This window comes from Excalfactoria chinensis, chromosome 11 (genome assembly GCF_039878825.1).
Source record: "Excalfactoria chinensis isolate bCotChi1 chromosome 11, bCotChi1.hap2, whole genome shotgun sequence".
Taxonomy (NCBI): Eukaryota; Metazoa; Chordata; class Aves; order Galliformes; family Phasianidae; genus Excalfactoria; species Excalfactoria chinensis.
The window spans coordinates 3039860-3184038 of NC_092835.1; the positions used below are offsets into that span (position 1 = coordinate 3039860).

The 144179-nt window shown below is 42.1% G+C and overlaps 3 protein-coding genes across 3 annotated transcripts; 2 read left to right on the plus strand and 1 right to left on the minus strand.

The window, feature by feature from the left end:
* Positions 1-1499: 1499 nt before the first annotated feature.
* Positions 1500-100265, minus strand: WFDC1 (WAP four-disulfide core domain 1). The gene is made up of 12 exons (XM_072346726.1): positions 100250-100265; positions 84284-84366; positions 40349-40461; positions 34838-34954; positions 17462-17643; positions 13640-13845; positions 8164-8359; positions 7620-7703; positions 5694-5834; positions 5270-5311; positions 4738-4812; positions 1500-3801 (listed from the first exon to the last, which is right to left on the minus strand). The coding sequence occupies exons 6-11, from the start codon at positions 13784-13786 to the stop codon at positions 4754-4756; spliced, it is 669 nt and encodes a 222-aa protein (XP_072202827.1). The 5' UTR covers positions 13787-13845; positions 17462-17643; positions 34838-34954; positions 40349-40461; positions 84284-84366; positions 100250-100265; the 3' UTR covers positions 1500-3801; positions 4738-4753.
* KCNG4 (potassium voltage-gated channel modifier subfamily G member 4) lies at positions 62214-78697 on the plus strand. Its single transcript, XM_072346623.1, has 3 exons — positions 62214-62587; positions 63436-64235; positions 77171-78697. Exons 2-3 carry the CDS (start codon positions 63486-63488, stop codon positions 77954-77956), a joined length of 1536 nt encoding a protein of 511 aa, XP_072202724.1. The 5' UTR covers positions 62214-62587; positions 63436-63485; the 3' UTR covers positions 77957-78697.
* Positions 100266-103692: 3427 nt separating the features above from the next.
* HSBP1 (heat shock factor binding protein 1) lies at positions 103693-105290 on the plus strand. The gene is made up of 4 exons (XM_072346824.1): positions 103693-103811; positions 104117-104183; positions 104361-104483; positions 105029-105290. The coding sequence occupies exons 1-3, from the start codon at positions 103767-103769 to the stop codon at positions 104480-104482; spliced, it is 234 nt and encodes a 77-aa protein (XP_072202925.1). The 5' UTR covers positions 103693-103766; the 3' UTR covers position 104483; positions 105029-105290.
* Positions 105291-144179: the final 38889 nt, after the last annotated feature.

Here is a 144179-nt window from a genome sequence, read left to right on the forward strand (position 1 = left end):
AGAACCTTAGTGGGGGCTTAAAGGCAGTCCAGGCGCTCAGAGGCATTGGGAAGGTTCAAAACTTACCAAAGTCTAAGGGAATGAGGTGGCATTTGATTACTTTATCTCCTTCTGTAGCTTTTGCAAAGAGCAGAAGTGCAGCCAGCTGGCTCTGCCGTGGTCCTGATAAATAAAGCAGGTACCGCCAGGCAAGGAAATGCATCCTGTTGGTCATCTGAGCATGTTTGTCATAGGGTCTTGTTGAATCATCCCTCACGTCCTGATAGAAAAACAGTGAAAAACATTTCCTCCCTGTCTGTGTTCGTAGGAAAGATTTGCCCGAGCTTGTCCTTGCTTTTCTGACCCCCAAACCTCTCCCACCACCCATACAGCCAGCACATGGTAGAAGAGCAACCAATAGGTAAAACCTCAGCTCCTCCTGAGGCCAGCTTTGTGCAATGTGTGTGGGTTGTACAATCCCAAGCGCGGCTCTCGTTAGCCAAGCGCTGCTGACAACGCGGCTAATTGAGCAACAGGCTCTTGTTGCTGGTTTCCTCCTATAACTTCCTCCTCTTGGCACAGAGTTGCTGCTCGTGGAGACACACGTAGCTCAGTATTGAATAAACAACCCAGAGAAGAACAAAATCCTGAGTCTATGTAAGGTACAGAGGCTGACCTGCCCCAGCACCAGTGGTTCCAAGTGCAAGCTCAAAAAGTTACCTCTGGATGCTGCTTTCTGTCCAAAACTGAGCATTTCAGGCTCTGGATTGTGTGAGGCAAGCACAGTCCCCTAAGGAATAGACAAAGATCTCACCCCAACCCTGGCAGCACAGAGGTTTGATTCAGAGGAAGATCTGTCAGCAAAGCAGCCTATGCAGAAAGCTGTCTATGTATCACAGAGGTCTGCTTCCTTCCCAGAGGCCCCACGGATGGGAGCCAGACCCCTGCAGCATGTGGGTGGCTCAGTCGCCTTCACTTGTTTCCCTCTCCATAAGCTGGTCACACTTCTGCTCCTCTCCTGCCACCTTGAGGGAAAGAAACTCTGCTGCATGGGACTGATGGTGTTTGCTGCTGCTCAGGTGTCTAAACATTCTGCTTTCTGGTCGGGTTTTTCCCCTGTCCCTGAACAGAAGAACCACTGCTGCCTGTGGGAGCACCGACCTGCTCACATGGGTCAGGTCCCTTCTTGGCACATCCTTCAAATGAAAAATCTCTTTTGATGAGAAAAAGAGAGCACTGTGTTGTGCAGCACAGTGTGCACAGAGAGGGGTGGCAGAGAAGAGGGGTTTTTGCTCCTGGGCTTTTAGATGTGTTGCTGGCACTTCAGTGTCATTCACAGATGATGCTCTAAATGAAGTTTTCCATGAAGACAGCCACTTGCATCAGCAAAATGTATTTGCTTGCATTAATGTAGAGAGAAGTTGAAATTAAGACGAAATTACAACCTTGAAAGCCAAGGTACCCAGCCCACAATACACTTCACGGCAGGAAGCATGAGGCACATACACACATCTGTAATCTGCCCACCCAAGTAGGCCAGATGACCATTACCATAAGTTCAAGAGATCTTAAGGATTGCCACCAGACTGAAGAGCTACCATGACACCTTTTGATAGTTGGTCGAAAGCCACTGCAAGCCTATTTTAAGCAATGAAAGCCAAACACCTGTCAAGAACACACAACCAAAACCAGGCAGAGCTGGAAAATATCCTGGTTATGTTTTTATTGAGCACCAAAGTGGCAGAACCTGCCCCCATCAAGCACAGGATGTATGGATGGGGAAGGGTCCACCTGGCTCTGCTGCTGGTCCTCAGCTCCCACGAGGCAGAGCAGCTCCAGCAATGTCAGCAGTGAAGCGTGAGGATCCAACGGGCTGCAGGCATTGCCAGCACACAGTGACACTTGTGAAGTTGATCGTAGCACCAAACATGCTTCGAGGTGTACATGGGGACAAGGAAAACAACCTACATTTGCTATCTGTGCTTCATGAAACTGTTGCTAAGCCATCTGTCTTTGGAGAGAAGATGAAGACAACCCATTTGGTGTGTGCTCCCTTTCCAACACACGATGGACAGAGCTGCTGAAAACACAGCATTTCTACAAGCTGCTTCTGGAGCTTCTGTTGCCAGGTCTGACAACTGATAACTTGAAAAGAATTAACTTGAAGAAGCAAACAATAGCACCAGGAGGGAGGGCGATGTCTTTGATAACATCCGGTAAACAGAAGTTCATTAGGAACACTTTGCAATTGGAAAAATATCTTTACCAACTCATCCAGCGACGTGGTCAGGTACGTGCTTTTTCCTGCTACAAAATAGCAACCATTGCAGTGAATGCATCCACTAAAATTATGTACACTCTTGGATAAAACTATAGAAATAGATCTGTCTGACTGTGGTGTTGCATTTAATAGCTACATCTTGAAGCAAAGCAATGGAAGGCAATTTGAGAAACGAAGAGATTTAGGAAAGCGTTGGGCCTTTCATCTGTTCTTTTGCTCCATAAAGCACCGAGGAACATGTCTGTTTACAAAGGAAACGAAGAACAGTTTGGAAACTTTCAGCTCTCCAGCTGCAAATGTCATATGCAAAGTATCAAGTGTTTTATAAGCATCTGAGCTTCGGCTCAAACCATTCTGTGAATGGAAAAAATCGCACAGTTCGTGGGAGGAAGCAAGCACTTGTATTTGTGAATTGGGGATTTATAAACACCGTTACTATCCTGCATATCCAAATGCTAATTTTATGCGTGCAGATGGGGACGTGTACTAAGTTAGGGAGCCAAAATACCTTCCTTTGCCTACCAATTATGACTGATTTGTCAGAATGAAATGCTATGATCCCTTTAGGAGCATCCGTAGAAATAGAAAACATTCACAGAAAATGTGTTTTCCATTTCATAGTGCTAAACAGCTACACAAAGCTGTAAGGCCAAAACACAAACAATGTGACCCTAAGAACTCGTGGATTTGACATAAAGGTACAGGACTTGCAGAGAGCAGCAGCCCATCTGCCAGACAATCCTTTTGAACACATGTACTTATCCTGATTTTGCTTTTCTGAGATGTGCGCAAATAATCCAGACTTCTGCCCCGCTGCTGAGGTTTTGCAGGTACAAAAGGACAGATACATTATTTGGGAGTATTAACTCAGATGGCTAAAAACAGCTTTAAAAGGTTGGCATGTGTGTCTCTAACAGCTAAGGTATTGCAGAAAGAAATCTATTCATTAGCTCACAGCCTACAATTCACCAGACTGAGAAGCTTAAGGAAAGTAACTTGAAAAAATACTAAAAAAAACACCTGTTTTTCTCCTGCCTCCCCACATCCTTAAGATTTCAGCTATAAATAGGAAAAGAGGAAACCTGCAGGTTTCTTGATGCTCCTGAGAAGACTGATGTAAAGTAGGTAGGCGGGGATTGGACTTGATGCAGAGAGCTCCTTTAGTCTTTGATTACTGTCATGCTACTTAATATTTTTATACTAATAAGTTGTGTTGGTAGTGAAACCTGAATTGGTCACCTAAGACACACGTAGAGAGCAGGCTGTGTGCCAGCAGCCTGAGAAGGGCACTGTGGTTTGCAGGTGTTCTGTGTTCTCTTCATGGTATTTACATTTCTTCAGTGGAAAGGCAGTTCATAAGCAGTGTGGTTTCTTTCAGGGATCACATTCCTTCCCATGCTGACAGGCTTAAAATCTAGACTCGTCCTGTTTCTTGAAAATCAATGTCATTGATGGGTAGGGATCAGGGTAATGCTGGAGATGGCCTCATGGAGATTTCGGACTAGAATTCTTCCAAAACATAACTGTTGAGTAACTCATTCCTTGAAAACAAAAAAGGAATTAAAATATTTATCCCTATGAGGATGTTTGTATAGAACTTGTCCTTACATAGCCAAGGAATTTTAATAGTCATCCTGACGTAGGTACAAGAAAGACACAATTAGCTGCTTTGTTCTCATAACTGCCCATTAAACTCAACTTAGTTTTAAAGTGAAGCTAACAGTGTTAAGAATACTGACTTGGAACAGAATCTTTGGTATAATAAATATTTTCAGTCTTGCCCAGTTCAAAGGCTGATAAAAGTAATGGAGCACTCTCAGCTGGCTTTGGTCTGTCCAGACATGAGTTCATTTGCCTGAACTGGTCACACTGTTGAGGACAATTGTTCATGCACACAAAGTTACTCCATTAAGTCATCCACATACGTAAGTATTTGCAAGACTGACCCTTACTACAGTCCACCTGGAATAAAGCTCTTACTGGGTCTTGCAGCATCAGTCATACCTATATCACATGAAGCCCCTAAAAAAAAAGTTTGAGGTCTTAAACCTCACAAGTTTTTGCAGCACTTTTCACCCTGAAGATCACCCCATCCTCTAAATGCCTTGAAAGCCAGGGGTTTCTCAAAAAAATATAATGTACATCTTGTGGAATCAGAAGAAAAAGTGAGAGGAAGAGAGTAGAAGTTGGGAAAGACATTAACTTCTCCATGATCATTTTGCAGAGCTCTCTCCACAATGCCTCAGGTTCTCAGGACAATTTAACAGCACCATCTGTTTGTCTGCAGAAGTGTTTGAGCTCTATTCTTAGAGCCTGAGGTATGAGGTATGTGTCTGTGCAAAGGATGAAGATGTTGTCCTTACATTGGTGTTCCGATGAAAGGCAATTTCAGCCTCAAGCAACCTTTTCTTTAAATAAGTGCTTACCAAGAACCAGCTATTTCCACCCAGCTCTCCCTTTTCTCACAGCACACTTACCCAGGCACGATTCTGATTAACCCAAATGCTTCTGCTGGTTTTTCACATAGCCGACCACATTGTTGGAATTGCTGCCTGTAAAACAAAACTCAGTAAGGTCAGATTGCAGATTAGTCTGCAGCAAAAAATAAAGATTTTTTTTATAAAAAAAAAAGCTAACTTGGAAAAAAGACTGTTTTTGACTGAGTTCTGTATCCAACTGCAATGAATCCAGAGCCATGACCAAAGCTCCAGAGATGTACTTTCAGATAACAAAAGGTTGTAGGATTGGGTGTTTCTCACCCCTTGGGTGGGAACACCTGGCAGGAGGCTGTGTCATTCAATAGTGTGTCACAGCTGGCAATACTGGTTCCCAAGAGTCCCACAGTCAAGGCAATGCAGAAAACAAAACCTTTTAGACCAAGGTACGGGGCCTTGAGATTAAAGAATATCTTTTTGCTATTTGCAGGCCTTCATTTCATAAGCAGCAAATTCACTGTAAACAATATCTATAAGGCTTAACAACAGCAAACGTTTCATGCCAATTGCTTACCAAAATACTCCTTGTAATACTTATGCCTCAGGTTGCGTCCATCTGAAAAAGAAGGTACATAATGACAACATATCAGCCAGCCCTCATCGTTGGAGCAGGCTGTCAGCATGTTCTGTCCTTTTCAGTAGCTACGAGTCAAGGAATCATAGATTTCCACAAATGAAAGAAAGTGTGGGTAAAATTTCAAACTGGCTATTAGTGATCTACAGAGTTCAAGTTCCAGATGACTTTTCTCTGTTTACCATTTATATTGTTATTTAATCTCCTAGAACTAGTCAATGTTTAAGAATCATACAGTTATACATTATATTAGGGAGGTTAATAAAGAAAAAAGATATGAAATAATAAAACCAAAGCCCAAACTCCATATCTTACTGGTGATTGCTTGACAGAAGGAGAAAGGAAAGGTTTCCAGTCAACTGACCTGGATTTCCACGGAGCTTGATGCACTGGCCCCTGTTAGGGATTCCTTCAGCTGTGTTGCCAGGGTTGATGATATGGCACTCATACCCTGTGGGGCAATGCAGAGGCTCATCTCCATCCTCAGTGGTGCTGCAGGCCTCAGCTGAAAAAGAAGCCTGAAGGTCATAAACTGTGGCTTTGTCACCCAGCAGTAAACAAAATGGGACAGCACAGCCACGTTCTTCTGTGCCTTCTCCCAGACAGGATGCTTCCCAAGACTGTTTCACACTACTTCCCAAGGAAGGCTACCAAGGAGCTAACACCTCCAAGGACGTCTGGCACAGTGGAAGATCAAGTTCACACCTTACACAAAGCCTGATATGTCCAACTCAACACAGGGAGTGCAGACCAGCACAACTATTGGTAAGACCACCCTACCCACAGTGTATCATGTGGGGTCTGTGCTGGACAGCAGAGAAAATAAACCACCACTGGTGGCCTATTGTGGGCTGTCTAGCCATGCTGCTCTTGCCTCCTAGCAGTCATACCTCTGTTCCAGTGTTTTGGGCTGGGTGAGGAATATGGGGAAACACAAGCAGGAAGCTGGCAGTTTGCTGCTTTGTTTTTTGCTCCACACCCAGTACTGTACTGATGAATCTGAACCTCAGTCGTGCCTCATTGTAGAGTAAAGCAGCACCACCAACAGAGGCTTCAAATACCTTGACCCTGGATATCCAGTAAGTGTGAAGCAGAATAAGAAAGTAAAGCAGGCCTCACAGGCTGTGTCTGCATACATCAAGTGTACAGGCTATGCCAGGACACTCCACCCTTTCATCTGCCAGAGTTTTAGTTTTAAGAACCTCTGCTGTAATTCCCATGCCATGACTTAGTCTTACTTCACTAATTACTCCCTCGAGCTGGGATAAGGTGATAAAATAAGAACAAATAATACAAGCGTGATGGGGATGGCTGAGGAGAGACCTTTTTTATCTTATTTCCAGCAGTGCAACTCCAAGAAGCTGGAGGCATAATTTTCTCTTGAAGAACTGGGTGTTTCCATAATGGATGAAAATCAAGGTTTGGTGAGTCTGATACCATCTGTGTAGGACCAAAGAGGGTAATTTACTGGCACTATCTGAATCTGACTAAAGCTGATCAAAAACCAGAACAGCCTTTCCATCATGAAACTGAGAACTTCAGGCATCCATACATTTCAAGATGCCTCACAGAAGAAAACTTCCTGCCTCCCCACTGTCTCATTGCTTCATTTTGAAATATGTTTCATATTTGAAAAGGGTAATTAAAAGAAGTCCTTTTGCTGTGGAACTAACTGAGAAGCCCAATCTCATTAGCAGTCCCTGCGCTTTGATGCTCCCAGCAACATCAGCCTCACTCAGCTCTGCAGCACTTTGCCAAGGCTCTTCTTTAATGCATTCCCTTGACACAAGAGCTGGGGTGGAGCCCCCATCCTAGGGCAGCAGTGTGAGGAGGCCACTGCAGGCTATGACGTCTCCTAACCCATTTCTGCCCACAGTTCATCAGGAAGCTGGTAGAAAAATCTGTGTATGCCAATAGATTTCTCCTCTCCCCCCCAGAAATATATTTTTCTACTTATTTCAACAATGAATAAAAATCCCATTCCAGGGAGTACTCCTAGTGCTCTGCTGCCTCTGAGGTCTCCCCTGTGTGCTGCACTTAGTTTTGGAAGGGCAGATCTGATCAGGCTCTCCTAGCAAAGGATTTTCAGCCAAACCCATAAAAAGCAACTGATTTACTGCACCAAAAAGTATTTCCCTGCACAGCGCAGCGTTATTTAAACAGAAACCCTAGACAAATACCAGCAGCCCCAGCATGTCAACAGCACTGGCAGACTCTATGACAAATATATTATTTACTGCCTTTTGCATAATCACTCGTCTCATGGAGAAGACAGTGAAATGCTCTGTACCTTGTAAGACTTCCTCTGGGCCATCCAAAAGCCAACCGTTTCCTCCCAGCCAGCGGGGTTTGGGCTGAACCAACCAGTCCAAAACTGTAAAAGAAACAAGAAAACAAAGAGTCAAGGCAGGCACACTGCTATGGAAAATGTCGCAGATATTCTGCAACTGGCAGTGATGAGGCTGCTGGGATCCTGAAGGACACATTTGAATGGATCCTCCATTCTCACTGCATGGAACAGACGAGTTGATTGCCTGCCTTCTGTGAGCACTAATTCAGATTTATATTTAATTTTTTTTTTTAATATATAATCCCAGGAAAAGAAGTGGATTCATTTGCACTGGTGGACATTGTGCAGCACCAGCTGGTCAATCTTAGCTCGTTTTTAATTCAACAGTCACTCCTAATTCACCTCCAAGGAATCAGAAGTGCAGAACCAAAGTTTTATCCTTGACTCCCACACAAAGCACGCTTCAAACTGGTAACCTGTGATGCTTGGGGATGCCCACCAGAATCTGTACACGCTCCTCTCTGCCACACTTGACTGGCAGTACCTGGTGGTGGCTGCACAGACTCCAGGCAGGCGTAGATGCAGCCGTTGTAGCAGCAGCGCTTGTGCCTCTCACACTCGGAGTCGGAGCGGCAGCTGGGCACCTCGCAGGCTCTGTCTGGCAGGGTCTGGGGTGGCGGCGGGCAGCGGTCATTCTTCTGGTAGTGGGCACTGTGAGAATGAAGAGGGTACTCATAATCCTTGCAAAGAAAAGAAAAGGAAACAAAGGTTTGGCATAAGGCGGATACCAAACATCCCATCAGTTGAAACAGAAGAAGGATTTTCAGTGTGGGTCTCAGGTACTTTCTAGGCAGGAAAAGTAACTGTTCTATTATGACCACATTAGCATATTGCTTTGGAAACACCAAGCCATCAGACTTCTGTGTGGAGTTCATTAGTATTTAAGCTGAGGTAAAAACCTTTAAAAGTGGGCATCACCATGACAAGCGTCCCAAAATGCTGCTCTGGTAAAGCAGTTGAAATGATGACATTGCTTTGTTACAAGATTACATCCCCAAAGGGACCTGGAGCTAATGTCCAGGTAGCGCCTGGCTCCCAGATAGGCTCCTTCTCCCCTTGTCCCATCCTTCTGGACCAGAACACGGAAGGAAGAAGTTCAAAGTCTTTCAGGCCTGTCCTCTGTGGGGTCTCAAATAGTTAAATTGGAAACCATGCTTAAAACCAGAGGTGATGTGGCTGAGATCTGTGAGGGTGATGGAAGTTCATCACAAAGCAAATGAGGCTGTGCTGAGCTACAGCAGAAAGGAGCCCCACTGCTCACTGCACACAGAAAGGACAGGGAGATGTAAAGAGGATTAACAGGCATAGGATTTTACCAGGAACATTTGTAAGTGGCAGCATTCAGATATTATCTGTGCTGATGGCATTTAGCAAGAAGCCAGCTCCCCCTGTCAGAAGTGAATCTGCCAAGCCCATTCCTTTCTCACTGCTGGCTAAACTGCTGAGCTTGAGCTTAGCTCTCCAGAGCATCACACAGTGCTCATAAAGGGCAAAAATCAGATCCATTAACACACATTAATAAGCTCAAGTCAAATCGAAGACAAGTTCTGGATTTGCCCTTTTAACAGAGACCAAGGTCTAGCAAAAGGAAGAACAGAGAGCTGCCACTCACTCACCCGGTTTAAGAGCTCTGTTTGCACCGGGCCCCATCACCCTCATGTTTTGAAATCAGTGATGAACCACTGGGGCTGTTATTCCAAGAAACAACGTGGTGCAACTGTCCTCGAGGGAGTCCCCTGAAAATTTCACCACCAGGCTGTGGAGAAATCTGGGTTGAGACTAATACCTTCCTTTAGCTATTCTGCATTCCAACTGCTGAACGCTCTGCATGGCTTCTGTGGAGCATGCCTGCCTCTGCAAAACAGCGTGTCACCACATGCACTGCCCGAAAATATGTCCTGGGAGAGGCCCCAGGAGGCAGCCTGCACTCATCCCACATCCACAGGCTGAACACTGCCTTGGTAGGCTGAATCCATCCGGTATGGTGTAGAGCTCGGAGGAATAAACACTGATTGTTACTTGCATCTCATTGGATTGATTGCAAAACTTCTGCATTCCCCGATGGATCTCTAAAGAGGTCCACTGCCCCAGGGACTGACTGCTGGCCCACAGCTCTGTGCTCAGCACCGACAGAAAGAACAATGCATATTATTTCTGCTAACAGTGTGAGAAGTTTTACTTCCGTGCTCTGCTATGTATCGCATGTAGGGTATAACTGTATCTCTAAGGCAGTTGCATTACCATCGGAGCTGATCTCATTTCTCTGGGTGACAGCTAGGGGGAAACGGAGAGCAGTACATTTCTCAGCTGCCTGCTTTGCAGTGACTGAGTCAGGAAACGCACAAGTACAGAGCAGAGTCGGGATGAATAAAAGTTCTGATTTATGGAAGCAGGTGTACAGAAGGAAAATCCATATCCTGGTTACATCTATACCTGGTTAGATAATGTGTGTGAGTCTGCATGTGAGACAGAGAACTCCTGATGTTTCCATAAATCACAGCCTCCTGCCCTGTGCCCACTATCAGCCAGCTCCTGCTGCCAATACATGTTTTTCCTTCTGTTTTTGCCTGTATTGCTTACACACAGTGAGTAAGAAATTGCCCCCCAGAGGATATAAGATAGCATTTAACAGTAAATCTATGCAGTTCTAAACATTTCATAGGTCTCCCCGTCTGAGGGTGCATGCATCCCAAAAGGTCACAGCTTACCATTCTATTACTGAAATGTCAGCTGCAGGCTCAGATGCAGCGATCAAAATAATACTGGCAAATAATGGATACACGGAGGAAAAAAACCCACAGTTACGGCAGTGGCTTTACAAATGATTCAGAAACCAAGAAGCCAAAATCACAATGAATGGTCAGCTTAATGAATGAGATTTCCACCGGGGAACAATGAGAAAGTTTCAGCCAAATTCCTTTGTACTTATGACCCTGCTGCCCATTTCCCCTGATGTGCTACTGCTCTTAATCCCTCCCTTTCTAAACCTCGTGGCCAATAAATTATTTTCATGGACTTGGTCTAATGAAGCTATTGCTATCGGTTTATTCCTGCTAAACTCTCAGTGGGAAACAGGATTCCCTCATTCACAAAACACCCGGCTGCAGACGGCTCCAGGTAGGGCTGCAGGGTCTCTTTAAAAGCTCTCCTAAGACCCCGAGTTTGGCTTGCAGCACAGCTTGGATTTATCATTTTTACAGATTGTGACAACTGTCAAAGTTTCTCCTTTAAGGAATAGTTTTCCATTCGGGAGGCAAATTGTTTCCTGTGGTGTTTCCCATTGATGCTTCCCATTAAATCTTTTTTATGGGAAGATCTGTGTTAGAGCTGTACAGACTGAAGGTAAGGAGGAAAGCTCAGGGTTCAGCTAAGAATGCTGGAAGTCAGCGTAGATCAGGAAAAATCTGAATGCAACCACTCACTTTCAACCTGTATTTTCAATAGTGCCTGTGAGATGCAGCCTGCCTCCGAAAAATCCCACATCTCTTCTGTTATGTGCACCTGAAACTGGACCCTGGGCTCCCAGGCACAGGATAAGGATGCTAAGCTGGTAGACAAAGAGCCCATCTCCATGCAGTTGTGTGATGGCTAGCTGCAGGGTAAGTAAATTGTTGGAGGAACATTATAGAAGCTGCAAGGAATCTCTCATTACTGGAAATCCTTACAAGATTACAAGCTGGATTTGTTCCTAAGATGTTTGATGTAGCTGACACTGCAATAAATTCAAGACTGCCCCAGGTTTACCCAGTAGGTATGTGGGTGTCTTGGTAACAAAGTAAAGCACATTCCCAGTTAGCTCCCTTCTGCCTTTTAGGAGCATTCCCCAGAATCTGGCCATAGAACCCCAAATCACTGTGCTTAGTGAGGCCCCTCTGGGTGTAAAATAGATAGGTTTGCTAGAAGTTAGAAGCCCAGCTCCTCCATCCCACTCTGACTACCATTTTTCCTTCCCATTGCATTCCCTTTCCTCTATCTCCTGTCTCCATTCTCACCCAACTCCTTGCCCCCAAGTAAACCTTTCCTCAGGACCACAACACCTGCTAGCTGTTCTGCAGCCATTGGTTCAGTGAACACACTCCTCCTGCTGTGAACTTGGATGTTTTCATGGAATCAGAATGATTAAGATTGGAAAAGACAACTGAGATTATCAAGTTCAACCACTAACCCATCACCATGCCCACTAAACCACATGGATTCAAACACCACTTCCTCTCACCTCCTCCTTCCTCCCCTTCAGCCCTTGCCCATGTCCCCCTGAGTGTCTCCGTCTGTTACCCCCCTACAGTCACTCACAATCAGCTGTTCCACCCGCAGCCTTTGCTGCCCTAACTGTAGGGAACACAGAGCATTTGGTAGAAAAGAAAGCATCTCTCTGCCAAAAGAGGCTCTCAGTCGAGAGGAGGATGGAGGGAGAACAGCCTTCTTAAAAGGAGGAGAAGGAAACAGAAAGGCATTTGCTGTTTTCCCTAGATAAAACATTTCTGTCAATATGAGCCATTTTAGTGAGCGTGCCAGATCAGTAGCACCTGGATTCATGGCTGCCAGAAAAAACAGCCCTTTGAAGAAGCACGGATTGAAAGAGGAGGATATATCCTCAGGGAAGCGGGCTCTGTGCCTCTACACAGCACGTTATCTGAAGATCAACATGTAAATACGTGTTCTGTTCCTGTCCTGTTTCTCTGGGTCACTAACACTGTGATCCTACTGAATTTGAGCTTCACGTTGAAACATGACAGAGGGACATACTAATAAATATGCTTTCCTATGAGCAATTTTGGATGAAACACAGCTTTTTGCTTCATCATTTTCTGACTAAACTGCAGAGCAGACACTCCGTCCTGAGGGAGGCTGCAGTGAAACAAAGTTCTGGCTGGAAAATAACGGGGTGCCTTTAAAATGTTAGCACAATTTTCCCGTAACATTTAGAGGAAAGTGCCATATTTCATTTCACCCAACGTGGGCAGATGATGCACATCTCACTTCTGAGCCAGCAGTCACATGGACTAAAGGTACTTATTCCCAGACATCGCTCCAGATGTAATGGGCCAAAAAACATCTACTCTAAACACACAGCTGCTGTGTGTGGCTACAGAAGACAGGTGGAGGAGCCTCCTGTGACATAAGGAGCCATTTATGCACCCGCAATGGCTGTAAAACACCATTAAGTGTGCGAATGAGAACACAGACAGACTGGGACATGTCCCCATGCCATTTGAGTGGCCTTGGGTCAGCGCTGGCTTCTAAGGGAGTAAGTCAGGTTTTCAAATTATTTTTTCTTTTCTTTTCTTTTTGTTTCTTTTTAAGCAGCAGGTCCTGAAAGTCAAACAGCAAATCAGCTTATTGTTTTTTTTCCTTTCCTCCACAGCCATCTCTCGCAGTCGTTTGGCCCACACACAGCACCGTTAGACTCAGCGCACTTATTTCCTCTATTCACAGTAACCTGTTGCTGCTCCAGTTTCAATTCCAGCACTCCATGGTGGATTTGGAAGAGGTGGTGGTTGTGCCCCCCATTGGTGAGTCACACAGGGCTCGCGTTGCCCTCTGACACACTGGGCAAGCACTGAGGTGCTCCAGTTGGAGATATTTCCCCACAGTTGCCCCAAAAGGCAGTTGAACCCTTCAGAAGACAATGTCGTTATCCCCTTTGCACTAAACCTGTTCCCAGGCACATCAATTTTGCTGCATTCTCCATCCCTTCCCTTGCTGCCCTGTGATGTTTCTAGGACAAGCAGTGCTGACCGCAGCACCGATGTGTTTTCAGCATGCTGCACAAGTTTCCTATCACAGCAGCTAGGTGGCAAAAGTTTTGTGCAGCTTGGGAAACTTCATGCAACCCTTTTATAAAGAGATGGGGTGTGGATTCAAACGCTCCTTATTCTAAAACACACACGTAAAGAAAACTTCCATCTCACGGTGAGGACACCCAGCCCCCCCAGACCGCCCCACCGCAGCCTACTCACATCGTATTTCTCTGTCATTTTCAGATGCAGAGCCCGTTTCCAGAGATTCCTCGCACAGCCCGAGTCTGCCAGCAGAACGAAGACACACAAAGCAGCAACGAAGATCTTTTTACAGAAATGCAGGTCTGACAGCATCCTGGAATCCATTTTCCCAATGAGAGATCAAGTAGGGAGCTCAGCTTCCCAGGATCCGGCGATTCAGAGCACTGGCAAGGAGGGAGAGAGAGGAGAGGGAGGGAGCGTGAGGGCTGCTTGCTGGATTGCTCTGTGCTGCACAGCTTCTGGGAAGGGAAAGGGGGGGGGGGGGGAATAAAAAGGAGCCCGCAAGCAGAAGCCAGGAGCTGCTGTTGAACTTCTTTCCGCAAAGTTAGATCAGGTTCTCAGCTCGCATGTTCACACAAAGCACACGCTCTCCTTGAATGATAGATGGGAAGATTACTTGGAAAGATTATTTTTAGACCTTTGTTCCCAACATCTGGCATCCTCAGAGAGCCCCATTCAAAGCCAAAGCGTGGGATCAGATGACAGCTGCCGCAGGGGGAAATAAAGGTCTTGGAGGGGTGGGCTCACAGCAAACAGCTCACCCAAACTTCCCCACTACTCAGCTCTCCCTTTGTGCGCTTCCCGCTGTGCCCCGAGCTGTGGTTTTGGATCGGGTTTTGACAAAGTGAGAACTTCGTAAAAAGACTGCTTGAAGGAAATGACTTAAAGACACGATAAACATGCAGAGGCTTTAATTAAACCAAGTTGACGTTAGCTTTCCACAAATGATTTTGAAGAAGAGGAAGATGCGGTCAATGGGTAAAAATAAATCCACGTGCATGGGTGGGGAATAGGGAAGGAAGGCGCTTTAGAAATGACCACATGGAAAGTGAGGAAGGGGCCAAAAGTCAGCCCATGCCTGACCATGGGAGGGACAGTCAGCCTGGTCGTGGTGTGCGAGACACACATATGGGCATTGAGGTGCCTGGGTGTCCAAAGGACAGAGACAACCCTACAGAATCAGGCTGAAAGCATCATGCCTGGGGCAGGGACAAAAGCAGGTGCCAAAGAGCAGAACAGGTTACCTGGTCTGTAGGTACAAGTACACACATAAATGTCAGCTGAGATCAGGAGCTGTGCCGAGTTACTGAAAGGCACGCTCAGTACATCCACAGAGGAATATATCAGTACCATCAGTCTTCTATTTGTGGCTTTATTTGTTATCGCTCAGAGGGCTTTGTCTCATGCAACAGGATGCCTCCAATTCTTCTTAAAAACAAATCTCCCTTGTTCCTTGCAACGTTAATATCTGCAGCTTGATGAAGCACCTTTCGAGCACAACCAGGAGCTCCCACCAGCATTATGACTGCCGTGTTGTAAAGTGACAAATGACACAGCTAGGTCAGAAGAATAAACAAGGCTTTTTCTTACAGTATTGCTACTTAATTTTAGTCTTTGTGCTATTTCACTTGTCTGATCTCTTGCTGAAACCTAAACCAGCGTGAAATAACTGCTCACAATAAATCTCCCTAATTTCATTTTTGTTGTTCATTTCATAGACTTGCAATCTGGACTTGGAACAACTAATTCTAAAGATTAATAGCTACTACAGACAACATTTACTGGCCCTTTTTTTAGGCTGATATGAAGCTTTGCCATTTATGCAGGAGAAAGTAGGGTCTGTGCATTACAGTTTTGGATTGTATGCTGAAGAAGTATGGATTCACCTTGAAAGAACACATTCCAGCAGATAGACATCATCTCCATATAAAAATCAAAGCTAGCCCTGTGGTATGAATGTCTCCCACACATCACACTTTTCATCTTTACCTCCCAAGGTACCACACACAATGCCTGGATTGGATTATTCCAAATACCAGCTGGGGAAACTGAGGCTGAAACTTGGCTGAAAATAAACTTCCTATCTTCATGGCCAGAATCCTAAGGGTTATAAACAGCGTAGGCTGAGCTGAAGCCTTTTGCTTCAATGCTTTACCCTCATATACAACAGAGAATTCTTCACACCACCCATTTCCACTCCTCACATACTTCTACCCCCATCCTGTCTTGGAAACTGGGCAAGGGATTCAATTTTTTATAGCATTAAGAAAAACTGCTTTAGCTGGAAAAGTTGGAAATAATCTATTTCTTGGCTTTTCTGGATGTTTTTCTCCCTGGTGGTCCCTGGCAAGGATGTCTTCCCAAGTCCTGACAGCTGGAATAAAAGAGATAAGTATAAAGGTGTATAGGGTAGTATGTTAGTGCTGAGCAATTAGCCCAGCGAAGGCATTAAAATGAAAACCTGTGCTCCCAACCAGCCTGACTGACCAGGTGCAAACTTGGGTGTGAGCCCAGCAGCAAGCACATTTTGTGCTAGTGGAAGTTGTCAGAGTGCTCAGCTGTGCCATTTATCATAAAACTGTTTATTCTATACACCCGTCCAGGGAACGCACATATATTGCCAAGTTATCTCTGCTTCAAGATTTGTGGCGTAGTTCCTCACACAAAATTCCCACTGTCTTCAAGGATGTTAATGAGATAGCTTCATACATCAGCGCTAAGAAAAGGGTCATCTTCCATGTATGGATCTGTGCAAATCTCCGTTCCACAAAAGGCTTCAATGGGGAAGATTCTGCAGTCAGAAGAACCGCAGTCAGATGATGATGTGGGAACGTGGCTGAGACTTGAGCATCTCCCCAGGACCTGAGAAACCTTCAGCATCGTATGTTACAGCAAGGAGGAGCTGAGGGAGATGTATGTGCATTGAAGGGCTGCTTTTATCCAGTTTGGAGAATAAAGGCACTCCTGGAATCACTTCTGCTGCCTGATTGGGATGAATTAATAATGGTTTTTAAAAATGTTCTCTGGGAGGTTCTGAGTGAAAGTCACGGGGTGTTTGTGCAGCCAGGAAAAATGCCTTTGTCCAGCCAAAAAGCAAGGCAGGTCAGCCCAAGCCAAGACTTCCCCTTTCCCAGAAGAAAGATCTGACTTTTAAGGAACAATTATGTCAAAGAGAGTTTCCTCAAAGCACACAGCTCTGGCAGCACAGTGTGACTCACTTCAGCATGACACAATCACTACCTTCATGCCAGAGGCTGCTGCAGCTCCTTATCTGTGGAGCTTACAGGCTTGCTGCTTCCTCACCATCCTTGCACTGATCCTGCTGCCAAAAGCCCAGGGCAATGCTCTCCTAAAGGTTAATCAGGCTCAAGGCTGTTGATATTACCTGGTCCTGTGCAAAGGGAAGCTCAGTATGCTCTGCCTTTCCCTGTGCCCTTCAAACCCAGACTGCAAACCCCTGCAGGTGCACACCAGGTGTTTAGATGGGCTAAACAGTGAGAAGAATACAATATCCCTGAGAGATAACACTGGAGGTGCTGCTGCCCCTCACCCAGAGGGTTATTTTAAGGCCAGCTCGGTGGGAAAACACCAAATCTGGTTTTTCAGTGTGGGTTTGCTCCTTCTGTGAGCAGGAAGAGCTGGCCATTGTGTCTGTGCCAGATGTGTGCTACCAGTGAGGTCCCACAGGAATTCACAGGATGAAATACAAGATCAAAAGCAATACAGAACACAGGCAGGTGATTCTCCTTAAGCATCTGGCCTCAAGTCCTCACAAAAAGGTCAATGTTATGTAGCCCCAGTCCATTTGGAAAGGCCTATAAGGAACAATAAAAAGTGTTTCTACTTTTAACTTGTTTTACTGCATATGAGATATAAATTAAGCAGATGAATGTTATTAGAGAGGCATTCTCCTGAATGCTACATCCCACTAACTAAATTAGCAGGAAGTCTTAAAACATACAATCCAAACATTGAATTCATTATGAAGGGGAAAGGTACCTTGCTGGGAGGAGGCTGCCAGCCTATGCAGCACAGTGTGCTGAAAGCTGTGTGCCAGGGGAAAGCTGTGCTGAGGCTGAAGGGTTCCTCTGGGTGGGACTCTGAGCCATAGTTCTGATCCACAGCAGCTGAGTCACGGACTGGAAATCTCAGCAAAATGCCCCAGGAATACAGACTGCATCCTGAAATGAAAGATGTGGAGCATTAATGTTTCTCTAAGGGTTCACAGGGGTTTGACAATAAATTCAGAGCACTCTGCTGTGCCTTGTGTATCAGCCAGGCTGGGGTCTCCAGGGGAAGAAATGCTGAACCCTGTCTGCTTAAAACATCAGGGCTGCACTCTAGGGATTCAAATCAGGAATAGCATGGAGCACATAGTATCCTGCACATATAAGGCACAAGTCAGAGCCAGGGACCGTGCGATCGTGTGAGCACGTATAAATCTTCTAAGTCCAGCTAAGAGACATGCACCATTAGGAAAACAGGGATCTTACACGAGACACTGAAGCAGGGGTTGTTTGATGGCTGGAGGTGTCTGATTCCCTGCACTGACCCCTGATGGCTTGCTCAGGGCCAGGCAGTTCGGTTTGGGGGCTGCATCTCTGCAAGTCTGAAATTTGCCTGCCTGTAACCCTGAGACAGACAGCTTCCCATTACAAAAGTGTCCTGCCTACATCCAGAAATAGCAGCTTAATACACAACATGCTTGGCAGTGGCACCTGCAAACACTGAATCAGGCAGATGTCATATATACATTATCATGGTGTTTGCTGAGGATTTTCATAAAGGAAATCTTTCACCTCAGCTTCCCACACTCCATCATAGGTGAACCCCCTTGTGCTTTACTGTGGCTACGTGGAGGCAATTAGCACTTTGGCAAAGGCAGCCAATGATTTTCTACATCCAACCACAAGGCAAGTGACTTAAGAGCTATGAAAAACCCTCTGTCTCAGCTCTGGGGGTGCACCAGATCTCTCCAGAATAGCCAATGGTGGTGCCCACCTCAGGCTGTGCTTCCATCACACCACAATCTCTGTGCTCAGGGAGCATCACCACAGCTCTACAGCCATATAGAGACACTAAGACTTGAAGCTGGTTACATTGCTTTCACATTTCTTATATGAGATCCAAGGATTTTGGTGTCTGAGAATCACATTTGATGTATTATCCCATTGCTCTTAAGGAGTTTGCTATGAGAAGGCAGACAGTTTTTCTTCTCTTCCAAGGAAAAGGGTCAAATAAGTCATAGAAAATCCCTCTTGCCTTTGACCTCCTGATAAAGGCCTTATCAAAAGCTGGCTGAAGATGAACAACTGTGTTTTGAACCACTGCAGACTGACCTTATCTGGGAGTGTTCCCTTTTATGTCCTTCAGCAGATCGTCTGGAATGCAGCACACGTGTTTCCATCATCCACCTGGTCTGAGGGCACTTGCAGGCTTTCTCCTGTCCAACAGCTGTGCTAAGTGGGCTGGATCTCATTCACTTCCAGCTCCTGGTGCCTGGACAGAGATCAGACTCTGCATCATATCCCTGCACTCTCCCCAGGCAATGTTTTGAATCCTCTCTTGGCTTGGGCTGCGAATATATTTAGGTGCCACCCCAAAATCAGAAATCAAGTGATGAAAAACTAGCACTGCAAAGCAAAACCTTCCTGCGAGGAAGTTCCATTAACTGCTCTCTGCCACCCAAATGTGCCCCCAAATGCCAGGGGATCAGCCCCCTCCAAAGCCTTCTGGGCAGTCAGAAGCTCCTCCAAGCTACAAGCTTTGGCGTGGCAGGAAAACCCAGGAAACATCAGGGAGTGTCCTTTTATTTCTTATCTACACGCCTCTAACTAAGAGGAGGTATCTCATAGCTTGCATATCATTTCCTTGCAAAGCAAGGCTCTTTTTTATCAGTCAGACAGCTTAATTTTTTGAAGGTGCTGGAAGAAGTATAATAGAAGGGGTTTCTCCCCCTCTGGTCTCTGTGTGAGGTCTCTGCATGATGAACCTGAACAGAAAGGTTTAGTATTCCAGCTGAATTCCTTCTGAATAGCTCAGCAGACGGGGAGAGATACAAGGAGATTTTCCATCTTTTATCTCAGCACAGAACTTTTCATCTGAATAGAGTCTCTTTAATGAGAAAGTTATTGTCCTCCGGTGAGCCGCTCATTTTTAGGATGACAGCAACTTGCATTTTCCACAGATGTTGCCTATTATGATGTTTCCCATTCCTGACATAAAGGGGGAACACGAAGGTACTTTGGACACACTGTGCCTCAGCTGCAGTCAGTCGGTGCCGTGCATTCACTGTCACACTCACTGTGCTTCCAGGCTCTGCTCTTGTGCAGCTGCAGTAAACTATTTGGGCAGGGCAGAGACAGAGAGCAGAGAAGGACGAGTGGTGTTTATATTAAGGAGAACAGCAGCAAGAGAAATGGTGACATCTTGCTTACAAAGTCAATGTTTCAAATACTGCACGGAGACTTTGGCAATGGGTGTCTCTATTTCTGTAGCAAAACAATCTGGAAATTGTTAGCTAAGCACAAAGCAAAAAAACTCTCTAAACACCCAATTAGCACCAGGCAGAGAACAGAAGCAGCGCTAAAAACCTGACTGTAGTAGGGACCTGGGTCCTGTCATTACTTGGAGCTGCATGAAGATGGCCACCTCTCTAACTCCAGTGAGAGTTCACTCCCAGCTCTACAAGAGACAGCTGCTTTAGCCATCCACCATGTGAATTCAATATGCTGGAAATGCTTTGTCCAGTTTTCGTTCCATGTTCTAGTGAAATGTTATATAATTACACGTGTTACATAATGATGGAATTATAGATACATTTTAAAATAGAATTTAATCTCCAACATGTTTCTGGTTTGTTCATAACTCCCTGCCCGCCCCACTCCACTCCCACACAGTAATGCAACAACATCATCACATCTATTTACCTACAGTCTCTTGGCACATGTTAGGCTGCTTCATAGTCGCCAGAGTTTGAGTTTAGATTTATGCTCATGTTTTGCCCCTTTGGCAAAGTTTTGGCTTCATCAGGGTTCATTTTTCAGAGATTTCCAATGTGCAGCAGTTCTGGACAAGTTCCAATGGAAATAATTTCTAATGAGCAAGTCGTCATAATTTTATCCAGCCTAGCTCCAGACATGGCAGCTTAAGCCCTCTGTGAATACATATCTAATTAGAAGGAGAAGGAAAATGTGCTCAAAGTATCTCAGAGACCATTAAGCACATTAGTCCTATTAGGCTTTGGTGAACTTTGTGCTTTGGTGACTTTGTGACTTTGGTGGATTTTGTCCGTGGAATCCCAAATGTTTTACCAGTCTACACTGAACGGTGTGATGCAGGTGTCAAGGTGAGGGGCTGCCCCTGCATTAGGCTGTGAGACTTGTCTTCATTTGGGGTCACCGGAGCCCCAGCACCGTTCAGGCATTATAAAGGTCAAGGTCTCTCTTTTTAGCTGAAGTTCCCCATGTCAGGCCTTTAAATAGGAAGCAAGGGAAAAATGTTGTACCTTAGCAAAAGAGCGGAAAAGACAAATCATTACCAGGACAACTCAAAAAGGGCACAAACCAAACAGGATTTTATCTGCCCCATTCTTATTCATGTTTCCACAGCATGGTGCAAACATCTGCAATTGATTGGAGATGAGCTCCAGATCCCCTTCCAAGTCTACCTGTCTTCCAAAGCCATTAAGCTGTTCTCAAGTGTAACCAGCCCCATTAAATCACTTTTTGTTTTGCTCAGTCTTCTCAAAGAAGCTGCATTATTTTATCATTTGCATTTTCTTCAGCCTGAGAGTGTTAAGGAGACTGGAGGAAGCAAACAGTTAAAAATTCAGTAACTTTTTCATATCTGTCTGAAGACTTGAACTTTTTTTTCCCCAACTTACATCCAACCAGTTCTTTGGCATGAGCAAGTTCAGATGAGGTTTGACTCCTTAATTACATTACTGGCAGACTGTGGCATTCCTTTGTTACTTTCTTGATATAAATCCCTTAGAGAGCTGAGAAAAGGAGAATGCTGGATTAATTTAATCATCACTTTTAGCGTGGTTAAATAACAACCCCTTTATTGTCCACATACATTCTGGTGCATGAACTTCATCTTTCCTACCTAGAGCGAAAGCCTCTTCCACCGCACTATTTTTCCCCCTTCATGCCAAAAGGAGTGATGCTAACCAAAGTTTATGAGTTGAGAGTATGTGGAGGCTCAGTAGCTTGGAGAAGAAAATTCAAAGCTTATTCCATCAAGTCCTTCAGAGTCTTCAGCTGAGGCTGAAGGACACCTCCCATTGCTCCAGGAGCAGCTATTGATACTTCGCAAGGAGGATGCACAGCACTGTCAAAAGTCAGTGCTGGAGCAATGGGTTGCCCCGAGATTTTGGGGCTCAATGAATCTTATAAGCCCTGTATTCAAATTTTACTGAGTATGTACGTATATGTCAAGCAAAGATCCTTCCCATGATAGGTAATGGAGATAAATGCTGTAAGTGTGTTTCACCTGGGGCCTCAGTTCAGCAGAACCTACAGTTATTACAAACTTTCTGTCTCAATTAACTCAGCGCTTCTGCCAAAGAAAGCCAGGACACGCTGTGTGCAGCGGGGCAGATTTACTGCTCTGTGCTGACTTAACCAGCTGTTTCAGACTGTGACTGAAAAGTTATGGCATTTACAGCTGAACTTTTCCAGACTCTTTACTGAAATGTAATCGCGGAAGTGTTGGTTGTGTCTCTTCATCTCCGGATACATCTTCCTCAAATTTGAAGCCTCCTTTCTTTGTCTCAAGGGATGCAATTGCAGTTAACAAGTTAGCGCTGTAGAAATCCTCTCTAGCTCCATCTAGGTTCCCATTCCTTTAGCTCTTTTGCTGGCTGGGGTCAGAGACCAAGGTAGCCTTTGCAAATGGAAGCATTTGAACATAAGGCTCCAAGGGTGGAGTACATGGGATGGACCCAAGGATCGTCTTGAGTCCGTTCCAATTTGGGTTATTCTATTATTCTATGAAGCAATTTGCATCCTCTGCACAGTTCTTTATTGGACAGTTACCAGCCGGATGACTGATTGGTCCCACTCCACCGAAGGTCTCCAACTCTCTAAAATATAGAATCACATGATGGCTTGGGTTGGAAGGGACCTTAAATATCATCTTCCCTTCTCTGCAGTCATCTCTGCGTCAACACTGACAAAGCAAACTCTAAAATGTGCCTGGAGCTGGATCTTCCCAACTAGCAGCCCAGGATTTGTTCCTTGAGAATAAGTCTCATTTGGAGCTGTGAATTCCCATACAGGCAGTTTTTCACACTGCTGTTATTAACCTAAATATCTCAATAATCAGCTCATATACAATGACTGTGAATTATTACAAAGCACTCACCATTTTCAAAGGTCTATTAATGAAAACAGATTTATACTTTGAATCAATAGAAGGAAGTTATTCAGATTAAGAGAGAGTGAAGACTAATAATCCACTCCTGCAGTCTATGCTATAGAATGGCACCATTATACTTATGAGAAAGCATTGGAATTTGGGTCAGAAATGCCACAACTTACACACAGGTCACACATGACCTGGCACAGCAGCCAAGCTCCTGCAGTCTTCCCCTCTCTGTTGGGAAGAAAACATGCTGCTCCCCCCTCCTCTATACATAGGCTTATGGTTACTTGTAACATATTATTATCCTGATTGATCTGAAAGTGATTAATTCCTAAGAGATTATAACAGATACTAACTGGGAATACAAACAGCTTCCTTCAAGTGAATTTTTGCAAGATTGGTAAGAGTCTCAGCCGGCAATTTCCAAGCTGGCTGCTGGGACAAATGCAAAGTCTCAGGAATGCATAAGCAAACGTATTAGGCACAATGCATCCATTGGAGCAATGATTCATTAAACAAAGCAGCCTCTGGAAACATGGAGAACGCACGTTCAACACAGGAATAGATGATAGTTTACCACTCCAAAAAAAGGAAAGTAATTATTTTAAGTTCAGAGAATCACAGAGTTGGCACTACTTACAAACTAGCCACGTGAAAATGTGTATGTTAGATAGCAATACTCACTCTGCATATCACAAAGCTGAGTGCCAATATATTTCATCAGCTTTCTAGTTTTCAGGAAAAAAAGGGGAGAAGAAAGGAAAGGAAAGGAAAGGAAAGGAAAGGAAAGGAAAGGAAAGGAAAGGAAAGGAAAGGAAAGGAAAGGAAAGGAAAGGAAAGGAAAGGAAAGGAAAGGAAAGGAAAGGAAAGGAAAGGAAAGGAAAGGAAAGGAAAGGAAAGGAAAGGAAAGGAAATCAACTTCAGTTCTCTTTACTTGGACTGGGAATTTCAAGTAACCATAGAATTGCAGAATCACAGAATGGCTTAGGTTGGAAAGGACCTTGAAGATCATTGAATTCAAGCCCTGCTGCCATTGGGAGTTTGAGTTTGCTGACCAGTTTCACCTTCTCCTTGTTATATACTAGCCTCGAGTGGTTTAAATTTCCATACTCAGTGGAGAACAGAAGTATAAAATAAATTCTGGTTTCTTTGAAATATAAGCAGTGTATTTTTGATTAATGGCACTGAAAACCAGCTGCCTGTGGCCACCCTGCAAAGCAGGACTTGCTGCTCAGACCTGAGACAGTGCCCTGAAGCTGAGGGCAAAACCAATGAGACAAGGAAAGGGTTCCAGCAAGCCTCACCAAGCCTGCAGATCCATGAGAAATCTTGGCCATAGCCCTGCATATCTCGGGGCATGAGTAACGTCTGCACTTCTGCTGCTGCTCTGATCTAACAAATGCCAGGCTAAATGGCTAGATCATTACCCTGCCCGCTAAGGGATGGATCCAGCTCCCACTGCAGCCAGCTGGAGCCTCTCCATCGGGTGAAGTGGGGAGGAATTGGCCCCAGGGTTGCTGTTGTTTGTCCTTCTATGGTGCACACTGCCTCCCTCCCACTGTGCAGGGAGGCAGCAGGAGCTCAAGGTCAGGAGATGAGGGCAAACCCTGGAATCTGCAGCAATTCCTTGCAAGGGACAGAACTCCTATTTAAGGAAAGGAGAAAAACTGAGAGAGGGTTTTATGACTAGGTCCAGAACAAGGCAAAGAAAAACAACCATGTCAGCAGCTCAAATCAAAGCAGATGATCTTTACATTACAGTCAGCCTGTCCCTGGGGAACTGCTGGATGGCAGTGCCAAGGTGCACCCCAAAACATGGCTGCTCGGGAAAATCTAATCCACTGACATTACAAGTAGGAGGGTAATACTGGGAGGTCTCACTGCAGAGCAAGGCTTTCTTCCTCCAGCTACTCCAGAACACAATGACAGTCCCCACCCCAAAGCATAACTGACACTTGGAATCTCTTCCCCAGTCTGTAAGTTTGACCCCCTTTGGGATGAAGAGCTGGTAGAAAGGAAACGCTGGAAGCCTAAATGCACTGTGATGGTTGAGAGCAGACCAGTGTTGACAGCAGATGAGTGTTTCTAAGATGCAAGGATGAGCAGAGGTTGTTTTTACAGACTCTCAGGGTTTCTCTGGTTCAGGGCACTGAAATGTAATACAATCCAACTCCCTTCACACCCTGGATAGGAGTTAAGGGTTTCCAGCACAGTAGGAATCAGATTCTAGTTTACAGATTCCAAAGCTTATCCGAGGGCTTCACGTTCAGCTCTCTGTACTTGGCCTTCCACTTTGTGCATGGGGAACATTTTGGGATTGATTCTCACTTATGATCAACTTTCCCTGCTGTTTGGATACATGCTGCAGAAAACAGCAGATAAGAGAGAAACCCCAGCCCTGTAAAGCAGCAATGGGGGAAGAGTGAAGTTAGAAAACTGACAACGTGAGAAAAATCTATAACTATTTCTAATTCATTTTTTCAAGTGTCAGTGTTTCCAGTTATGTCCTTTCTGTTTAATTTCCCCAATTAGTGGCAGTTCCTCAGCTGGGGCAAACTGCTCTGGCACCACTGTATTTCAGGATGTATTTTGTTCCCACTGCAAATGAAACTGCTATTGATTCTCGTGGCATGGAGTTTCCAGCATCTGTGCTGAAATCTGTGGGTTTCACACTCTGCAGGGGAGCAAATATTGGCTTCAGACACAGTCTTCATTGAGGATTTTATGCAAGGAAACATTCCAACTGCTCAAAGGCTTCATTAAAAAAAACGCTGGTTCTGCAGCAGATTTAAGTTAAGACTTACTCTTTCCTCATGTCAGTACCAGCAATATGAAATAAAAATGGCAAAGGGTTCCTTATTAAGTTCAGAGAGGTGAGGTCAGAGGTTAAGAAGCTCTGGAGAACAAGAATCCTGAGGATGCACGTCTGTTTCATGTCTGATTTGGAAAGTTGGCTTTGTTTGAGCCCTTTCAGTGATGGGGTTCACAGAATGGAAACAATGGCTGCTGATAGAGAAGAAGAATAGCCCCACATCTGAGAAGAGAAAGGGAACTGAGATTTCCTCCTTGGGCAGTGGAAATTCAGCCAGCCTTTTGGTGGGAGGAGCTGCTCCCTGGGGAACCCAAAGTCAAATACATTACTCAAAAAAAACCCAACAAACAACACCAAAGAAAACAACCGAACACAGAGATATTATTATTTCAAATTACTGCAGATATAGGGATGACAAATAAAGATGCAGATTCTCATGGCTTTCTTGATGAGGAGATGCAGTAGTCTGCTTACTGATGCTCTGCAAAAACCTGATGGGCCACTCTGTGTCAGTGCCAAGAGATACTGAGGACTTGAAACAAAGTGTTTGGAAGCATGTGGGAATGAGAGAAAACACCTCCCCTGCCTCCAAAGGATGATGCCATCATGTTAAAGACTGTGTCTCTCCACTCCTCCCTCCCCTCCATAGAGAAAACAGCTTTCTTATTTCTGCCTTCACAGCCCTGCGCTGCTCTCATTGCCGGTACATCCAGATGGACGAAGCTCCAAAGGCAGGAGCCCCTTGGTGTGATCCTGCAGAGATGCTGGCACCTGGTCTGCTGCAATGACACGGAGCTGGCTCCTCCAGCTCTTCCCTGGCTCAGGGACAGGCATTCACAGGCTGTTCCATTTAAAGATAGAGCCAGTGTGCATTCCTCTTGGATTACAAGTTAAAATATCTTCAGAGAAAAAAATGAATAGGTGTTATTTTCTCTCAGATATGTTGTGTAGGAGTATAATAGGAATATAATTACCTTAAATCAGACATAGACCACATAAGAAACAGATGTTTGTTCCTTTTAGAGATTAGAGAATCTTGCAGACTGTCTAATAGGAAAACAGGCAATGTATCTTATAAGCATAAAGCACATTAGAACATTGTTCAGGAAATAAGTAGATTTTATGACTTCTAGGAACAAAAAATATAAAGAATTTATTATTATTATTATTATTATTATTATTATTTTAATCGTAGGCTATAGCAGGATTTCATTTCTCTTCAGAATTTCTAGCCTCCAACATTTGTATTCTGGACAGCTACAACTTCAAGGCTGGATGCTGCTCTGGGCAGCCTGGTCTGGTGGTTGGTGACCCTGCCCTTGTTGAGGTCCTTTTCAACCCAGGCCATTCTATGATTCTGGTTTTGCCTGGTGGTTTGGAAGAACAGAGATTTACGCCCAGTGCCCACCACCACAGCCAGCAGCAGCCGCCCCTGAGCGGCCACGTGAGGGTTTCTAAGTTCAGCACTTCTGAAGAGCTGCTGAGCATCTCCTTGCACAGACCTCAAAGCTGAAACACCTCAGGATCAGGGGCCGCCCCCCAGATGGGATCAGCCACAGGAACACCATTTTTGCTTTTGGATTTGACCGTCTGTCCTAAAGCTGGCTCAGGAGATGCAGGAACCTTAAAGCATCCTTCTGGCCTCTGTTTAGGAGAGATTTTCTGGTTCATTAAAGCCTTGATGCATTAATGGCCTGTGTGTGATTTCAGAGACTGGTGCGCCGAGCTCCTGCAGCTCAGGCCTGGAGCTTGTTAGTGTAATTTTCTAAAGATTAGCAAGCATTGATTCCACTGGGCAGCCGTGGGGAAATGCTGTTAATCTCTTCTGACCGCTGCGGCCTTGCGTGTTGGTGGAGGGCACCTGCTGGGGCCTGCACTGCTGCGGGGAGGTGCAATTCTCAAGGAAAGCTTTTCCTTCACAAAGAATGCATTGAAGCACTCAAGAATCATTGTTAGGTAACAGCAGCTTCTTTGAGTCAGATGTTTCATTTTGCTTCTCCCAGGTTGTCTGAGCCCTGGAGGCTCTCCCTAGAAGACTTCAGTTTGGCTTCAAGTTTCACTCCTGGTTACTCCATAGGCTCAGACAGGCAAGAATCGTGTGGAGTTTAACACGATAGAAGGACAGCATCTATATTTTAACACAGATAAGTTGTGTATTATTACACAGCGGAAAAAGAAAACCAACCTGGATAATTAAATTTCCTAGCCAGAAGGTAGAAAGTACTAAAGCTAAGCAGAGGCAGTAATTCAGTTTTCTGGTTACAAAACAGGACATCCTTGGTAGAAATAAGGAATGAGTGCTGACTCCCGGGCCAGTGTTTACAAACCAAATCTCACAGCATACATATGTGTACAGTACACTGTAACACACAGGGCAGCAAGGTGCCAAATTCTACATTAGAGCCACCAAAGGCAGATCTTGGATGCTGGCTGACATATTTTTAACAGCTTTCTATCAATGCTATACGAGCCTTGGAGAAAAGGATGTGAGCGCTGCCCTTCAGTTCCCCTTTCCCAGCACACAATGGCTGTGTCTGACCTTCAGCTTTACATGGGTTAAAGGCCAGCAGAGCCTAACCACAAAATACCATCAGCTGTACGTCAGCCACCTCCAAAATAAGGAAACAAGGAAACCTAGAAAGAGAAAAGCAAAGTGCATCAGAAAAGACAAATTGTTTGGACAGCCCAGGCATTGTTTTTGTATCTTCAGCTAAACTGGGGAAATGGATTTGTTGGTCCTGACAACAAAGCCCTTCGTAGGCTGCAGGAGAAGAGACCCTGGGGGCTGGAGAACAATGGGCTTCCCATGACACAGGGATGGATTGCCTTCAGGAAGCGCGTGTGCATTGCTCCGAGTGATTGAATTCCAGAATTGCTTTTTCAGGATCATCTAGTTATATTACAGACTCTATCATGGGTCTTTAAGTGGCCACAATCTCTTTTTACCACAGTAATGAAATAACCACTGCTTAAAATGATGATTGTTTTTTTAATATGGGTTCAGCTGCCAGCGCTGGCGTCGTTTCTTCTCAGACAGCAAAGTCAGAACACCGATTTGCTGAGCAGGGCAGCCCAAGTGCTGCCCAAATGTGCAAGAACAGAGGTGGGATCAAGCAAAAATCAATCCCTCCTTTTCAAACTGGCCTTTTGCTAGGGTGGATTAAAATCTCTTTATTTACAAACATCAGCTCACTGAATAAACGACTGAGGGCTGTAACTGTTGATCTGTGTCAAGGCCGTCTTAAACATCAAAGCAAAGGCTAGTGGTGAGGAAGGGCTGACAAACCATGCCTACTTGCCTCTCTTCCTTCCCAGCTCGGCACAGCAGCGATGGCTCAATCAGTTCAGCTTCTGTGAGCATATTTTAGCAGCGTGGTTTGCAACTTTTATGGGTTGAAGATTAAATACCAAAGGCAGTCCTGACGGCAGCAAGCACAAATCTCCTGAATTCCTCGGCTCCACTGTGCTGTTTGCTTCTATGCAGTGAATAAATACGGAAGAGCAGACACAGGAGATGACGGGGAGGTGAGACCTGGGTTTTGGAGATGGATGCTGAAGGCACCGCGCTACCTTGGCTCTCTGAATTCTGTCTGAATTCAGCAATTAAAGCCACTGGTGCAAGAAGTCAAAATGGCTTTATCAATAGCATCAAAATGATACAAAATTCCTGCTCATTCCTCACTTTATGTTAGTAAAGAGATTCCTGTATCCCCTCAAGTCTTGGGACACAGATTGAAGATGTTCCCTTCAGGTTCTCCCTCAGATTTACCAGGCTGCAGATCCCCCAGATACCACTCAGCCATTTTTTCCCCATCAGTTCTGATTTTCCTCAGTCATATTTGAATTAAGACAATTGTTGCTTTTCATTCCCTTTTGCCTTCCCCCTTCATTCTTACAGGCTGACCAGTGGACAATAATGTGACATTGCAATTATAGTGATATGGCAAATACTCTGCCACAAAGTAAGTGTTAAAACTTTCTCAATACCTCTTAGCTCTGCTCTTCCTTTACCTTTTGAACCCATGTCCTGTCTTAGGTCCTTGCATCTCTATCATACACTGAGTGTTTCAGGAATCTTCAGGTGACATTTGCTTACATGTATAAAAGCAGAGCAGCGTGTCTGCAGAAGGCTTCATGCATATGCTTAACCTCAAATGGGTAAGTCCCAAGGAAAGAAGGAGCCCATGTGCTTAAAATTACAGAGGGACTGTAGGGCGTTCCTGGTTTGAGATTCTGGACCACAAAACAAAGAAATGAGATCTGCCAGGCTTCAGATGAACACAAGGGCCAATTTAATCTCCTCAGAAATGTGCGGCTGACTTGATACAGATTTTCTGGTGCACAGATCAAAGAAGGAGTTACACACTGGGCCAGTGTGTACTTCCACATGTGAAACAGAAGGAGAAAAATGGAACAAATGCAAGAAAACAAGGCTTGGGATCTCAACCTCCATAAGAATGCCTACATTCTGTAGAGAGGCTTGGCTGGGGAATGCAGGAATTTTGTTGCTGTCTCGTGACTGACTCAGACCGCCCCCAAAGAACTGCTGTAATTCCTGCCATGAGCATTTGCTGCCTACTTCTTTAACCTCCTTGGAAAAAATGGATTCCTTCAGCCTCCTGGGAGAAGTGGTTAAGCAGAAGTGATTCCAGATGGAAGATGGTGGCTTTTGTCTTCACATCATCTGTATGGCACATATGGAGCCAGCTTAGGGAGTTAGGTGACAAGCTGTGTAGCTCTCTGAGGTCACTGCTGAAATCAAAGAGTAAAATAAGAGCTGGCTTTGAAGCTTCTGATCTGTTTGGAGTATCTCCTCATGTAGGCATGTGGCATGCTGCGTAGCTCCTTGCATGAAGGAGTCCCAGAGGTGTCCTCTCAGTAGTGTGAGATGGGACAGCGCAGCCCAAGCAGCCAGTCCCTTCCATCAGCCTGCCCTCTTGCCCCAGAGGAGACAGGAGTTAGCTTTGTGCCTGCCTGCACTGCTGGGTCTGGGAAATAAAGTAATAGTGTCTGCGGGAGACTGTAAGTGGCAGGATAGAAATGTGCTCAGAGCAAGAATCTGAAGATTTGGTATTTTTGTGAGCTGTCATAAACCAAGATTCTGGATTCTTCCCCAGGTCCCTGACAGCAATCAATAACGAGAAAAATGAAGTGAACTGTTGGCAGCAGGATTTAATATCCCCTCAATACGGTGCTTTGTTTTATTTCTGTGTCTGGCTGTCATCTACTGGGACAAGACCTGGGAGAAGTGAAATAAAATCCAATTTTTGTTGCATCTTCCACAGTAGGAGCAAATCTATCTTACTCCATGAGGTTGCATCAGTCCAACGAATAACTGCTCTGCCTGATGCTTGTCCCCAGCCCCCAAAGTCTTGAAAACCTCTGAAAGGTTACACATAGTTCTGCTTTGACCTGGAAAACAAGAGATGTCCAATGTACTGCTAAGGATTAACTTTTCCAAGGTGCATTATTTAACTCATTACTTCGGTGCTCAGCTGAACTGTCAGATTTGGTCTCTGTTGTGACACTTGGAATAATCTCCAATTAGATGCAACAGATTGTGCTGCTGGGAAACCAGACAGAAATCAGCACCAGAGCTGAATGGGCAGGCTGAGCACAGCCCGTGCTCGGGTTGCCCTGCTCTGCATGACTAGCCATGACAAGATTTGCTGGGAGGTATGCAATGTAGGACAGAAGAGAAGTGGAGGTGTCAAACTCTCAACACACTTGCTGTGCAATGCAAGGAGACAACAGGCAAATTCCTTGGCTTGGTACAAAGGCAGGGGCTGTCTTAAGGGCAAATGCTGGCTTTCTGCTGACTTCAAGGAAAACAGCTGCCTCCTTCTGCGAAGTCACAACAGTCTCCTCATGACAGTGAGATACTGGCATTATCAGTGGTACTAAATGGTAACAAGTGGCACAGAAGCATTTGTTTGTCCAAAACAAAATGAGATCTGAGAGTTGGATGCTCCCCGGCACAGCTAAGATCTATTCTGAGATCTGTTCTGACTGCAAAAGGGCTTCAAAGCAGTGCTTATCTCAGGGAGGGGTGGTGGCACACACAGCCAAGGTTGCTTTACAGAGCTGTGCAGGACCTTTCTGCTCTGAGTGTTGAACAGGACAATCCCCATTTCATCACTGAATATGCTGTAATTTTTAGAGTACCAGTTGAGATGGCCTATGCTGAGATTAACAGAGGTTTTGCTGCTGTAATTTTGTCTTGAACCCTCATCTAAGACATTGTGGATGTTTCCTTTACAAACTCTCCACTCCCTCTACCAGGAAAACATGTGTTTAGTAAATAGCTCTGATGACATGAAGCACTTTTTATTGTTTGAGTTAAATGAATGTAACAGACTTAATTAGTTACACATTTCCCAAGCAGGAAATGGGAAGCCATTAAAACTACTGCGCTGAAATATCCCCCAATTAGTGCTTCTTTGCACATGATTTCAATTTTATTAGTCTGCCTACTCCCATAGGCAGGGTGTGCGTGCTCACAGTGCAATAAAAGCACTGACCAGATCAACAGGGCTCCTGGTTCATGGTTCTACCACCACAGTTTGGGAAGGAAAACTGGAAACTGGCACACTACCCAAATCATTGCTGACCCATTTGCTAACCGAATCTACCACTGCTTTTGGTGCCTCACCTGTAGACAGTACTAGCCAAGAAGAGAACCATCAGGAATCAGAGCCCCTTGGGTTAAAAGGGGAAACTGAAGCCACACAAAGTCTGGATCTCTGGTGTACCTCTGCTTTCCTGTCACCTACAGCTCAACAGGCAACATCTGGCCTTTCAGCCAGATTTTCTCCATAACAAGAAAATGGAAAGAACTAAAAAAGGCACAAGGGTAGAGGATGAGCACACAGAAAGCCTTTTAATTTGTGTGAGTCCAGAGCAATATGGTCAGAGGATAACGAGTATGATGTACTGCTCGTATCAGTGCAGGGCCATGTTGAAATAAGCACAGCCAATTAATTAATGAATGTACTTAGAGCAGGGAATAAAGAGATAAAAATCACTAAGATGTGTAATTATTTTGACAGATGCAACAAATAAGGTCCTGTAATTCTTCATGGAAGGATCAAACTGAGCTCAGGGTAACGCAGCCATTCCACAAACAGGCTCCCTCTGGGGTTCTTGTGCCTTGGCCATATGGGCTGGAATTTGTCCTTCATTAGGACTTCATTCAGGGAATATGGAGGGAGGTGAGCTCATGTCACAAACACTTAGATGTAGGTTTGTAGGACAGTTCTCATACATGTGCTTTTCTAGGAGACTTAGTTTACCCCTATGCTAGTGCAACTATGTACAGCTGGTAGCTTCTAGCTGCTCTGTAAACATCATCTGTGCTGACAGGTTTTGCAGTTATTTAGTAAGATACAAGGAAGGGGGGGAATATAAACTTACTGTATGTTTCAAATGGACAATGTTCTAATTTTATGTGCTTTTCTTCCAGCAGCGGCCATTTGAACCTAGCCTCCAGCCAGGCCCTTGGCATTTTAATCTTAGAAGATATCAGGATTTAAATATTTAGATGTTTCTCTTACATTACTGATTACTGCTCCAGGCTTCCCAAGTGGCAGATCCACACACTTTACTACACAGTGAAACACACTGCATCGGATGGCAGCATCACTGTGGGGCCAGGCTCTGCCCCAGACCAGCTGGCTGTTTTTGCACTGCCCCTGCTTTTTTAGCAGCTGGTTTGTAGTTCTTTAACTCTGCCACGGCACGTTGTGAACAGCACATCTGGAGAACATGAAGAATTTGTCCCAATGTAAGCTGGAAACTTCTGCAGTGGGGACTGAGAAGTCAGAGCTGAAACTTTCTGGAGATATCTGCCACTTGGGGATGAATATAGAGAGAAGTACTATTTCTGAGCGAGGTCTGATTGGGTTTGGAAATTAAATCTATTTGTATAAGCTCTTTGCAGCTTAGCAGCTATGGTAAAACCTGCTGTAAACCCAAACAGCATTATTGCTTGTTTGAGTAAGATACTAAAAGCTGCAGACACACATTTTCTAATTTCAGGAAGATGTTTACTTTCCTGTTTGATAACATCTTGCCCTTTCTGATGTTTCTTTTCTTCCATTCCCAGACACAATTGATTCTTCCATTACTTCAGTCATATCAAATATTGTGAAAGAGGAGTTACGCAGAAATACTTTGTTAATAGTACTCAGCAGTAACAATCCAAAAAGCATTCTAAAGACTCTAAAAGCCACTCGGAAAAATAGATAAGATTCATTTAATTTATTTTAGTGATGCTGCTATTGTCATCTTCAAATGTCATACCATTTTCTCTTCTTTAAAAGCCAATTGAGAGTCTGACTGCAATTCTTTTAGCCATTTTGCTCCAACTGTTGATCTGACTTGAAAGGATGAGTGTTTTTATTGCACAGAAAATGTCACAATAGAAACAGCCTTGCTCTAGAATACAAGGATCCTCCACCTTTTAAATGCGTGGCTTGGCATGGCAGACTGCAGTTAGCTTGGGGATTTGGGGCCATGTTACAGTATCACTGGGAGATGCTTTGGCCGACATATTTAAGAATGTTTTAGTAATTTCTTTAGAATCCAACTGTCTAATTAAAAAAAAAAAAGTGTTTTCTTTTTTTTTAAAATGAGAATACTGCAATGTTCACGGATATAATGCTTTCTGAACAGGAGGAAGAAGATGCCTTGTCATTGCTGCCCATGTAATGACTCATGAAAACATCTGCATATGTAAGCTGAGGTTCAGGAGGGCAGGTGATGATTGATACAGAACTCCCACTCACTTTCACATTCCATTGACAATCTCTGATTCAGATTTGCTTCCAGAGCCAAAACCCACACGTTCTACAGAAGAAAATGGCATAAAGGCTGTGGGATTTTTAATTCTTTACCCCATATTGGTTCTTCTACTTGGATAACCTGACACTGATGTACTGCCTTTTTCCTCCACTGAATATCCATCTGAGAATAGAAGACACTACATGGTTTCTAAAAGGCCTCAACATTGGCTGAACTTCGTAAGATGAAGAACTTTCTCCTAGAAACTTGGATGGACTCTCCTACATTAAAAGGAACATCTATCCATGTTTTGGTGACAGCTAGAAGCAGTACAGCTGTAGCAGCTTCTGCTACTGCATTAAACACAATATCATGCAAAAGTTCTTAGGATAAATTTCTACAGTAGTCATTACCTGTCCTCAAAGCTGTCAGACTGCAGCTGAAATGAGGGAAGCGTTCCTCTGATGTTCATGCAGAGATGTTCCATAGTTGAGTGCTTCAGACATTGTCATGTAAGGCAACTTTTCTTTCTAGATGAAGACAGTAGGCAAAAATGTAAGGAAGTTACTGAACATGTTTGTCATTAACCATACTAAGCTCTACAGGATAAGGGCACACATATCCCTGTAGATAATCTCCATTGCTGCAGTGCTACCATGAGCAAAGTGGAAAAGCAACAAACCAAATCTGACACCCTGCATCTGCCCTGTTAGCCTGACACGGCACTCATGGAAAACTCTATAGCAGGCAGGCATTTATTTAGGCACACGTCTGTTGACCCACAGTGCAGTTTTAAAGAGCAGTTTTAGCAGCTTCGTGGAGAGAGAAATCAAAAGAAGGATGAGTTTCTTCAGATGCTGGGAGTTTGGAGAACTCTGCAATGAAGTGTGGAAATAAACAACTTCTTGCAGATACTGCCCTCGTGCTGCCTTCTAATTGAACTACATAGATCAAGGAGTGCTGCAGGGAAGAGGAGAACAATACTAGGAAGAATTTAAATGAGCCATAGGAAGGGATTAGCAAGTTGCAATCAAGTCAGGATACGGTTGTAAATATTACAGATAATAGATTTGGAAGATATTACCTGCAACAACTCATACAGGTGTTGTAGGCATATGTAGGCAACATAAAGACATTGCCCCAAGCCTGGCTTCATGCTCTTGTGTGAGCCCCCACTCCTGGCCTAGCATCTGTACACACAGATAACACCTACACAGACAACTCCAGTGCAAGGTGGCCAGCTTGTTGGCCCTTACAACATGCACTGGGGCCTGAGAAAGGAATCCTGTAAACCTTGGGTCTCCCACTCTCCCTGTAAGGGGCCTTGTTCCATCAGCTCTTCCCTCCCCTAAGCACCAGAGGTTGCCATACATCCCTTCTTCCAACTAAATGAAAGCACATATTCCTAAAAGACTCTGTCTTCAAAGAGGGCAGGCTCTCCCCAGGAACAAACCACCTGCCCGCAGGCAAAGGAAAGCACTGTATTGTGTTTTCTAATTAACTGCTCCCTATTGTGACACACTCTGTTAGTCCGCAGCTCTGCTCCTATTCCCTGCTTCTTCCCTGGTTGTTTCATCCCAAGGGGCCTTCTGCTCACCCCACAGTGTCAGCACTACGTACAAAAGTGCTATCAGATAATAAATAATTACATTGATTGTCCCCAGAAGAGTCCCAACCCCCAAAGGCAAAAAAAAAAAGTCAGTGGGAGTTTTGCCAGAAAGTCGAATGCTGGCAGCTTTTCATCCAACATTTCTTTCACATTAGATTTAATTAGAGGTCGGTAATGAGGCACTTTTAAAATTCTCCACATCTGGAGAAAGAGAACCGTGATTAGAGTGTACAGCTATAATTCACAAATTGGATTGTTAGAACTAGTTTTCCTCTGCTTTTTTTCCCCTTCTTTGCCAGGAATAACACAATTAAACTCAGCGTCTCCATGCGTAATCCAGGCAGGAACGACCAAAGGATGGGGGTGCTGGAGGAACCTGCTGCAGACAGCTGAGGTGGAGGCCTCACTGAGGGTTCTCCTTTCAGTTTTGATGCAGTTCTGACTGTTTTACTTATGGTGCTTTGCAGAAGATCAGAAATTAGCCATGCCCCAATGCGCTGGGTTGCTGCCTTAGTCCTGATCATGGCTAATAGTGAGACTGGTTAAGCTTTACATTCAACTACTACAACATTTAATTCGCATCTGAAGGACTGAGTCTGACATATCTCTCCCCCAAGTAGATCCAGGTATCAGGAACTGAATAGAGGAGTGCATTTCATTTATTTTATGGCACTGAGCAGCAAGAAGAAGGTACAAATAAACATGCAATCCATGCAAAGATGTCCAGACACTGGGGAGGAATACACAACAGGGTGACACTACTGGTACCAAAGCTGCTGATGGAAGATGCACAAGAAGAAGGTCGCCCACGTTCAAAGAGTGGGGAAAACAGGCTGCTGATCAGAGGAAGAAATCAGCAATGTAATTTCATATTTCTTGGAAGCAAAACAGGATTATTTATATTTCAGCATTCCATAGGAAGCTTTCTGTTTGATTTCCTAAGCAAGTATTTATTTGTTCCTTCAGCATTCAGGGTCAGAACGAAACTAAAGACTTGAAGCTGAGCTCAATGTAATACTACAACATAAACCAAAGTCAGGCACTAGCTGGAATAATGGCTGGAAATGTGGATTTCATTTCCATTTGCTTTCCTGAGTAAAGGCTCACTGGCTTTCATTAACATTTGGAAGAAACCACGCTGACTCCAACCCGATTAGAAGGGGAAGCCAGTAAATTTAACACGGATTATGGGATCACTGTCTGGATTAAGCTGACCAGAGAATGGCTTCAACCTTCACTTTCACAAAATACAACAGTTTCCATTTATGGATGCAAACGAATGCACAGTGTCGTTATCCACAACCACTTTTTATCTTCCTTCCCCAAGGATAACTCCATTCACTCGGAGTAATAAGCAATAAAAAAGTGGGCTGTAAAATCTGGTGATCTGCATGGCCACAACTTGCTTCCCAGCAGCAAATGTTTGTTGTTCCTGGGCACAGATTGTGGAGACAGCAGAAGTGTGCTGCAGTCATGGGGAGGACAGACATATACCTAAAGGATGCAGAAAGGCCTTCCTCAGAGACAACCCACACTTGAATCATCGAATCCTTAGAGGATTATTAAAGGACCATTAAAGGTCATCTAGTCCAACTCGCCTGCAATGAACAGGGATACGCACAGCTAGAAGATTGCTCTTCAAATGGCCTTTGCTGCTTCCGGGGGAGTGCGGAAATGTGGCATTGTTTCACTATGAAGCTCAGAAGAAATACTGAGTTTCTAACCTGCTTTTGGTCACTTAACAACTAAAGGAGTGATGACATTCAGCATAACTGTAAGATCAGATGTTATCAATAACCCAGTGCAAAGTGTAGGCCCTCATTTCTGCCCCAAAGGCATCATAATTTCATCCCTGTCAAGGTACAACTGTGCATACCTACCAATGTCACACCCACTGGAAAAAAAATAGATCTTGCATTATCCATGCAATGTGAGATGCCGTCAGTGATGCTGAAGGAACTTCCATTGCTGTGTAGGCTGTTTAACACAATCCAGCTCCCATACAATTCACATGGGTCTGTTATTGGCAGCACGTGAAATCTGATTAAAACCACACAAGAGTTGTTGCCTTTGCAAAAGCCTTTCTCTGCTTGGGAAGTACTTATCAATTTTGCAGTGAATGGACTCGCTTCGCTCCTCCAAAATGCTCCTGGAAATATGCAACCTTCAGAAAACAAGGTGAGGCTTTGTGTTCTGGTGAGCAGCTGAGCAATTGCTATTCCAGCACTGCATGCTGTTACTAGAAATGGGCATTACGGTACACAAGATTCCTCAAATACTTGGAATTTCTAGATAGTGATTTTGGGACCTCTCACCCCTCCTGATGGCAAAATCCTGGGAGCACAAGCATGGCCCAGAAGAATAGAAAACCTTCTCCCACTTACTCTCTTAAGCTCCACTAAATCCCCTTACATTATGTTGAATTAGATAACAGGCAGGGCATTAATATTTCTGCAGATAAGAAATAAGCTGCCCTCAGTTAAACAGTCCCTATTATTTATATCCATGTGAGCAATGATCGTGGTTTAGAAGATTCCATTTGCCTGGCTTTTTTTTTGCTTTTTTTTTTCTTTTAAATCCATGTACATATTTCAAATAAACTTGTGAAGCTGCAGACAGAAGTTATTAGAGTAATGGGAAAAGCCTGACGGAACAAAGCTGATCCAGAATGTGGATTGAGGAATATTACATAACTATAAAGTGTTTCCAGAAAGCAAGTGAATAGTGCCCTGAATCTGCAGAGATGACATCACTGCATCCTAAGAACTTAATTCCCACAGATCCATTGTATCTTATTATTTATGGGGGAAGCATGGAGTGAGATGGTCTCCAAATGCAGCCATTAGGCTTAGGAAGGGCTGCTGCCTGTAAAGGCTTCAGGTTGAGTCAGTGGCATATTAATTTCTTTCCTATCAGTTAACATGTAAAGCAGCTGCTAGGTGAGGAATTCCTTCTGCCTATTTGAGATGAGGAAGATCTGGGCAAATGACCCAAAATAACTCCTTTGATGAATGGAACTTCTTCTCCTTGGCACAGAGCATACATTGTAGTTTTTCTGAATGTGCTTATTATGGTAAATCATTTGTCCTATCATTGTTCCAGCAAATGAAGGGAGATAGACAGACTGTCAAGAGATAAACAACTGCAGTTATTCAACCTGTATATTTGGACACATAAAATGCATCATTTGCCTAATTTTCCATTCCTGAATGGAAACAGATTCTTCCCCTAACAATATTTGCCAAGTATCTTCTTGTAAAATCGAGCACTTCTGCAAATGTGTGTGAAGAAGAAACAGGAACACGTGAAACAGGAAAGATCCCCACCTGGACTGTGGCATTTTAGCCACACTGGGTACTCCTGCTGTCTACTCTCAGTCTATCCCACATACACAGATTGTTCTCTCACTTGGTTACCCTCGCTGCCAAAGAAACAAACCTGCAAATCTCCTGCCACACCTGCAGTTCCAATAAACCCATTCGAAATCCCAGCTGTGAAGATTTCACAGCATCAGGCAGGGAGATCACGTTAATAAGTCACAACTACAGTGTTTAAGCCCTGTAAATCTCTGCAGGAGTGATTATGTGTTCAGCACTAGCTTCAAACAGCACAAGGCAGCACAAAGGCAGACGAGCAGAGGGAAGGCATCTCCCCTTGCCTTGCGTTCTCCTCCCTAGGGAGCAGTCTGCTCAGAGAACCGATTGCTGCCCGAGCCCCAGAGAAGCCTTTTATGCCGCCAAGTGAAGAAACATCCTGACAGACCGCTCCGTGTGTCTAATCCTGCAAATCAGGACCAATAATCGTCTTAACTGTTCAGCAGATCTATTTTTTAATGAGTGCCACCCACTGTCTGACTTTCAGCTCCCTACTCCAGATGTGAAGCTATTGGCTGCTGGCTAATACTGGACTTTCACTGGGACCGTATAATCCATCAGGATTATTCAGTGAGATGCTTCCTCCTTGCTCTTACATAACCAAGGGGACCTTTCTGATTTATCACCACAACTGAGTGTTTTCTAAATTCAGGCCAGAAGAACCGTACACTGATGTTTATCCGTTTATGCATACAGCGAGCATGCTGGACTCAGATAACCAGGCTTCTCATTTAAAGCTTTCTATGCCCTGTATAGTGCTTAGGGATCTGATGTGCACTGCATTGCATCCGATGACAATTGCATTTTGAAAGATACACACACATGGACATTCATGTCACCTACCAGAATATCAATTTTCTTTGAGTTACAGAAACTCACACTGCTTTCCTTTGACTGGGGGAAGAAATCTGTCAGTGTTTTCAAAGTGCCGTATGAAATACCTCCGTTGTGACAAGAAGCGGGTGGGAAGATGTTTCCTGTTATCTGAAGAACTGTGAGATTTTGGAAAGGTTTCCTGTTGTGCACCAGGACGATCCTTCCACCCTTGGGAAATCTGCAAGGAAGAGAAATCAGATGTATGGTTAGGGTTACCTTTCCTTCCAGAATCAATGATTCCATAGGGCTCAGCTACCTTAAGTTGAGTACAAGGCAGGGAGGACCCCACATCATGGCCGTGTGTGAGCAGTGCAGCACCCAGCAGTGGGGGACAGCTGGTCGTGTTACCCATTTGATGGAGAACACACACGTTTCTATCCAGAAATCTTACAAATATTAAATATTAATCAAGGAAATCAGTGCTGTGGTTATAATTTGCAAAAACTACAAGTTTACAAAAACTGTCCCCACTTTGATTGTACTGCTTTTGGATTTTCTTTTTTTCCCCTCCATAATATCTATCTTAAAAATTAAAAGGGGGAGGGGAGGAGGGACCCCTTTCTTTACTGCTTATATGAAAGGAAACATTCATTTCAAACACCCATTCACTAGACAGTCAAATGTTCGGAAATCAGAGGATTTCACAAGCTAAAACGTTCCTGAAATACACAGGTCTGGGCTGAATGTAACAGACAACAACAATGTGTGATTTCTCGACCACAGCATCTTTCCTTCACACCTTCCTTCCCTCCCATTTCATGCTACCAAGTCTATCTGGAGTGACCTGCACATTCCTGATGGCAGCCACCAACACAGCCTGCAGATGTTTGATGTGTGTGCCCTGCCCAGCCAGAGCTGCAGTGCAATCTGAGCAGCTCAGTCAGGGGCTCAGTCAGCCTGTTGGGGGCCACGGATGGGATGGGTGATTGCAAATATACATTTCCTAGGAAACCAGAAACTCCTCAAAACGTGACATCTCCTCACGACAATACTTTATTAAGTGGTTCCAACACTTCCTCTAGATTTCATTTGGTTTCAATTGCTTCTATTCTTTTTTCATTTTGACCCTCAGTAGTAAAAAACTCATTTTATTTTTTATTTACCTCCTAAGAACTGTAGCTCATAGGATTTGTGCAGAGATACAACAGAGGCTACTGGCAGAACTAGAGACTGACCTTCCACCTCTGATCTTTGAGACCAATGCTTCATCCCTTCCATAGATAGCTGAGACAGTTTTCATGCCATCTGTTGTCCTAGCTGGAAGTTCAGATTTGTCATTACTATGTTTCAATGATTACAAAGCACTTCAGATTTGTGCGGTGTTTGTACCGGTTCCACAGATCAGTTACACAGCTGAATGCAATCAGATTCTCTGTGTGCTTTGTTCTTGGTTGTCTCCCTATTGCACAGGTTGGGATTTTTCAACATGAGGTTAATCTTGACAAGTTGAGTTATAGTGTTTTCCCCATGCTTTGCATTTAATGTCACTTGGCTAAAGGCTGGAACAGACAATATGAGATGCAGGAGGAGGTTTGGGCTGTGCAATTAGTGCCTGCTAAGCACACCTTGGGAAGGGTTGGACAACACTTGTGGTGCTGTCTGAACAGGGTGGCACACTCAACATCCGTTGTTACTTCAGGACAATCCTTAATGGAACCAAACAATACATCATTGTAATCTGTTTTCAAAGGAGAAATAGCTATACACATCTGTTGCTTTATGGTTCAGGTTGGCTCTACTAAACTTCTGGGTGTACTGCGTTGGAGAAGCACCATGTTGATGATGTCCCCATCCCTTCTGTCCCCTGGGCCTTTACTAACAACCTCCAAGAACAACAAGACCTTTAGAAAGACACAGGAGCAGACTGTGACTGAGGCCAGAGCTCAGTTCCACCAGATCAAAGCAGCCATGCAGTCATTACAGCCCCCACACCCCATACAAATACATAAGTGTGCTTGGAGACGCTCTGGCCATGGAGTCATCACACAAGCAAATGTGCTGTTTGCTCTCCTCCTCCTCCACAGTATCATGGCTATATGGTTGGCACTTGGGAGAAGCTAAGTGACATTCCTGAGCTGAGAGGGGGATGAGAATTCTGACTGTGAATGTGTGCTATGAAACAGAAAGAAAAGCAAACCCAGTCAGTGCACACATGGGTACATTCATGTCATCTCAGATTTTTTTCTACTGTGAAATAAAATAAACTGCAGGAGATTCATCATCAGCTTTTCTGGTTGCTTCCAGCTGTGCTTTTATAAATATTGTGGATTTAGAGAGAATGAACAATATTTCCTGACTCCTCCACTCATCCTCCAACCCCATTGAAACTCATGGGCAAAAGCAGCAAGCAGCACTGCAGGTCACTTGTGCACTTACAAAAGAGCCTTTGCTCCAACCAGCCAAATTCAACCTCCAAAATTCAGTTCTGGATCTCACCGTTCCCACTGCCCAAGAACTTTCGCCAAAGAGAGACCCCAAACAGTAACTGTAGTTATTAGCCTGTAAAAAACAATGAAAACCAGAAAGGTGTATTTTATCAATACACTTTCTTAAAGACAACAAAAGAAAATGTGTAATTGAAAAAGAGAGGAAGGAACGAGTGGCTCGGCTGTGTTGTGCAGGATATATTATCCAACATCCCCAGCAACACCCCACAGACCAAACGGCCTTAGGATTTCAGCAGACACTTCTCAGTCAGTGCACATGGCTGTTTCAGTCTTAAAATCTCCCTGCTAACAAAATGTACATCACCCAGTGACAGACTGGACTCTTACTGAGGAAAGAGAAGAAATGAATCAAGTGCAGGACAGAAAATCCCAGACACCCGCTTGACTTTACTGCCAGAAAAACCACGTTGGTTTCTTAAGTTACACAGAACATGTCAACAAATAGCAATAGTGCAGTGAACTGTGGCATAGAATAGCTTGATCCCTGTACTTATACAATGCCTGGCTTGTCCAGCTCAGGTCTAATCTTCTTCTTTAATATTTGTGGTTAGAGAAAAAGGAAATGTAACATTGGCACCGGTCTTGAAGAAAGACTTTGTGTGCAACAGAGAAGTGTTTCATCTGTGTTTTCTCTCTCCTAACATATTACTTCGGTAGCTAAATGGGATCAGTTGTGGAAGGAGGGCATTTTTCTTTCTAGTTGGTTTGTATTTTTTGGAGGCTGATTCTTCTGAAATAAGGTCTGTTTACATATGTTACAGCACGTGAATTAGCACATCCTTAGGATGGGCAAAGCCAGCACCATGGTACCAAACTTGGTGTCCCTTTGTGCTGAGGAAGCCATGGAGACAGGACTCTGCTGTTCTGCTCCACTCTGCTTTCTCTTAATAACAGCAGAACCCATGGTTTATATGTTCCAAAATTCTGCCCTGTTTCTATCCAAGCTAATTTTTAAATTGGGTTATTTAGCGTAATGGCTCAGAATTGCTTTTTTCAGCCAAGAGACAACAAGCATTTTACCAGGTTTCATCTCCCTTCTCTTGTTCTCCATTTCTTGATCAACACTACCTTACTTGGCAGGATGGAGATGATGTTCCTCCTATGGAGATGTTGCAGAAAGGTTGCTGCTTTGCTCTGATACATTTCATGTCAACTGTTCTTTACTTTTGTTTTTCTCTTATTTTCTCCTGCTCTTGCACTTACTTCCTCAGATTCCTTTCATTCTCTGTCCTCTGTGTGTTTTGTATACTTCTAATTAACTTCAGTATCTCCCAGACTCCTTGATCCCATGCATCTTTTCAACTTGAGACTTGTGGTCTTTGAAACATCAATTTGCTCCCAACACCTATTAAGTGTATTAAGAGGTATCCAGCCCCATTTCCACAAAGGAGGAATGACTGACTCCAGCTGACACACCAGATGGACATACAGATCTCAAAAGATGCCATTTCCAACACCCGGCCTCTCATTTGTTTGAGGCAACCACAGTAATGAAAATAAATGCCTCAGGCCTGACAGAAAGCAGGCGGCTGATTGCATTAACAGTGAATTTTCCAGCCAAAAGTGGTTACAAATTAAGTAGCCAGCTGAGATGTTGAAAAATAAACCCATGTATTCTGGCACAAATCGCCATCTGAGGCTTGCTCACTCAGGGTTCCATCCACACAGGCATGGACAGCCTCAGCCTGCATCCAGCAAAGCATGGGAGCAAGTGATGATATTAAGCACATGCAGTACATATGGAGCCCAAGAAACAACTCACACAGTGAACGTTAAACCCATATTTAAGAGTTTTGCCACAATAAAGCCAGAAAACACTACTGAATGTTTAGTATACATAGTATACTAAATAGTATGTTTAGTATACATAGGAACCTCTTTAAATAGAGCAAGCAATGAGTCACTTCAAGTGTGCACTGTTAGGAATGAGAGCAGCATTTCTCCCATAGTAGATGTTTCAAGGTTTCACAGCACCAGCTCTGAAGATTAAATGAATCTCTGCAACTTTACTTTATACCTTTTGGTGCTTTCCTATCGTGAAGTTCCATGTCCAGGAAGTTGGTAGTTCCGAGAGCTTTAGATTACATTGAAATTAAAAAGAAAAATTAAAAATCAACACAAAAACTTCATGGTTGCAATGGAAAGATTTTAAGAGTAGCCTAAATATGCCTTTCAGAACCAAGCAGGAGGTATGAGTTAAACTTCTTCTTTTTTTCTTCTTTTGTAAAGCAATAATAATTTAGGAGGCTTAATTTGTGACTTGATGGCAATACTCTGCAAAGTACCTGCTCCATCCATATGAAATCCAGCTGACTGGTCTGAATAGCTGACTTAAATTGCAGCACATGAACAACTACATTCCCAAACCAGAGCTGTCAGAGAGATATTCCCCAGCAAGATTGAATTTTAAGATCTCCAGATTTCTCCAGCAGAATACCCTGTTCTTCTTGCCTGCAGTCACAGTGAAAGAAGTACTGCATTAAAAGGAGAATTAACTGCATATGATTTCAATCACTGTTTTAAGCACTGAAGAGGGAATTGCCAACAACTTTCAATGGTTTCAATACTGAAGAAATGCACTTACTCCTTATATTGGTGATGTTTGTTCTACTTTCAAAATCAAGTGTTGCCCAGTGCCAGAACATCTCTGGGGTTCTTCTGTATTGATAAATTCTACAATGCTAAGATATACTTGAAGTATTTTCATTATGAAGGCTTTGACAATGTGACCCATTTGCCTGCATAGGACCTGGAGCATCCAGTTTGATTTCATTAACTCTGTGAACTCATCTTTTGACTGTCTTCTGCTGCTTCCCCATGTGCTTCTTGGCCTCGTTAAGAAAACAAACAAGTAAGACCTGCTAATCTCAATGTCATCCCCTGTTTCTTTGCCCTAAAATTAAATTTGATGTTTAATTTTTTGTAATGATCAGAAGGTGCCTTGAGGCAAACTGACAAAACTGATCTACTGAGCTGTATTTGTTCTCCTTTGTAACAAAGGAGATGTCATTCTTTATACCAAAGCATATCACAGTGGCTGCTCCCTGTTTATGGCATCAGCAGGCAGACAGACGATAACAGCAAATGCTGCTCTCACAGCTCCTCACAATCCCACGACAAGGGCAGTCAGCACAGCTTCTCTTTTTTTTTCAGTTCATTTGCATTTTTTATTTAATAGATGACCACCAGCTCCAGATGTCTCTAATAATTACAGCATCTGAGTAATTCAGTACTCCCAAGTACTTGCACCGTGTAAGCAGAACAGATGGCCAATCCTACTGCCTTGGACGTACATTCTTCTGACGTGTGAGATGGAAACTGCAATACAGGAGAAGTGGGGTTTGGAGCCTTTATTAGCTCTATCAGGTGACCGACAATTTGCTGGAAGACATTTGGGCTATTTCTGGTTTCCACGTGTGCTCATACCTAAATTGGAGATGAAATCGCAGCAAGAAGTGAAAACTGTCATGATGCAGCACATAACAGAAGGATGAAAGTCCAGACAGATTACAAAGCAGACTCATATTTATAACTTATATTGAAGGGCATTCTTAACAACATTGGCACTGAGTGGACATATTCTGCTCCATGACAAAAGAGCCAATTTTGCCAGTACAAGGAAGTGGCATTACGTAAGTAGCAACAAAATACAGTGAATGTAGTTTGCTGTCAGGTCAACTTCCTTTAATAATCCAATAGTAGTAAAATGTGTGCTAAGAGCCTTGGTGCACAGTGACAATTATTTGCACAAGTTTCTGAAGGCTTCTGCTGGTTTTAACCCATATTCACCCAACTGTGCACTTCAAACCAAAAGCTTTAGTTAGAAGTTAGGTTCCTCTGCTATATTTCCAGAAAGGTTGACTCTAAATCTCGCTCCATTGCTCACACTGAAGTTGTGCTGACATGTGAAATGAGAGAATGGTTCTTTATGTTGCCTTCTGTACATTATACTGGGCAACGATATGCAGGTTAATGCATCCAAGGCTGGGAAAGTGAGAAGCAAGAGTTCCCCTTTGAGTGCTATCAGACACATTCATAACAAGACTTGGGGCAGTTAATTTTATGGAGATCATTCCACATCTCACCTATTGCTAACTGCAGTAATGCACGATGCAAGCCAGCCTCTGCTTTGCAGACAGCATATTGCTGCATTGCACGCACCACTGCAAACACTACACAAACATCCTGAAGGGTCTGATCCTTTCCTAAGTAGTAACAAAACTTCTGTCTTTTCCAGAAGTGCTGGAAAAAACTCAGGTTTGCTGGTTGTGGGCCACAAAATAGGACAGGTTCCCATCTTTACAGCCTGAGATATCCTGCTATCTTTGAAAAACAAAAACACAAACATAGTGGCCTGGGGTTGTAAAGAATATTATGGCCTATCTCTTGACATCAGATGAGGGCAATAAAGCTGTCAGAAGGTCTGGAAAACATCACTTACAAGGAAAGACAGGAACTGTGAGTGCTTAGTGCAGACAGTAAAAGAAGTTATAACGGCCTTAAGCTACAGGAGATGATTTTGCTGACTGCTTTCCTCTTTGCAGCCTCCATATACACTGGCGATGGGCAAGAATGGGCTTGAAATACAGAAGGAGCTTGGAAATAAGAAAAAAGCCAACAACTGCCCTAGAGATGGCACAGAAATCTGTTTGGGGATCAGGATTATGTGACCCCTAGAAGTTCCTTCCCACCCTGTATTTTACTGCTCTTTGTTAAGTATGGCTGCAAGATTCCTGCAGCGCCTCCAAGTGAAGATGAGTCTACGACCAAAGACAACAGCATTCTTTCCAAGGAGAGTCTCACCCAGCAATAGGGGATATATGGCTGTTCACTATCCCTGTGTGCACCAAGGAAGTAATTCATTTGAATTGCAGCATTAAGTTTCTCCTCCCTCGGTTTCTTAATAAAAATGGCTGTAGTAAAAACACAGGTACTTGGTTGTCTTTCTGACAGCCTAAAACTGGAATATTTCACAGTGAGACTTTCCTCCTATTTATTTCAACCCCACAACTAATTTCCAGTCCCATTCAATGCTTAGAAACTACTACAGTTACACCATCCTCCACCCTAAAGTAAACAATGACTGTATGTGTGCATTTTCCAGCAGCAGGTGTGCGTTTTACCAGCGTGGAGCTGGAACTGGGCACTTGCCAGACTGCTGGTGTTTCAGAATGTATCCCCTTCTTCTCTCTGAGCTACTCACATTATGCTGCAATTATCATCTAGACATTTCATTTTGCTCTGTTATGTCACATATTTTAGAAGGATATCCAAAAAAGGATTTAAAAAATGAAACCTTTTATATATATTAATTTGGAGCCCATTGCTAGAGCAGATAATGTACTCTTGATCTACCTGCTTCTTTTTTGCTTACAATGTCATTATTTACTCTTAGTGCATTCATAGACAGAACGGGTTCCAATGGGAGAACTGACCACTGAGCAAACTCACACTGCAAGGACTGCATGCTTTGGGTAGCCAAGAGTGGAGTCATCATGTATCAGATGCAATGAGGCTGCTTAGAGAAAGCCATGCTCACATGACTCTTTCATTCCAAAAGTGCAGGAAAAGCACTGCCTGTTAAAATACTGAATGGCAAATGAACACCCAGGTGCCTTTATTATTCCTGGTCATTGAAACAAACGCTTTTATATTTAATTATGACAGAGAACTGGGAGAAGAACATCAGACACAGAGAAAGGCAAGTATTAGGTTCTTTTTACTTAATGAGCCCTATGCTGCCAGCGCCAGGTATCCAGAAAACCAATCCAGAGATCAGCTCCACAGCCAATGTGGGTCACTTGTGTTAGCAAGTAATACAGCTCACAGACCAGCTGTGCCAGAGCAGTTTTCGGGACCTGCTGGTTCACTCACTGCTTGTCTTGTCCTCTCCAGTTCCTAAGTGGTTCTGCAGTCAAAGTTTCTCATTGGTTTTACTGGGATTATGGCTTAAAAATAACATCTTCTTAACAATCTGACCTATGGGACATGTATAATGTCACATAAAGTTACATGTGGGCTAAAATTCCCTACAAATACCATCTGATAATAAAATCACTAAGATATTGTCATCATTTTGCTGTAGCTGTTGGACCCAGGCTCATGACAGCCTGAGAGATGGGCAGAAGTACGTGTTCCTCCTCATTCTTTTCCGACTCAAATATAATCCTGAAGACAATAAATATTCATGATACTAAATATTTAAATTCTTCCACCCTGCTGGCCTGGATACTTCCACATTCACCAAAAAAAAGACAGAAAAAAGAATTCTAACATTTGTAAAAAGCTAAACAGAAAAACCTGTGCGTTCAGCAAACACGGGTGAGTTCTCAGGGAATAACAACGGTGATAAAACATTCCATATGAAATAGAGATGAATACACTAGAAAGGCACGGCAATGATAAATGACTTTCTCACTGTGAAGTGGCTCACACAGAACTATGGGTCAGGGTCAGCTTATTTTACAAACCTCAAGGGTTAGATATAAATTTTAGACCCAATTTGATTCTAGAGCTCTTCATACTTCAAAGCCATTTGCCACAGGCCTGCCACACTTCATCAACAGCACATGCTTTTTTTCCTTGGAATAACCAAGCTGGGGGTGGAAAGCATTAGTAAAACTTACAAACGGGCAATGGGCCAGTCACATTTGAGTATTATTAAGGGGCAGATATATTGGAAATATAAAGCCACAGATCCTCAAATCAGACCGTTCTGCCTTTTCTTCAAACATCTTATTCAGGGAAAGTGGAAATAGGAGAGAGAAGCATAAGACGAAAGCAGATAATGCTGGAGAAACCAGCTATAGGAAGTCCTCTGTGATGGGAGTTTTCAAATCAAGCTCTTGTAGCTGATGTGTCCCCATAGCAGGCTGCAGAGCAGGCTTCAGTGAACTTGCAGGGCTCCAACCAGTGAGAACATCTATTCTGTAATCCTGGCATATATGAGGTACTTTGAGTTCTTTAGATCTTCAGGGTTTTACTCACCTTGGAACAGCTGCAGCAGGTCACTTTCCTGCAGTACCAAAATGTATTATTGCTCATTACACAGTGATCAGCAATAGGAATTCAGAGTTCTTTGGGAAGCATTACAGAGTAAAATGCCCCAAGTTATGAAATTTCAGACATAATTTCATTCTCAGGATTTGATGTTCTTGGAATTGTCATGTCAAGCTTTTAAATATAAATATTTACTGTGTTTTGGTTTTGTTTTTTGCTTAGCATAAAAAATGATACAGCATTACAAAAGGTATAAAATGTGCATAGACTCACTGGACTCCTCAGAAGCTTGAAGAGTTCAAGTAACCACAGAGAGCAGCTACTTCCAAACGGGGATGGAAACTCAATGTGGGTTTTTAGGACTGTAATTCTTGTTTAAGTCCCCAGATTCCATCTATCAAAGATAATCTTCAGCTTTTATACAGCCAGTTCTTCCACCAGAGCTTTCAAAGCAGTTTCCAAAATCATTCTACCCTTTGCCCTGGAGATACTTAACACAGGAAAACATATGGGCTGAGGAACCATATTTACACTGCTCTCTTTCCTCACCTTTCCTAAGACACAGTGTTTAATATGAGCACAATCTGCCAGTGTCACCCACATGACAGTGCTCTGCATCTGTGTGGCCATATGACTGCTTAATCTGCCTGTTTCATAAGATAATTACTGAATGAGAAATTAATACCAGCACAGCAAGCCATGGCATGTCTAAATAAGTTGAGTTTGATATAATTCTGTATGGAACTTTCAGCACTTCATTGAATGTGTGTCCTTGCTAATGCAGGAAAAACACTTTTCTTCTTACCAAATTGCTTCTTCACATGTTTTCTTTGGGTATGTTTTGTAACTGCAACCAAAAACCGGCGCTACTGTCCTGCAAACCAAGTGGATGTGACCCAACACCTTTTGAAGTGGTGCTGACAAGGCGTGAAGGAAGACCAGCCTCAGGTTTCAGTGTTCTTAGCTGACAAGGATGGACAGGAGGGATCCAAGGGCAAGGCAGGAGGGCAAGATAGCTGTTGGCAAACCACACCAAACAGGCTGATTTCAAACCAAACATGATACCATGGAAGAGATGGCTCTCTGATGACAGCCGTAACCTCCTTCTCCTATAACAATTCTTTCCATGACTTAGTCACTAGTTTTAATGATGATCTTTCACTGCTTATGAGAGAAATTAGCTTAAGCAAACCACTGCTGTTTGATTAAACCATTAATAAGACATTTGACACGAGCAGGACTGGATATTAAAAGGAGGAAAAACAGCCTCTGGGAAGAGAGATTTTCCTGCATTTAATGTCAAAGGAAAGTCATTCCAGTAAGCAAGCAATAGCAAGACTTGCCAACACAAAACTATTCATTTGTCATGCAGCTCTATCCATACAAAAACAATGAAACATAATAATAATTATATCCTACTTTGGAATTTTGAATGAATAATGTCTTGAAAATAATAAGACAGTTGGAATGTTGTGGGTTTTTTTTTTCCATGAATACTGTATCTTAAATGAGTTTGTAATGGGATAGCACTTCCAGAGTTCTCATTCATAATAATACAAGATACAACTCTTAGGAAGATAAGAATGACAAATAGATTCTATTTTCATCCTTAGGACAGACTAAACAAACTTCATTGTAGCCAAGTGCACCTGGAGAAAAGAAAGAAAACATCTGCTGGTATTGTAATGTGTTCCCCAGGGCCTTGCCTTGTGAAGGGCACGGCGAAGGACAGCCTTGAATTCAGGAGCAGGCAGGGTGCTGGGGCTGGGTGAGATGGTCACAGTTGCTTCACTGTGCTCAAAATAACCCTACAATGGCCATTATAAACCAGCAGTCTGTATTCTGAGCATGCTCAGGATCGGTAATTAAAACTTGAATACAAGGATATGGGAATATCCGTATCTCCATATTCAATCTTCAGATGGAAGTTTTCCCTCTACATCAAATCCACTCCAACTTCCACATACCAGGCATACGAAATCAAAACACTTATACAACCAGATGTGGTGCATAACTTATTATTAGAATTAGAAATCTCATGAAGTGAAGATGTTTGTAACGAGATATCCTGAAAACTTTGGAATCTGCTAATAAAGAAGGTAGCTTCGGACTGCATAGCTACAGCCTGCTTGTACTGTGAGGACCCCCGAGGAGAGAGCCATGTTGTGAATTTAATAGGACAAAGCTTCAGAACAGCAAAGAATTGTCAGTGAAATTTATTATTAAAGGATGAAGTTAAACTGTAAAACCATTAGCAAATTAAGTCCATAGTAAATAGATTCTGGAAGGGACTACAATTCAAAGGACTCATCAGCTTAAGATGTGCTAAAATCAGCCAAAGAGTCTTTTACTGCCTGCAGTGAATTTAAAGTTGAAGATATGAATGATATTAACATTCTCTCCCTACAGACTTTTCTGCACACAATCTAAAGCTCAGTGTTACTTTACTGTAGTCTAAAACATTCAGCTTTGGCCTTGGCCTGAAAAGATAAGGTCTGTTTCTTTCTGGAACAGGAGCTGACACATTTTGCTTGTCCTGTCCCTGTGAACAGTTCCTAACAATTAACAGGACAGTATCTTGTACAGCTGAATGAACAGAGTAATCCTGGGACAAAGGTGAGCGTGTTTACTCCGTATATTTTATGTATCGGCAAATTGGCCAATTAATGACAATTGTGGGAATTCAATTAGAGTCTCTCAGTGAAACCAGGGACCCAATTTTGCCTTGAAAAGAGAAAATGTTTTCAAACAGTACCAAAGTCCAAACAACCGGCAGTGCCTGGCATCGGCTCTTGCGTCTGTTTCAAGGGTGAGCTTTCTGACACAGCACCATCTGTCTGTCCGGTGTTTTTACCAGACAAGAGGGTGTTCAAGTCTCTTCCTTGGATTCTTTAGCTCCGCTGCAACACCACTAATGACCAAGTAATAGCAAAAACAATCTTGTCTTTGCAGGCAGAGAGCCAGCATTGATTGCTAGACAATATTTCTGCAACGAAATATTGGTTTTTGCTGGAAATGGATGAACCATAATACAGCAAAAACATCAGAGGATGAAGATGGCAAGATAGACGTGTTGCAGAGGTGGTTGTACTCCAGCACTTTTCTTGCTTTGAGTTGGAATTTAGATTACGAGATACATGCATTACACGATACATACATTATGAGATAACACTTCCATAACAGTAAAATAATTATCTGCCCAACCCAAATGTGGACCTGGAAATGGAGTTCTAGACAAAGCCCTGTCAAGATATGCTGGGATATGAAGCTTCACAAAGCTATTTCGTAAAATTAAGAACCCATCCCCAAACCAGGAAGACTTTTCCAAATCATGTTTAGTTCCTTCCTTTTCATGCCACGGATAATGAAGAACCTGCAGTCCAAGCTCTGCCCTCCATGTCCTTGGGTCCCCTTTAGCTCATCACAGAGCTCTGCCTGAACTCGGGGACCAATTCTGTTGACGATGCACAAAAAGGAAGATGATTTAGCTGCTTTTCTCCTAGCAGGGCTGCTTCTGCAAAGCTGAGGGAGAGCAGCACTGCCAGTAACTGCAGCAGTTCTGAGTTCAAGCGAGGAATCAGAGGTGCTGGGTGAAGTGGTTCAATTTCTACCTTAGTCATTGTTCAGAGTAGACTGCTTTCAATGGATTCCCTCTGCTAATCTTTCATTGAGATCGCAGCATCTCAAGTACTCTCCCTGTTTTTACCTTCTGATGCATTTACAGATAAAGGCAGTAAGCATCTGTATTGATTTTTCAAGCTTTTGAGGTAGCGTGTGATGCAGAGCTCAGAGGAGAGCACAAACAACACACCATACCGCCAGCTAATGAATGAAAAGTTGTACTGTAATGCACTGTTTCATCTGCATGGACTGATACACCGAGGTGAGGCGTGGGAGGGAAACAGTCTGATGGAAGCTCATGTGAATAGGAAATGCATTGCAAAAGTAGTGCAAAATGGCAGCACCAACAAACAACAGCAACAATCAGAGGGGTGGAGGGCTGCAAAAACTCATTAGGTGTATGATTAAGAACCAGGGAGATGAAGTAGGCCATCAGAAATGGTAGCTGAGCAACTTTACTGATATTTCTGCTGCCTATGAGCTACCTGTGACCTCCTGACAACCTGGGTCATTTTATTCTAATCAGAATGTTTTCTTCTATCCCAATAAATAGGCTGGACTGACTGCTTTTCAAATCAGCCTCCTCTGTTAACTGAGACAGATCTTCATGAAATAATACCCCATTTTTAAGTCTTTCTATAACATTTTTAGAAAGGGAAGCTCTAAATAGCAACATCTTGGAGACAGAATTCATCCTGTGCACAGTCTGTAAATAAACTGTCTGCTCTAATGGAGAATGACCAGGGAAATAAAGTTTCTGCAGCCCATATCTGAAACAAAATTTTTTTACCAAGGCTAAAAACATTTCAACTAAATACGATGATAATATTTGCTACCTCCAAGAAAAGGGACGCACGGAGCCACATATATTGCATTTGTTCTTTGTGAAATTGGTTAAAATGAACTACAACGATTCTGACTCAAGTACACGAAGAAATATCACTGCTACGATCAGCCTTCAAATTCCCTTTTCCCTCTTGCTTGCTGCCATACTGTTATATGTAACACCACTGCCCAGTTATTTCCCAGGCAGGCAATAAGAACTCAGCTGGTAATTAAGTTCCCTCACTTGAATGTCAGATGTATTTTGAGTCCCAGGAATATTCCAGCATCTCACATACCTTTCCTGTCCCACTGTTTAATTATCAAAGGAGCAATGAAAAGGAGAACAGGAATGAGGTGCAGATGAATATGAATTATTGAAAGGGACAAGGAAGAAAGCACTGCAGAAACAGGAGCAGCTGTCATTTAAGCTCTGCATAAGGGCTATGAGGAGGTATCAGAGCTATTTCCTCAGAGGAGTCCCTCTCTGTTCAGGAGTCTAAGTGACCTTAAGGCATTTTCCCTTGTCCAGCCCAAACAACATCTTGTGTCTTTATTTTAATCATTCATTTTACTTCATGTTAACACCCATTCAACAACTACAGATGGCTCCCATGTTACCGGTGGTAATGTTGTACGCTCTTTGTTTTGTGTGTGCCTTTTATTTTTGCCCAAAAGACCAACATTTCATGTATAATTTAACTCTGCAAACACTATCCCTTTCACATTCTACATGTCCCTTTCAAACAATGAAATTCAAAGCCGCAGGAATTGAAAACACTACTCCAATTTAATCCATGGTCATCGTTTTGTTAAACAACTCTGCAAGCATCTTTTGACTGGCTGGATGGACTACATGAATGGAATCATGTCATGTTTTGCTTTATGCCATCTCATCATATTATACAACCAAGCCGCATTTCTGCTCTTCAGACACTTGCTTGGGAAGTATCTGGAAGGCACTGCATTAATCTTCCTTCCTAATTTATTTCTGTTTTCCTTTAGATTATCCTCCAAACTGGACATATTAGTCTGTTTTCTCCCATGTTCAGTCTAATTTTATTAATGCTTACCATTTTCTCTAATCTCTCTAGCTTCATCACTGTCTCTTTATCTATCCTTCCAGACATCTCCTTTGATTTTATCATTAATTAATGCATATTTGTAGGGTTTACAACAAAAGCTCGTTTGTAGATGTGAGTCACACACCCATTCGTCGCCCAGTCACTGGCAGTCAGACCTTTTCCAAATCACTCTGTTGATAATTTTAAGATTACAACAAATGAAATTCGTTCTGGTTATTTTTCCCCTCAGTGTTTCAGCACTTGGAGATAACAAATCCTTGTGGAGGACAGCAGGAGGTAGGGAATACAGATTTGAGAACAGAGTGACCAGTAAGAAAAATGGAACGGCCAGGATGTCAGCAATGGCTGGGGAAGCTCACAAGGGACACCTGAACCTTCCCAATCCTCGTGCAGTTGCATGCCAAGGCAACTCCCCAACGTACCTTACAGTAATTCAGAAGTTCCTCTTCAGGAAGGGCTGACAAAACACCCATCTATTGACTGCAGCCATGATATAGGCTTTGCACTACTGAAACTTTATGCTGCTGAAGCTCTGTAGTCCTGCAGGCCGAGAGAGATGTGTCCCTGGGTGGCAGTTTTCAGACAGACTGAAAGGTGGGTCTGAAAAGGAGGCTGGAGGGAAGAGCCTGGGCTCTCACCCAGTGGTGAGCCGCTCAAAAATGTTCACTACCAAAGTTCTCAGCAAAGCAAGTAAAAAAAAAACAAACCAAAACCAGCACGTGGAGGGAAAATTCCTTCCTTTTGTCCCAAACAGGAAACTTAAACAGCTACTCAGAGCCCACAGGATGGGGTTTGCAGAGACCAAACTGCAAGCAGAAATTCCTTTTCTATTAGTTTTACATTCGTATGATCAAATCATAATATCTTTGTTTTTAGCCTGAATGAAGCTAACATTCAATGATTAAAACAGATACAGATCTCAATGAGGAACTGGCTAAATTATTAAAAAGAGCTTAAGGGCACTTTCAACAACTGGGTGATACAATATGCACAGCAATGCCTTTTGTGCATATTGTGTTAATGCAAGGTCTCAAGCCTTGGGAGAAACCATGATTAGAATCATTTTATATATATATATATTTTTGACATTTAATGCATCATAAATGCAGAACTGGATTCGTATGGTAATTAATTTGAACAGTATGATATTAGGAAAAAAGCAGATGAAGTAATCAATCACCAGTAACAACTAGAAAAATATTTTCAGACTTTCCTATGCAAGTTTTAAATGATTTCAGATATAGATCCTAACAGAAGAAGGGAAGAAAATCGCTGATATTCAGTATTCAAACCCACCTCACCTGATTAGTGATTCACGTTTTAATCTGGCAGCTCATCACTGCAGTTAATGTTTCTGTTTTCTGTCTGGAAGCAAAAAACATTGCTGTATCTGATCCTTGAGCTATGCACCTATAGATAGATGATCACCGAGAACTTATCTACCTATTAAAAACAGCCCTCTTTAGCACAGTTAGTTGAAGATCAACTTTTTAATAGCTCCTGTCCTTTCCCCGTAATTGGAGCTTGCTGTTCTGTCTTATAACAGAGTTCTCCTTACAGGACCACAGGGGTTATATGCATGTGATTTATGACTAGGAAATGAAGGCTTAGAGGCATTAAGTGATGTGTCTGGGATGACACATGACGATATTAACAAAGGTAAGAAAGAGAGAACTTCTGTTTTGTAAGCACAGTGCTACCTTTCTCTTTCAGTACTGCATCACCCGATGGCAGACATCTTTTTGCACGCACTAAGTCAGGCTTGTGTTGATGGACATAGATTGATGGACCCATGACCTGTGATCTCCAAAATCAGTGGTACTTACAGACATTTGTACGCTGCCAAGTGAGCCCTCCCTTAAGCAGGGAATGGCATTCAAGACATTTGAAATGTCTGGTTATGTTTCTTCAGGTTTTTTTTCCTAGCCAATTTACAACACCTTATTCTGACCATTTTCCTCTTTTAATCCTTCAACTGGTGTTATTTTTTCCCTAACTCATATGGTGGCACAAATGCAACTTCTTTTCAACCTACCCCTGTGTAGATAACCTCTCAATGAAACAAAGGTTATCTTTTCCATAATCACATCCCTTCTTATTGACTATAGAAATGCATGAAAATGGTAAAAAAAATAACTACCCAGTCCTCAAATGGCAGTCAGGTATCAGTCTCATGAAGGGTCTTTGGCTATAGCAGGAGGCACATCAAAATCTGTGTGCTGTGCTATCTTTTGGGCATTTGTGGTATTTCAAAGATCCTCATGTTGATCATTGCAATGACTGTTTTAATACCAGTCATGAAAATGGTGTGATTCATAAATGCTTTGGAATTTTGAAACGATAAGCAGTAGGTGAAAAAAACATATATAAAAAAATGTTATATGATTTCCAATTTTAATTTCACCAAAGGTTTTACGATGTCAAATGCTCTCTACTCTACAGATACATCAAAACACACAATGTAAATCTACCTGCAGGGATAGAGGGAAAATGAAGAAACCTCCTACTAGCAGCAAACTCATGCTGATTATCACCCAGGACTTGTGTAATTCCCTCAGCTTCCAGGTTCTCCATGAGGAAAGCCATGCAGAGCATCAGTCCTTTCCTTGATGTGCACGCAGTCAGACAGATGTGCCCTTTTGTTTGAACTCAAGGGAAGGCTGTACACGTTTCCCATAAAACATTTTGGCACTTCCTAATGGACCGGTGCTCAGAGATGGTAGAAATGCTTCTTCCTGAAATGAGCTGCTTGTGAGTGGAGCTCAGGGTGAAAATGAGCACCAGAACTGACAGCAGGAGGGAATTATTCTCCAGATCAGGTTATGAAAGACTTCAGATTGTCTTTCTCTCAAGCTCTCTGATTACCTGGGGACGGCTCACTGAGTCTCTTGCTATGTGGACAGATAACAGTACTCAGCTCTAAGCCATGGCATTTTAGTTCTGTTTCCTCTGCCCATGCCACATTACACTCTAATCCTTTAAACCTAAGTGAATCAGCCTTTATGCAACATGCATCGGGATTGACATAGGAACGATCATCCATTTGGAATTAGTTTCCTTATGTACTGTACATTAACAGGTACGATCTTCTGAATCCAGAGGAGATAAGCATAGAAAACTGAGGGAAATATAACTGAAGTTAATTTTGAAGTGCAGCCTTTGTGCAAGGAGACAAGTGAAAGGACACAGCAATTTGTGCATTCCATATCATTAACCTCACCATACTTTTATATACCTGATACACACTCTGAATATTTCGTTGGCTTTAGTAGTATTTTGCCCTTTTTGGCCCTTTTTGGCTTTCATCAAACTTGGCAAAAGAAAATCAAGTTATAAAGACGGTGATGGAGAGAAGGGAGAAAGCACAGTCCCCAGTTTGTGTGGCTCAGTCTTGTGAGGCAGTTTGTGGTGCATCAGGAACCTGGATCACAACTGGCATTTATGAAGGCTGGGATGAGCAAGCAATACGTTACACAAATGCTTAACAAATCAAGGGTACCCACAGCCTGATTTACCACACGCTCCTGTGCGAATGCTATCATTATTCCACTGGAATCAATAATACTGCAACTCGCTAAGGCTTGAATAACGAAGAGGTGAACCTAGCCCTTCACTGTCAATTTAATTATCCATACAAAGTAGGCATTTGGCAAGAAAGGCCATTTCTATTGCTCCATAAAGACAAATTATGAAGGTATAAACAGGAGCATGAGGCTAACATTGCTGGACTGAATGAAATATTGGCATAAATCCTGAAAGTTTACCTTGCAATAGGCGATGCGATAATTGAACTAAGAAGGCTAAGCTCTTCTTTATGTCCAGTGAGTAATATGAGAATATGAAAAGATGCTGAATTCCCATGTAACGAGTCTATCTAAATCCAATTACATCCACACATGTTAACCACTAAGTACTGAATTTTAAAACGCTCCTTTCAATTTCACGCCAACTATTTTGCAAGTGAATGAAAAAATATATATTTTATTCAACAGAAGAATCCATACGGCACGAGCAAAAAGAACCTGGGAAAGGCCAGGTGTGTACATTGGCTGAGTGTTAGAGATCCAGTCCTCACCTGAGCACAAAAGGCCTCAACAGGAAAAAACAACGCAACCATTTAGTGATGAAATCGCACCAACTGAACAGTCAGTGCTGGGCTTTTTTCTAAGCCAACGAATGAAAACAATATAGGTTTTTTTGAGCAAATTTATTTCGCTCTTACTTTTTTTCTCCTTTATATGTTTATATTTTTCAGTGCATTCATATTTCCTTAAACAATTATTTTGATGCACACCTTTGTTTTTTGACTCTAAAAGCCTGAAATGCATCATCAGTTTACAGGTGCCAAGGAAAGTAATTATCTTTGTACTATATTTAAGTGTTACAAAAAGCCCAGTTGGGAAGCAAAGAGAAGATTAACAACACTCCCTTTATTAAATTACATACCTGCTCCCTGCAGAATGATTGGAAGACTTGGAAGTACATACAATTTCCAAGCATACATTCTACCCCTTGGTAAGACAGTCTGCTATAAGCAGACATCATTACTCTTGAATATATGGAGTCTGGAATATACATGCATATACGCACAGTTTTGTCTCCAGCAGTTTTTTGCTGTTCTAATGGAGAAATACTGTCAAATAACGACTGCATGATCAGTTCAGAACCAACCAGCACAACCATCCTTGTAGAGTCTAGGCTAACCTCCTCTGGTTTCTTAACATAAAGGCACTTCTATAAGGTCCAGCCAGTGCTTTATGCAGGGCTAGGCTTAGACTATCTGGGAGGGTTACACAACAGCATGCAATTGCCTTGTCCCTGGAACTCTCTAGAGAATAACCAGGTCTGCTCAGCTTGCTTCTCAGCATCAGTATGTTGCCCTCATTGAAAAAGGGGATGAGAGGCAGGTCTAAGACACTGTAATGGAACGGTTAAATAATAAAAGGGGTGAAACAGGGAGACAGGAAAGTTATTTGCATCAACAAATAAATAAAGCACACGGAAACTGCATGAAGGGCATGTAAAAGAAGCTGATACAACCAGATGGCTAAGGGGCAAGGAGAGAGCAATTCCAGAATGCAAAAGGGAACTACAGAACAGGAAAAAAGAATAAAAATGTTGATGTTAATTCTGAATAGGCCAAATTTAAAGGGAACTGAACAGGAAAACTATGGCTGCAGTTACAACAAAGAAAAAAAGAACAACATATATAAAAGCAAGTCAGCAGAGGTTTGAACTGATGCAGAAATAAGTCTTTCCCACCTGGAGAGAGACTTCAGTTTTGTGGTCTCAGCATTAACAGTTTCAGTTGCTGAACTATTAAGGAGGATCTGTATTGGATCTTCTGCACAGATACTAGTTTGGTTCTGGCTGGCAGTGAGACCCTGATATATCTACAGAGAAGGCTCCGAGTCTCCACAGAACAAATATTAGGGTGCCCAGTACTGAAGGTAAAGTGGTAAACTTTAAAAAAAACAGGTATTTCCTGCTAAATAAGACTCAAATCACTGAATTATGTATAATATTTACTCACTGATCTGGATTTATTCACCTTTTTGTCAGCTTGTTTCAGAAACGCAACCTTTAGCAGTACCACACAAGGGCTTCACAAGGTGAGAAGGAAATGCTAATTGCTTTTATCCTTTTCTGAAACAATCCATCCAAAGTTAATTAGAAGAGGTTTGCTTTTTCTTCGCAAAAGTAATCCATAAGAAAATCTGATAGGCAGAGCAAACTGCATCTCACACAAAGGTAGTAGGATTTAAGTGATGCTCCCAGAACTGAGTTGCCTCCAGGCATCTATCTGGCCTTTCTCAGTGGATGGCATAATTAGGACCTGAGTGCAAACCCCAGTGGTGATGGCTGATAAGAAGTTAATCTTTCGGGCACCACGTGGGCCAAGAGAGATGCGCCAACAGGCCCAATTAGCAAAGGCTTCCCGTCCCAGGCTGTGCCATAGCATTTCTCAGCACTGACACAGCTGCAAGATCTGCTTATGAGGTGCCTCACCTCAGCAGCACAAGGGGAAGTAGCCCAGGGCAAGCAAAGGGCTCCAGCTGCACCTTGTACCACCACCTGCAAACAGCTCTGGGGTACAAACTCCTAAGGGCCTTTCCATGGAGCATTCATATGCCCAGTGGGGCATGTAAATCCCACAGATGTACACAATTCTGTGGCAGTAGGATTCAAGTTCAGGAGCTGCAGCCACACTGGGTATAAACTTTGTCATTTTTTACTGAATTTAGCAACGTCACCAAGGATATTTGTCATTAAGATCTGATCACAGGCCACTTGAACCCTCTGACTGAAGCTAAAGCAAGCAGAATATGGGTCAAACTCACATCATCACAACTTCAGACAGAGGCAGCCCAAGACCTAGTGGCAGTACAGATCTCAAAAGCATTACAGCAAGTTTAGCCCCTACAGCCTTGTATGAGAAGGTGAGAAACATGTTATGTGCTGTTTCCTATCATCCTTACAGGAGAGAGGAGAAAGTTCCTGGTTGTTAGGAAAGCAATGAAGATTTGCAAAGAGCACTCAGCACCTGCCCTCTGCAAGACAGAGACCTTTTCCTTTACAGAAGGAAAGTACTTTCCTGGCAGCCAGAGAAGTGCTGAGGCCCAACATCTGTAGACACAACAAAATTCCCTCTAGGGATGTCTAAGAGCAAATCCCAGTCTCAAGAGCAATACAGGACATCAAAACTGCTCCTGAGGAATTGGACTGGTATTGGATTGGTACCACAACAGTGGCAGAAGTTAATAACACTATTTTAATCCCTGTTAAGTAGGTTCACCAGAATTTATTTATTAGCAAACCTGATTAGTCGGAGACTGTCTCCATGTTCTTACTCAGTTGCTGCCTGCTGCCTGCTGAACAGACAGAGGGATGCTGGAGAGATTATTGCTAAGCCCTTCCCCCTTCCCTCTCCCCTCCTCTTCCAGGACCACACTGACAGTCCCAAGGGAAACAGGAGAGACGGAGGGGGCAGGATCCTGCAGCTCTCGCTCAGCAGATTTCACCACGAAGCTCCACGAGCCCAAGAAGAGGAGCTGCCACTTAGGACGCTGACTCCTGTGCAAAGAATCTATTAGTACAACATATAATATATGAACACGTACGAATATTTTCCCCTTCTAAAGAAGGAGCGATAGAGAAAAGAGACTGGGATCTCCAGAGTGCTAGAGCAATTTATTTATTTTTTTGGTAATCAATACCATTAAATATCCCCAGGTCTTTCTGCTGGATCGTAACTCAGCTGACCAGTTTGCAGCATGCATACTTCACCTGCAGGGAAGCCAGGCAGCGGGCTGCAGCCCGAGGCGCAGTGGTAAGTAACTTGGGGGAAGTTTCCTTGGGTTTTTTGCTGCCTTGGAGTAATGAATGCCTGTGAATCTTTGGAGAATATGAACAAGAACGGCTTCGTTCCTGAGAGAAAGAAGGGAAGGGGGGTGTCTTTCAGTTGCTTTTGTCCCTGAGCTGGTAGTTTTCTTTCTGTCCTTGTAACAAAGTTTTCTACAGGATGGGCAAACGTTCCCTGTATTTTCTCAGTAATTTGCAGTGACATGAGACTGAGCTGGTAAGAATCCTTGTCATTTACAAAGCATTTTACTCTTAAAGCATTGTACAAACATGTACTAGTTAATCCTTGCCACGGCTCTGAGAGGCAGGCAAACAGGCGAGCAGTGAAGGAAACGGGAATTAGAATCTGAGCATTCGAGTTAAAGCAATTAAGAACTTTGCATCCAGCTGATGGCAGGTAATTGACCACTCTAATAACTATTAAGCAGCTTAGTTAAGTTAGTGTGTATTCAAGGCTTTACAGAAATTAAGAGAGCCATGCGACAACTGCTGGAAAATGAACAATCTAGCAAGGACTGAGATATTTCAGAGCAGAGACCGATCTGCTTGCACTGGGGTTTGCAGGCATCCGACCCTTTGTGATAATTATGGACAAGGCTTTAGCTCTCCTCTGTGCCTGTGTGTTGCCAGACAACCAATGAGGCTGCAAAGCAAATCGCGTTCACAGGCTGCAGATTCCAGGAGGAGGCACAGAGGTGACTTTTACTTACACACACTCATTAAATTTGTGGTTGAGGAAAGTAGCCCGAAGCACCCTTTCTCTTGCAGTAACCTCTACTATGTTTTCTCCTTCTCCACGCATCTTTTGGCTGGCAGATAACCCTGGTCTGATGCCATTTCGGATGTCCCAGTGAGAACTCTTAGAGATGCCTATTCTCTCTGGAGGCAGCGACCAAGACTATAGTAACATTAGCTACGCGTCTTGTAATTCCTTGAGCCATTTCTTTCCTGTCTCCGTTGAAACTCCTTCTGTCAAAGGGGTCCATTACCAAAGAGCCAGGAGGATTTACCGCCCCGATCAAGCCTCTGCAATCGATCTAAAGACAGAAATTATGATAAATGTTGGAGGCATCAAGTACCTGCTACCTTGGAGTACTTTAGATGAATTTCCCCTGACCAGACTGAGCAAACTTAAGTTTTGCAGCAGCTACGAAGAAATTATTCAGCTGTGTGATGATTACGATGAAGACACCCATGAGTTCTTCTTTGACAGGAACCCCAATGCTTTCGGGATGATTGTCAGCTTTCTAGCAGCAGGGAAGCTGATGCTCTTAAGAGACACGTGTGCCTTGTCTTTCCAGGAGGAGCTGAGATACTGGGGGATTGAGGAATCCAACCTGGAGAACTGCTGCTTTCGAAAACTATTTCAGAAACTGCAGGAGCTGGCTGAGGTACGGAAAGAAGAGGAGCTCCGGAGGAGCAAAGAAGCTGCGTGTGTTCTGGATGAGAAGACCAAATTTGGACAGTTTATGAACAGGCTCAGAGATATGGTAGAAAATCCTCAGTCGGGACTCCCAGGCAAAGTCTTTGCTTGTCTGTCCATCCTCTTTGTGGCCACCACAGCTATAAGCCTTTGCGTGAGCACAATGCCAGACTTAAGAGCCGAAGAAGACAGGGTAAGTAAGTCCTCTTTAACTGATCTGACTCTAGAACTTAAGGAAATGTGTCTGCTTTGCTAGGTATGCATCCTTAAAAAGACACAACAGATACAGAAAATCCACAGTGATGTGGTTGGAAACTGCCCCGATGATGGAATTTTCTACAACAGAAAATGCAATGAGAGCTGAAAGAGCTTCTGTCAGCTTCAAAAGGATGTTCAATTAAGAATAATTTTAACAAAGTAATTTACTAATTGTGAGCTAAACTACAAGGAAGTGTTTCTGGACAGAACTCTATCACACAGCGCTGGGTTTTGTTCTCAAAAAGCAGTTGCTAGCATAAGTTATAAACTTGTTACACTGAGTTTCCAGCTCACACTGAGGAGTTTTAAGCACATTTTACTCTTTGGTTATAAGCAACCACTCAGTAACAGCACAAGAAATATCTTCTATAACACGTAGCACTAATATCAAATACTAGCTGAACTTCCAACCACATATATAAACCCTTTTCAAGTAGGTCAGCTGCAGTAATTCAGGGCAAATTGCCCAAGCCTGTATCATACACGAAGGATCCTTTCTTTAATACTGCTGTATTTCAGCACTGTAAAGATCTGTTATTCCAATTATAAAATGGAGGGAAGTGGAAGTCTAAAGTTCTTTCAGATGCAGGAACACCCAAATTTATCAAATAGCTTTGACTAATCCGTTTAATTAATCCTTCACTTCATTAGCAAACTGCCCTTCTGAAAGCGGTGAGAAAATAAACTCCCTGCCCGGTGAGATAAGACACTCCCTAAAGAATTCTGCATTGATGAATAAAGACATTTTCCCATTTATGGCACATTATGGTACGCACCATGCAAAAATAGATACCTATTTTATTGCTCAAGCAGTAATTCAAGGCAGCACAGTCACGGCGAGGAGATGTTATGATATGTGATGTCTTTGAATGAAACTGAGGACTGAATATTAGCTTGTATTTGCATAAGAAGACCATTAACTTTCAGCAGTAAGTCTGGTGCTCTCACAGCTTTCCACAGCTATTACTTTTGGCAGAGAAAACTGATACCCTGCTCCTGTGCTTCTTCCAAGGAAACACTTTAAAGATAGCACATCCTTCTCGGGGTTAGGTGTAAAAGCATTACGAGCCCCACTCTAGGAAGTGCTCCATACCAACTTTGTTAATGGAAGCTGCCTGATGCATTTTATTGCTGTTTTCCAACCGCTGCAGAAAAAGCTGTGGCGAATACTTGCCATGAAAAGGAAGCACGTGTTATTTCAGATCTCAGCACGATTGTGTGCTTTTAAAAAGAATTACCTGCATTTTAGAAAGGGAAGGGTTTTCAGGTTTGTCAGTGTGTCTGGTATATAGCTGCTTTCCGTGGATCCTCTATAGAGCACAGATAACACCACTGCCCAGAGATCTGCATCCATATCACTGCTTTAAAGACAAGCAGGCTAGACTGAGAAAGAAGCTTAAATGCTTAAAGTGCAGGGGAAAGCATGATGGGTGAACTTGGTTCAAGGAACAGATTTGTCCAGATAGTTGGAAACATCCCACAGTTTACGCTGAAGGCACCAGAACGGTGCACCTCTTTGTGGAGTCCCAGAAGCACAGAGCACAGCATGGAAAGCCCTGTTGTTTGAGCCATTTAAAATGATGCCAGAGGCAGCACAGGGGAGGATGTGAGGCATATTGCTCACACCTTGTGGGAAAGCAGAATATGAACTACTGAATATTTTCTATCTATCTCTACATTTTTAGCCTGCAACACTTAACCTTTTCCTACTGGGATTTCAAAAGAGCATTTTAGCTACAGGAAAGCAAACCACTCACAGAGCTTCACTGATTAAAAACAGCACTTCTCAGTTGTGACTGAGTCACTCGCAGGGAAACTGCAGCTCTGCACGGAGATTTGTTACTCAAACCTGGTTACTGACTGTACCAGCAACCCGGGACAGCCATGCAGCACCTCAGATTTTGGTTCTGTAGGCTGAACTTAAAAATCTCACGATATCCTTTTGCCAAGCGACAGAAACAGTCAAACTCCTCCAATGAAGTTTCTGAACAACCTGTAATTCCACCCCTGAATCTAAAGATGCCCCATTCGGAGGTTTATTCATTTCTGAGCTGAAGTTAGGCTAAAGCTCTATGCATAAAGGTGCTTAGAGGTATTGTAAGGATCCGTATTCCAATGTCACTAACACTGGAAACGGAGCATAAATACAAACAAGAAAGGCTTTACCTCTGGTGCGTTTGTACCACTCGGGGCTCCATTTTCAAATCATCACAGCCACCCCAAGAGGGTGAGAACTGGCTGGGTTGCAGCACAAGAAGGATCAGATTCAAACGGAAAAAAAGGAAAGGAAAAAATAAGAGCAGGTGACTTCCATTTCACTCAGAGGCTGATCCCACCCTGCAGGCACATGAAATCGCTCGTTCTTTTAGCAGGTGCAAAGCCAGAAGGAAGAAAAGCTGCCTCAGCGGGCAGGAGAGCAAACAGGAGTCCTCACCATCCAAGGGAAAGTGAGAACTCCGGACTCTGAGAGAGGGATGGCAAGGAGCCAAGGCAGGAGCATCTGCACCGGGGAAGCCCATCACCCTGGCAACCGGAGGGAGGGATGGAGCCATCCGCGTGGGTAGCGCAGGGCGGGGGCTGGCTGACAGATCAGAGCACAGCCCAAAGTCAAATAAAGAACGAGGCACTGGAACTGACACTGTGCACATCTGCCAAAATATTTCAAATGGCATTAGAAATAGGAAGGAAAAACAGAGAGATGAGCAAACAGTTCTGTACTGTGTGTCATGTAAGTACCTGATGTGAATCCCCACCCAGGGGAACAGCCCCAAGCAAAGGAGGACAAAAGTTTGGGAAAAGTCTAAGGGGTAAATGTGTGGGGCTCTAGTGACCTCAGGTCTGAGTCTGACCATGAAACAGATGGATGTGACATACACAGTGCTAAGGGAAGAGGGCTCGTTAGCATGACTTAAGGCTATCTGTGCGTAAAACAACCAAGATTCCACATCCCCCAACAGCCATACAGCTTCATCTATGGTTTTGTGTCCATTCTTAAGGGAAAGCAAAGTGTCTTCAGTAAGGAAACAAATACGGCATCAGCAAAATGTAGTAATCAAGGCACATGTGTATGTAGACAAGAAAGCATACTTGGGGGTGAGGAGTTCTCACTGTTGTTGATCCAAACAGGTATTGATGGCAGCATGAGAAGTGCCAAGCTGAATCACAGACAGTGTATTTAGGATAGGAGAGCTGACATGATACATCTAATGAAATTCTCCTCCAATGAAAGAATTAAGATGAGCTCATTAGAGTCAAGGCAAAAGTCTCCCCAGAAGTCAGTCCCATGCAGGAGGTACAGCCAGGATTCAAGAGGTGCAAATGAAGTAGGCACAGATAATCCAAAGGGAAAAAAAACACATCATTAGACCTGTGAAGTACGGAACAAAACCAGCTCAGAAGGGCTCGGACAGGACTGTGCTTTAAAGCACCCTTGGGATTTTCTTTTGGAGGAGATTTCTTCCAATGAATCCCCAAAATTGGCATTCTCTGGAGAAATGACTCAGCAGAAAAGGTGCAGCAAGGTCGTTTCCTCAGGAGAGACAAGTAAATTAGGGTCAGTGAAGGAAAAGAAAGAAGAAGAACCCTCAGCCATTCCCATTAGCTGTACCTCAGCACTGATACAACCAGAGCTTTCTCCTGGTGTAGGAGCTCAGTCACACTTACTTGATGTCCTATGGCTGCAGCTAAGAGAAGGAAACATCCAACCTCTGTCCTGCAGTGATGAGTGAGGGGTCAGACTTCATTACTACTAATTTTTGTGCTTGCTCATAACTGATCTTGAGAAGCCTGTAAGTGCTTTCTGTACTGCGCAGATAACCTAATGAAACATAACCGACATGCGATGCAACCAGCATTGTCAGACCTAATGATTTCATCTTGGAACTAAGTATATTCATTTTCTGAAGTCCCAGTTCCTGCAATCATTTGATTATGTAGAACTCTAATTCATTTTAAACGAGATGCTTTTAGTCACTGATTACACTGAGAATCCAGAAAATGTGAAAAAATAAAAGAAGGGAAAAACAGGCAAACAACGAAGAGCAGATATATAATAAATGGAACCATATCTTAGGATTTGTTTTTCATTCTATGCCATTATTCTGGAGGCCCTGATGTATTTTTTCAGTGCTTGACATCACTGATGCTGTGTCACTGTGAAAATAGCTTACCTGGCTTGGACCCTAAGGGAAACTGTTGAGAAACACATCTTGTGTGAAAGCAGAGTTTCAGTGCTTTATAGGAGAAAAGGCAAGGGTTCTCTGGGAAGGCAAAGGAAATCAGACAAGATATTTGCTTCATGAGGGTTACCAGCACCACAGCTAAATGGGGTAGTAATGAAAAATCACACTGACTTTGGTTGAACACAAACTTTGGTTAACTGGTTAAACCACGTGAATTCTTGTCAATGTGAAGATATGTCCACTATGTGAAGATAGGCAGGTACCAGACAGATCCTCAGTATTCACGCTATTAAATCCATTGTGAAGACATTACAACATAACGCTCCAACCCTGCCCATAGCCTGCAGATAAAATGAGATCTCTTTAGAGTATTTATTAAAGGAAAACTTGAATGACCTGGGATTGACTGGAGAAGATAACAACACTTATGGACAGTGTCACATAGAGGTGTACAAACTCAGCCCTTCCGCACACAGCCTGCAGAAATAAGGCTCTCTGTCAAAGTGTAATTTGGCCAACTGGTAGAATTCACCTGTGGTAAATTGGATATGACAGCTGCATTCTGACAGATACCCCTGGCTACCAATTGTATAGCTGTTAAATACCAGGATCTGAGCAATGGTCAAAAAAGAATCTTCTAATTAGCCAAAGTGAAAGGATTTTTATGCTGAGTCATATCTTTTTCAATGAGTAGCAGTTCAGAGTACTATCAGTGAAGCAGGGCACTACTCAGAATATATTCTCATGCAAGGCAGAAATCACACAAAGCACGGCCCAGAATGACTTGCTCTGTAGCCAAAAAATTAACAAAGTTCTGACTTTCAGAAACACTTAAAACACTCATTTAAAAGTGTAAGACCAGAGAAGCGTATGTCCATGCCAATCTATAAATATATTGGTATGTAGACACGACTTGGTATCACCTGGGACAAAATAAAGCATTGAATCTAATATATACCCTGTTAGTGACGTTTACCTTGCTGAAGCCCTGCTCTATGCAACCAATGGGCACCCATGGGGTGGATGCTACTGATCACCTGTATCAGGATACCCTCACTGCCACGCAGAATGATTTTCTATAGAAACCCTTTACACTCCTTTTCAGTAATTGGTTTTTAAAAGCCAGCTCTGCCAGTTCAAGGTCCAGTGCTTATAATGCACAGTCTGACACCGTTAGTTTGCCTTATGTTCATCCAGCTTTGGCTGTATCCCAACAGCCATGGGACTCCCAGCTTGCACGCTATCCTGGGGGGACACCCAGCTGTTCCAGCTGCTCTGCAGTGAGCCGTCACCCAAATGCAAAGTGGGACAGCCCGTGTGTAAATCTGTACATCCTGTAGAAGTTTCTCTTCCTGCTACAGTCAAAATCAGAATCTGGTCTTTTAGTTCTGGAGATGTTTGAGCAGATCTAATCATTAATTTCACAGCACCAGAGCTGTGACCTGCATATGTTGTGCCTATTCCCGCAGTGTCAGCTCCTCCTGTCAGCACCACTATTTTTCCTTATAACAGGTTCAGTGCCTGTACGCAGGTACAGGCAGCCTCTGCTGCAAAGAACTTCCAGTGCAGTAAGGAAAGAAGCAGAGAAGGAAAAGAAATAGGGCTAAAGTTTTCATCAGAAGTAAAACTGGAAATGGAGTCTTTCCAAGTCCCATGCAGATACCTTGTCATTCTGACTGTACTCTTCCTCACCGTTACAAAATGAAGTCTGCTAAATTTCCTAATAGGGAAAAAAAAAACAAAAAATAAAAGATAACGCCTCCACATCTCTCTCCTAATAAAATGGCCTGGGCTCACCAATCAGACTGAAATGCTTCAGTTTGACTCTTACAATATTTGCAGAATAAAGAACCCGAGCATAAAAGTTAATTGAAATCTTTTATTTTAGTTACATTTACTCCCCTGATGAGATAACCTGTGCTGGGTACAGAGATGAGTTCCCCTTCCCTGCATTCTCTGTAATGTCCACATTCATATAATCCCGCTATTAGTTTAGTCTCCTCAAATGTACTAGGTTTAGTAATTGTTTTCATAAGTCCAGGTTTCTTACTCATAAAGCAAAGTAAGTGGAAAATTGTTCTGTGATCGGAATACACAGCACTCCTTTAACCAGCTTATCATCCTGTAAATCAGGTTACAGTCTCTCTCTCAGCAGGCAGTAAACCTTTTGATTTTATTGCATCTGTCTCTAACTATAAATCCCAGTACTGGAGTGATCCATCACACGGGGTTTTCAAGTTCTCCCTGACCATCATTTGATTCAGCAGCACAGAGTTTAATTATTCAAATCATAGCAGCAATGCGGTCGCGGTGATTCAGCAGTACCTGCAGCACTGCAGCTGGATCCCACGGCTCCAGGTACGCAGGGAACACAGACTCGTACAAGACTGCCTAACTGAATTATCATACTGCCAAAAGAAATGGTAAAAATGCTGCAGAGTGGGATAAGAACATCTGGGAGACAGTTCAGTGTCTCACCTACACAAAGAGCTACACAAAGGTGTTCTGCTCCACCTTAACCACTCTCCAGACTTGTAGACTCACCCTTGAGTCCACGGGCAGGCAAAGCAAGAACTGAAGCTTGCTTTTTCACTACCACATTAGCTTGCATTTTTTCACATAGAGGGCATTCTCTGGGGACACAGATGAGGATGCAGTGCCCATCTGTAACCTTGAGAAGTGCAGAAGGCTGGAAGACAGCACCGTGCTCAGGAAATAAGTCAACCATGGGTTTAGAGAGGAAAATTCCTGTGAGTTTTTCTTCTAAATCCTCCACGTTCAGGGCTGTGTTTTGCTCTTCATGTGCTATGTGGGCAGCCCCAGGAGCTCTATGGCTGGGATGAAGCCTCTCTGCTAAGCATGGGTAGCTGTCAGCTGCACACGTCGGCAGACAGCAGGCTAGTAGCCTGTTCCATCTGCTGCCATTTTAGTGGACGTTGGCCACTGTACGCAATACGGCGTGTGGACCAGACAGAAGGATCTGAGTGGTAACTGGCTGTAACTGAATGTGGTAAATAACATTTGGACACACCAGGCTAAGTTTAGTAGATGTGGACTGTGACCTTGCATCAGTAATGCTGCCAGCATTCCTGGTGTGAAAGATGATGTTCTGGCAGCTTGTCCTTCAAATGCAGAGTACTAAGCAGGACCGGGTCCTGCCTACCAGTACTTAAGGACGCTTTTCAGGCTCCACTAAGAGTCTGAATTAGAAGAGTCAAATATATTGCTTTACTGAGCTCCTTCCCTGCTCCATTTTGAGTCACTGTTTAATGTTTTCTGGATGACTGAACAGCAAAACTGCCTTCACTCAGACGCAATCACTGCTGCATTAGGATGGATCTAACTGGGAAGAGGTTCAGAGCCTTTCTGTCCATCGCTCATTTGTTTTACGATGATAAGCCAGCTGCTTTCCATAAGAGAACCCCACAAAGAACAACATTTGCATGCAGGGATTCAATCATGACTCCTAACTCAGCTCAAGGACTTTTATCAGCCTCGCTTCATAAGTAAAGTTACTTGCCTTTCTCAGAAGTATGCTGTATAACCAACACTTCTACACATGCTGATGTAGATAATGATTTCCTATATGAAGTTTTGAAGGAATTACTCTCTGCAGGGATGATGTGATTCTGAAATAATCCATAGACTGATCTAGCAGTGCTTATTGGCAAAGTGCTCTACAAGCGCTAGTGCAACTCCGGCCAGTTAACTAGGAAATGGACGATGTGAGACAAGAAAACACATAAAATCACTAACATCATCATTAACTTCATTAACTGGCAAGCATAGAAAGATCATAAGCAATGCTGCAGGTCTGCCTCTTCTTAATCTCAGGCATCATTCTTTTATATACTGTGGGAAATCCCGAATTACACACTGTGGAAAACAGGTTCAGGATGCTGACAGTGGACTTCCACTGAGAGTCATCCACAGGAAGGGCAGAAAGTTGGTATCCATGGCCACAGGACAGAGCAGTTGGGTAATAACATCGCTGCAAAGCCTGAAACCCTTCCTGCCACTGTGCAGCACAGCTTGCAGCGGCCAACATGCCAGACCTGGGTTCAAACACTGTTTTGTGTTTGCTTCAGCATTTATTTAGAAGTACCTTACAGTGGGTTAAAGGGCAGAAGGTACTGAGGTAAATCTTCAGAGGAAGGAAATTAATTGGCCCATCAGGTCATGATTCAGAACAGATTTTCCTCAGCATATTTTAATTATAAAACGCTTCAGATTGCAACCAAGTGGGTCAGAAATGGCCAGTGCAGAGCAGGTCCTGAGGGCATGAGAACAGCTCCCTGGTGCTCTCATCTAGTTATATATAAATGAGTTCATAAAAATAACTTTTTTTTTCTTGTCTATAAAGTGCAACCAAGTACAATGCATCTGAAAACCAAGGTGGATGGACGAGGTATTTATTCCACAAGGGAGGTTCTGCTTCACACTTCCTGGGCATTGCTACCATTACTGGTGCATGTACAGACATTATTTTCACAAGATGAGATTTACGTCTGTTGTAAAATATGATAATGCTGCATAACTTTGAGATCTGCTTTTATTTACTATCCTGGATGTCATTATGCTGTAACTAATGTTTCCTGGTCAACTAAGAGGGCACTTGGCTGGAAATTTATATTATTTACCTTATCTAGTGAGTGGCACATATCTCAAGCTCATTTAACTTGAATTCACAGCTGGGGAATAAATTTCAGCCCTGTAAACTCCCCTGTGCAATTGAGATTTAGATGCCATGTATCGCCCTGGCATCAGAGGGTGCTGGATTCTTGAACCTCTGATCCTATCCAAACAAGGTACTGCATGAAAGCTGCAGTAAGGCTTTCTGGAACCCCAGCGTTTTCTGCTATGAGTAATACTACTTTCTTCTCACTGTTCCTACAGAGATCCATTTTGCTTAAGCTTTTGTTTCTCAGGCTGTCAGGATGGGCACTGGGCTAATGGGACTTGGCTCAAATGTTCTTACTTTTTCTTATCAGCCTTTTTTTTCCCATATCAAAAGAGGCTTTAATAAAAGCATCCTAAAATGAGCACTTTCACTGTAGTATTATAAACATCCTAGTACATAATAGAGCCCAGAAAATGAACCATTACCTTATACAGCAGAAAGCAATAATGAAAAGGAACTATGAATTGCTTATTATCACGGGTGCTACGGAACTTTGAAATGGCCACTTTACCTATTTGAGGTGGTTTATAAATCTAAGAAATCATTCAATATTTCAGCCATCGGGCTCGGTATATAGCTTGTTACATACAAATCATTGTGTCCTTCATTGCTGAACCTAATGTTCTTTTCATACGTATAATCAATACCAGGCACTCTTTTTATTACGCTCATGCCATACGTTGTAGGGTTTCAGCTGGAGACAAGTTCCATAAATCCTGATAAATTCTTGCATTGCTCCAAAGTAAATCTGCAGGATGTATGTAGCACTGGATACTCACTGACTGCTTGCTCTGTTCTAACTGATCTCCCATCAGAGTCCATGACGGTCAGTGCTGGCTGATGCTATAATAGTGCAAAGCATCTCAGGTTTAGTTGAAAAATCCCACCCCAAAACAATTTTGTGTCCTGTTATAAATAAAAGCTCATCTTTCCCCCCCCCACTCATGATCAGTGCTGCATTGGTCTGGAGCTTTTGTAAGTTCTACTACACTGTGATACAGAAGAAGAAAGAAGTCAGTGGTAAATTTGATATGAAAATAATAAAACACCTCTCATGGATCAGAGTATTTGGCCTTCAAGTTGACAGTTCACTGGAAGGATTTAACTTCCAAAGGGAAGCTGGTAACAACAGCAAATGAGAGATCTACCACTGACACACAAGTACCCGTATTTTGGAAAGAATATGGTAGCTGAAGTCACTGTGTTATTCCACCAGCAATTTGGACAACAGAATGGAACACAGAGCACTTTGAGGTCTGAAATTATCCCAAATACTGGAGAAAAAGAAACTGTCCTTGGTATTTAGTATATCTTCCCCTTTTACAGCCCCAATATTTGCTACTTCTGAATGGGACATTCAAAAGAATCAAGAATCTTCAAAATGCCTGGTGTTAGAGAGGGATGTTCCATATAAACCTTCCCACACATATTACACGTTAAATACAGGTATTCCTAATATGTAAAGCATTCTCATACAAGTACACTGCATAAAATTTATCTCCCAATGTGACATCAGTGGGTTTGTTGTCATCAAATCCTGCAGACCCTGAGTCTTCCACTCTCCTTCCAGACTCTGGCAATAGAGTGGCCAAGGCGTGAAACATTAGTGTCAAGTGTTGTATACAGATTGACTAACTAATGGTATTGCTACACTATGTAATGGAGTGAAACTGTGCTGGTGGCTGGTGCCCAGCTGTGTTATTTCTAGTGTTTGAGTTAGTTACCTCCACATAGAACTACTGTGCTGCACAGATAAATCAGTTCCCTCTGAAATATACAGGGCTGGTTTTGCAGCGTGTCTTTGCACCATGTCGGCGTGTCTGAAGCAAACATCTTTCTTTTTCCATCTTCCAAAAACAAATAAAAAAAACCAAAACAAAGCAACCAAAAAACCACGAAGCCAGGAATTCACTGCATTAGTCAGTGTCAGACACTGTGATACTGGAACTCCTGCTTTCCTCAGCAGAAAAAGAGACCGATAGACTGATTTGAAGCATATACTTCTACAAATATATTTCTCAAGTGTCTTTTGCAAAGTATATAAAAAAGACAAAGTGTGTTAACAGGGGAGAACTCACCATCCTTTACATCCACAACTGAGCACCAAAGGGAAATAAAATGCACAGTACCATTCTTGAAAAGTTGGCTTTGAAGGATGTTCTGACGAAAAACAAACATGCCTTTGGGAAGCTGATTGCACAAATTGCTTTCTCTATACATAAATAAGAGAGGATGGAGAGAATAAAGCTCCTAACCAGCTCTTACCATGCCGCACTGTGACACTGTGTATTTAGGTCAGGTCTAGATTTAGTCCTAGACCTTAACAGTTAAAATTCCCAGCAAACAGTTTTTTTCTTTCATTTTCGAAGGAATGAATAGGGAAAGCTACACAATGATCTGCAAGCAGCATCACTGTAGATGTGTAAAGGTGGGTAAGTAGCAGATGTAGTGGAACTTCAGCCCAGTTAACAAAAGGTAAAATAAATCTTGATGGTAACGATGAATAATTCAGTAGTGTGACCAGAGGTGGGTGTGTGCAGAGTCCAGGCTGTGCTGTACGAACCACTCAGAGCTGAGACAAAGTGAGCAGCTCATAACACAACTGCTGATCACAGGCAATCTTATCAAGCCAAAGTCAGCAGCTCTGTGAACAACACAGCACTCCGGGCTCTGTCAGGGCAGTGGATTCAAATAGGGCTGTAACCTCATCACCTACGCATCACTGTAGCAGGACTGAGTCTCTGAGATTAATTTTAAGTGAGAAAATTACGATTATGACATTCTACTGTGCAGAAAGATAGAGATCCCCAAAGAGTGCTACAGAGCTACGCTGTTCTGAAGGCTGAGCCAGGTAAAATAACAACAATGATAATAACATAGAGGATGCATTACAGTTTTCTTTGAGGAGTCTCAGCCAGTGATCCTAACACCTGAGAATGGCAGAGCCACAGGATAGAAACAATTCCTGAACAAAGAGAGCTGTAATTCAATGCAAACGGACGCTCTCAAAAAACATCACATTATAATGCAGAGTGTAACTGAACACTGGGACAAGTTTAATTAGTAATAGGGGTATGTGTTTCCCGCAGAGCTTTTAATCAATACTGCTTGTGAAATGTGGCTGAGAATGGGTAATACTGTATCAGGAACTGCTCCTGTATTCTCTTGTTTACCAAAATAATCAGGAATTAATTTACATTTTCCTCCTCATTTCACGGCTACAGACCAAAAGCAATTCCACTTCTTAAGCTCAGGAAAATTAAAATAATAATAATAAAAAAAAGGGATTCTGAGGAAGCAAACTGAAGCAATTCCTCTGATAACAAACACAGGGGAAGTACTGCTTACAGCATGGGGGATCAACACAGGGAGAAGATTCCTCAAGGCAAGTTTTGCCCACTGGAGGGGTATTTATTTTCTTTCGGATTGGAGCTATAAAATATTTGTTCATATAGAAAGAAACATGATCTGCACACGGTGTAACTGAGCCAAGGATCCAGATGACTTAATGAATAACTCTGAGCCACTTTTAATTGCACCAGAGTACGTAACATATGCAAAAGCACCACGCGTTAAACAGCACCAGAAGTGTGCAGCCATTCAGACATTAATCTTCCTTTTGAAGACACACTAATTTTGGTGCAGACTTATAAATCAGTCAAGTTCAAAAACATGTTTTTTGAGAGCTGCAGGCGGGACTGATTTGGAACTGAAGGCTGTGCATACAGACTTTAGGGAGAGCTGAGCCTTTCTCAGACTCTCAGAAGAGCTTCATTCATTTGGAAGAAGCAAATAAAACAAGCGGGCAGTACATCTGTTCATCTAGACATTTCGTGTGCTCAATACCCCCTATGTGCCATTGAAAGACAGCTACCTGCTAGCTGGGATTTGGTTATTTCTGACACTTGTGACTTGAGCTGTGGAGCACTTCTGCTCCTCTGATGTTTTTGTATGCTGGTTTGCAGACTGTTCTTTTATTTAATTCTTCTTTTTTTGTGTGTGTGTCAGGGTGAGTGTTCCCAGAAGTGCTATTACATCTTCGTCATAGAGACCATCTGCGTGGCTTGGTTTTCTCTGGAGTTCTGCCTCCGATTCATTCAAGCAAGGAGCAAGTGTCAGTTCTTCAAAGGGCCCCTAAACATCATTGATTTCTTGGCTATTTCACCCTATTATGTTTCCCTCATCTTGGCAGAGGATGACTCAAGTGAAACGGATGACAGGCCAAGCAGCAACACTTATTTGGAGAAGGTTGGGTTGGTGCTACGTGTTTTACGTGCCTTGAGGATCTTGTACGTCATGCGCCTTGCCCGGCACTCCTTGGGCTTGCAGACCTTGGGCCTCACTGTTCGAAGGTGCACGCGAGAATTCGGCCTGCTTTTACTCTTCTTATGCGTGGCTGTCACTCTGTTTTCTCCTCTGGTCTATCTTGCTGAGAATGAATCCGGCAAGGTGCTTGAATTCACCAGCATACCTGCCTCCTACTGGTGGGCTATCATCTCCATGACCACTGTGGGGTATGGAGACATGGTGCCACGGAGCGTCCCAGGGCAGATGGTGGCTCTGAGCAGCATCCTCAGTGGCATTCTCATCATGTCTTTTCCTGCAACGTCGATATTCCACACTTTCTCCCATTCCTACTCAGAGCTGAGGAAGGAACACGAACGACTGCAGTCTCGGCTGAACAGAGTTAAAAATGCCAATCAGTCTGGTGAAAGTGACACCTTCAATGAGACAGACAGCTTGATCCTGGAGGAGCCAGCATCACCCATCAAATACATTTACACAGGGAACTAAGCCTCGCTCTGCAACACTCCCAAGAATAGGATACAGATGTATGTCAACATAACACACAAAGCAAAGCAGCAAAATACGTTACGCCGCTATTTCTCTCTGCCAGGATAGGTGCAGCAAAGCAGCACAAGCCAATGCAGCTGGCTCCAGCACATCACTACAGAGATGGAGGGTTTGAAAATGTCAAAAGTCAAAAGTTTATTTGGTAATAAATATTCATTCTTCAACAGGACTAATGATAAGATTCAGCTTTGTCTCTGCCAGTTAAGTATCTTGCTGAATACCTATTATTGAATGCAGAGTAAACTAAACAGCTTCTGTTGGCACAAAAGCACTTGCTATTTTATTTGCCTTTGAGTTTCCAACGTTCTTTACAACACCTTGAGCCAAGCATTAGGAAGGATTCTTTCAGGGCTACACACCTGTGCTATTTATACAATGCCCATCACTCAGGCATACAGAGTTCTGTGTCTGAATCACAGTTCTGTATCTGAAGCCACTAACAAGCTAAAATAAAAGCACTGTATGTGAAAAGCATTACGAGTTTGCCTGTAGTCAGATGATCTGTCTCTACACAACAAATTGCACTGCTATTGTAAGATACATAGTGTTTGCAAGGGAATTCGCTTGGAATGCAGTTGCAGTCTGAGAACTGTAAACATTTCATACTAGACAGGAGAACTTTTCAAACTTTTTTCATATACTTATTTAAAAAAATAATAAAAAAATCCTACTGAAGACGTGAGATGGTGTCTTGTTGTTGTGGCTGTTGAATGCTGATGGCTCTTTGAGAAAAAAATGTTATTGAAAATAAAAGGACAGCTTAGAAGTATTCAAGGGTATAAATGGCAAAAAATGAGAGGAATGATTGCTAAAGGCAGTGGGAGTGATTTCCTAATGCAAACGGGAGATGTCCCTCAAAAATACAACTACATGAGATGTTCCAGATGATCCTTCATAATTCAACCTTTTAGATGCTGTGAATGCAGTTAGTGGAAACTTCCACCAAGACAAGGTCAAGTCTGCACAAACATCAGCTCATGGGTCCTTGGTTTGCAAGCAGTCCTGCAGAGCCTTGACTCAATGGACATGAGGCATGTATTCAAGTACCGAGATAAATCAAGGCCTAAATTAATGTTTCCATCTGATTTTCAGCTTTTATTTTTCCGTTTCTTAAATCCTACCACAGTCCCATGACATGGTTGTGCTCCACAAAGTGACTCTTTGGTTCCATTTTCAGCCTGTGCCGTTCTCAGGCAGAGCAGGTCAGAGCCCAGGGGATCCTGCAGGCACTGTCAGCAGCGTCCCATGCAGACACACACACAGCAGCAGAGTTATGCAGCTTCATGGAGGCATTAGGCAGCTTCAGTTTTTAGTGGCTCCCCTCAATGTGCTTTCTAGCTTAAGGACAGAAAAACACAGTTGTTGGCACAGTTCAGATCACGTCATTAATCTCCTGGGTTTATCCTGCTGTCAACTCTGATCTAAAGCAGAGAAACTCCAGCACATCATGGATGGGATGTTCCAGTACAACTGGAGCAAGTTAATGCTAAACAACAGGAATTTGTATTTGCCACATACCGGGGAGCTCCTGTTTCATGCATAAATCCATCTGATTTATTTTTTTCTTGTTTAGCTTCCATTTTTGCCAGTAATTCTCTATAGCAGGACTACTCAGATAGTAAATCAGATCAACTCCTCCCTATATGTGTACCATGAGCCAGACCTCTCCAGGACTCTGTGTATGTGATGCCACCTGCATTTGATTCTGTATTTCTTTACCATTGATTCAGCTCCTCAGGATCAGCCATTGCACACTGCCACAATCCCATCACAGCCTGTGTCCAAGGCAGTGCTTGTTGCTGCTCAGTGATTGCTGTGAGAATTGCATACCTTGCTGCAGAACAGCCACATCCCTGAAAGACATTTATCCCCTGAAGCACCGACACGCTCTTTGGAAATACAAGCAGTTAGGTAATACAATTGATTTACTTTTCTTAATTAACACTTTTCTTGCTAGTTCAGGAGTCAGTTCAACACGGTCCCACTGAGAGTTAACCCAGCCACATTTCTCTCAGCACACAGATAGCTGGAAAAATACAGGGACTTTTACTGCCCAAGTGCTGCTACCACCCTAATGTCCAAGATGTTCTGTGATGGGGGCTGTGAGGGCTTGTGGGGATAATTATGTCCAGAATCACAGCACTCCAAATCTTCAAAGAATAGAAAAAAGGATAGAAAAAGAAGAAGAAAAACACCCATGTTTAACAGTGAAGTAAGTGCTGGTATTTTTGCCACAATCAGCACCGTGCCATACATTTCCACATGTAACTGAATTCCTCCCGATAGCTGGGCCAGGCCAGAAGAAGCTTTCATGGAAAATATCCTTCATGATTCACTGTGTTATTAGGGAGGGGAAAAATATGTCGAGGGGAACATTTAGTTCCTGTGTAATTGAACTGAGAAACAAATTCAGAACAAGCAGTTACAATTAGCAGATATTGTTGTTGCCAAGCACATATCATTTCATAACTAGACTTAATTAAAAGAGCAGTTTAGGTGCCTGGCATCCAGCCTCTCTTAGTTCAGAGCTTCTTCCTTGAATCTAACTCCCAGCAGATGCAGAGGACCAGCACTTGTTATCCAGTGTGAGCCACATTCCTCAGCTCTCCCCAATGCATCACATCCCTTGTTAAAATTCTGACTGGTACTCGGATATATCAACATCTCTGCTGTATGGTGAAGAACCCACACAACTCCCAGTGATAAAGTTTGGGGAAATCAGTAGATATCCTTCTCTGCAAGCCAGCAAGCAGAGGGACAGGATCACATGAAAATGCAATACAGGACCCTTCCAATCTCCAGTCTGGCTTGACACCAAGACACAATCAATGGGGTCTGATCACAAAATAATTGCAAGTGTTCTATGATGCTGAAGCAGGACTGAGGGAATAAGACCTTTGCTTTGACCTCACTCTAACTTCAGGGATTCTGCAAATTGTTTCAGACTTTTCACTGCAGCTTTTCTACCTCCCAGCTACTTTCCAGCTGGTTTTGACTTTCATCAGTTCCTCTGGTAGTGAAGGATGATATAAAAATGGAAATGTTATTTTAGTCAGGAAGTCCCGTTACTTTCATAGGTTCAGTATTTTTCAGCCTACTGTTAGGCCTCCCGAGGGCTGATTTCTAAGTGTCTTTAGCAATTTTGCATCCAATCACCAACATTCATACACACTTCAGATACCAGGTTTATTGTTTAAGTCACAAATTAATTGGAGGGCATGATACATTATTTAACTGAATTATTCTATAATTTACTCCTAAGTACACTGCATAAATTAGAGTTAATAGTACTATGCATAAATTAGAGCTGGGCTAAGGTGGGTTTTTTTGGGCAATATACATATATATATTTGATTTCAAACATACCCAAACAGCATATCTAATTACTTCATTTCTTTAGTCATTATGAAGCATTAAGCATATCTGCCAATAAAAATTATACGATGTTCCCTCTGATTTTATTCCTAATTAATGATTTTAACCTTTCTTTCCCCCGCCCCTTTCGCCCCAGGACATTTGTTATCTATAAATAACAATGAAAATCTGGAAGGTCAAGGAAACGTACAGCACATTCCCTGCAAGAACATCAGAAAGTTTGAGTTCCTGTGAATGATAAATTGTCAGTCTCATGTTGAAGTTAAACCTTGGTAAGAACTTCTGGTTCTTAGTCTGCAATGTTACAAGGAATGCTAACACTCCTGGGCTTTTTGTTGTTTTTTTTTATGGATAACAAAAATTGTGATCTCAAGGAAAGGAGGAAGAACTAAGGTGCTGCCTCTGTCTTTGCCATCTTACTTTCAATAGAAACTAAGCCTAAAAGACTTGCCTCCAGTAGATCCCTCATACCATGACCTGATCTCCAGGACCAGCTTACACAGACAATTTATCCCAAGGTTACTCCATTACAAATGAGCCACATTCTAGCAAAGACCATGGAAATGATTTAAGTATGAACTGCAGGCTTGGACCAATAGCACAATTCAGAGTGCTCAAGGAGCACCTCAACAGAATATTAAAGTAAGTTCAGCAAGAGGGAATGGTAAAAATCCATACAGATTTCCTGGATTCCTGTCTGGTTGTACAAATGAAGGATGCATCTGAAAGGGATGGGATATAGAAAACCCTTCGGATATTTCTCTGCTGAAAGTTACAGTTTGTAATAACATGAGTAAGGAGTACCATAACCAGTAATAAAATGTAATCTTCCAGATACAACAGTTAATAGCATTTAAAATTTTACATCGTAAGTGAATTTTACTGCTTCATACCTGACAGTTTTGTTTAAGAAAATTCCTTTAGCACTTCATGTGTTAGCACAGAGCACCGTGCATGCAGATGACGGGGCCATAATACCTTCTCAAATGGTTGCCAGTTCCAGTGCTCAGCCAAGTATCAGTCAGCTGGACACTAAGCATGAGTCAACAGGTTTCATCTCTACCTCTTCAAAATAATTCCCTTTTAATCACCTTTCAGGGAACTGTGACTATTTTCACTAAGAGCAAATGGAGTGATGCAGAATTTTCTCCTGCCTGAAGTCAAAGTAGTTGAGGTGTGGTTTACACTGACCTTGCACACCAGTGAAGTTCTTGCAGTGCCGCTGTGAGCACGCAATGACTTTTTCCACTTAATTTCAAACAAGCTGCATGACTGTTTGCCAGTGTTCCACCACTTGCATCGTGGCTCACTTCACTGCCTACACAGACAGAGCTCTGACTGAGTACTCTCCTCATTCCAAAGCTTCTTCCCCCTTTCTGCCTGCTCATTGTTGGAACCCCATGTCACAAACTGTTCATTTGCTACGTAAATGTCATCTCATTAAAGCATTTTCCTGTAAGAGTTCATAACCTTGCAGCTACAGTGTGGAAAATACTAAAGACAATTGAATTGCATTCATGAACAGAGAAGACTTTTAAAACAAACCTGAAGTGCTTTTATCTCCTTCAATCAACAGACCTTGTACTGTAGGTTGTTGTACACAAATGCTGTCTTTTAAGAATAATCAGTCAACATTTTCTGATTAAAATTTAACATGGAAACCATTTTTTCTTGAAATACCTCCAGCAGAACAACAAAGCAAGTGACAACGACAAACCTTTCTGCCTTCTTGATCTATTCTTCCTCCAAATCACAAAACATTCATTAGTCAGGTATTTTATCCCGAAACTTTTCTGACTGCAGATCTATACCAAATTAGAGCTGTTCTACCTCTGAGAGACTTTTAGATGAGAATTCCATAAGTCACCTGAGCTCAGACACAAACTCCTGGAAACTTCAAAGCTTCAGAGAGAAGAAAGAGCTATGAGGCTAAGAGCTACGGATGATTAAAGGAGAAATTACACAGTTTAGCAAAGACACACAAATAGACTTGTGTAGCAAAACTGCTACACAGTTGTCAAGATATTTTTAGGAAGCAGAGGGTAAAACCATCCAGGCTGATGTTCTGATCACAGTCTGGGGAGGAAAGGTTTCACACAATTCTAAGTCAGGGAAAGTCAGGGAAATAGACTGTATCAGATCACAGAATCACTCTGAACATGGATAATAGCAAAAATCTGCTCTGCTATTCCACCTCGACTCACAAATGTGTCCTTTTTCCATTATAACCAAAGCCAACCCCATCCAGCCTTGCCAAGGAGATCAATACCAATAAAGTGTAACACTGTTCACTTGGAATCTTTCTTGCCTTTCCCACTACCAGTAAATTTCCAGTTCGACTTCTCCTATTAACACAGCTTTATTTGTAATTCCAGCACTGATACCTAAGTTCCTAACTGAGACGGCGCCTGCATGTAGCACTAAGTGGGAGTTTGTAGTACAGTCATTTACAGAGTTGATAAGGACGATGCAATCAGTTCATCCAGGTGTAAGTATGCATGCAAGAGCAAATGAAACTAATTTTGTACCAATACAAAGACACCTAGGGGAAATTAAAGGTCAAATACATTTGTGCCATTAGTGATTCACAGACTGTGAAATGTTCTAAGAGATTAAATCTAAAATTGCATTTTCCTACAGAATTTTGTCTTTCTACATAAAATTGTGACCAATAGTATTTTCCTTTGAGTAGCACTTATAAAAATACTGCATTTCAAAAGAAAGATTTTTAGAGGGAACACTAAATCAGTTCCAAATTATCTCCCAGATTTCCATGTTTTTCATTGTCTGATTCAGTACTGCTTTCCAAAGGGAAAAAAAATGAAGGAAGATAGACTAGATGCGCTGTGAATCACTATCACTCCTAAAATCCAGAGACTTCAGCCAACTTACCGCAGTTGAGAATAGGGCTGTAAGGACTTCTGCACTGCTGCAGTAATATGTTCACTGCCATCATCCCGCCTCATCAAGTGATTCTGAAATGCAGAAGAGACCATCAGTGAGTTGAAGAGAAAGATTAACCATCCGTTTACCAATAACCATGACCAATGCTTCAGGCTTCAGAAGTTCAGCTTCACTGTGAGACCTGCAACTTCCCTGTTGACAGGAACTGCAATATCAGACACAGTGATAAGCCTCTGTATTTCTAGTTTTATCTATATGGATACTGCTGCATGTTGTCATTTCAGATACATGCAGACAGGCTGTGCAGTCCAAAACTGCCACACCAACTGCACCCAACCACCTGCCTTTCCAAAAGGAAGCTCCATAAGACCTTCAAAGCCCATGACAGATTTCCAGATTCTGGGAGGGAAACCAGAAGGTCTGGATCCATCCAATCTCCAACAGAAAGAAGAGGGGTTATTAAAAACTCTCTAAAAGCAGGGAATATCTCAACCTGTAAACCACTAGTAGATGATCGCTGCGTTCCTGTACCTGGGAGAGAATAAGCTAATTAGAACCACAGGGAGGTGCTGAACCTGCTCCTTAAGGGCACGTTTATTTGAGAAAAGCTGACATAATCACAGCTGTTTGCTTGCTCATCTTTGGCTAAAAAGCTGCACTGAGGACTGCCAATATTTATACCATCCTCTCATTTTATTCAGAGTAAGAGCAACCAGCCAACAAGTCTTGGAGCACCACGTAGCAAAGCAGCAATAGTACTCATTTCTTCTAACTGCTTTTTTATCGAATAACCAAGCTTATTAGTTTTGGAAGTTTTCCTTTTCTCTAATGTGGCAGGTAAGTCAAGTGGCTTCTAAGCTGAATCCTGCCAGAACTTCTGCCTGGGAATTGACCCAGTAGCCTGCATTTGTCTGACTGGATCTCATGAGACAGGAGAAAAGCACATCGAAAAGAACAAATATTAAAGGAGGGTTTTTCCTCTGGAAACTTGGTTGTGTACCTGTAGGAAATCACTCCAGTTTCCACAGCTCGTTGGCTGCCACAGGTCTAGTTTCCTCTTCCCTTTTGTGTCTTTTGTGCTGCACAGTTGCAATCCACTTTTTATTCATAGGCTTTAGGAGGATCAGTAAATAGGCTGTGCTGCTGCAGATGGGTTTTATGCTAACACCTCCCCAGTTATAGCCAGCAGTTTCACATCTGAGACTTTAAGAGCATCTTTGTAACATTGCATTGGTCCCCCTCCCAGTACAGTCCCTGTGTGTACTTTTACTAACTGAAGAAAATGACTGAAGAAGCATCAAAGTATGTGCCAAAAGTTCAGATGAGAGTAATTGAATCTGCAGGAACACTGCTTTGGTGTGGAGCCAAAATTCAGATATCAGCATCCAGGATCTTCTCCCACTCTTCCAGTCTATCGAGGAAGTGATGCATACACAGACAGATGATATGCTCAGTCTTTAATGGCTGCGTACCAGCTCTGTTCTATCCAGTCTGAGCCAAAGGCCAAGCAGGACCCCTCTGCCATGTCACTGTGCTGGACCCCTTCTTGTTCAGCATCTTACCTATTTTGTTACTGCCTTCCAAGATGAAGGCATAGTATTATTGCAAAGCACCTTTAAGATGCACGTCTAATGATGTAAAACAAATTATAACAGTAAGCTGAAAAAATGCAAGATAATCCAGCGGTGCAGCCCATTTTGCCTTTGGGAATTCTGCCTCTTCAAAGTATTCACTACTACATCAGACTTCACACACACTGAGGTTCATTCACACCAAGAGGCTCATTTACTTAACGGCAATGTTTCACATCACAGAAACACAATGCATCACGATTAAGTCTCTCTCCACCTCCTGAACTTTTTGAGAGTTAAGACCCTGCCACAAAACCACTCCATAGAGGCGCTGCCTTGAATCCTGATCTGCCCTGCATGCCACCCGGAGGTACCCACTCCTTTTGCCCGACAGCCACCTAGCGGCACCCGCTCTGCTAGGCAAGATAAAGGTGCAGCTCAGATGGATGGGCACATTTCCAAGCTTGCTAGACCACTGCACTCATTTCTAACTGCAGACATCATTCACTAGGCTTGAAACATTACAGAAGCTGCGTTGCCCTGAGGTACTGAGAACTGTGAAATTAGCAGTAAAGTATCTTGGATAGCTTAGCATGAAGGCAAGAAAATTGCAAATTAAGTTTGATTCGGGTTTACCTAGAGGGCATGAATGTATTCCAGTGTTAAGGGAAGAAAGTTTATATTTATATATATGTATAATAATGAAGAGTCAGCATGAGTTTTCAGAGCCAGATAGTATTACTTCATATATTAAAAGAAATGCAAAGGGAAACCAACTGCCTCCACTGTTTTACCTCAGCAGTGCACATGAGATGAAAGAAAAACTGACGTGGTTCAAGGGAAATTTTCATTGTGAAAAGCACAACTTGGCCCCAGGATACAGCAGACAGTCAAACTACTCCTCTTCATCCCACCTGAGGAGTATCAGGTGAATTACTGAGCCCAAAGGTCCTGCTAGAACGGAATGCTGTAAACTGCATTCCTGGGAACCTGACTTCTGGTCAGCTACACAGATGAGGACAGCAGCAGCTGTCAGCCTCCTAAACTTCAGCTTTCATTTTATTCAGCTTTCAATATATTCAAGCCTTTTCTTAATTAAATCCCTCAGCCTCGTCTCAACAGAGATCCTTTGTAGAGATCTCACATGCAATGTTTCCTTCCATTATTCAGAAGAGATGTATGAAAGCTCAGCACTGATAAATAATGCACAAACAACTAGTTCTAACTTTGAGGACTGACAGAGACCACCACCCTCACTTCCTTCAGCTCACATTCTTTACAGAAAAGGAGATACCTTTCCTGCTGTCTGCCAGCATGCTGGCCTCCCGTCCCAAACCCAGGTATCTGAACTTTCCAAGAGGTCCACACCACTGCTCTTCATGGCAACCTGTAACAATCCCCAGCTGACCTTCATCTCCCACCCTGGTACATTAGCACATTTCTCTGTGCTTGTACTGGCTCCACTCTTAAAAATCCCACAAGCAACCAAAATGAAGAGCTTCAGCTGACACTCCTGTAAGCCTATATCTTTATGTAGAATATAATATTCCTAGAGAGGAAGATGACGTGGTGTTTCCCAGGATATAGTGTAGCAAAAGGATGTTGTGTTCTTCACTCCAGGAAATCCACTGGCATGGCCACCCAAAGAAGCTGTGGGTGCCCCATCCCTGGAGGTGATGAAAGCCTGGTTGGATGGGACCATGGGCAGCCTGAGGTGGTGGGTAGTAGACCTGCCTGCAGCACGGGGTAGATCTGGATGATCATTAGGGCCCCTTCTAACCTAAACCACTCTATGATTGAATGAAATTCGTATGCAGCTTTGTTTGCTCCTTCTATAAAAAGGCAGGCAGTTTTGTCCAAGGCCCTTATAGCTCCTTTCACAGCCGAGAGGCATCAATCACAGACCCATCTCAGGATCAGCCCTTCTTCCCCGGGAACTCATATTGAAAGAAATAAACAGTCAAGGTTATTTATGTGTGCCTTTTGATAACGGAAAGTTCGATGAATGTCTCAAGTGCTACCTGCAAGGTCCTGGTAAAAATGCAGTACTTCTTTTTTTAATGTATCATAACTGGCATATAATTGGTATATATGTGAAAGTGGTTTGCTTTTACATCAAGTGGCGATATCCAATGGTAGTCAAAGTACAGCATGTAATTCTTACAATAACTATTCTTGAATACAGTTGTCGTTACTGTACAAAGTTACATTGATAAGCACCAACAACAATGACCCTATTAAAGACACGGTTTAGCCCATCCAATCTGGCTTACAGACATTTTTCCCCACATTAAGCCACCCAAATGTCCGAAATAATCCTGACTCAGAGTTACTGCTTGCTACCTATAGATCCAGCAACACTGTTTACTGAGTGTATTACTTGTAGAGAAAATTAAATTATCCATTTGAAGGAGTTCACAGATAATGCAAAGGGTAAAGGAGGAAGGATGATTTATTATGACCATTTTCCACGTGTCTCAGTGATTCCATGCTTTTATGTAATGTTCTTATTTTCAGATATCTATTTTTAAGATGTCTCAGGATGTGCGAGTAAATGAGTCAGGGGGAAGGTCTGAAGGAGACAAATCACAAAGAGAAAAATTGAGGTGCAGAGGACAAGGTTAGGAAGGCAAATCCTTGCACAGGGAACTGGCCTGAAAGATGCACTAAGGTAGGAGAAATGTCTCACTGCCATAAAAGCACATTGTGAAGTGGTAGTCCTACCGCTAACCAGCAGCAGCTCTCGCTGATTTTCACTGTACTACTGGCTTGTCTGTGAGCTGCAGTCAAGCCTTCACTTTGTGTGCCATGCACACAACAAAAAAGTGACCATTTTGACATGTTGGTAGGTTTTATTTTCCTACCTCTGATCTTCTCTAAGAGAATACAAAACGAAAACGGGTGAAAAAACAAGAGTGTCTATGATGAAGATGCCCAAAAGAGCTGAGAAGGCTGCCAATATAAACAAATTGAGGGGAAAATACACATTTCATTTATTTTTTTATCCTTTAACAGCTGAAATTATGACATAAACTGACAGCCAGTACAACATGAATTGTTTCTTAGGTTGAATTATCCCTACATGTTTCATAAGGATTAACTAGTATGTTGTTATTAGTCAGTGATTCGGTATGCTAGAAGATTGGAAGATTAAACAAAAGCTAATCTCTAGAAAAGTAGGGCAGAATCTTTTGTTTCTTTTTCAGGAAAAAGATTTTTCAGCTTGCAGGTTCCAAAAGCTGATCTTGGTAAGACAAAAAGCTTTTCTCAACAGTAGTATTTACTCACCCACCTCTTTCAGAGAAACAAAACATCCAGCATTGTTAGGAATCAAGAAGGGATAGCACTGCTCACAGAGTCATATATTAAGTGTCATATATTAAGTAGACTTTTTGTATACTTCTATTGAATACCCTCCAGTGCTGGAAGAAACCTCCCAGCCAAGTGCAGGACATTGGTCAGCAATGACAGCAGCACGAAGCTCCCCAGGACAGTCAAGCTTTAAAACATATGGAATTCATAGCCGAGTGATCTCTCACTTTCCTCCAGGCTCTCTCTGCAGTCATGTTCTGCTGAGAGTCCCAATCAAACAGCTGCAGGTGCTAAAATTAGCTACCTCAACCATGATGTACCAGTAAATGCCTTTCCTTGGGACCGAAGGCATGACAGTGGGACAGCTGGAAAGGTCATCCAAGAAGTTCCTGCTCATCTGCACACAGGTTGGATCTTTCCCATGGCAAGGTCTGACCCAGCAGCTGATGATGGGCACTTTGTGTTTTCAGGGAAGTTCTGACAGGGATGCAGTGATCTTCTAGGGAACTATCAGCTATAGGACTGAGGCCTTACTTTGTCAAGGTTCTCTTCAGCTGTGCTATGTAGGAAAAGGTAAGGACCAACTCTGATTTCCTGAAAGAATTTAGTATTTCTTGTCAACCTCACAATACATAACTATAGTTTCAGATTAAAACTCAGCATGGATTTGGTAACACACAGGTACTGGCAATTTGCAGGAGAAAAAGACTCTATCAGAAAAGAAGCAAAGCAAAACATCCACCTCAACAAGATCAGGTGGCCTCATGCCCACCTGTAGTTCCACAAGGTTCCCATGCAGTATTATCACTGAATTGAAACTTAGGATACTCCGGGCTAATGGTTTGCAGGGAGTGTTTATTAATCAAACCATATACTCACCATCTTGTTCTGTTCCCAGAAGTTGCTGTACCACGTCCCTTAAAATTAGAAGAAGGATTCCTAGCAACAAACAAAATTTCTAGAGTTTCCGATCTCACAGTAAAAACTTAACCGTTAACAGTGTTAGAATACTTAGCATCTGCTGCGTGTCATTCACTGCTAGTTATCAGCTCTTCTACGTCTCCCTAATGATCTTCTTAGAGGGGGAGACGCAAGGACAAACTACATCCAACCCACACAGTGATGATTTAACTCAGGCTGGCGGGCAGATCTGGCAAATGTTTGTCTTGAGTGACATTTTCGATGGACACTGTTGCAATGATACATGCCAGAATAGCATCTGTAATAGAGTAATGGATGAGCATTCTGTGCAGGTCAGCTGAAACAAGCTGTAAGGAAGAACTCAGCAGGCATTATTGTTTGCAAACAGCCATTTTGGAGCAGAAAGAGCTCATGTAACCTCAATGAAATGGCAGAAATTTGTTTTGCTTTCTCCGCTGGAAAATAACTTTCCTAACAGGCCCAAAATCAGATGGCAGAAGATCTGTTCATAACTTTACATGCATAATTCTAATTTCAGCCAGCACACATCCACTGAAATCAAGAGGGCCAACCTCTAGAAGCTAATGACCATTTAGGATTCTTACTGAGGGTGAGATGTTAGCTCTGTATTTGTCAGCGATCCTAACAACAGAATTACTCTATACTCAGCTTACAAAATGGATAAAGAAAGAATTAGACTTGTGAATGACTGATTACCTTTCTTCCTTTCTAATTTTGCCTGAGTAAATATTGTAAGCCTTGAGGTTGCAAAATAAGTCATAATATAATTAAAACCTGCCAGAATTTCAAAGGAGAAGAAGAGCACGCGTTAATATTTCTGATAAGCAGCCTTGAAATAATACAGCCCTGAGGTTTACTTGCAAGAAAAAACAAATTATCTTCTTTTACCCATGCTTTCATTTTGTTTACTTAAAGATGATACGATATCTCATTTTTGTCTACAATAGTCACTTGATTTTTCTATTGGCCACCACCTGCTTTCTTAATTAGAAAAAAAATGTCCCATTCTGCCCAGGCTGAAGTAGCTAAACTCAGAATTTAAACCATCCTGGAAGATCAGCAAGATACTGCTTATAGACACAAGGATCATACAAGCATTTGTTTGTTTGGAAGGCAGCTACTTCCAAGCTTTCAAATAGATCGAGCTAAACAGTGTGCACTGAAGCACTGTATCTACTGACAATGGATATAAATTGCTTTATTTTACATAATGAAAGTGCAATTTGTAAAGGCAGTGTTTGGAACTCAGATAGTGAATTTATGTTGTAAACTGACAATTTTAGGCTGTCAAGCTAAAAACCTTCCTGGAGAGAATGGAATTCCAAGACTGAGATTTACCCAAAGCAAGATGGCTGCTACAGATTACACACAGACTGTGTGACAGAAGAGAAAACCACTTAATGGTGTGTGATAATTCTGTTTGTTTGGGGTTGGCAGCATTAACTGCCTTGTAACCTCATCACAGCCTAGAAAGCCCTGGCTTTTCCCTTCCTTTTCTTAGGCATGTAGGTAATAACACTTCTGCAGTGCATAAATAGGAGTTGGCCTCAGTTAGCATGCAGAAGCAGAGAATTACAATTTGGAAAGCTCAAAGACTTTTGATTTACCCAACCAAAAGCATGAAAACCTCATCCTGAATTCACCTCCAGATGCAAGAGGCAGAGACTTCTCCTGAATGCTTTCCTACCTCCCTGCTGCTAGAAAAACCAGGCTTTATCATCAGCCATGATGGACAATAATCTAGCTATGTGAGTTAGTGCATGCTCAGCCAGCCAGAACAGGACTCAGCTTGGTAGTAATCATGACCCAGCCCCATAACAGCACTTAATGTCATCAGTCATCTAAATTTACTGTGATAAATGGAATTTTTCAGCAGATCCCTAATGATTTCTATTATGAGAGCATGAAAGGCAGAGACCTGAAAAACCTAAATCACACATCTCATTGCTATTTGAATGATAATAGCTCCGCTGCCTGTTTTCCTGGCAAGCAAGGTGAGTCTTGCAGAGAAAATGTGGCAAGCTCTGACTGATTTTCTTTTCTCTAACCCATTTTAATCAAGCAACGCTTGATCTGGAAGACATTCATGTTACACCTGGCACACTATCAGAAAGAAAACTGCAGCCTGAAGATGCTGGAGTCCACACTTGCTCTCAGTATGAATTATTCTCAAGCCTTTTAATTCTTTGATCTTATCCTGAATTGTCTACCAATATAATTTATTTTAGCAATGGAAACTCATTTTAACCACTATGCTTTCTAATTTCATTGCAATTGTAGTACTCAAGAATGAAAGGGTCTCAAATCACATTAAAACATTCAGGAAACACTCTGGGAAATGCTGCAGTTGAGACATCAGATAGCAAGCTGAGCTTGGAACAATGGACTGTGCTAACCAGGTAAAGAAAACAGAGTTAATTTCAAATTACCTGATTTCAAAAGACGCTCAGCTGTAGTCTTCCTATTATCACCAGAGTAATTCTCCAAGGACTCAGCTCAGTTAAAATATGCCATTTATCTAGTGTGATTCGTGCTGTACTTGATTTCAAAGAACTGTTCAGTCATATTCTAGGACACTCAACTTCACTCACTGGACACTGTTACAGCCATCCTGCATTAGGAGCCTGCTGTGAATCCCAACCCAGTCAAATAGGTAAAAGTTCTATAAAATGTATCTACACAGGTTTAAGGCTGAATGGTGACAGATTAAAGCTGAATGGTGATTAGCCTGAGGTTAACATTCAATTAAAAACAAAGGTAAATGGCACTGCAACTTGAACAGGCAGTAGTGCCAAGAAATACAGTTTACTACATGGATAAGGAATTTTAGATCCTATCCTTGCATTGTAAAGCTATTAACTAATCGAGGACATTAAGAAAGATTTCATACAAGCCACTGGTACATAATGTCATTTTGCAGAGAAGCCACAGTGAAAGGAAAGTTCATATAGTGGTCAATGGAATATTAAAGTAATGAAATTTTGACTCAGCAAGATATTTTAAAGCATACGACTGAGATTTGATAATCCTATTATCTGGTTCATCATGTGGTATTATTGAGTAAAGAAGCATTTCAGAGAGTAGATGAGATGAGCTTCAAAGGCTGTGAAGAAGGACCAGGACATCAAAATCCAGTGCTTAGTCTTTGCAACAAGTCAGAATCCTGAAAACAAGACAACTTGAGTGACGCCAAGGATCTCAAATGCAAGGAAGGATGGGAAATGGATGAAGGTCCCTAATTATTTCCTTAATGATTTCCTGAGAAATGGATGTTCTGTAAAAACACTGGAAACACCAAGAGTATAGGATATCTCATTAGCAGAAGCCATAGATAAACCCATACAGAATAAATAATAAATGCAGATATTCAGAAGTCCTGTTTTCCCTTATGGGAACAATTAACATAAAAAAATTGAAGCTGGCATTACACAGAGTTTTGCAAACATGCCATCTACAGAGACCAATCCTATTGTCTGTGTATCACACCCATGGAGAACCACTTACAACTGTTCTCCTCTCCAGATCAATACCCAGGATCACTTTGCTTCACACCAAATGAAGCTGAGATCCAAGATACTTGGAGCAAGTTCTACATTGAAAGATCCTTCCACAGAAAATTCCATTGAAGGAAAACAATTTGTCCCAACCCGACAAGTGTATGCAAGTGCGAGAAGAAAATCATTTCTCCACTAATTCCTCCATTACGCTTGATGAGAAAACAGAGCCAAGATTTAATGCCTGGGATCAAGGATTTTTGTGGCAGCACCCAGAACTCCCCATACCTTCTTGAAACAGAACTTTTAGGACACCCTCTCATTCTTTTTGTGTTTCTTGGTTTGCTGGTAAAGCACCACTGTTAACTGTAGCATATTAGTCAGTTCTGTTCAGCTTTTGGGCAAGACTTACCACCTTATTCATGCTTGTACGGCCAGCATTCTCAAAATATCTTGCTTTTCTATGCACAAGCAAAGTCTGCAGCGAGCAGCATTGATCATTCCATTATCACTGTGTTACGCTTAATTTCCTCTTCATCTTTCAAGTCAAACACCATCTCACACCACATCAATAGCAGCGGCAACATGCTGATTGATTATCCTCATCTTTGGCAGGCATGCATGATGCAGATATGTTGTAAGATTGTTCTTCTCCTACCCCAGCACAACTGCATTCTCCTAAGCTATTCCGAGAATCAAACGACAAGTGTATTGAGATCTTTAAGCACTTTGATTTGACTTTGCAACAAGCAATTAATTGTTGCAGACAGTTTGACTAAGCACAAGAAATCTCTGCCAAAAGCAGGATGCTGCTGCAAGCATAAAGCAGCCTCAGCATCCACCTGGGCAGCTTCTGGCCCCCGCTCTGCCCAGGTCTGTCAATGAACACTGTGGACCTTGTGATTATTCCTATGAGACAATTCTGTTAAAAAGAAAGATCCTAAAGAACCTCCGAATCTGTGCAGTTTCCCATCATAGTCGGGACATCGTCAGTCATTTGATTTCCACAAACAGAAGCACCTTGCAACCTCTCCTGCATAACTGCAGCCCATACATACATAACTCTCAAAGCAGAACAGAACAGCAGGTCAGAAGCATGAACTGCTGACATTATCTTGCTGTGAAGCTTCTGTATTTTACTTATGGTAATTTTTTAAGCATATTTAGACCATTTTAACCATTTTTCTTAAGCCAGTGGCACCTAACAGTCTTGGTACTCTTCAGATTCAGCACTAATGAAAAGAGAATTCCCAAATTGGTAACAGTATGTAATACACCATTTAGTGCCTTAAGTGCATCTCTTCTGTGCCTGCCTTTTCTTTATCTCCTTGCCTCCATGCTAGATACATATGTACAGATTAAGAAAGCATTTGTAAAAATTAATTAACAGCAAAACTCTTGATCCATTTTATTCCGGTCAGTTCAATTTCACAGCAGTAATTACAGGTGCTCTCAGTCTACTACTGTTTATGTTCCCCAGACACTACTGGTACAGATCCGAGAAGAAACAATGGCTAAAACAGCCAGTATGCATCATTAACTCTGTACTAGTTTAATTTTGGCACTCTCTGAGTATGGAAATTGCAGCAAAATAACCACTAGATGTAGATGGAGTTTAGATCTCAACAGTCTGAATAATGAGATCACAATGCACACAACCAGCACTTCCAACAGTGCTGTTTCTCTGCTATACACCGCATTGTTTCTAGGATCATTTTTCCAGTTTTAATTTACTTTCAGAATGTATCCCCCTCTCCCACTTTTCCTTCCTTTCTATGGCTGTGCATTACTGATCCTGCCCAAATTATTTATTTTGATATATCAGGGTAGGAACCTTACACTACATAATCTCTCTTTCCTTGACATCTGTGCATGCAGTACAGATCTTGACACAATAAATTGCTTGAAGTTCTTCATCCCATGTAGCTTTGGAGCAGGGAAATGAAAGATGATCTCATTGTGTTCCTTATGCCTCTAATGAATTTCCTTTATAGCTTAAGATACCGTAAAAATGAGTTTCCAGGATAATGTAACCAGAATTATATGAGCTGAATTTTACTGTCATGCAATTATGGTACAGTTAAAAGTTTAATTTCATTTCTTAAACTTTCCGGTTGTTGCACCCTAATGGGCTACGACCACGTGACCCTCTCAGGAACCTTCTGCCCAGCACACGCTTTGTGTTTTTGCACAGGGCTGGACAAACATGAAGTTATAGTGCACACTCTTACAGTTTGATATTGCATATTCTTATCTAACTGTGACATTCTCCTGGCACTGAATCATGAATACAGCAACACACAGAATGCAGCATGAAGACACAGCTTCCCGTTGGAAATGCTGACTTGAAAGAAAAACAGTAGCAATTTGGATCAGTGGACATTCTGTTTCACAGCCAGATGTTAACTGCTTTCACTGCACTAATTTCTCAGAGTCTTGGTTATCCTAGCTGAGGCATAAGTCCAATGTTAGGAAACATCTGCTGTTAAGTTCACATCAGGAGATGTTGTTGCACTATAACGAATAGAGGCAGAACAGCGCTGTCATAATCTGAAACTCTGGCACAAATTGATGGGGAAAAATCATAAAGAGCTAATGGGATCTTTAGATGTATGTGTGTGGGACTAATAAGGAGTAATAACATTATTTTACAGTACAGCTGAAGCAGAGACTGAAAGACTGTGTTCAATTCTGGTAGCCACACTTGAAAAAGAGACTGAAAAATCACCAAGTGATGGATGAGCTGTGTCTGGTACCCGGGATTCTGTCTGACTGTTGCATGGCAACAAGAGGTGCATGCTTTCAGCCCAGCTCTGGCTCCCAAAGGAGCTTCCTTCAAGGCACTGGATCTAGCAGCTGCAATCTTCCCCTCAAGCCCTCCTGCATCACCTGGCCTAACTCATGAAGTGCCACATTCAGGCTGGGGAAAAGAGTGACAAATTCAGCAGATAAAGAGAAGGGGCCCAAAAAGTGATATTCTAGGGACCCTGTGGCAAAATGAGACACTGTTTAAGGATGCCACATTTACAACTTGAGGAAAACTCAATTTTATGGCTTGAACATGGCGTACTTTTTTAAGCACACAACCTTCACTTCCTGTGGCAGAGTAACAGGAATACAGCTGCCTTTTATGCTCTGTCCCCGACTCTAAAGCTGAAATGTCAGCCACACTGAGAGAAGTGATGCGGTCGGTGCCTCATTCCAGCATCATGAAGACTCTAAGATCCAAAGTCAGATCCCAAAAGCTATGAACAGCCCCCAGACAAGACAGATGTTACTAAAAAAATGTTGCTTGCATCCACAAATGTCCCTTTTCTTTCTACCCCATTATCTGCTGAAATAGATCCATTGAAGGCCTAAATCCTACTTACAGTTATTGGAGAGACCACTTTCACTTCAGTGAGTTTTGGTGTGGGTTCCTTTCCTGATGATGATGCACACAAAGTGCCCTACTCGTTCCCATCCCAACCTGATCTAAACTGGCCTAACAAGTGGCCCAGCACTATGTGATGAGGATCGTGCCTTCGCTTAATCACTGCTCCCTCAGGAGTGCAAAGGACAGCTGGGAGAAGACGATCACATTATCAGCAGCTCTGCTCCTGACAGAGACAAATCTTGAGAGTTTGTTTACATCAGTGGTAGCGACTGAATTTCATTTGACATGTCACAAACATCCAGCCTCCTGGCCACAGCATCAAGTGAATAATTTAGCAGGATGCTGCATGCCAAGCAAACAGGCTGTAAAACAGCTCTGTACAAAACGTGGGGTACCAGCTGTCCAGCGCTGAGGCACAGAATAGTATTTACTGCTTATGCACTGTGCTGAATTGCCAACAGCATGGCCCAAAATGAGGAAATTAGGGAACAAATGACAAACATGGATGAGTCCTTTTTTGCTGCCCACATTAAAGCTCTTCTTCCAGCACATGGACAATTACAGCAAACACTGCAGGCCTGGAGGCATTACTTTCAACATTCCTAACATCTAAAGAACTGCGTATATTGGTGCACAGTTTGGGCAGGAAATGAACTTTAATGAGTAATGTGGGAAAGTAAATGTAGGCCACAGTTTTCCTAGATGTTGCAGTTAGAAGACCTTCCCTTTCCTATCGTTACACTGAACAAACAAAGGCTGGTTTTATTCATCCCTAAGCAGGTTTGTTTCGCACAACAACTCAGCGCTGACCTGATTCTGAACACCTTGGAATCAAAAGGAATTTATTGCTCGATTCACTCAGAGTAGGAATGGACTCTCACTGCTCCAAGGTGTGCGATGTTAGAGATTCATGTATTCTGCAAAGCCTTTAGAATTGCCCTATTATTCAGAGTGACTGCAGAGCCATTTAATTGGCCTAGTTCCTGCTCTGGCTTCCGTGTTGGTTTCCATTTGCTTTCCAGGTGCCACCTTCATCCATTTGCAAATGACTCCTTTCTCGTGGCTTTGCAGTTAGAATTGGAAGGAAACATTTCCAAGTTTTGATGAGCAAAACTTGGCTGTCTATGCTGTGTAGCTGTTAATTTGCATCTTCCATGCCAAACTTCTTTCAATACAACAACAGAGGGCATAAATATCTTGTCAGAGCAGACACTGAAAAGAGTTACCTATTCTCCACATGTGAAGTATTTAAGGGAATTAGATACATCCAGATCTGTTTGTTCGCAGTAATTGGAACAGCAATGAATTCTCTAAGAAATGTTCACAGAAATCTCACCCAGCTTCATTCAGAATTTAAAATTTCAGCTTTTTTCTTTCTACCATCAACATCACCCTGAATTATCTGCTCAGCCACACCTGGCACACAAACACCAGCATGAACAAGTAAGATTCCTTTCATACTTCTGAATAACCTTATATACAAGGTAAGTGTATTTGAGCTGAGATGCCCTTGACATTGTTACATGACCCTACACCAGGACCAAACAACAAATCTAAGAGGACACAGCTCTTTAGTTTACTGCTCTTTACGATGGATGTCAGACAACATTAAGCACAGCAGTTTATGCCCCCACCAAACAACAAAGTTAATACTGAACATAAAACAGTATCAGAAATAATTTATGGGACAACAATCTCCGTGCCTGGCACTTGCTCATGATTAATGTTTAGCCCTGAGGAATTGATAGGCCCATAAAGGAATTTTAACACTTAATAGCATTCTTTGTGGTAAAGTGTATTACTTCTAAATGTATCTTCTAAAAGTATTCATTCTGAATTCCTCATAAAAGAGTCCAAATTGAATTCTTTCACTTTTCTGCAAGTTCTGGGTAGAAAGTTAACATCTAGTTAGAAAATATCTAAACAAAATTGCTCACCCAAAAGAAGGCAAGAAATAAAATAGAAGAGCATTTCATTCTTGCACATAAAAAACTAAAACAAGAAATAAATCATTGCATGATCATTGTAGAAAGAAATGGGGACTTCGGCAAACAAGCTATACGTGGAGGTATATTAAAATGTGACAACAGTTGTAATTCAGACCAAAATGCAAAATCATTACAGCAGGGAAGTTCTGCTAACAGAATGACAAATGGATTGACTGCAGTTAGAAGACACGAGAGTAACAGTAACTATTTCTGTCAGAAAACACTCTCAAGCATCTGTGTTTATATACTATAATTAATGACAATAATGAATTCTCAGGTACAGAAAGGTGAAAGCATATCTTACTGTGCAGTTACAGTCACTGCTGGGATACACTTTGCAGTATCCAAGCCTCAGCAGCCATTTGTAGGATCAGACTCTCAGTCCACATTCTCATTTGTCAGAGAAGTAGACAAGGTTAATTAATAGGATAAAATTGTAGTGATGTGGGTTTATTTTTAAATGAGATGATGCACAAAACAACTTAATTGTACTACACTCCTTCAAGTAATCCCCTGGTTTGATTGATTAGGCTTTGAGTGTAAGGGCTGCCAAGAGTATCCAGTTTTTCTAGTTGTTATCATCTCTATTTAAAACTGCAAGTGTAATTCCAGTTCTTCTACCTCAGAAGAACTACAGCAAAACTGAACGGGTTATTTAGCACTGACTATCATTTGCTTAACTTGGGAGTGTGAATGGTAGGACTGCACGCTCAAGTCAAGTCCAAAACAGTTAGTCAGGATCTTCAAAAACAACCAACTGCCACAAAAGTGAATCAGATGTTAGTCTGACATCCACTCCTGAGTGCTCAGATTGTGGATACAATCTTTGACCACCTTCTTCAAACACTGAGACAACTGATGACAGTGTGAAGGTAAAACATACCTTAGTAGCTTCTTTTAAAACTCACATACTGGCAGTAAAAGTAGCATTTATTTAGTTGACTTTTCTACCAGCATAATGTCTGTTTTCATATATAAGACATGTCCTTTTCCTTACAGAACTATCAGTACCACTAATGAGAACAAAGTACAATCTTAGAATCTCTGTTCTTTTATAGGGTGGTTGCTGAGCACAGCTCCTCTCGTCCTGGCCCTAGAGATGCCAGTAATGAATGCATTAACATTATGAAATACAAAGCAGTTATTATTAGGTATTTGATATTGCCACACGTTGTCACGCTTTGCTTTAAATGAAGTGAGGGAATGAGGAGCAATGAGACAGTGAAAGAGTAACATACGAAATTTGATACTAATACTTCCTATCTCCATACCTTACTTTGCTCATTTTCCTCCGGTCCGACTTTCTGCAATGAAATCTGACCAGTCTTAATGAATCCTGGCTGTTCTTTCTCTTCCCCTGATTTGGAGTGTGCAGGGTCCTTTATCAGTTATTCTGGTAGGTAACATCCAGCTCATTGGAGACTGAAAAGGCAAGACAAAGGGTAAGTGACCAGAGCAGAATAACTACAGCAAAAATAATTTCATTTCTTAGCAGGAGTGAACTTCATGTAGGAACTACTCAGACTTAAGATATTTATTTTGGTTGCTGAAAAACTGGTCTATGAAGAAAGGCTGAGGGAACTTGGAGCTTGGAGAAGAGAAAGGCTCTGGGAAGATCTCATTGTAGCCTTCCAGTACTTGAAGGGAGTGTAAAACAGGAGAGGGGATGGCTGCTTACGAGGGTGGATGGTGACAGGACAAGGGGGAATGGTTTTAATATGAGACAGGGGAGGTTTAGGTTGGACCTTAGGAGGAAGTTTTTCCACCCAGAGGGTGGTGATGCACTGGAACAGGTCACCCAAGGAGGCTGTGGATGCCCCATCCCTGCAGGCATTCAAGGCCAGGCTGGATGTGGCTCTGGGCAGCCTGGGCTGGTGGTTGGTGACCCTGCACACAGCAGGGGGTTGGGACTGGATGACCTTTTCAACCCAGGCCATTCTGTGATTCTATAAGAATATTCTGAAAATAAGCGCAGTAAATTGTTTCTGTTTTGCTCCAAATCACTCTTCTGTTCCTTCTGCAGCTTCCACACACTGTGCTTTAACTACTTAAATATTCACAATATTCAACATTTCACTTTCCCTTCACAGTTCTTTTCTAAGAAGAATTCGTTGTTTAATACGTTCTGACCTCATGTATAGTTGACAGCCTCTGAAGAGTGCTGTTCCTCTGGAAGTAATAAATGAATTCCATTTGTTCTATTTTTCTAATGTCTCCAGAATTTATACTGTGAGCAACTCAGGCCGCAATGAGATATTAACATTTCATTCTCAAGATGTCATCACGAGACTTTGGCTGCAGTACAGAAAATGTATTTTTGATTTCATGTGCTGAGTACCTTAAGATCCATAAACTCAGCACACTCAATGAAGGATCAAGAACGGCTGCAACAGTCTGAGTGCACATCCATTGCACAGACAATACTACCACAATTACCTGACATCATCCAGGAGCCCAAGTAAGAGCTGATGGCCAAAGCAACTGAAGTATTGTTGCAAAAACAACCGTCTTTGCAACAGGAACAAATCTAAAGATGCCAGTGCCAGAAATCTGTCATGTTTCCACCACAGCAAAGTTTGAGTTCCTTGAAAAACTGAAAGTGTGCTGGTGCTGTACACAGCCTGATAATGCCTTATTGCTGTATGGGCCAAGCTCTCTGCATTGCAATTACATATCCCTGCATTTAAAATGAGTTTCATTAACAGTTCTTAAATCAATCTTTGTAAATTTCCCTTGAATTTCAGGAGCACAACAGGCTCTTTGCTAACTCTGACAGTCCTTCTCTGTACAATTGAATTTAAGACTTTGCCAGTAAAAAGCTAGCAAGAGTATCCAGCCTTCCACATCTCCTGTCATTTCAGTAATCTCTGTCCATTACTCTGAGGGAATCATTAGCCCTATTAGTCCTCCCTGCCTAGCTTTTTCTCTGCATTTAGTCTCAAAATGAAGACAAAAAACAAACAAAACCCCACTGTGTTAGTCAGTGTCTGACTGTGCCATGCTAAGAAGTGAATAATGAGAATGTTTTATCCTGCCATGAAAAACAGATCCAAAACTTGTGTGAAGATAAATGTGCAGCTGCTCAGTAATGTAAAAAACACTGATGGTGAGAGGAATCCCTTTATCAGTTTGATTAGACTCCTTGCACAACCAGGACTGCTATAGCACAAATCTTAAGTGACGTGTTGAAACCAGCCAGGAGCTCTTTGAAACCAAAGCAGAACGTGCCATTGGGATTTGTGAGCTAGAAGAGGCACCAGCTGAATCTACAAAGCACCGCATCTGAACTTGCCAGGATCACTACCAGTACACAGTTACAAGGTGTGGAACCCAACTCAGGAAGGCCTCATTCTCACAGGTAAGCTGCCACAAAACCATCCACAAGAAAAAAGAGCTGGAGATGAGTCTAACCCGTGCTTCTGCTTCTGGAAGAGACATGCTCAAGTGGTGCAGGGGAAGGTATGGTCATCCTTTGGTGGTCTGTAACAGCTGAAGGACAGCTCAGCCTGAGCCTGCAGCACTGCCTGCTGTGTGACTCACATCAGCACTTGGGAGCCCTGACAACTCCTCTTCAACGTGCATTTACAGACCATGTATGACAGCCTTACCAAAGCAGTAGATGATGTCGCTCAGAGAACGGTCATAAAAACAATGGTCTTTTGTAAACACATCCAACAAACAAATGGGAGTTAATTTCTTAGCCTTTCTCAGAACTAGAAGCTATATTTACATTTAAACAGACAACGTTTCCCCAAACTAGCACTCGATTGCATTTTTTATTACTACTGCAGTGTTTCAAAAGGCACATTAATAATGCAAATGCCCTGCATCTCACATTTGTTAGCAGTTATATAAGGCTGAACATGCCAGTGTATCCGCTTCCACTAGGAACGAGGCATGTGGGAATTATCCCCTACTAATGGGAAACGTTCTTCATTTACCAACACGCCGTCAGTGTTTCTGTTGACTTCAGTTTGTTTACATCGTTTTGCAGTACATAAGAACGAAGCTGTGTAAACATCCATTCCCTTCACAGATGCAAACTACAGACGCGTGGCTTTGGTTGAAAAGCCCATGAATCTGCACTTAGGAAACGCTGCTCCCGCATCCATCCCCTACTGTGAAAATCCAGTGGATGGAGCTTTGCAGTCCCTTAAGGACCGGACCACTAACCTGTGGCAGACATGCATCCAACCTCATGCATTCCACGCTGCTATTTGCTCTTCCTTTCCTACTAAATGCTGAATGAGGTGAAGGCTGCCTCACACTGCACCGCCTGAGGCCACAAAATATGCTCATCATGTGCCCAACTTGCAAAGTTACCTTTAAAGAGCAGCAAAAAAACACCCTATCTCAGCATGTGGGAAGCTTTTCTCCTAAGCATAAGATTACGTTTTAGCTTAATGGGAAATAAAGACGTTTTACTGCCTTGAAAAACACAGACCTGCTCACAGCCCACAGGATGGTGATGGAGGGCAACGAGGCCCGGCCAGAGCAGAGGGAACTGCCTTAATGGAAGGCTGAGGTTGGATATTAGAGCCCATTCCTGCTGGGCCGTGGCTCAGCGCTGCACTCTGTACCCTATACGGGCGGCTGGCCGCGCTGATCCTGCTCCTCCAACCCCAACAGCTCTGAGGGACGCAACCAGCCGCCGGCCATTCCCGCCTGAGAGCGCGTGACCGCGCTACCCACAATGCCTCGCGAACTCCTCCTCTCTCTCGCGAGAGCTCTAAGCCGGAAGTCTCGAGGCGCGGCCCGGAAGTGCCGTTGCTGTGTGCTGCTGAGGCCATGGCGGAGACGGACCCCAAGACCGTGCAGGACCTCACGGCCGTGGTGAGCAATGGCGGCTCCGGCGGAGCGCGGCGTCCCAAGGGGCGGGAGCTGGAGGAGCCCCTGGCGGCCTGGGCTGCTTAGTGGGAAGCAGCTCCTGTCTGTCTGTCTGTCTGTCTGCTCCGGGTTTGTCTGTCTGCGTTTTTAAATGGATCCCTATAAGCTTTCGTTCTGTGTGTGCACATGAATGTAACGCGATGCGGAGCTGTGCTGTACAGATCACTGTGTGTTCGTATCGCTATGAACATGGTGGTGAGTTCTGTGAGGAATGCAAAGCAGGCTGCTGCGTTTTGTTCCCCTTCTCTCAGGTGCAGACGTTGCTTCAGCAAATGCAGGACAAGTTTCAAACCATGTCTGACCAAATAATCGGGCGAAATATCCTTTCCTAAAGCCAGGTGGCTGCTGTACGCTTTGAATGCTGAAGTGGGTTTATGTGTCTGTATGGGATTTGTAAGGTACGTTTAAAGCAGATGTAGCGGTTTGAGCGGTGCCATCATTGCAACCAAACAAAACCAAGAACCCGATTGCAGTCATAGCCCTTAACCAGAGAACTCGATGACATGAGCTGCCGTATAGATGACCTGGAGAAAAACATAGCAGACCTGATGACACAGGCAGGAGTCGAAGAACTGGAAGGAGAGAACAAAGCCCCGGCTACTGCTAACAAGAGTTAAGGTGAGACGGTTCGCCTCAGGTCACTTGAAATTACTGACTTTAAAAGGCAAAAAAAGAACTTTTCCTTTATCTGTGAGATAGGCTGAAATTCCTTATAACACAAGAGTCTGTATGAAGCTTTCTTCGCCAGATGAGGGCAATGCAAGATTGCCAATATTCCAGCAGAAGCAGGGGCTGTGTGTTACAATATATGAGTTTGGTTCAATACAGAACTTAATTTTCCTAATCCGTGGAAAGCAATGGACAAATGAATACGTGATAGTAGAGAACCCTTTCTTGAGGGGGTTAAATAAGAGATGTCTCAGCCCCTTCTGTCTGAAATTCAGAGGTCATATCTAAAGTACTGTGCAGCCTGAACCAGGCACACTTGCATGTTAAGAGATCTATATTTTACATGCTTAGACAAAAAGCACAAGTTGTTATGGGCTTCCTTGCCCATCAGTGCCAATTTCCTTAGCTTGAAACTCACAAATGAAAACTGCTGATCAATGTCTTTCTTCTTAAATTCTTCTCAATCATATTCTTGTTATTTTTCCCCCCCACAGGTTGCCAATAACTTAAGGTGAATGCTGGAAGACTCTGGTGTTTTTTTTTCTACAAGCCCTTGGAATTAACAGAAGAGCTTTTCGCAACTACTGTGTGTAAAAGCATTTTTATATTGTTACAGAGCTTGCATTCTTAATGTATATTGTATAGCGAGGGATAGGTTAGTTTATATTTCAATTTGTGTACTGTAGTTTCACCTCTCAAATTCTTGTTATGAGGATCAATTAGTTGTTATTAAAACACAGATCTTATGGATCTCAATTACCGGGTGTATTTTTTTCTGGTGTGAGGTCACTTTTTTCCCTCTTATACTTTTTCTAGACACCTCACTTTTGATAGATACACAGCCAGTGACTGCTGGCCAGTGGAGATCTTGAGCTGTCCTATGTAATTCTGTGGGGTGAAGCACAAGTTTGAAATCTGGCATTGATTTTAGGTCCAAGCATCATTCTCTCAACTAGTGGATGACTGCATTGTTTTCTCCTCATAAATGTAAGTAAGGTGATTTTGGAAACATAAGACATTGAATATCAAAATCATATCTCATGTTGATATTACCATACCTGTGTGTTCCTAGAACGTAAAACAAATATGTGCTTAACAGTAGAGACATCTGTACACAGCAAAGCTACCACTGCCATTTGATCTGTTAGAGAGACAAAGAATTCTCAGCTACAAAAAATCTCACCATGAGATTCCGGGTTTTGTAACACTGTAAAATTACACTTTGAAGCTGACAGTGTGTCACTTAGGAGCATCTTGGAACAATAGTAATTAAAACATTGATACGTTACAGAGTAGGGATGGGATTTTGTGGGAAATTCTGTATGTGATCTTGCAGTTTAAGTCACTGATCTGTTGTATAAAACCAAGCTTGCTAAACAAAGCAACAATCTATTGAATAACAAAGAAGGTGAGAATCCAGTTAGAATTGTAGAGCCTGGCTACTGTGAGTAAACAAACAGCTGGAACTCTGCAAAGCACTTGGTTTAGGAAGGTGTTTGGTTTTACAATCACACCCAGACTTATGGGCCTGACATTCAACAGATTACATTACAGTCTTTTGGCAATGAAAAGTGTTCTTAGAGAAGTCTGTACTGTGTCACTGTTGTGAAGAAAAATGACCAATGTCGCATATTACTGACAATCATTACAATCCTACTGCAGCTTGAAATATTAACGCAAGAAAGCACTGGTGGCAGTCAGCAGTTACGTGTGGACCACTTAAGGCTGCTCTCTGAATGCCACTAAATTAGTACCTGTGTATTATGAAGGCAATATGACAGGTCATTTTTCCAAACTGAGAGGAAATTGTAATCAAAACTCATAGGGGAATTTTGTGAACATAGGAACTGTATCAGTATATCTTGTAACACCAGCCTTAGGCTATTTGTAATGTCATGAAAAATCTAATAAATTATGTGTTGTCAAATAGCCAGGTTATGTATATTAAAGCAAAATCTCACACAAGAGATTGTAATTTACTTATAAGTTATAGGAAGACTTGAGTGCAATCACTGTAGGATATAGACTAGCGTACAGATATATTCTGTATAATAAATGGCTGAGCACAATTCATGCCATGCTAAATCAGCCTTTTACTACATAGTTACACTATAGACCAAATGCACGGGAAATTATCCCAGCAGAAACCACGAAAATTATTCCATATATTCATTTAAGCCATGCTCTGTAGTTCTGTGTAGGGCTGTCATTTGAAGCCGTGGCTTGCATATTTTGTTTAGTTATCTCTATATTTAAGTCCATATAACCACTTTCTTTAAAGACAAATTGTCTGCTTTCATCATGGTAACGTACCGTTGTATTTTGTTACTGACGTATTTACCTCTTACAGTTTATTTTCACAACTGTTTGCTGATTAAATGCATCCTACTTCAATTCCCTTGCAGAACAGAAAATGCATCTTCCACCATAGCTTTCAAAACTGGTGCAGTTTTGTACAGACTTGCATAATAATTCATAATCACAGCTGACCCATGCTGTGCCTGCTAAACTGCTCTGCCTGTGGATCATTTCTGCTGCCTGCCTGCAAGAGAGGAGGGGGTTTCTGCTCAGATAGGTGTCATCTAGGAGGAGCTGAGATGGATAGAAGATGGTCTCTCTTAAACTTGTCCTTTTCCTCTTCTTTCCCTTCCTTAGTAGGCTGGTATCCAGGTGAGGGGATAGTGAATATATTCTTCAAAAAGAAGCATGAGGTACAGAAATACACAGAGATCTGTGGGTCCAGCATTGATGAGGAAAAGGAAAAACAAACTAAGGATAGAGAAGGCAGAATCTCCCTGACCCTGCTCCTGACCAGGTTCCTCTCCTTTGTCTCTGCTCTTACCTCTCGGTACTTCCTTAAGTTTTCATTACCACCGCCCTCTTTGGCTTAAGGATCTCACACTGGGCAACAGAAAAAACCTAAAACCTCTGTCTCATCTCTTCTGCTGTACTGATTCCTATCTTTACAGCAGGAGCAATACTCCCATTACAGACATCCAAAACATAAATCTCAATTTCGAAACACTCAGGCCAACTGATAAGTGATACAGAATTATGGAGATCTTAAGTGGATCTTTAATCTTTACTCTAAAGACAATGGACAGTAAATAGAACTGCATACAGAGAGCTCTTTAGCTCACCCCATGTGGTCCGTGCAGCGAATGAAGCTGGGTGTAGGCCAGAGAGACACTGAGCTATGATACCTGCTGTCTGTGAGAGCTAGTTCCAAAGCTTGCCTGTCCCTGAGTTGGACCCAGGTAGTTTTCCTCAGATTCCTGGTAAGTACCGTGGCCTGTGCTGCTGTTTGACATAGGTCAGAGCTCAGAAGGAATGACTAAAACCACACCTTGCAATTCATTGTTGTCAAGGGAGACAAGAAGCATAGGTGCAAATTCATGTTACCTGACTTCCTTTAGGCTTACAGTCTCAACACTCCAAATAAGCAACTCGGTTCCTTTCTGTAGCTGGAACAAGGCATGGGAAATTGATTTGTCTTGAGATTACAGTGGAAATCAGCAAGACAGAGACCTCACCCTCCTTTCTTCCAAACCCTGGGGAAGTGCCCGGAGTGCTCACTGTTTATCTAAAGAAGGCTCAAGAAATTCATTCCTTCATATGATAAACACACCTGTCAGTGTGACTCCAGAAAGCAAATAATTTTGATTCCTTATGGTTTGGCTGTGAAATAGCTGTAACCGAGGTTAGACAACAACAGTCCATCCCCTAAAATTGCACCTGTCTGCTGTTCTGGAGACATTTCATGTGAAATTCTCTACATGAAGCTCTTCACTCTATTTTATAACTCTAGCAGATAGTGCCTTCTAGTGGGCACACACTCACTCATCAAAGGAACACTACTTAGATTAATTATTTGGTTACCTTTACTCCACAAGTTTGGATGTTAGGACTTTAATGAGCCACACGTTGTTTTGAAATGTGGTTCTTACACAGGGCACCGAGGCTTTGTTTACAATTAAGGAAATTAATGGAATATACAAATCCCTTCCTGAGCCTTAAGCCTCGCTGTGCTTTGAAAGGCCTGCTGCTTGCAGAGAATTTTTTTCTATCTGATGTAAAGGTAATGAAATTTGGTCATTGGGAAAATAAGGCATGGGAATAAAAACTCTACATCATATATAAGCACACTAGAGATAAGAATTGTTAAACAAATATTGTCTCTCTGAAAATACGTGCGTATATTAATAGAAAATGTTCTTTTATGTTGTTTTGCTACAGACCTGACTTTATTTACGAAGCCCTGGTAGTTAAATACACAGGTAAATATTCCTTCAGTTTACAAAGCTGCAGCATACACGTTCCTTGCTCAAGAGATTGAATCCTATTTGAGACAGCACCTGGAGAATGGGAGGGGATGTAGTTCATTGTGAAGTCTCAGAACCAGAGGTGTCCCTGTGACATCCCTAATAGAAGACTTGTGGTCCGTTTGTGCAAACCTCTATTATAGGTACAGAAAACACAGAAAAATAATGCTCTATAGTCTGCTTGTCTTTAGCAAAAGGTATCCCAGCAAAAGATATGTTCTGGCTTGTTCATAACATCCCGGCTCAGTCCAATTCCTCCTCCTCTTAGAATATAAACTTCACAAGGAATAGAAGTTCTGACTCCCATAAAGCTCTAATAAATATTTCACTTACTTCTTTCTAAGGACCAAATCCCTTTGAAGCACGCTAGAAAAGACTTTCACATCTAAACCTCTGCCACCACACTGGGGGAAACCACTGAACCCAGCTGTCTGTATCCTCTGGCAGAGAAATGTCAGATTCCTTCAGAGCAACACAGGTAGTTTTCCTGGAAGCTGTTTTCACTCACACTCGAAGACACCAGGAGGCCAGTGTTATCCAGGTCAGACACTGCGTAGCTTGGGAAAATTAGAGTAACTGATGACAAAGAGACATGCTGGAAGACACGGAGCTGTCTGCTAATATCTGTGTACTTAGGACCCAGGTGAGAAGAGTGTGTGATGGAGCAGCTGTCTGAGCTCTGACACACAGCACATCCCAGAGGCAGCTCCATTTCCTTCCCCAGGGGCTGCCCCACAGCACAGCACTCTTCGTTTCACTGGCCAACTGCGATAAGAACAAGGTTTGTGCCCCATCCAGTTACACTGTAAGGCAGAATTTCAGCCAAATCCTTTCTTGAATACATGATCTTTAAAAGTGTAGAATTAAAAGCAGTGAAATAATAACACTACAGTAGGTAAATACCTACAGCTCAGAACTGCAGATGTCATTGATCTTTGCAGACATTGATTCTGCAAGGGTTGCGTTCACTTCTGAAGAACCAGAAAGACCTTCCAGGCTCATCACCAGCTCTTCAGGATAAAGGATCTGAAGTTCTTCCTGGCTCTACACAGCAGCAGGTTTTGTATGAACATGATTGGTCACCAAAGATAACACAACCGGAGTGCCTGCATGCCTGAATGCACGCTGTGAGACACAAGGGAAAGACCTCAGCCACGGTATTATCTGTTATAAACATCCCTCATTCCAGCAGCTGGAGGAATGATTGTCAATGAATGTTAATGTGATATAAGAGGAAGAAGAAAATAACAAAGAAAACCTCACACTTTTTTAGTAAAGCCAGCTCTCCTATTAACACATACACAAAGAAACATGTTATAAATAGACCAAACCATCTTAAAAACTTAATGGGACAGCAAAAAATTGACAACAAATGTGATCGACATTCATTAGAAGAGACGTGGCTGGATCTCCAGCAAGTCAGGCAAAACATTTAATCAGGTTCCTATCAGAGGGTTACAAATAGATGTGTCATTTTAATACATTCAACAAGTGTTCCATGCAACTGAGGACGGGCTGCCTCTTATAAGACAATTAACCAGGAATCATTGCTCTGGAAATTCCTCACAAGCCTTTTTTTCCAAATTATTGATATTAATTTATTGCATGAAGAGGAACAAAAATTGCATTTTTCTTCATTAACAGCCCTGATTTCTGATTTTCAACTTCTAAAACAACAGGCATCCACAAACATTTAGCAGAATCACAGAAAAAAGGCAGATGGTGTTTTGTTATTTCTTTTAAAGCTTTCCAGTATCTGAAGCCATGATCTGGTTAAAAATACTGACAATTAGCACTGTGAATTACGATTTTCTGCTCACTAAATTATCAGGACTGAAAACAAATAGAGTGCAGAATTCCATCTCAGCTTTCACACATTATTGACCTCGTGAGCTGTGTCTCAAATTAACCCATTCTTGCCTCATGTTCATGGGAGGGAATCTGGAGGGGGCTTGAGCAAAGCCAATGAGGTTTGTCAGTGGCTCTTCATTCAGCTGGACCCCCTAGAGCTAGGGACAGAATTCTGCTCTGGGGAGATGACTGTGAGATGGATGGCTGAAGGATTGGAGCAGGACAAACCAGCCACCTTCATATCTCTGTTTGGAGCCCCGTTATACCATAGCATTGTTCATTCTGAGGCTTAGAACAGCAGGAGTGCATTGCTCTTCCAAACACACTGTGCTCTTATAGTGAGACACAACGAGAAGCAGCATGGAAATTCCTACTGCCCTTACAAAGCTGTATCCTCCTTGTCCCGGCCTGGTTTATGAAATCCCTCTCCACCTCTCTGAAAGCACTGCACAAAATTATTATTTCACACATCACACGAAATTAAAAACAAATTTATTGAACCTGAGGTGTATTTAAAGATCAGGAGGCTTTTCATGCTGTAAGTTATTTTAAAACATCTTTGAAACTACTCCACAGACTGGAGTTAAACAATTAAAATGCATAATCACATTTAAAAAGCAGCACCGAAAATGTAAGTCATTTTGTCACAGAGGCTGCTCCAGTATGGTTTGATTATTTAACATTATGCTGTAAAACCAATTTATACCCCATGCCCTTGATCTCTATTTCAATTCCAGGATGTTAATATATGCACCATTGCTGTATTAGCTGATAGGGCAGAACAAATACTTTGGGAAAAGTCATGATTGGAATTGGAAATCTCTCTCAGCCACGTTTAGCACCCAAATGCACTCACCTTGCTGGGTCCTGCTGTAGATTTTCTCCTCTGAACCCCAAGTTTTGAACCTAGAAAGAATGATTAATCAGCATCAGGTGAATGTGGAGCTCTACAGGGAATATGTAGGTGCAGTCACACCTGCAATGAATGCTGAAATCATCTGTCATTGACTACAGCTCTTCAATATGAACTGTCTCCAAGTGGGACAAGCCAGCAGTCACCACATCCCATGCTGCAGAAACTTCAGGATCCCAGCTGCTCGGCCTGAAGCTGCCAATCTTATTTTCCTTATTGTGTTCCCCACAACTCCAGTTTCTCCAGTCTTCTATTCCTTGTGCTGACTTTGTTTTGCTGTGTACAACTCTGCCACAAGGAGATATCAGAGGGCTTGGCTCAGCCAGATGTTTTGGAGCTGCTAACATAGCCCCAACTTTCATTCCTTCACTACCAAAGGGAACAACATGCCAGCTTAACAAGGAGATAGAGCCACTTTTGCAGGACAAATTATTTTGTATTCCGAGCGCTGACAAATAAATGAGTGAAATTTGAGCAGAAAATTATGTATTGGAATTTAGCTGGCAGGCAATGTTAACACGGGCTACCATCCCCTGTATTACTAATGCTGTATTAATTGCATGCATACAGCCAGTAAAGTGATTCATTACCCTTTGTTGTTCCAGATACACTGTGTATAAATAGAGTCCACTATTGAAATGCCCATTGCCAGGCATCTCAAACTGAGCACTTGTCTAGAAGAGCAATATAATGCATGCTTATGCTCTGTAAGGAAGACACGGTGGGCAAACTGTTCACAACCTTGAATTTTCTGAGGAAAGACTTACAGATGGCTGCTTGGAAGGCACGGGGTGATGGAGGCACATGTACCTGACTCATAGCACAGCAGGTGGAGGTACCTTCCCCTTTGCATGAAGGTGTGGATGACCCAAGTGCCACTTAGAATCATTTGGAGCGGGGCTCTACAAGGATGCAGTCTGCTTTGGAGAAGGCAGAAGTGTAGTGCAATGCTTCTAAGTGGTACAGCAAAGACTCGAACAGCCTCTTCTGTGTTTACAACAGTACAGCTGTTGCAGCCTGCTAAAATAAACCTGATTCCTATATAAAGAAGCAGATAATTTGGAGGAGAGAGCTTTGCCTGGAACTAAGTGAACTGTTATTTTCACTGCAAACTCCAAATCCACTCTTAAGTATCTGCCTGGTGTTTCTGTAGTAAATCTTCATTCTAAGGACAGAGCTTTCACTTTGGGCATCACTTACTCTTTTTCTCACCATTTTCAGAAGAAGATGGAAATCTTCCTACATCAACCTCTTAGAAAAGTCAGAAACAAGTGGCTCATTCTTGATAGTATCACCCATCAATTCTCAGAAGCAGGCTTACTAAGGAAAGGGACTGCAGCGCTTACTCTGCCAAAGTTCTGCAGTTTGTCTCATACAAGATATGGAGGGATGGCAAAAGCAGAGAGCTGTCCTTCAAGTGCCCTTGCCTAGGCAAAATGAACAGCTTGAGCTCCTATCATTAGCAGGCAGAACACCTCAGCAGGAGATACGCAGCCTGAAACCCAGAGAATTCTGCATGATTACGGCTAAGCAACTCCTCAAAAATCAAGCTGGAAGTTGTCCCGAGGGAATTTTTCTATGAAAAACTGTTTACTCTAAGGTTAGCATGCATTAACAGAGCCTGAGTAGGAAAAAAAATGGTATTTGTAGATCAACAGGGAGTTTCAGCTCTCAGAGGGAGAAAGGGTTGAGGGCACACATCCTCGCTGCAAGGATGAAGATGTGTTCTTCACCTCTGGGTGCAGTAAGCAGCACCTCCAGCTCCAAGGTGAGGGTGAGCACACTTCCACAGCATCACATAAATACACAATCACTCACAGCAGGCTTCTTCCAGGCTGGGAAAGGCTACGTGCCACACAACGTCAGCCTACTTGAAAGCCATTTCTTTTAAATGGGAATTGGAACTGCAGACCACAACTATGAAACATTAAGGCTTTCCTGGTTTTAGAATCATAGAAAAAAAAAAAGCTAGAATAAACCTTGAGGAGTCAGTTAATCCTGCAGCCTGTTCCTGATGCTCTCATATCTGGCAGATTCGGTCTGACAGTTCCAGCAGATGCTCAGTGAATTTTCAGTGAGGTTTTGTGATTCTGGAGCACTCCCACCAGACCCTCCTGTGTGGCTGATCCAAAGATGATGCTCAACCTGTCATCCTCTGGGCTTTGGCTGATGCATATAAAGGTGGAAAACTAAAGCCAGAGAGAACAGGTCAGGTGGGTCAATATTTGTGTTAAAAACTTGTTTGTCAAATCCAAGTCTTAGGGCAATTTTAACTGAACAGATTCATATTGTTCTCACGCATGGAACTGAATCATCAATTTGGTGGCAAAAACCTTACTAACAGACAGAGGAACTGCTTTTGTAGGTTCAAAGACAGAAACATCTTTGTTTCTGAGCAGGCATCCTAGACCTGGTGCTACATTTTGATCACAGGAGCTTATTACAGCTCAAGAGTTTTGCCTCAGTTAAAATATTCACTGCTGTTTTAAGAGCCCCAGAAAGCTGGATGACATGGAAAATACACAAGTCTTGTAAGCACAAGGCATTGCTTTGATTTGATCGCTTTTCAAGTATAGCCATTGGAATTGAATCGCTTCTGAAGGGATCACACCAGGGAGCACCCACAGGCCAGACCCAGCCCAGCCCCTGAGTTTTGGTTAGGTTCAGAGCCAAACTTCCTCATCTCTGCCTTTAGCAAGATAGTTCAGCAGCCTCCAAATGACAGCCTACAAACCTGCAGGAGTCTGAGCCTCATGATGACAGCAAGAGCAATCCCCTGATTTTTTTTTTTTTCTGTTCCAAAGAGCAGGAACAGATTTATTGCCTAAAGGGAAGGAGTGAAGGAACATTAAAACATTTACAACTGTCGAACCTAGAGCCCATGGGATACCAAACCTTCCAGGTTACATTAAAAAAGCAAATCTCATTCATTTTCCCCTTTAGACAGCAGGTGTATACAGCCTCGAAAACACACAGGAATGCACTATTTAATTCATTAGCTCAATGCTTGTTTGAGTTAAGAATCAATCTCCATTTACTGCAGGATTCTGGGCCATCAGGTGGATCCTGTATTCCCTTCCCCTCACGGATCAGCCGTGCCCTGTGGTTCTTTACAAGTGTAGCTGGGAAGCACTGAGGTAAGTGGGATCTTGCAGTAAACTCAATGCTGTTTGTGGATGGTTAAAAGCATATATACAACAGTGAAAGATCCTAAAAACTGACAAATATGCGATTTGGATCAAGATCTTTTCTATTAAATCTGTTGAATAGTAACTTAGAATGACAGGAAAGTGGTTGGAATAATGGGTTTTCAAAATAGCTCACGTGACTGTAACGTACTGCTGGTGTTGTTACTACCCGTCATTCATCATCAGCGTTCAGCTCCAACCAGAACACATGGCAGGACTTGGACTGAACTGAAGGAGTGGAGCAGTCAGCAGAGAGCACAAGGATGTATTGATAAAGGTTCAAGATCATTTCATGTTCCTGTGGGAGTTACAGAAACACACCATCCTGATTCAGTAGATGGCACCCTACCCTCTGTAATGAAGCAACGCTTCAGCATAGTGTTAAGGGAAGATCTGCTGGGTTCTGGATGAGAAGTACAACAGAAATCCTTACACCTTGTTGTCATTAGATGATCAGACACTGTGGCACTGAGTGCTGCTGCCGGGCCATAACAGATGGCAGGAATCAGGGTGCTTTCAGCATCAGGCTCGACTGCCCAAGGGCCCAGCTGTGGACTAAATATTGACATTCTGCCTCCAAAAATTGCTGTGAAGTTGAAACTGGGCATAATAGCATCGTTCATTTCCTGTCCTAAACTCCCCTGGTCATTTCAGAGCCTCTTCCCAGTTCAGCAGTGAGTTGTATTCCAGCTGGCGTTGCATGATTTCTGCCTGTGTAAGTAAAACACTTGGGTAATCCACTGGGGATGTAGAGACACCTCCGACAGCAAAGATGCTTTGCTTAGGCTTAGGGAATTAACTTCACAAGTTACAATAATTAAGCAAGAAAGTTCATAGTCCATCAGTTTTGCATAGCCAGTCTCTTTCATGGCCTGCTTCTTTTCCTTCAGCTCTGTTTTGCTATGGATAGGATTTTTTTTATCTCAGCTTAAAAGAGAGATATAGACACATTCCACTTGCAGCACCTTTGTGGACTGTTAAATATGGGGCCAGACAACAACCAGATTCTTCAAGGCACTGAAACTGGACTGATTAGCCTCCTTTACTTCTTATCTCAAGTCACTGCTGATTGCAGTATTTCTGCCCAGCCCACAGGGTGCACATCAACTGCTGGATGAAACCATGTGGGCATACATATTCTGAGTACGTATTGCAAAACCGAACGCAAACAGGTCAATGTTCTAAAGATAGTTTACTGTCTGCAAGCCCTGTGCCTGGAAAATAGAAATGGGTCAGAATCCTGGAAAAGAAATAGTGCTGGTGACCAAATATGGAATGGTATTTCTGGCCTACTTTCTCCTACAAAAGTAGATGTGGAAAGTTTGAACTTCTTTTCAAGCAAAACAAGAATCTGTAGCATCTGCGTTTTCTTTGTAAAATGCTTTTTTTTTTTTTTCCTTCTTTTTTTATTACTCCAGAAGAAACTCGGAAACGACTCAGCTCAGTGAGGTACAATCGGAATAAACACACATCAGGTGTGAAGAAATAAATCTTCTTGCTCCTGAGGGCTGGCACTGTGCATGAGAGGGGATGGATGGATCCTTCCAGGTGCCCTTCTCCGGCTCCAGCTCAGGTTACTAAAACCTATGACTCCAGGGATGGTGAGGCAGGGAATCCAGAGAAGCCACAGATCATATTGTTGTCTCACTTGTGAAGGAAAATAACTTTATATTTACTTGAATTTCAAACTCCATCTTGACAAATGCAAGATAAGCACAATTTTGGACTACAGTGAAAGTGAAATTTATGTTGTGCCTCTATGCCTCCACTGCTCCACTCTCAAAAGAGAACACGTAGTCAAGAGAGGTGACGTTTCACCCATAACACTGGTCCCATTTCCCCAAGCAAACAGAGGAAAGAATGACAGATGCAGCATTCTTCTGGTAATTTATTCCCGCTCCTCAGTGTTTTGGTGTGAAAGACTCACAAAGCCCACAAGCCTCCACTGTAGTTTTGAGCAGCGATTTCAAAATGAGCTCATTCTGCCATGATTCTTCTCATGACACTTTCCATGGTTTTTCCAGATCAGCAACTTTCTAATAGCAGCAGAGAAGGAAAGAGTAGCTCCATAAAACAGCATTAAACAAGGAGGCTCATTGGTAATTAAAGTGGGAACGGAGGTAAAGGAGTATTGAGTAAAGCCTTCTGGAATGCCTCTTTGGGATATTTCAAACAGTTTTTTGAAATAACATTTCTGTCTTCCTGGAGCTAATTATGCATTTGCTGCACACTAAGCAGAAGGCTAAATTAATTGAAAGAACAATGGTAATTTGTTGCGGGTTGGAAGGAGGCCACGAATACTTGTTTCCCTTATGGGAGAAGAACTGATGACCCATCCTAAGTTTGTCATCAGCAAAAGAAGGGATGCAGGACCAGAACGTACAGTCCACCTAACCTGTCATGCAGCAATATTACCCTCCAGCCTCCTCTTCCTCCCTAGCTATGCCAGGCACTGTGACTACCAACTGGGTAGCAGCAGGTGGAAAGTCTCTCTGCCTCTCTTTCCAACCCCCTTCCATTCTTTCACCATCTGCCAGTAGACTGCTTCAGGAAGAGCTGCCAAATTCAACACGTCAATATTAATCATGAAAGTCACAATGGAGTATTTTTGAGGCCCGTCCTCACATTCTGCCTGTCAAATAGATCATCTCCTTTGTGCTGGTTCTTCACAAACATCTGGAGATTTTTATACATCTTATTAAAACAGAACAGACCATCAGCAGCTGGAGCATTTCGGAGATGAATGGGCTGTATGCCAGGAAATATGGTCCTTGCCAAAAAGCAGGTGGCAACTATACTTGTACAAGACTGTTGTCGTTCCTACTGTATATATTGATTTGGACAGGCTACATCATGTGGGACAGCTATTGAATACCCACCTCCTTTCCCTAGGTTGTCAAAAGTTGCAAATAAAACACATGCTTTCAGACTTCCTGAATGGCTGCTTAAATACAAAGCAATTCAGTAGCTCCTTCTTTTTTTAGTTCATGATGAAAAAAAGATATGATCAAAAGAATCTGCTGAACATTTGCAGAAAAATCAATTTCTCTAAGGTGCAAGAGAGCTTATACTGCCAGACTTGGAAGCCATTCAAAACCATACATTGCAGTTTGAGGTGTTACTGCTTTCTTGACAAAACATACACATGTGGTTGGTGTCTTTAAACACAGTTTTGTTCCCTTGTGAGAAGGATTTAATTGCCTTCAAAGAAGAAATCACTGTTTTACATAGTACAATCTTTCGCTTAATACCCAAGAATCCATGTCATGTATTTAAATTACAAGTAAAATACTTACTAATGAGCTCATGTTTTGCAAACACCCATAGAAATATTTGAACTTAACCAATTTCCTTTTAAATAGGACATGGGCTAAAGAGAGAAAGTTAACTTTCTCAGCTAAGAACAGTGTTGATGAAAGAACATGGCTGTTAAACAGAATGGTAGCCCTTCGTTTTACTCCCAACATTTCCCTCTAATTCACTGTTTAACTTCAGGAAAGACACTTAACCTCTACGCGCCTTAGTTCACCCGTCTGTAAAACAGCAGATAAGTCACCTAATTCACAGGGATGTTATGGAGATTAATTAACTAACGTCTGGAAAATGTCTCGAGATCCTTCTGTGAAAGGCATTATAAGGGCAAAGGATAGTAGTATAGCCATATGCAAAGGGTTTTATCACTTGGCACAAGGCAGTTTAGTTTTATCCCGTTTCCCTCTGCAGCGTCACTGAGTATTTTCAACAGAGACGGTTGGCTAATAGCAGGCTCACACAGCTCTGCAGAGTACCATTATCTTAAGTCAAAGGACATGTTCTTTCACCCTAAATAAAACTGTATTTAGTCAGTACCTGATACTGCTTCAAGATGCCCAGTGAGGTCAGAGCCTGGCAGGCTCAATGCTGTACACAGAGTCCTTGAAAAGAAAAAGCCCTTGAATATGTAAGAAAGCTGCATCTATTTAGCAGATGAGATCTTAAGCTAATTTAATTGAACTGACAAATGTGCTATGTAGGCTGTCTTTAATGGCAGTCAATTTTCACGGCCAGCTCCAGGTAGGAGCAAAACAAGCAGTTGCCTTGAGCAGCAGACTGCTGTGAGGAACAAAACGGCTGTGGGCTTCCTGCCAGCTTCACCTGTGCTGGGATCTATAGGAAGTCTGACTGATCAGTGCTCTTTCCTGCCAAAACAAGAGTTGAAATGGGCTGAGGGTGAGTTAGTGATCGCTCCTGCCCCAAAACCAGTTCTAGTGAGTTTCCATCGCAACCTTTACAGATGCAAATCTCTACCATGATCGCTGGTGCGTTTGTTGACACAAAGTCAGATCCCATGTTAGTTCAGCTTTGCAGTACCAACACTAATTGCTCTTTGATGCTTGCCTCATGAACGAGGAAGAAGAAGAAATAAGGAGGAACAGAACAGGGACAAAGTGGAGAATTGATGTGCCCAGCAAAAAGAGCCAGAAATAATTCCCAGAGACCCTCAATCCCAGGTCTAGATACTCCCTAACATGCATTAGGGACTTGAGATTTGTTTTCATCTATCAGATTTTCCATCAGCTCACACAAATAATCTGATAGAGCTTTTACCCAGGAAACAGCATCTTGCTACATCATCTTCACCGTGCAATGCGTGCAGCTTGACAAGCTCCACTCCCCCTCCACTTGTTGCCTGCTCTTAAAGTTAACTTTAAAATAGAAAAGTAGCTGTCACAACCAAGTTGCTTTCAATTGCAGCACAGCACACTGCAATAACGGTTTTGTATTTGGAAGAGAGCTGGAAAAATTTGTTTTGAAGTAGCTGTTTATCTTCTTGTGCTATTCTTATTCACAGCTTCCTCTTCAAACAGCAGACCTGGAAGGGCAGGGGAACAGGGAAAAAGAAAGGTTTGATCACAGTTTAGAGTCATTTGTTTCTGTCAGAATGTATACGAGCTAAATCTCAAGTCTGGGCAAGCCTTAATAACTATCATATTTAAAGTTCAGCTTTACAGGGGATGACTTTGTTGCCCAAGGGGATAAGAAATAGAATACAGAACAGTTCACCTTTCAAATGCCCATTCATACCCAATGCAGCAAGGAAAGGCTGGCTCTGGCCTTTCAGAGACATACATGATATGAATTTAGCAGCCTCTAGCTAATCCTATTGGACTAAATGAATGCTAATTGGTGTCCTTGATGGATAAAGTCATCTTGATGGATAAAGTCACTTAGGAGGTCGCTGGGAAAGCCAAAAGAGGTAGCTTCACTGTGCTGAAGAGATGGGAAATCTCTACATTTTTCTCATAAACGGAGCCATCCAAACAATACTTAATGTTCTTACACATACTTTATCTTTACAAGGAATATTTGATTCAAGAGAATGCACCCTACTGAGACGGTACTCTAAAAACGACAAAATGTGTGGGCAGATGGGCTTTCTACATTATAAAGCAAATTATGGACTATAAAAACAAATGCAATTTTTGCTACCCCTCCATTGGGTGCCACAGGTCATGAGTGGATATCTCCTTACAGAAAACTCAGGAACAGCTTGAGCAAAGTACTTTTTATAACTGCAGACTGCTAAGAAATCATCAGTAATGTGCCAAGCGCCTGTTGGGAAAATGGCCACAAGCAGACATGCCTCCCATCATTGCCCTCAAGATCAGAGCTTTCCTGTGCAGGATTACAAGACTGATATGAAGAGGTTTCATTCACTCAATAGCCTTGGTGGCAGCCTTCTGGAACAAGACATCTCACTGAAAACAAGATTGGGAGAGTGAGGGGGAAGAGAGTTTTGATAAGAAAATAAAAGCAAGAGGATCCTTCCCTGCTGTGGCCAGAGAAGACATTTCTCCAGCACTAGAAGCTGATGCTTCTTCTCCAGCTCTCAATCTGTCTTGGCAAAAAGACAAACATGAAAAGGTCTGACATTCTGCATTACTACTTCACCTCTCTCCTGGTGTTCCCAGGGGAACTGAGGATCAGGGGATCTCTTCTGCATCTCCCCATCTCTTCACGTAGATTCTGGGACTTTGTGAGGAGCTTTATGATATACTGTGTACAGTATTAGTGTGAGTCAACAGTGAGAAGTACATGAGCATGAGAAATAATGTAGAGCAATATATTTCCTTATTTTTTAAAGCTCATCGCCTAATTTGATTTAAATTCTGTAAGTTGAAGCTGAGGCCAATTTTCATTTGGTAACACCAGGTTCACATAGACAAGAGAAAGAAACAGCTCTAAAATTAGACCGGGTAATCTCAGATTTAAAAGCATTGCAAATGCTGGTCTTGTAAACAGGGTCATCAAGTGAAATACAAGCATGCCTGCCATGTAATTGCATATTCAAAAATAATATAGAGGGAGTATTTTGCAAAGAAATGCAAATTTCGCATTCATGAGAGTTCCAGTCTGGACAGCCCAGAGAATGAAGTTGCCCTGCTGACTCATAAGGAGACAGAGCAATAACCAGATCAGCCTCCATTCAGTTCTGCTCATGGAGGAAAAAAGTCAGAGCAAACAGCCCCCAGTTACACCCCCCCCATGCTTTTGCTGCACGATCACAGGGAGTGGATCTGTATGGATACAAGTCCATGGATGTTTTGTCTCAACAGACAGAAAACTGCTTGCTGTCCACATTTCATTTCCTTAGACCACCAAGCATCGCAACACTCAGGCAAAATCATTGCTGTGCCTCTCTGACTTCTGGAAATACCACATTTTTTTCCAAGTCCTTTTCTCCCTGAAGAAAACTGGGAGATTTCAAGATAAAGGGATGGAAATAATCCTCGGGGGCTTTGGTGTGGGCCAAAGTGACCTAAACCCAGACACTGCTATTGCCGTGTGCTCAACCTTCTGACCCAAATACTACTAGATTTAATCACCTTCAGTTTTTCACGATAGCATCTAATGTTGTGCCCTACAGAGATGCTACTACGTACTGAACAGAAGTTACTATTCCGCACCTTCAACATCTCAAAAGCACATCTGCTACAATAAACCCAAACACCCCAGTTTCAAACCTCTGCTCATGACTTGCAGACAGGTCTAGGAACAGCACAAAGCTACCAGATTGTGTTGCACGTTCTTACTGAGCACATATTCAGGGATCAGACTGGACTGGCTTCAAAAACAATGGGCATAAAACCCGGTATGTGGTGTAAGTAATAGATCGACAACTCTTGCAGCACATTAAAACACAAGATATGTTCTTCAAATCAAGTCTGGAAGTCTGCTATAATCGAATGGTATTGAACAGTACATTATACTGCTTAAAATATCCCCAGATACTGGGTGTACCAGTTATTGTAACTTTAATCTGCAAGAACCTTTTCGCTGAGGCTTAAATAGTTTCCATATCAAGAGCATAATACAAATCCTATCTGGTAAACTTCAGCATTTGCATTCCTTTTTAATACATGACCTCATTTACAGCATGTAAAACCCAAAGCAAGATCTACTGAACAATATTTTCCATGTTAAGCTCAAGGACTATTCTTCCACAGTGATTCTTGTGAAAAACTGGTTTATCAAGGGAAGCTTCAAAGAGGGAGAGATGCATTTCGTTCTCACTGCTTTTATTCAGACGCTTTGGTGGTGGCACTTTTAGTGAGAGATGGAAGGGCGGAGGGAGAAAGCAGCATGCTTTGAAAAAGCACTTTGAAAATATTTCAGTGGGCACTTTCTAATGAGATTCATATGATAAGATCACTTGCAACTCCTCTGCAACTGTGTCAGAATAGAGAGGAATAAATGCAGAAATCGAGGTCCCCAAATGTTACCAAAAGCAATTCTCCATTTCACTTCCCCTGTGCTTGAAGTAGTGCCCAAAGACTTCCAAAAAGCTGTGCTGGGCTCTCTGGACGTACTCCAGAAGACACAAACTCCAATGAGCTCGGGCTAATTTGGCCTTGCTATTACAACATGCAGTATCTGTATGGTAACAACGAGTGCACAGAGATTGTACTGGCATGAATGTGAGGCAATCATCTTTTTGAACAGAAGAGCAAAGTTATATGTAGCTGGGAGATGTTAGCAAAATCTACCAAGATTAGCCAGTATATGAAGACACATTCTTCTGCCTCTGATAGTGGTTACTGCATCCAGCTATGACAGAGCTGCCCAGGGAGCTCAGCGACATCACCCTGAAGGCTCCTCCTTCAGACAAACAAGTCAGCTTCCCATCCTGCAATACAGATAATCAAGGCAAAATTTATGAGTGATGTTCTGTTGGTGCATTTGCTTTTCAGTCACAATGAGCGTGGTTGAATCCTGGCACTGATCAAACATAGCACCAATTAGATGCATTCCCTCTGAGGATTAATCATCAAAATAGGCTGGAAGAGAACCTCAAAGGTCATTCAGTCTGTCTTTCTGCCCAAGGCAGGCTAAGCCACACAAACTGTTCTTGACAGAAGTTCCTCTAATCTGTTCTTGAAAGCTTCTAAGGAGGACTTCACCACCCCCAAGGAAATCTCCGTGCTTAACCATGCTTGTAGTTCCAAAGTTTCACCTACTGAGGAAATCAGCCCTGGTTTAAGTGATCTGTGAATCAGCAAAACAGTACAAAATGAGGTCAAAGAGACCTTTTTGTCTCGCACATTTAATAGCTTCCCCTCCCCTTTTTTAGCCAGAGCCAGTCCTGAGTTGCGTTCACATTCAGACAGAGCCCTGCATCTGGTCTGTCCAAGTCCTCAGACAAGCAATGGGGTCATTGTTGATGAACTTAACAGTTGTGACTTCCTTTCAGATTGCAATGAAAAAACAAAACAAAACAAACAAAAAAAACCACCACAAAACTGATAGAAGCTTGAAGCAGTGCCTGTAAAAAGAGGACATCTATGAAATTAATCTAAACTTTCACATTACCTGATTGTAAACTGGACCCTTTTCACATATAAACACTGCCGTGTTTTTGTTTGTTTTGTTTTGTTTTGTTTTATGCCTGTTTTTGCTGTGAGCAAAAAGCAAAGGAAAATATTGATTCAGAACAGATTATTTTGGCAAGCATGCTTGTATGCACCCAGCTTTTAAAGAGAGGTTTTTCATAAGGTTTAACTTGACCTGAACCAGCATTTGCTTCCACCCACAAGTCTCTCCCAAATCTCAAGTCAATGATTTAATCTCATAGAGGACAAAACAGAGGTCAAAGACCTAAAGACGAGTTCTTCTTCAGGAGTTCAGAATATTTCAGAGGGACTTGACCTTTGATCAAGATATATTGATTTTAAGGCCCAACAAACGGCTCAGAAGAATAAAACTGAGGACTGGAGCAACTGAACAAGAGCTCAGGAAAGGGGACTAACTGCAAGAATATGATGAGTAGCGGGATCATGCAGATAGCTGCCTGAAGCCAGCCATGAAATACACAGAACTCTGAAGATCCTCCCAAAGCACTTCAACTAGTGAACAGGTCAAAGAGCCATGTCTGTAAAGGCAAATGAAAACAGTTTGCAGGAAGCTTTCGCTCTGGCTAAATAGAACATGACAGCAAGTCTTCCCCCAAGCATGGGTTTACAAGCTTTCACTTCTCTACAGTAGTCTTCTCCTTCAAGCTGAATTTAACTGCAGCACTCCCAGAAATGGAGACACAACATCCAGAAGATGGTGCTCTTGGGTAAAGCAGAATTGCTGGGCATAAAATAAAAATATTTGAGATAATATTCGCTCTCATGGCATTGTAGGATTCCTGCACATTTGTTCTTAATTCACAGTGGCAGCCTATGCAATGATCACCAAGGAGAACAGAAGAAGGCACAAGGAGGCAGAAAAATTCATGTAAATAGCACTGTGCCATTGAGGAAATCCTCTCCCCCTCCTATGCCTCTGCGAGGACATGCACTGAAACCATAAAATAGCAAAAATAAACAAGCTCACCAGAAGTTTGATCAAGATCTGTTCACAATCACGGCACTATTTGGAGTCTTCCTCTAAAAGGCAGTACCGAAAACACACCAGAAACTGCACAGGGAAGGAGAAACAGCCAAAACGTGACAAATGAGACATGACAGTTTTTTCAAGAGTACTTATCAGAGGCTCTGATGAGCACAGAGCATCACCTCTGACTTCCCCACAAATAAGGGGTACTCGCACTGAGCCAGGAGGGAACAAACCAGCAGCATTGCAAAGCCTTGTTTATCGTATTATTTAGCCAGCACACCATTTTTACCTGCATCTAGCAAATAAACATTTTGTTTCAAAGATCCAACAAATATAATATAAATAAAATAAACGTGACAATTTACATAACAGAGATTGAAACAGCATTATTGTTTCTGCTAGGAAACCTACTTTTCTACCTAGGAAATCTACTTTTCTTACCTTTGAATACAACAGAACAACCATTGCACTGTAACTTTTCTTTCCCTTCTTAAGGAATAACCTTGCGCCCTCAGAAAGTAAAACACTTCCACAAAAACAAATGAAGACCAGACCAGTAAGCTCAGAAACCCCTATTCCCTAAACTGAGAGTCAATTAGTTATAATCAATTAAATAAAATTAAGGGAAACATAGTCACATGGGCTCGGGAAGGGAAAAATGATAAATGAATTACCACTGTAGTCACTTGGAGAAAAAATGTCACCATCAAGGAGAAAAAATAAATAAATGAAAGCAATTAAAAAAGTTAAAAACGTTCCTTATTGCAGGGAGACTCGGGAGCGTGCCGGCCCCCAAAAGGCTTTCATCGAGACTTTTCAATTCATTTCATTTTTCTGTCTATAACAACAGTTTCTGTTGGGCTTGGGAGCGTCTGAAGCCATGGGGCACAGGAGCTTTGCAGCATGCCCTACTTTGCGAGCCCACGTGTAGCTGCTGTGACTTGGGCTGTCACAGGCCAGCTGCCTACAGCTGTCTGCAACCCAAATGGCTTGTCCCCATCACGTGGTAAGAATGCCCTCCATGGACAAAGGACAATCTTAAAGTATTCACCGTAGTGCAGACTTGAGAAGGTGGATATCCACAGCCAGGAGCCTGACTAATTAGACTGCTCTACTAGCTGCATTTACCAGGTATCAGAGAAGACCCAGAGAGAAAAGATTTCAGATGAGGCACGCAGATTACAGTACAAAAACAAAACAAAACCTCACAACTTCATGAAAGCCCAAATTGTCCAGATATCTTCTCGATGATACCTCCAAAGTCTGCACTGATCTAAACTCAGACAAACCTGGCAAGTCTAGTACTAACACATCTCACTTTTAACGCAGATGGAACTTCCAAGACATGCTGCCAAAAAGAATGTCAGTGAATACCAGCTTTGGTGGTAGCTTTCAAAAATCAATATAATCAGCACAGTGTTCTATTCACAGCTTATAAATTGCTGTCACAGTGGCTAACTTCAGAGCCCTATCAGTTCCAGAAGCCTTGTTAAAGCTGCCTGTGAACTTTGCTGGACTCAGTTTTGTCAGAAGGCATTTTGCCTGCAGTGTAGCACGGGCACACTATGCAACATCCACCCAGAACCTCCTCACACTGCAGCTGCAGAAGAGAAGGAAAACATGCTGACACGATTTCCAGAACTAAGGTAGAAACTGATTTGGAGTGTTTGGAAATAAACTTTTTTTTTTCCTACACGAAGTTGTACTTCTAGAGGCCATGCATTTTCAAATCTTCAAACAGAAACAAAAGGTAGAAAAACAAAGCAATTAAGTACTGTTTCCTACTTTAGCAGTTCATATTAATACCACAGGCTTCCAGACACGAAGGCTGAAACATGCTATTTTCCACCACAGGACAGCCCCACGCTGCCCACAAGGCACGTATTTTTTCAACACAAATTCACATCATTATTAACCAACTGATTTAGCCTGTCTCCTAGCAGGTAATTAGGCCAAGATCTCAGCACCTACTTTCTGTGAGCTCAAATATTATGTCAGGATTCCTGTGCTGTGTGCCTTGGATCTGAATTTGGCCGTACATCATAATCGTCCCATATCCCACTTCTCCAAAGATACCTCAGTTTCCAAAGAAGTTAAATAAATCAATTCTTAGCACAGCTCCCTTGATTTCAGCTGAGTTACACCCTACAGTTTCAAACGTGTCAAAGAATCAGGTGTTGTTCCTCCTCCAGACAATCCCATAAAACCAGTTCCATCATGATTATTAGCCGTGAAATGTCATTTATTAAAGTACTTTTCCTTTGTTGTATAGTTTGTCTTACCGCTGTTGAGATCCTCAGAAATAAAACTACCACCTAAATAAGGGGGAATAGTCCTGCTGCAAATGTACTGAAGGGTAAGTAGACACAAATATTAAAGGTTTTGCCTAGGACAGCTGAGGGAACCTCTTATCATAGCTGGGAAATAAACTGAAGCCCTTCCATTCTGCATTCAGCACTTTATTTTTGGGATCACTGTCATCTTTCTCAGAAGTTAGTTTCAATAGCCTGGAAAGACAACATTTAATTGACTTGGTGGTGTTATCTTCTCTGATTCAGCCCTGCGGTTCCTACAGACAAGCTGAGCAAGCATGAGTCATCTCCATGGACAAAGGAAGCTCCTGCTTTTTCAACAAGAACACTTGCCTCCCAGTAGTAACTTCTAGTTTCTTTCTTCCCAAATGATTTCAGTGCTTTTAAACCACAGAGATTAAACCATTATTCTCAAGATTGTCCTTTCACAACGTAGCTGTGAAAGTGAAGAAATATGACATCTGTTGTTGTCAAGTTTATGATGCCAAAACACCAAACTGCTACAGCTTTAAGCTTCACTGGGTAATTTAGTATTTTGTGCTGAAAGAGATAAGGCATTCAGAAAATACCTCCTATCAAAAAAAAACCAGTCTTTGGTTTCATAGGCACTCTCAACTATCAAACTCCCCACCAAATCTCATTCTAGAGACCACTCATTCCGTTTGTCCAGCAAACCAAATCCCATCTTCAAATACAGTACCAGCATGGATGTAGACATGTAGTCACCCAGGAGACACTCAGTTTCTCAGTCTCTATTGGAAGCTTTGCTGCAGATTACAAACTAAGCAGCTGGACTATTTATATTCAACAGTGATGTTAGAATATCATATCAAGACTAGATTAGTGGGGCCAATTTTTAACTTAAAAACCCAATGCCAATTAATGAGCCTCATATACAGAAAACATCTATCGTACAACCTGGCTAGAAAACTGAGAGCCATGCTTCTCATTTTCACTTTTCTCATCTCAGTTCTGCACTATGTACTACAAATCATCACATTCCTATGGGAATTTTCCCATATAGAACTGCCTGAACTTTCTCTCTTTTTTTTTCCCCTGGAATATTTGCTGCATTCAGGAATGGAACCACGTGGTTGCAATTTGCTCAGATTCTTCTGCATCTGTTATCTCACGTTACATCACAGACATTAGTGAGAGACTCAGTGCAAATGCTTTCAAACATCAGCTGTCCATGCTAAGAATATTAAATCAGACAAAAAACCAACAGAGTTTGCTAGAATTTTACCACCCTCTTCCCACCTTATCCTTTCACCAAGAGCTCACAGATTTATGGCAAGGTAGTTCCATTTAAAGACCAACCTGACTGTGTACATCACCCTGGGCATATCACTTTATTTCCCTTAGCTAAGTTAATTTCTGAAGTGTCTCACGTGAGGCTCTCTTACAATGGCAGCATCTAGTGTAAAAATCAATGTCTACAGAGAACATTCACCACTTCCATAAACGAGGGAAGATCGAGACAAGGCATCACTTATGTGGATATTACTCTGCTGGAAAGGTATCAGAGACTCAGACGAAGCACAGTACTTTTCTATGATTATGTAAATTACTCTCATTACAACCACTGGATATATTTAAATAAATGACACTGAATTTTCAGAAACACTCCTCTTTCAGGTGTAATTTTGCATGCACAATAAACCAAAGACTTTAGAGAAGCACTTTAAGCATCTAAATATCAGACTTTGCCTACAAATTGTTCAGACAGATATTTTAATACTGTAATTTGTCATTAAAATTACTTTAGTAGGCAAGACTGTGTGCAAGGAGGCACTAAATAATTAAGACCACCAAGCTGGAGCCTACGGCACCATTTTAAAATCCTTTATCTAATACCTAAATTTGGCAAGCTTAGGGAAAAAGCACTTAAGGAGAATGCACGTAGACAACCAGCACATAAGCCTCCCATTGCACCGTACAATCTAGTTTCACTTATTGCTGAAGATTATTTTTGAATGCTCCGATTCTAAAGTTATCAGAATTGGCCATTGTAAGTAGTTGATGCTGCTTGGCTTTTCAAAGCCTCATCAAGTTTTTAAAAACACAGATGGCTGTTCTACAATAAAAGAGAATTCACCTGCAGTGATGCATTTACACCAGAATAATCAGGTTGTAACAAGAGGAAGTACAAGGCATATATTCAATACGGGAAGTTACATCTATGAACTCTGGTGCTGACAGGATAAACAGGTGCTACACTGAAAATGTGAAGCCTCATTAATGCATCATTTAATAAAATGCACCATTATCTTATCTTCCAGATCTCTTTACGTCTTCCATAAAAATTTGTTTCTCTAAGTTAACCATCTCAACCCAACGATGTGATAGATCTCAAATCTCAGAAATGGTTCTGACTACAGCAGTTGACAACATAAAACGCCATACAAAAGAAATACTAAAACCTTTATGTATGTGATTAAGGCTACTCAGAATGCTCCATCTTATAGCCATGGAAATAAAAAGCTTCTTGCTGCTTCAAAACGTTACTCTGGCAGCATTATAGCTCAAAAATGTTGTAGGAAAAACAGGAAACAAAAAGCCTCCAATAATACTCCTTGCAAAAAAAAAACCAACAACAACAAAACAAAACACAAAACATTAAACACAATAAATTTCACAATGTCAAATCAGTAGCCTGTAGCTTTTTTGCAGGCTCAGTACCTGCAGAGGGGAAGTTGTGCAAACCAACAGAGAATGATATGAGAGGGACAGAAAAATCTTGCAGAATGAATCCAGGAGGAATCCTGGAGAAAAAGAAAATGAGAGGTAGTGGGATGGAGATGAAACCACCATTTGGAAAGACATTTCTCTGCGGCCAGGAGTGAAGCCCTTTCTGGATCAACCTGCTGACAAAAGATGTCTTCTCTGAAACAGAGGAGACTTTCTTAGAGAGAAGGTGGGCAGCGTGCTCTCTGACTGTGTATGAGCACAGAGAGAATTTCACCATCTGAGCATGAAGAGGGAAGAGATGGCTGGGTTGCTCTTACTGAGAGCTGTTTCCTAGAAACAGATCATGTACTCAAAAAGTGAATTGCAGTTTACAACCTTAGTTTTTCCCACTTCCTCAGGTTAGATTAAGCTTCTGGATGTTTCAGTTTAAAAAGCTCCCACCTTGGGAAGCGAATAGGTCTGAAACCTCTCTTCTTGAACGCTTTGGGATTTCAAAACCAAATTCAGGCTTGTGTTTGAATGATTCAAATGCATCATCTATATTGAGCAAATCAGGTGAAATGTTGTGACTTGTAACATTTAAATGCTTCATGCTGATAGGAAAAAAAAATGTCAAAAAGTATTCACCAAATCAACATTTTTTTTTTTTAAATTATTTTTATTTTTTCTAATTCAGAAAGTAAACAAAAGATGGAAGTAGTTGAAGTTCCCACAGGTGAGAAATGAGACAAGTCACTTTGCTCCAACCTACTCAGTGTACAGGACTCCATAACATCTGACACAGCTGGGATTCCAGAAGTTTCTCTTTTCCTACCAAAGGCAAAACCAAAATTCCCCCGGTGTCATGGACAAGTGATGCTTAGGGAAACTTTTCAGTTCAGAGAAAGGCAAAAATGACCAACCTGAGGAAACTGAAATACTTCAGAGATAACTTCAAAAGTACAACAGGAGTTAGATTTTGGCAAGAGTCGTATAGAAAGCCTATAGTAGCAGTGGGAGCAGTAGATGTATCTGCTGCATCTGCATCAAGAACTCTATCAACAGCAATTACTTCTTCATGAGACTTCATATACCTACATTACACAGACTCACATGGACTCTCTGATTTCTGATGACTTGAACTTACATTGCAGCCTTTTCTATTGCAAGGCCATTCATTTGGCTTTCTTCTCCCTACCCAACCACCAATTTCCACAGTTGTTAATAGAAACTATCACTGATGCCACTCTATCCAATTCAGTTGAAAATAGCTAATTGGTTCAAAACCTATTAGAGAAACAAAGAAGAGACAATGTTCATAAATCTTTCTTTATTAAACCGAAGAGATGACATGCTGTATTCAAATAAGAAAATCCTGTCTTAGAAATTGAGTATTTTACCTGTTGATGATAATGATCAATGATAACAATTCCAGTTCCTTTCAGTCCATCTCCTTGAGGAGACGGATCTTATTGCTAAAAGTTATAATGTTAATCTGTACTGTCCCAATCTCTTAGAGAGCAGCTTCTAATTTAATGAGCTAAGGATCTTTCATTGAAATGAAGATAAATAGGTGAATCAGAATGAAGAAATCTTTTGTTTAAACAGAGATCAAAATCATCTAGTCGGTACGGTTGAAAAGTCCAGGCTCTCATTACAGCTGGGCACAGATCTCTTTGAAGCCATGTCACATAGCTCCCTCTTAACACCTTACGTGCTGCACTCATGTACTTAAGCAGAGATTGATGTTTTGAATTATATTCTTATAATAAAAAATCTGAGGAATTCTAAGTCTAACTAGATGACACCCTAGCATATTATTGAAGAGTGAGTTAAATGGTCCTGTGTTGAAAGGAGGAAAAGAGCAGTTGCCAGATGCAAAGTACTTCAGGCAGCATTTTGTTATGTTTCTTTCTTTTGCATAATTTATTTATGGTTATTCTCTTGACCTCAACATTAAACAAGTGGTTTTATGTTGAAGTTACCAACTCGGTCTTGGTAACAACACAGAACAAATTCCTGAGCCAGTTTTCAATTGCTTCATTTTCTCAAAAGAAAAAAAAATTAGGGGCAGAAAAGGCATCTTTCATGCAATAGGAGTTGGTTGGGAAATAGCTTTTAGATGGCCAGCTTAAATCCATATTCTACCTTGTAAGAGTTATTTCAGTCTTAAAGCCCCAGCATGCTTCTCTCCAGAACCTCTGCAGGTACTTTCTGCCACGTCACAACAGATTGCAAAATAAAAGAGAGGTATGTATGTGCTCAGCAAAACCTGTTATTAGTCATGTAAATATTAAACCAGTTGTACATTTCAAGTAGAAGGCGTTTTCTCAAAGATGGGATTCTTCAAAGCAGGCAGCTGAGACACACTTTGGTTCAGGCTTCAAGGTTCCATGGCAAGTTTCCTAGTAAAGATCCCTTTTATATTTCAAGTTAACAATTTCAGAATGGAGCAATGAAGCAGCCTCATATGAAGCGGATAAATCTTCCAAGTAACAATAAGAAACATCAGCAGCACAAACAGAACTTCAGCACAAAGATGGCATTCACAGTCAGAAAAAATTATTTGGTAATGATTAATAACAATAAGTAAAACAAACAGGATGGGAGAGGTTAAAGCTCCCCCTGGCAGCGTTTTCCTAAACTTCGTTCTTTTGTTCTAAATCCTTATGTCATCTTGAATGCTATTTTTTACTTTAAATATAATCAGGGAAAATGAGAAACTAATATTCTCAAATTGCAATTATGAAATAAAGTATGCAACATTTTAGGTGCTTCATTTAGAGAACACTCCAGGTTAATTACATGATTTTTCTAATGAAGATATTTCCATGAATACTTAGGATTGTTGCATTCATCTCATTTGGTAATGAATAGATTGATACACAGATGATTTCAGCATTTCATTAAAATAGCTGCAGAATAAATGCTGAAATTCATTCAAGTGAATTGAGAATGCTAGTTCCAATTATGCTGCTTCCCAAGTTTAATTAATAAGTTGTATTGTTACAATTAATCATAGTCAGATGACTACAAAATGTGACTTTTTATGATCTGAATGCTTTTTTAATTGCACACAGAGATATATCTACATCATTCAAGCCCATATGCAGTAAATCAAGACATACTTGCTTACAATAATGTCTAAGCACTGTGTATCGACCACAGAGCTGTACAACAGAGTAGCCTCACCAACTGGAGCTTGTATGAATACCATTTGCTAAAGCAAACCAGGAACCTTTCTCTCCCACCAGTTCCTTATCCATTACTTTCCTTCCTGTGCATGAATAAGCAGAGTCTGGAGTCTCCTTGCTGCACGTGCTACAAGTCCTGGCTGACCAACCATGCTGGCAGCACTGCTGCTTCCAGCCCCCTCCACAACACAACCCATCCAGCCTTCTACATTCCTTAAGAACAGCTCTTGTTACTATTTCTAACCTGACATCTCCCCTCGCTTTGTGTCACAGCCATAAGAGTAGCGCAAGCACTTCAGATGTCAGTTTGCACCGATACGCCTTCATTTTCTTGCACTGGAGCGGTAAAGTCTTACTGTCATTCTCAATTGAAGGCTTATTTCTAACTGTAAAAACAGCAACCTTTTCCTGACCTGCTAAGACAGCATTTGTTTTTCTCGTTTACCTGGTCCTTCTGCAGCTTTCTACTCCTCCATCTTTTACGGTGTATTAAAATAAAACCTCCTTTTGACACTGCACTTGAAAATGACTTTTAAGGACTTCTCCCCAGTAATAAACCCAGAGCCTGAGCCAAAGGCCAGAGAAGGCAGCGGAAAGATTTCCATTCCTCCATTTGAATGGGCTTCAGATCACAGCTTATATTTACCAATAGGTTTTAAAATGCTTTGGAAGTATACTTTTGTCACAATTCTGCATAGCTGGAAGACTCACATAGTGAAGAAAAAACACTATAAAAATTCGAAGTAAAAGTTTCCTGCATATTTTTTTCTTAAAGCTTCAGTCTTAAGGAAAAACGTAACAGAAATTTTTATTTTGTTTTGTTTTTCTAATTCCAATTATAATTATGATTTTTAATAACAGCAAACCGCAGGCTGTTCTCAAAACATCAAAGATAAATTGCTTTCAGTGGGTTCTGTTTGGATGAACACTGAAGTTCTGTTAATATTTATATATACACCTTTATTTGCAAAGAACACTGAGCTATCATTTCTACGTCAGAATGGTACCCACTTTTCTATGCAGTTTGTTCTTCATTTCAGAACTGCCATAATTTTGAAGCTCCCGGTTCTGTCATTTCTGGAAGGATGATCCCTTAGCGAGGTGGCTTTTTGACACAACACTTATTTTGGATTGGATGTGGAAAACACCTGAGTTGAACAACTAAGCAGAAGTTATTTTCTGATAATTACCTTCGTTTGAAGGCTTAGGCCAGGTTAATTCTAACACCACTGATTTATCTGTGGCTGCCTTTGTGCTAGATGTGATCATTATTTCTAACACAAAAAATAGTGATAAAAATACAGGTAATATAAAAATTTCAGACACAGGTATGCTGAAGACCAAACTAGACTGCTTCAGGAGGATTTTGATATATTCCAAAGAGATGAAACATTAATAATGGTTGGGGAGGCAGGAGACGTTAAATTTCCATAAGACCGAGTCGTAAAATATGAGGCAGGAGCAATAAGGACTTTACTTCTAGGTGTCTATTAAGGCAGTTGGAAACAAGTGTTCTGCAGGTTGTACAGCACAGTCAGCCTCACCTAAGCACATTTTAGATAGATGATGTACAGATTGGCGACAGTGCAAGTTCGCTTCAAACGTTTTTCACTCATACGAAGGGAACTTTAAAGCACAAAGTTTGATGGGATTGCCTCCGTCAAGAAATATGGTTTCTTCCTCCTGAAAGCAAGAGCAGTGCAGCAAAACCCTCATTGACTAAGATGACTGGTCTTTAATAACCACTACTCTACACTTTTTACTTGATATCGGTGACCTATGATGCTCAGTCATGTTCCAGAAACGTTCATCAAGACCAGGAAGCATAGCGCCTTGGTCATACCCAAACGATATAAATGGAGAATTTACTTTCTATGGCAGTTTCTGCAGGTCATTTATGCTAAAAGGTGTTCCAAACCATTAGTGTAGTATATGAGAGGACACCTACATTTCTGGGAAGCTCCATTATAAAAAATAATAATAAAAAGTGATAGTTTTGTGATGGCTCTCCACATTAATTGGTTGATGTGGATAAGGATGTGCAATCAAACCACATCACTGCACTATGATTTTTTAATTAAACAATAAATTAACAGTGTGAAGATCAATACTCAATTCCATTTGAAAATGCCAGATGGGCCCAAATTCAGAAAAGGTCACACACATTGTAGATGAGCTCTCCTGAAATAATTAGCGAAAGAAAATGCAGTCTAGCCTCTTAATTTGGAGCACATTTTGAAAAATGTGAGTAATTACTTATTTTCAGTATTAGGAAATTAATACAGAGATTATTGAAAGTCTGGAAATTTTACAACAGTAGGTTGTGTGATGGATGCTACCTTAAAAGGAAAAACATAACGATGCTGGGCAAAACCAGCAGAGCGATGAGGTCTTTCTGTTCTGATCTCCTTTAAAAGATCTTTCCAGCACAGATATGAAATTTTGAGCCCTATAAAATGCCTTCTTCTCAGAAATGAATAGGGGAAAAAAAATAATCAAGTTTATGTTTATTTTTTTTTCTTTTGCTTAAATATATAAGTGTCAGGAATTGAGTTGAATAAAGTCCATAAATGAATACCACCCACTGGGTCTCAAATGATATCTAAAGAACTGATCTAGTTACTTCTTATTTCTTTTAATAAATATTGGAATTTCAAGTGCATTTCTCTTAGATGCTGCAATGTGAGGTACACAATATTTTACTACGTGCAACAGCTAGCAGGAAAAAATCACTCCACTGCCATCAGTTTTTCCCATTTTGCTGCAAGACCAGCATTCTAACAAAGCTGAGATCCAAACTAAAGATAATTTGATCCAGAGAAACCAAAAGTAGCATGGGAAATTTACAAGAGATAAGAACTTACTCAGGTGTCTTCTGACCATCAAAACAGCGTTTTATTTTGCAGTTTGGACTGATTTTTTTTATTGCTTTTTGAGACCTAAGCCTACTTCATCCAGAAATAGGGCAAGCAATACTAAGCCTCATAGGAGTGCTCCTTGGAAGATTAGGATCAGCCTCAGCAGCAATCTGGTACTCTACCCCAGAGAAATAGAAGCATCCATCTCATGACACTGAAACCACACAGCGAGTTTTCCCTTGTTCAATTGCCAGTTCAAACTTAATGTTCATATCTTCAGACACCTGAGCAAATCAGTTCACTGCCCTTTGAAAGGGGGCAAAAGGGAGAAACCCAAGCCAGCCACCTCGAGTTCTCAAGCTCAGATTCCACTTCCCTAGAAAAGATGCTAGATGATCTTTAAGGCCCATTCCAACTCTAGCCATTCTATGATTCTGCGATCCCTATATTAAGCATTTCAGATCATAAGCTTAATTTCAGAGTCCTGCTGTCTATTTATCATATTAAGAGATTAATTCCTCTAAGCTTCTAATATATACTACTAAATTTAGTCAGCACTAATCTCTCTCTCTCTACCTTCCCCTGTTCTCCCATCTTCCCCCTGCTAAGATCCCACATTACTTAGGTCTCATGGATTATGTTCAAGACAGAGGGTTTCATCCCAGCAAAACGTTCCCCAGCATAACTGACAGAAAGAAAGATGCCTAATTATTTTAAGCAGCTGCATTAATGGGACTGTACCTCAGGATACAGGCAGACTTCTGATGCTCAGACTAACCAGGGAGGGCTCCAGTTTACTCAAATTAAGTGCCTAGCTCAGAAGTGCTGAGCGTAGATTAGCTTTGTTACTTGAGATTCATTATGATATTGATGAAGATGGTATATTCCTCAACAGAGATTAATAAGGGTATGAAATGGAAGTGGATGTCCTGTAGAAGATCTCATGTGTTCCAGAACCTTCCACCTCTCGAGCATCTTTCTCTTGCAATAAGCATGAGCCTGCAGCCCTTCAGAAATACTTCCTGCAGTTAATTAGAGATGTATCAAGCTGAAATGGCACCTCAAAATGGGTATGACTAACTTAGCAATAACTCCTTCATTAGTATCCTGGTAGCAGCAGGCTCCTAATTACATCCAATATTTTGTAGTCTATTAAGTATCTGATGCAGTGTTAGAAGAAAAGTGCACGGAAGGACGCTGAAGGCAGTGAGCAAACACACAGATGAAGCATCTATCTTTCATGAGAGCTTTTTCCTTCTTCCTCTTCACAAAGCAAACTCTTCTACAACAGATTGGAAGATTGATTTCACACGGCAGCTGAAGCCTTTCTTTTTTTCCTTTTCAAAATCAAAGTGCTATTAGACCAAGAAGCAGGTGCCAGTCTGTCTGACACCTTTGGCAGAATAAGTGCTCTTGCTCTCTCTTGTACCCTTTAATAGCCTGAAAAGAAAACAGCTCTCAGGTGGGAGAAAATGGTGGGAAATGCATGCACTCACCTAGAAGGAACACAGACATTAGTCTTAAAAAATATGTACAATAATTCCAGTTCATTTAATTGCACTGATGTAACCGGGCCTTGAAGGAAAACATTTCTTTTTTTCTGTGGGGCATCTCAGGTAGGAAACAACCAAAGCTCTTCTTAAACAGATTTAATATTTAAGAAGAATAGCAAAAAGAAAAAAAGAAAGAAAAGAATAAAGGCAAACATGGAACAACTCTTAGCATTTCAGAGACACGTGGAAAGCAGAACCAGACACTTCTACCAGCAACAGACTGCAAGCTTTGCCCTCACTTTCACTCATTCCTCCAATGGCATCTAATGTCAAAATCTGTGTTGGAAATGGTTGGATGTCTAAAGAGAACGAAAAGCACGGCGAGCTGCGGAGTGCTTGGGAAAGGGCAGAGGATCTCACTCAGACCTGTGACACCTGCAGCTGCCAAACGAAAAGCAAGTGAAGCATATCGGTGTTACACCTCAGCTCAGGCCCCTGCAAGGGTGGTTTCCTTACAGCCCTGTTTCTAGGTAACCAAATCCCTGTCACACATAGCGTTCCACATTGCCAGAGGACACTGACACGAGCAGCGCAGGGACCGCTGCCATCAATAGGTAATGCTCTGTCTTTGTCTCTTTATGAAATGTCACAAAAAGGGAACATCACGCTGTCACCTGCGACTGGCGGTGGCGCAGAGCCGGTCTGGATGTGCTCCAAAGGTTATGTGTGCGCTGCTGCAAGTCATTCCATTTCTGTAAAAGCACTTCACAGGGCTGTTAGACAGCAACCTCAGGGCTTGCAAAAGCATTGCTGCTTGAAGAGAACTGTGCTGCCACAAAGATTAGCCCGAAATCTGCAGATGCCTGGCAGACGTTGAGCTATTGCCATCTGCGGAATGAGCGGACTGACGCTCGGCAATTTGTATGGCTGTACTGAAGGCCTGAAGCAGCGGCTTCCTGAAGGGATTGTGGCTCTTACACACCATTACTGAAATGCCTACTAAGGATTGGCTCTCAAATAGCAGAAGCGGCAAATCAAGGCTGGATAATTATTTGGGGACTCCAGGTCCTGGTGCAGCACTGGTGCCCCATGCATCACTGTTTCAAGGCCTTCTCCATGAGACAACCCATGTTCCCAGGGGGGCCTCAGAACATGACCTCAATAAATGAGCCCCACTTCAGGCCCCAAAATATCATGAAACCCCACCGTGAATAACACCCCCAGAAGGGTACTATGATGAATGCAGACTATTTGTATTGAACAAAACTAGCAGCATACTACTTCTCTATCTTTATAAAAACCTTTTTTTTTGCTTAAAACGAAAATACCTTACAAAATGAACCACGCATCAACCAAGAGGTAGTGCCAAGAGGTACTACAGCACTCAACTGCTTTCATCTAAGCACACTCAACAAGCTCTCTAATTGCTCAGCATAAGCCAGCTCCTCTCCTACTCTCAAGCCTTTTATTTTTTCTTTTAATACTCATTTCTCAGAGAGCTGCATCAAGGCACAAAGTAGTAAAGTAATTAATCAGACATCAGTCAGCTCAGCCCAAATATCAGAGACCTGCTGCCTGGCAAGTAACAAAGCTAACAGCACTGAATTGCACCAAAGGCTTGAAACATGCAACCTGTGAATTCTATTAGAAAAGAAGTACGTTTGGCAAGAGCCTCCAAAACTTCTGCTTTCCTTGCAGAATTATCCTCCATACGTAGATTTAATTGAGAGGTGATACACAAACACAAAAACCCAATAACCTCCGTGTAAAGACTTCATTACAGTATATCCAAATAAGCTTGAGGTAGGTGTTTGCTGAGCAATTATAAGGCCTTTGAAAATGCACCTTTGCACTCAAATCTATACAAGAAGCACAGAAAATCACACAATTGCGTGGCTAGATCTATTTTTAAAAGCAGACAATCAGGGGAATTGGATTTATCTTTGGGCTCCTGATATCTGCTTTAAAGCTGGAAGGCTCTAGCAGCCATGAAAGCTCATCTTCTCCTCTCAGCAATGCCCTCTGTCACCTCTCTGCTCCACACCCAACGCTGGCTGTTGGCACATCAGATGAAGGCTGGAAGAGCAGAGATGTGGGGTGACATTTCAGCCTCAGCAGAGCAGACAGATTGGCTCAAATAAAGCTGCCAAGCTAAATATGGATCTGAGGGAAGACACAGCTTTACTCTAGTCCTGCCATCCACAGTTGTTGCTGCCCGAGAGAAAAGTGAGGGATGGAGGGAAGAAAACACACCGGGAGCAAGCTGACTGATTGCTGTCATTCAGCTGAACATAAGATGCAGTGACCATGTTGCATGTATTTACAGCAATGTAGCCACAACTCCGAGTGAGTGTGCAAGAACAATGTGACATGGCCATGTAGCAGTTTGTCACACACTTCTTGTACAAAGGGGATTATTGCAACTTTGGTACTTATCAAAGGGCCTTTCACAGTGACTTCTGTTTGGAAGTTGGGTTCTAGACGATATTAGCAGCATTTGATTTTTTTAATCCTGAAACTTTGAAGCTGCAGCAAGTGTGTGTTTTCTAATCAGCACGTTAAGTTAGGGAGCATTTTTCTGCTGAAGCTGTAGAATCATTGAATCATTCCACTTTCTTTCCTCATTCAGCTATACTGTGACTGTTACTACAGTAATGCTGTTCTGTCAATTGCCCTTTCATCTTCTTTTTTTTTTTAACTTAACATAGATCCATTTTTAAACCTATCATAGGTTTTATGACACACCACTTTAATGTGCCATTTATGCTCTTTCCTCTTGAGTTTTAGCCTTTGTCCAAGGCTGCAGGGCTGTATGATAACCTGCTCAGTTGTCGAGCAAAGCAAAATAATCCCATTTCACTTACATAGGAGCAATCCATTTTACTTTGAAATGTAAATAATTCCGAGCATTGGATAAACTGAAAGAAATTTCCCAACGCAAAGTTCTTATTTTATCACTCATAATAGTGACTTATGTCTCACTGCTGCCCAGCTCCAGGCTGCAGAAGAGTTAACACATCTTTCAGCCCTGCTGATCAATATGGGACTCACCTGCTTTGTCAGATCAAAATCTATGCAAAGAGAAGAACAATATTAATATTGGTACCCTCTCCTGCTTCACATTAAAAACAACAGCTCCTACTTCCATTGCACAGCCAAGCACATAGCTAACTGGCACACAGGTAACACCAGAACATATATAGCAACTCATTCACTGGAGCCAGTAGTCAGTGGACCAGTGAGGTTTTACAACATGCTGCAGCAACGGCAGGAAAAGGTCATTTATTTCATCACATAGCAACAAATAGGCTAACAGCTAACTGCACTTATCCTCAGGGAGCAACAGAAGCCCCGTCTGATCTCAATTACACTGGCAGCAATTCAGAAGAACCCCAATGAATCCAGGCTGGAAGTGGAAGTGGCATTTAGGCATTTTAATACAGGTAACGCATTAATACAAGTTGCAACATTCCATCTTAAGCTCAGGTTTTAATGAAACTCCAAGATATTTTTTGACTGAAAAAGAGGTTTGAAAAAGTATCTGTTCTTAAAACACGCTTTTGGATAGAGTTGGAGAAACAGCGGTTTAAGATGATTCTGGCATGTTCAGAAAAGGCACTAGAGTGTAGCAGTATTAATAAAACAAATGTTAGTGTTATTCTGGAGATACCACAAAGTAGGTTTGGGAGCCTTGGCTTTCCCAGAACGTATTTTTGCTTTTAGTTCCAATCACTGTTTACTGTCAGATGTGGAAATAAAAGCCAAGCAGAGATTCCTTCACACAAAATCAGAGCAGCCACCACATTATTTATCCAGGTTGACACCCAGTTCTGCGTTATGTGCATAATATATTCATAAGATGCCTTCACTATAAATCAAGCTGAATGTTCTTTACAATCAAGTCAAATTATTGGTTAGAAATGTTTTTGTTATTGCTCCTATGCAGAGAAATATCATAACATTTTATTGCTTTTTCAACAGCTGAGAAAGGTCCTGTCCTCTCTGCACCTTCTAGCATATTATTTTTCAGGTTTTATGAGGCATTTCATTACATGAATTACTAACGGTAGGTCTGACCTTGTCACAATTTAAATTGACCAGCCATGGGTCAACATTTGCAAGAACTGCTGAGCGTCTGAAGTTTATATACATTTTCAAGTGAGTTATAAAAGAATAAAATTAGTCAATAACAGCAGCGTTTTGTAATTCAGGTCAAAAGATGAAGTGGAAAATATATCAAGATTGACGCTGCTGAACCTAATAAAATTTTAATTTCCTCTCTCCACACGTATCATCTTTTGTTTAACTTTGAATCAATCGCTGAATTCATGCAAACTCAATGGCTGTGCAGTTATACTGTCTGACACTCGAAGCTTTTATGTGGGGAGAAAACGAGCGCACACATACAAAAACAGCAAACTGGAAGCAGTTCTGTATGAAAAGCATCTGTAAACAACACCTTTACATTTCACATGTTGAAAAAGCAAGGAGAAATGCTCTAGTGCAGATTCAGAATGAACTTTGTCAGGGATTGACATCTGAGATAGCACTGCATGCATTCATCCTTTGTCACTCCATACAAGGATGTCATTGCACACCACTACAGAGATGTTTCTCTAATGAAATGCTCAGGTTCTCCTCTCTAACTCCTACCTGCCTCCCTCCATGCAAAGGGCCACCCCTATTGCACAGGTCAAACTGAGAGCCTGCTAAGGCCATAGGTAGGTTTCAATTAATTTGATAGCCTTTGGATCAGAGTCGTGTATGCACAGTTTTATTTAACGAACGAGCACTTTTATTTTTAAAAGACGATTTATGAAATGAAGGCAGACAAAAGATAGTTTCAAAAACATTTAACAATGTATTTTCCTACTACGGATCTAACTCATAGCTCTCTTATTAATGATCCCAGCAGAATGCAAACCACTTAGCAGAGTTGAGATTAGTTTTTCTTTTGTTTTTATACACTACTGTTAGTTGATTCAGCATTTGGATCTCTTGGAACAGATCAATTATATAAACTACCAAACTTGTTTCAGTGGCTACCTTGATACCAAATAAAAATCCATACTGAAACAATTAGCGCTCATGAGCTCATTACACAAGACATTAAGGCCCATTGATCAATAACCTCATCAAGTAGGCGATTACCGTCATAAAAACTTTACATCTCCAGGCATTGGGCCAGAGGCTGTTGCAAACAACAGACCCCATTTTTCTAGAAATTTCCACTTAATCCCATCTTCATATTTCTTCTCCTCCCACCTGCAACTCATAACAGAGGAGATAAACTTTCTGCAGTCTCCTACTGGGAGCTGTTAACAAGACAAATACATTTCTAGGGGCTGAATAACTGAATCCTTTGCTCACCTTATTACCACCGGCAAGAATTTGATGTGATCCTAACTCCCAGAAAGGCAAATCCTCAGAACAGTAGCAGTAAAATGCCATCCTGGCTGTCTGAGAATTCCTGTTTACCACTCAGAAGAGGACAAAGCTGGAGAGACATTTGTCACGTTCACCTATTACCCCAGTTAACTCTGTGATCAAAGGACACTGTTCTCATAAAATGTGAAATGATGATTCTGGTTGTTGTTATGCAATGCTTGGTAAAAAACTTGAGAAACTTTTCCCCTCTAAAAGCCCAATATTCCTTCTTAGCGAAGCAGGTAGTGAGAAAGTGCCCTCATTTTACAGAAGGTGGAGTGTTTTCAGTCAGTGCCATAATACAGAGCTCCAATTACCCAAACTGCTTTTAAGATCATTCTCAGACCACCAAATAATATCTTTGCAAATTAACACAATCAAATTCAGGAGCATCTCACTAATAACAGCCTGCCTGTGATTTGGCACTGCTGTGACTTTGGCAGCTGTTGCTGCTACCAGGCAAAGGACAAAATATACGTGAGCAAAACATTGCACTGGAAACATCCCCTGGAAGTACACGCTGCTCCTTTGGGCCTGAAATGCAGATTGTTATGGTGCCAACAGCACTAAGGAAAAACTTTCCCTCTGAAACATGTTCTGTGTGTAGCAGAAAGCAAGCAAGTGAAGACATACCAACTGATTTTAAACAAGGCAGTTGCCAGGACTGTAGCACTGAGTGTGAAGGTTTGGGTGTTAAAAACAAACAAACAAAAAACCACCTGTGATGCTTTGATTAAAGCCTTGTCCTTATGTACGCAGAAAAGCTCAGAAAACCCACAAGAGGGAATGGGGAATGTGTCATCAGTCTTCAATACATAATATTCTCAACCTGATACTTCTGCTAAATCACAGCGGATGGTTGAACTCCATAATGTTGCATTGTCTGGATGAAAGTTGGTGAAGTTGTTCTCAAACATTTAATCATCAGACAAACAGGGAAGAAAAATACTCCTGACAAAGGTCACCTTAAAAACATGGCATCATTTGATGCCTTTACTCCCCCAAGCAGGAGGTGGCACAGAAGCAAGGTGGGGTTTCTATCTTGAAGCTGTTCATGCTGCATCTCCTACAGGGATGCTTCACTGTGTGTAGGAGATGAGAAGCCCTCAGGCTGAGCTGCCCACTCAACTATCGTGAATGTTGAGTCTGATATTACTTTACAAACAGCTGAGATTCAGCCACAGCTACACACCAAATCCAATTTTGACAATAATCTACATTTCAAGTAGTAATCTAATTTCAGAAAATACGGAATTGAGTTTGCAAGTTGCAATTCATTTATATGATCCTCCTCCATATGCTCACTTGAGGAAGTTCAGCTTTTTCATCTGTAAAAAACCAAGAAAGTAACCATAGATTTATTTACACGCATTCCCCATGCATGCAGTTGTTAAAGTGAAACATGATTTGGGATCTCTGGATGAAAAGTGAAGACAGTGACACAGAGGAAGATTGCAGATAAAGAGTGGGATTTAATTTTTCCCCCTTTATGCAGAAGAGAGAACAATACACAAATGCAAAATGTGTACAAAAAAACCCAGGTTTCAACTGGCAGG

What these genes read in the sequence shown, in the direction of transcription:
- KCNG4 (XM_072346623.1), top strand. Translation starts at nt 63,486, where the DNA reads ATGCCTATTCTCTCTGGAGGCAGCGACCAAGACTATAGTAACATTAGC. An exon ending in TAAGAGCCGAAGAAGACAGG is followed by an intron (nt 64,236 to 77,170) that starts GTAAGTAAGTCC and finishes TGTGTGTGTCAG; the next exon opens with GGTGAGTGTTCCCAGAAGTG.
- HSBP1 (XM_072346824.1), top strand. Translation starts at nt 103,767, where the DNA reads ATGGCGGAGACGGACCCCAAGACCGTGCAGGACCTCACGGCCGTG. An exon ending in TGCAGGACCTCACGGCCGTG is followed by an intron (nt 103,812 to 104,116) that starts GTGAGCAATGGC and finishes CCCTTCTCTCAG; the next exon opens with GTGCAGACGTTGCTTCAGCA. An exon ending in TGACCAAATAATCGGGCGAA is followed by an intron (nt 104,184 to 104,360) that starts ATATCCTTTCCT and finishes TAACCAGAGAAC; the next exon opens with TCGATGACATGAGCTGCCGT.
- WFDC1 (XM_072346726.1), bottom strand. Translation starts at nt 13,786, where the DNA reads ATGGATTCCAGGATGCTGTCAGACCTGCATTTCTGTAAAAAGATCTTC. An exon ending in AAATGACAGAGAAATACGAT is followed by an intron (nt 8,360 to 13,639) that starts GTGAGTAGGCTG and finishes TTTCTTTGCAAG; the next exon opens with GATTATGAGTACCCTCTTCA. An exon ending in GTATTACAAGGAGTATTTTG is followed by an intron (nt 4,813 to 5,269) that starts GTAAGCAATTGG and finishes TTTGTTTTACAG; the next exon opens with GCAGCAATTCCAACAATGTG.